Source organism: Miniopterus natalensis, chromosome 2 (genome assembly GCF_054644295.1).
Source record: "Miniopterus natalensis isolate mMinNat1 chromosome 2, mMinNat1.hap1, whole genome shotgun sequence".
In the NCBI taxonomy this organism is placed as follows: domain Eukaryota; kingdom Metazoa; phylum Chordata; class Mammalia; order Chiroptera; family Miniopteridae; genus Miniopterus; species Miniopterus natalensis.
Window position 1 is genome coordinate 182,669,329 of NC_142082.1, and position 140,012 is coordinate 182,809,340.

Genomic DNA, 140,012 nt, shown 5'->3' on the forward strand with positions numbered 1-140,012 from the left:
TGTGACAGGGACTGCCACTGCAGCCAGTCAGGTTCAGAGACAGCCTCGCTCAGAAGGAAGGGAGGATGGAGGTGAACCCCCAGCGCTGAGCAGGCTGGAGGCCCACAGCCCGGGCTGTTGAGTGTACGTGTGTGTGGACAGATGGCTGACGCAGCCTGGCTCCCAGCCCAGCCCAGCCCAGCCCGGAGTCGCCTGGGGATCTGCCCGGCCACTCCAGCCCCAGGTTCTTGGGCAGGGTACAGGGGAGGTCCAGGCCAGGGGACCCCTCCGTGCTGCCTCATTCCCCGGCCGCATGGATCATTACCCTAGGTGGGACTGCCAGGGCTGCCAGTGACACTAGAGGCAGAAGCATGTCACGCCTCCTTATTTCATCTCAGGTGAGGAGAGGACCACTCGCCAGGCCCTCCGACCCTACGCAATGAGGCCCCGACCCTTCCCCTCCTCCCTGCTCTAGCCACACCAGTGACCTTAAGTTCCTTGAATAGGCAGAGTTCTTTCCTGCCTCTAGGAGTTCACCCATGCTGTTCCCTCCTTAGGAAACACTCTTCCCTGCCTTTTTTTTTTTTTAAATAAGAGAAAGCTTATTCAGAGTTACAGAGGCAGAAGAAGAGCTTTTAGAGCTTGGGAGAAAGATAAAGGTAATGTGTCTGGGGGGAAGAAGAGGGGGAGAAAGGTGCTCCCCTGGCTTTTACAAGGCTGGATCCTTCTCATCCTCTGGGTTCAGCTTACAGGGCCCCTTCTCAGAGCATTCGTATCTAGCCCTCTATTTCAGCAGCTGGACTAGCCCTACTAATCTCCTTGGTCTCAAATTTGCTGTTTTCAAATTTGCGATTATATATTTATTTGCTTGTGTACTTGGTGCTATGTCTCTTCCTAGATGAGACAGTTTTGTAAACTCAAGGCAGGTGCTTGTCTTATTTACTGCTATAATTTGAGCCTAGGTCATCTGACACATAGTAGGTAGTCAATAAATACTTGTCACATGTATAAACAAATTAACAGATCACATGATCAGAGCTGCAGAAAACTATCTAGCAAAAGGGCAGTAGTCAGATTGGAGAAAATGGCTGGGGACAGGGAGGGAAGAAGGAAAGACCACTCCGATTTCCTAGGCAAAATCATTAGCAAGGGCTGGCGATGGCTGCCACGGTGGAGGAGACAGGCATCCAGGGAACCGAAATGCATTGCAAAGGCAGAATTCCTGCATCTTAATCCCAGCTCCATTACCAGCTGTGTGATGTTGGGCAAGTTTCTCAACCTCTCTGTGCCTGAGTTTCCACATCTGTCAAGTGGCACCAACACCTTAGGGGTGTATGTCCCTTAAAGGATCATGTGGATCCAACGCCGTGGGTGTCCAGCATTGGCCCCCGTTGGTGGGCTGATGGTCAGTAATGGAGCGGGAATTATAATTCAGGTGGAATCCAGAGGATTCAGGGGCCGCTTGCCTCTCCTCTGACTCACCTCTTAAGCTTCTCCAGGATGAAGGAGGCTTTCAAGAAGATGAGCATTTGAATTTTCAGCTTTTCACAAAAATAGCCTCCACGGCAGAGCCCCTGGTTTGAAGCAGATGATTTCTTTGTTACTCGCTGTTTGTGGGTGGGTGGGTGCTGCCAAGGGCTGCTCATTTCCTGAATGAACAGCTGTGCCCTCTCCTACTTGTAGAACAGTCATAATGTACTTCAAACCTCGCCGGCTCCTTCATTCACAGCCTCCTGCTGCCTGGCAGCCCCAGCACATGCTCGCCAGCTGGTAGGGAGGAGCCTGGGAGAAATAAGGCTGGGTGCTGCAGGGGGTCGGACCCCGGGCCGGTCACAGCCCACCCGGCCTCAGCCCTCTCAGAACCAGCCCTCCAGGCCCTGCCTCCTGGCCTCCAGGCCACCCCAAAGCTCCAGCCCATCTGAATGTCTTCCGACCGGCTGTCCCCCTTCCCACAGTGTCATCTCTCTAGTTGTGGCAAGACTGGCTCCTTCTGGTCAGCTGGGGCTCAGGTCAAGCCTCATCACCTTGGAGAACTCCCTTCTGCCGGCCCTCTGGTCTGTAATCCGGTGCTCGGACACCAGCAGCCCAAGGCCAGAGCTGCACCAACTCAGGAGCTGCGGGGAGAAGAGCCAGCCTCGGCATCGAGATCCCAGCCCAAGTCCTGGTGCTGGTTCTCACTGGGCCTGGGCCAGGGGTCCTGTGGACCAAGAGAGAGGAGAGGGGAGACCCCGGGCGAGCACAGGGAAGCAGTTCCCAGCAGAAGGGACAGTGGGTGGCGGGCAGTGAAAATCTCAGATGTCCACCAGGGCCCCAGTCCGGAGCCTGGCACTCAGGCTCCAGCTCTGTCACGGTCACTACTGAGCCGGGTGACTCCGGGGAGCCCCTCGTCTCTCCCAGCCTGTGCCCTCACAGAAGCAGACGCGGCGATGAAAACCATTACAGTGTTGTCTTTGGAGGAGAGGGAGGCAAGGAAGGAAGGACATTAAAAAGGGAAGGTTCCTCTGGGCAGGTCGTCAGGCTGGCAGAATAGAGTCAGAGCTCTGGGCCTCAGGGAGCAGCAGGGGCATGTAAGGCCATCTCTCTCAGAAACCTGGACTGTGTGCCTAATTATTCTGGGAGGTCCTGGAAGGGCAGAGTATGTGAGAACATTGGATGCCTGGGTTCCAACACCGTTCTAACCAGGTGATGAACGTGGGCAAGTCGCCCCTCCTGTCTGAGCCTCTGTTTCAGCAAAATAGGGGCGACGATAATGAAGTGTTGGGCTGGTGTGAGCTTTAGGTGAGGGCAGAGCAGGTCACCTGACAAGGGGGCGCCCTCAGTGCACCTTATGGCTATTTTTATTCATTCTTTTTATTTTTCATGATTGTTTCTCTTTTAACTCCCCCCTCTTTTTTTTTGTTTTTTAATTTGTCTTTATTGATTTCAGAGAGGGGAAAGGAGAGGGAGTCAGAGACAGAAACGTCAGTGATAAGAGAGTCATTGATCGGCTGCCTCCTGCACGCCCTGGACTGGGGATCGATCCCGCAACCTGGGCCTGTGCCCTGACCGGGAATTGAGCCGCGATCTCCTGGATCCTAGGTCTATGCTCAACTGCTGAGCCACGCCGGCTGGGCAAGACTTCTTTTGAAAGTGCGAGCCTGCCTCAGTAGTACTGAGTATAGGAGGGAAAGGCTTTCTTCTTTCCAAGCTGAGGCTGAGGGAAGAAGAGAAACCCCTTTGTGGAGGCCTCCATACGGCCCAGGGCTTATTGCACTTGAGCCTCCAACGGTCCTCTCTTCCCTACTTTATAGACCAAGCTGTGGAGGATCAGAGTAGTAAGAGACTTGCCCAAGGTCACACAGCTTGAAAGTGCTGGCGCTGAGATTCACACCAGGCCTGTGTGATGTGGAAACCCAGGATCTCGCCAGGACGGGCGGAGAGACTCCCCGGCTGTGGGGAGGGGTGTGTAGTAAGCTTCTCCCTCCCGTATGGTCCTCTTCAATTCAGTTTAATAGAAATAGCTCAAGGGCCCACTGAGAAAGATTCGGATTCCTGTAACTTGCCAACGTTCACTCACTCACTCACTCACTCACTCACTCACTCACTCACTCACGGGGATCTCAGAGTCAGGTAAGGGGCAGACCCGAGCACAGCATTGGTGCTAATGGAGGGCAGGGGACAGACACTCAGAAGGTCCCAGCTCACCCCACCCTTGTCTGGAGTACCCTCTGGGCCCTCTCTGCTCTCATCCTCTCAGACTCAACCCCCACCCCGCAGCCCCCCTAGCGCGTGCGCACACACACACACACACACACACACACACACACACACACACACTCATCACCCCACTTGCCCCCTAATTGGCAGGATTGCAAGCTGCCCCAGCTCTTCCTCCCCTGCATTCCTCAGCAGTTACTCCCACCTGGCAGGGCAAATTATACCCTGGCCTAGCAATAAAAGCCACTTTCCAAAAAAAGAAGCTTTAGGGCCCTGGGAGACGCAGCTACTGGATCACCCAGCCTGAGCCTGACTCAGGAGGTGGTGTCTGGGCCCCAGTCCCTTTAAGCAGGGAGTACAAATTCCCGCCCCAGTCCCTCCCTCCTGCTCTTCCTGACGTCAGGAGGAAGGCGTGTGTGAGTGAGTGAGGGGCCAGCAGTGCCGCATGCTCACACACACATACACACACGCACGCACGCACACGCTCCTACACACCGCACATCTCTCAGCCCAGCCCCTGCGCCCAGCGCCCAGCGCCCAGCGCCCAGGGCCCGGGCGAGGCGGAGTGTGAAACCCGCTGCAGGAGGCAGTTCCCGACCTCAGCTGCCAGGGAGAGGTAAGGGTTGGGTGGAAGGGGGTGCAGTGAGGGGGGCTGGGAAAGTGGGTTCCTCCCCCGGGGCTGACCCAGCCCAGCTCAGCTCACAGGGGGGGCCTGGGCGGGTGTGTGGGGGAGCCCACCCTGCCCTCGCCCCTCCCTCTCCCTGGTCCCCGAGGGAAGCCGAGGCTATGGGGCTCCCTGGGAGACTGTGTGTCTGCGTGCTGGTGTCTGGGGCTTGTGTCTGGCTCAAGAGGCGGAGAACAGTAGGCACCTGCCAAGCCGCAGCCTGGGAACCAGGGGGAGAGGAATGACTGGGGAAATAATCGTGTTCCTACCAGATGCTGAATGGAAAGTGCAGGAGGGAACATAGTGGGCCTTTTCCCTGGGAATTTGGGGCTGGGGCTGGGGAGTCCGCCTGGAGCACACAGTGGGACCGGGAGCAGCTGTCTTATCCTGTTTCTTCCCAATGTGATGGGGATAATGGTGTTAATTGGCTTCAAGAGGTGGCTCTACGCTATTGCTCACCTTGGAGCCACCCCGCCCGTAGCTTTTGCCTCTTCTGAGACCACTTCTCTCCCCTGCTGCGTCTGGCTCTGACCTCCACCCTTGCTGGGGTGCAACCCTGGAGGGCAGGGGTGATAAGCTAGGGGCTTCTGGGCCCCAGGGACTGGGCAGTCTTGGCTGGCGCCAAGTCCCTGAGTGGCCTGACTCTGGCACAAGGAGTCCAGGCGGAGATAAGGCATGATGATGCTGGCACCCACAGGGAGACAGCAGGTTCCTGCCAAGCTGCCAGCCTGCAGGCTCTTCCCAGGGAGAGGGGAGGGGATGCAGAGGGAGAGCAATGATAAATACAGTGTGAACTGCTGCATCCGCTGGGAGAGGGGAGGGGAGGTGGAAGTGCACCGGGAGGGGGGCAGCCTCTGGGAGCCTGGATGTGCTCCAGTAGAGGCCTTTCCCTGGGAAGGGGCTGCTCCATCCAGGAGGCCTCTGGGTCCTCCGCATTCTGGATGTTTCCTCCTTTCAGCCTCCCCCCTACCATTTCCTTGAAGTATTTTCCTGAAACATCTATGTTCCCTTACCTGCCCCGCCCCTCTGGATCTGTCTGACCACCAAAAAAAAACAGGACAGATGTAAGCAGGAGATGGCTGCACACTGGCCTAGGAGAGGCCAGAGGACAGTCTTGACCACAGAGGCCTCTGGCAGGCCTGCAGAGAGACAGGTGGGCAATGTTCACAGATGCCCACTGGCCATGGAGGAGAGCTCTGTAAGGGACACTGTGGGGAGTCCCACCCAGCTGGTGGGAGGGGAAGGGATACCTGAAGGCTGGTCTGGAGGTAAATCCCCAAGAGTGGCACCAGCAGAGGGCGCTCAGGGCCTGGCTGAGCTGGTCACGTTCACTGGTTACACAGATCATGACCAGGATGGATCCAGAGCCTGGTGGAAAGGGGGCTTGAGGCAGTTAGGACCTTTGTCCATGCAGAGCAGCAAGTGGGGAGAAAAAGCAGTGGAGGCTTTTCCTCTGCCCCTAAGCCAGTGAAATGATGGTCACCAGGACGAGTGGCATGGTGCGCTGGAAAGGTCAAGGGCTTTGGGGTCATGCTGATTGGAGTTTAAGCTCAGCCACTTTCCATGTTACTCTAACCAGTCTGTTCCTCTCTCTAGGGGGGTTCAGAGTGGGAGAGTGACTTGCCTAGGGTCACACAGCCTGCAGAGTGGGGATGTGAACATGGCTCTCGAGGGGCCCATCCTGGCATCCCCGCCCCTCACTAATGCCAAGGATGCCCAAAGGCCTTATTCATAGCAGCCCCCAGGCAGCATGGGCATGTGGCAAGGATGAGACTGAAAGGGTCTCAAACTCAAGTATTGGCTGGTGCAGCCCCCTCCCCCCCATGCTGTGAGAGGGAAAGAACCAGGTTTAATTAGGTCACCTCCAGCTGCTATGGCAGGGCACTGATGTATTTTAAGGAGTGTCTGGGAGGCTGGCGTGGGGGAGGGGCCGGGGAGGGGCCAGCTTCTGTCTGGTGGTCCTGAGGCTGTTTCCTCACCCTCCTGGGGCTCACCATGGACAAGACTCCAAAGCTCAGAAAGCCCTTCCGCTGTCATCCTGTGTCCCCTGACCTTCCCATTTTTAGGTCACCGAATCCTTTCCTCCCCTGTCTGCTTCTCCACAATGGGGGCTTGGGCTGGGTCGCTTTTATTGGGGGAGTTGTTTTTAAGCTTGCCAGTGCTGGCAAGTGACTCACCCAAGGTCATGGTCTGAGTCAGCACAAAGCCGGAAATAGAACTCTGAGTCCCCAGTTCTTCCATACCCCTGCCCTTACTTCTCCAGGGAGAGCAGGAGCTTTCAGGGATTTGCTGGTCCTCCCTCCTCTCCTTTGGCAGGGGTTCAGTCTACACCCCCCAAATGTCTCTAGGTTGCAGAAGTGCTGCCCCTGACTGGCTGTATGACCCGAACAAACCCCTTCACCTCTCTGAGCCTCAGTCTACTCTTCTGAAGAATGGGGGTAATAATGGCAATTATCACACAGTGTTATTGTGAGGACTAAACGGGGAAGTGGGGCAAAGGGCTTGGCACCCCACTTGGCACATGGTTGATAATCAGTACTGGTAGCCATGACCTGTCATATCAGGATTTCCCACACTGAATTCTCGTCATCTGTTTCCCCCACTGCACTGGGGCCCTTTGAAGCGGGGGGCTGTCTCCTCTTGTGCTTGTTGTCCAGGTGCCTGGCACTCAGTTTTCTTTTTCACTTATGTATGTACTTACCCATGTACTACTAAGAATAGTTCACTGATTTTTAGAGAGAGAGGAAGAGAGATAGAGAAACATTGATGTGAGAGCGCAACATAGATTGGCCGCCCCCTGCACACCCCCTCCCTGGGATCGAGCCCATAACCCACACATATGCCCTTGACGGGGAATCAAACCAGCAACCTCCTGGTGCACAAACGATGCCCAACCATCTGAGCCACACCCCCCAGGGCATATGCATGTATTTTTGACAACTTCAGAGGACAATTGAACTGACCCTTATTAGTCATCTAGACCTGTGGTGATTTGTATAGCTGAGGTAAAAAGTGAGGCCCAGAGAGGGGCAGGTGCTTGCCCCAGGTCACACAGCCCTGGGTGGTTAAGCTAGTTTGCTTTCCCCGATGTGCCGAGAAGGAGAGGTTATTCACATGGTCAAGAGAGGGCTCTGACAGCCATTTCCTGCCCTGTCCTTTTGGGAGAGCTGAGAACTGGAGGAGCCCCAGCACCAGGGCAATGGTCACCGGCTGACAGACTGAGTCACAGTCCTGTGGTCCCATAATGCTGACTGTATCACAAGGGCCTCCCTCAGGTTATCTCCCAACAGCCCTGATATTTTGCTTTTGCCTCCCTTGGCCTTTTTATCTGCAGAATCACGGAGTCAGCTGGGGTTTGACCTTCTTGCAGGCAAATAAAGAGGAGCTTGGCTGGGAGGGTCAGAGCCAAAACACGTGGCCAGGGAGATGCCCACTCACAGCTGCTCAGCTCCTCCCATAATTGGGACAGGGTGCTCTGATTAGCCCTATTTGACAGATAGGGAAACTGAGGCTCAGAAAGGGGGGGGGTCACTCAGCTAGGGCACTCAGGGCCTTCTGGGGCCTGAGCTGTCCTCTCATGCTCAGATTGCCAGTTCTGAAGGGCATTATTCTGGGCAGAGATGCCCCCAGATGGGGACACCAAGGCCTTTGGGAGCTGGGCTTGAATTGAAACAAATGTTCTACAGTCACAGCTGTTTCTCTGCTCTTGAAGGAGTTTATTTCCACTTTAGTTTCTCAGGGAAAGTTCTTCTGGGAAAACTCCAGACTCATCTTGGCTGAACTAGAAACAGAATTTATCCTCACAGGAAGAGCACTGTTTACCTTCAGACCAATCTGGGTTCTGTCTCTTATCTGCTGTGTGATCTTGGCCAAGTCACTTAACCTCTCTGAGCCTGTTTTCTCATCTACAAAATGGGGTAATAATAACACCAGCCTTAAAGTTCCATTGCAGGAATTTAATAAAAGAAGAAGCTATGAGAGGGTGGGGCAGGGATTTAGTGGATGAGCCAGTCCCTGGGGAGGCAGGGAAGAGACGGGGAAGGCTGGGCTCAGCTGGGTCTCTCCTTCCCCCCATTCCCTCTTCCCCCCATGCCCAATTTAGCAGCCCTGTCTGGGAGGAGCCACCTCTTACTCAGCATCTACTGGGTGCTTCCCACATTCCATCCCATTTCTTCCTCCTAGGAGCTCTCGAAGAAGGGAGTCTTGTAATCCCAGTTTCCAGAAGGGGAAGGAGTTGGGGGGAGGGCCCAGAGCAGCACCACTCTGGAGGTTGCCTCATCCGCCCCTCCAGCCCTAAGCAAACTCCCTGCTTTCTCCCAAGGGCACCCATCTGAGGTGGGGTATGTAGTGGGGAGCAGCCTCAGCCAAGTCCTGTGGGGGCTGAACACTGCTGGTCCATTTTGGGAGCCCACTTGGGCGAAGGGAAGGAAAAGGGCTGCTCTCCTATAAAGGCTAACCCTGGGTCATCAGCTATCCTTTCCCCTTCCTGCCGCCTGGGAGCCATGCTCGCTTGGCCTTGGCTGGGGAGGCCAGGCTGGCCAGAGCCACCCTGCTCAGCTGCGTCTCCCTGGTAACCACTGTGGCTGCCTCTGCCCCTCCCCCATCTCCTTTTCTCCCCTCCACCCCCAGGACCTCCCTGCATTGGCTGTCACCACCAAGCACAATACCAGGCCTGGAAAAACTGCGTGGTGGGCAGGGCCTCCCTGCTTCCCGGAGAGAGGGAGGCAGAGTTTCTGTCCCCACCACCTGCCACCTTCACCCAGGTGGGGTAGGGGACACTGGGAGTGCCCTGCGGAGCCTGGCATCGCATGCTTTCCTGGCTCTCATCTTGGGGAGCTTTGCTGTCTGTCTTCCTTCTGGTAACAGCTTTATCAAGATATAATTCACATACCATGTATTCACCTGCTTCATTAAGATGGACAAGTCCGTGGTTTTTGGTACAGTCACAGAGTTGTGTGACATCACCCCAGTCAATTTTAGGACATTTTCATCACCCCAGAAAGAAACCCTGCACCTGTTAGACATCACTCCCCACTCTGTCTTCCCCCAGCCCCTGGGAAACTCTAATCTGCTTTCTGCCTGCACGACTTGCCTGTTCTGGACATTTCTTATGATGGACCCCTGCCCTACGTGGTCCCCTGTGTCTGGCTTCTCCCACTGGCGTAATGACTTCAAGGCTCATCTGCATCGTAGCTGTGTCAGCACTTCATTCCTTTTCCTGGCTGTACTACGTTTTCCTTATAGGTTCATTCAGCCTTTGGGTTATTTCCACTTTCTGGCTCTTATGAAGAATGCTGCCGCGAACATTTGTGTATAAGTCTTTGCCTGATGGCTTCTCTTCTTGAAGCTTCAGTTTTCTTCGCTCTCTAATGGGGCTAAAAATGCCAGGCCTGGCCCACTCCTGCCCCCTGGAGTGGGCTCGAAGAGAAAAACCTGACATCAGCTTGAGGGGCCATGGAGGGCTGTGAAGGTCCGTGAGGGGCCATGAGGGGCCACGAAGGGCCACGAGGGGCAAGAATCTCTCCCTCCAGCTCTCCTGGCTGGAGGGGGATGTGTGGGTAGGCCGCTGGGAGGAGGGAGTCTCATCTCAGCTGCCAGGGACGGCAGAGCTGGCTAATTATCTTGACCCAAAAACATCCCACTTGCTGTGTGATCTTGAGCAGCGGCCAGGGACCTGCTCCAGTGATGGGGGTGGGGGGGTCTGAATGAGTGACTCCTCGCTCTTCCAGCCCTGCCATGCCGTGTTTTGTGGGCGTCCTGGGCTCTGGACTCCTAAGGAGCCTTGTCCTGGCCAGTGTTGCTCAGTGGTTAGAGTGCTGGCCTACGCACTGGAGGGTTGCAGGTTTGATTCCCAGTCAAGGGCATGTACCTGGGTTGCAGGTTCTGTCCCCAGCCCTGGTCAGCACATGCAGGAGGCAACTAATTAATCCATGTGTCTCACATCTCTCTGTGTGTGTGTGTGTCTCTCTCTCTCCCTCCCTCCCTCCGTTTATACTCTCTCTAAAAAATCCATGGAAAAAATATCCTCGAGTAAGTGAGGGTTAACAAAACAAAACAAGCCAACAAAACCCAAAAGCATTAAACTCTTCCCTGGAAACTCCAGATTTGGGGGCGGGGCCATATGGAGGCCAGAAAAAGACTTGCAGCTCAGGGATTCACCTCTGAGCCCAGGGCATTTGGATGAGGGAGTGAGGAATGAAGGAATGGGGGTGTGGAGGTGGAGAACCCATCACCCGATTCCTACATGCCTCTGGACTCTGGGATATTCTTTATATCCCAGGCTTAACCAAGCCCCACCAGAGCCTATGAGGGGGGAGGCAGGGTTCGTCAGTTCCGTTGTACAGATGAGGAAGCTGAGGCCAGTGGAAGTTCTACCCAAGGTCAGTAGCTAATGGGCAGCTGAGCTGGAGCTCTTCCGTCCAGGCATCCTGCCAGCCCCCTGGTGGCAGGCCGCCTGACCCAGCCTTGGTCAACAGCCTGCCTTGGTCCCCGGAATTGTTCTCCCCAGGGATCCACAGCAGTGCTTCTTGAGGTCCAAGACTTTCCAACCCCTGGGGGGACAGAGGGCAGGTAGGTGCATGGGCAGGGAAACTATGTTTCTTCCTCAGCAGAGGAAAATATAGGATGAATTTTTTCAAGGTCACCTAGACGCTGAGCTGTGGGCGTGGGAATTTCTATTGATTTGCATTGATAATAGCAACTTATTGGGTATCAAAAGATTCCAGATGTTGTCACACACACTAAACCAATGAATCCTCAGCAACTCTGCATGGTAAGTGTTCTCAGTCTCATTTTAGAGAGGGGGAAATGGGGCTAAGGGAAAATCACCAACCTTCCCAGGAGCTCACCATGCCCTTGTCCTGGTCTAAGTGTGTAGCAAGTCATTTAATCCTCACAGCAACCTCTCCATGGAGTAATAACCAACACTATCCCCATTTTACAGAGCAGGAAACTGAGTGAAAGATTGAGTATTGATCAAGGCCACACAGCTCATAGGTAGAGAAGCCAGGATTCAAACCCAGGCCAGCCATCTAGGCCCAGAGCCCACACACCCACCCGTCATGCTGGAACTGAGGTCACCAAGTTACAAATGACAAAGCTGAGATTCGAGCCCAGATCTGGGGATTGGAAACTGTTGACACTTGTCCCAAGCCGTGTTCCTGACCATCGTCAGCCACTTTATTCATCCCACCTCCCAGGGCCCTGGAGTTAGAGAATTGAACTTGAAGCTGGAAGGACCTTGAGGTCAGTCTTCCTCCGAGTGGACGGGCCACAGTAACAAAATACCACAGACGGGGACTTAAACGACAGATGTTTACTTCTTACAGTTCTGAGGCTGGAAGTCCGAGCTCATGGTGGCAGCGTGGTCTGGTCTGATTTGTAGACGCCCTCTTCTCACTGTGCTCACGTGGCGGGGAGAGGACACAAGCTCTCTGAAGTCTCTTCTAAGGACACTAATCCCTTCAGGGGGGCCTCGCCCTCTTGACCTCATTTAATCTGGTTACCTTCCAAGGCCGCATTGCTAAATACCGTGACACTGGGGGTTAGGACCTCAACACATGAATTTTAGGGGAGTACGGTTCAGCCCATAGCAAGGTTATATGATTGTTTCGTCTTTCTGGTGAGGACACTGAGTCACCCGGTGAGGAGGGCGGGCAGGCCCAGCCATCCGGACTTGTGCTGTGTCCAAAGGCTGCCTGTCCTGGGCCCCACTCACCTCTCCCTCTCTCTTCCCCTTGCAGACGGAGCCTGTGGCTGGTGAGGCCGCTGAGCAGGGCCAGGCCGGGCCCTGCCCACGAGGACGCCTAAGCCCTTCACCGGCCCCCATGCCCAGGAGCCCACCAGGCTCTCCTGCTGGCCCCGCCATGACTTCGGAGCCCACATCCTCCCCGGTCGTGCCCCCCCTCCACTCCCCCAAGTCCCCGGTCTGGCCCACATTCCCCTTCCAGCGGGAGGGCAGCAGGGTCTGGGAGCGGGGCGGTGTCTCATCGCGGGACCTGCCCAGTCCCCTGCCCACCAAACGGACCAGGACGTATTCAGCGTGAGTATGTGCCCCTCGCCCAGGCTTCAGCCCCACCCTTCAGCCCCTGTTGTTCTTTCCCAAGGACAGGAGAGCTGTGTATAAACTCTCCAGTAACTGCCAGTGTTCATCCGTTCACTCATTCATTCATTCATTCATTCATTCATTCATTCATTCACTTTATCCCACGAAGATTGATTGAGCTCCTGACCAGGGGATCAGGTGATGGATTAGACGAAGTCTCAGGCCACAAGCTGCATACAATTCAGAGGGAACTTGCGCACACTCACCCCTCGGGCAGGGTTGGGAGTGGGGACCCAGCAGCAGGCACTAGGTCTTAGCTGGCTTTGGAAGATGCATCAGGTGAAAGATGAAGATGGACAGTGGAACATTTCAGGCAAAGCGGAGGCGTGCGCTTGACCTTTGGAGTGGGGTGGGCCTTCGGGGACAGCCGTGGGTGGGGGCTTTGTGGCATCCACAGGGAGACTGACTTGGCTTGGCCAAAGGAGATTTTTGATGGCAAGGGCTGAGTGAACCTTGTGTCCGAGCCAAGGCCAGGCACAGAGCAAGTGCTTAATAAACGATGAAGGGATGAGTGACGCATGAGTGAGTAGGGTGCCACTGCTTCAGGAGATGGCAGGAGGGGAGGGTGCTGTGCAGGAAGAGGGCACTGGCTAGGAGTCCAGACCCACTTGCTGTGTGCCCTGGGAGAGCCAGTTTCCCTCTCTGGGCCTCAGGCTCCTTTTCTGTCAGTGGAATGATGAAAGGACTGAATTAGCACAACTGCAGGGGACGGTTTATGGAGGCAGGGTCCACAGGCCAGGCGGCTGGAGGCTGTGGGGTGTGGGAGGGGAGTCCCTAGGCCACAGCTCCAATCCCCCTACCCTATCCTTAGGACAGCCCGTGCCTCAGCTGGCCCCGTGTTCAAGGGTGTCTGCAAGCAGTTCTCACGCTCACAAGGCCACGGCTTCATCACCCCCGAGAATGGATCAGAGGACATCTTTGTGCACGTATCTGAGTGAGTCTAATCCCCAGCCCCATCTCAGCGAGCCCATCCCATCGCCCTGTCATTGGCTGCAGTGTCTCAGCAGGGCCTCAAGAAATGCCTGCCCTCAGCCCCTGAGGTCTGCTCCTGGCATTCTCTTCTCATTGAGGCTGGGGCCAGGTGGGGAGGGGGCGCTCAGACCCCAGGAGCTCTAGGAGACACTGGCTGTCCTGGGATCCTGTCTCAGCATCGGGGACTGAGAGGGCTGTGCCAGCCCCTGGGCCCTTCTGCCTGGAAGGGGCCTACAGGCAGGTAGGCTAGGAGGGGACAGGTGGGTCTATGCCTGTGTCCCAGCCCTAACACCAGGCATGACCTGGGGAGGTCACAGATTCTCTAAAGCCTCAGGGACCTCCCTGCGCCCTTTCACATCTTACTTAATCCCCAGACAACACAGAGGAAGGGGCAGTTAATGCTCCCCATTTTACAGACTAGAGGGCTGAGGTTCTGAGAGGGAAGCTAGGCCACCCTCAGGCCAGGCTGCAGCGGGTGTCCATGGAGCGGGGCCTGCTGCTGAGCTGATACCCCTTTTCTGCCTCCAGCATCGAAGGGGAGTACGTCCCAGTGGAGGGTGACGAGGTGACCTACAAGATGTGCCCCATTCCGCCCAAGAACCAGAAGTTCCAGGCTGTGGAGGTGGTGCTCACCCAGTTGGCCCCACACACTCCCCACGAGACGTGGTCCGGCCAGGTTGTGGGCTCCTAGGCTGGGCAGGGAGACCCCAGGGTGGACAGGCAGCAGCCAGCTCCATGCCCCGGGGCACTGGCTCAGTCCCCTGGGTGGCCCATGTGCACGTCTGTCTGTCTGTCTGTGCTTGTGGCCATGCGTGTGTTCCTCTATCCAGCCCCGTGACCTGTGACTGTTGTGTGAGCTGGACTGAGGGGGAGGCCACCAGATCTGCCTTCTCTGCTTGTCCACTCTCTCTCTTTCCTCCCTTCCCTACCACACTGGCACAGGACCTCATCTCAGTGGGGCCCCCTGTCCATGTGTCCACTAAACCTCCGAGGGCCTGCATCAGGCCAGGGGCTGAGTCGGGGCACCCCCCGGCCCTATGGGAACAAGCTTCTCCCCTGCCTCGGCCTGAGGCCCTGGCCTGGGCCCGGGCCAGACTCTGCTTGTGTTACACCCGCCCCTGGGCCAGGGGCTCTTGTGGTGGCCTGGACCCCACCCTCAGAAGCCAGGCCAGTGAGCACTTTGGGGGGCCTCCCAGCCTCTGGCAAGGAAAGAGGGAGAAAGGTGGAGGCCGGCAGGCCCTCTTCGGTGCCAGCCCAGCCTGCCTTCCTCCTGCTCTCTCGGCATACACTGTACAGGCAGGAAAGGGGCCTGAGGGCGGACGGCAGTGGGGGCTCATTTTGCTGGCCATCCCTCCTCCTCAGCCTGGCAGTGGCTCTGTGAACCCCAAACTGAGGTCCCATCTTCTCCCTCGGGCCACGCCGAGTCATGCTGCCTCCATTTCTCCAGGAGGCTCGGGTCTGTGGAGGGGTGGATGCGTCCCCAAGTTTGGATTTAGGCCTCCCCTTTCCCTGACGCACAAGCTCCACTAACACTCTGCCCATGTCCAGCACAGTGGCTGCTGAGGACCTGGAGGGGGATGGACACACGTCCCCTCAGGCAGGCCAGGTGGGGGCACCCACAAGGATGGCCCTCAGCCTGGGAGCCCACCCCTTGCTGGACCCGCTTCCCAAAGCTGTGGGACAACGGCTCCCACTGGCCCGCACCAAGCCAGTGGGTGAGTTATGGTCCCTATGTTGTCCATCCCTTAAGGTGCGTGTTGTGTGCTTGTGTGTGTTGTGTATGTGTGTGTGTTCCGTACATTCACTCTTGGACCGGGTTGGCCTGGCCTGGGAGGCCAGCAAGGAGGGCTTTCCCTCCACCCCCACCCCCTTCCAGAGCGCATCATCTGGTGGGGACTGAACTGGGGCTTATGGGAGGGCCTGCAGGACAGTGACCCTTAGAGACCCAGTCTGTGAGTAAATGGGCTCAAATGTCCAAGGTGAGGGGCCAAGGACTGTCTAGGATTCCCAGCCCTGAAGATGCCCCAAGACTCCAGGGTAGAGATCAGCTGGGATGTGTCCCACCCCTGCCCCCAGTCCCCATCACAGAGGCTGGGAGCCTAGAGCTGCTGAGATGTGCTGGCCAGCCACCCAAAATTGAGAATGGCCCAGCCTGATACCCCATTCTGAGCTGGGGCTACTCTGGCCTGAGGCCTTTTCCTTGGGGAACAGGATCCCTGGCCTCTTTGATAGGTTTATTGGCACAGGTTAACTCCTGGAGTCCCTCAAGATCTCCTCTTCTGTGAGTGGACCCCCTTTTTCAGGCACTGGCAAGGAGGCAGGATGTGGAGACATCAGCCCTGGGACCACCTGGGGTGGCAGAGGGGAAGTGGCACTCCTGTCACTCATGGCCCTGCAGTGTACAGTCACAAGCCCTCCCAAGCCCCCAGCCACCCGGACTCCCCGATCCTTCCTAACACTGGCAATAAACCCTCAACTGTGACTCAGCCTAACCCAGAGCTACCTGTCTGTCCAGGTCCCAGGGGAAGGGCTGGGGGAGGACACCCCAAACCCCCTCCTTGACTGGATCAAAGACTCTGTGTGACCTGGGGCAAGTTCCTGCCTCCTGTGCCTGTTTCCTGGCTTGCAAAGAGGCGGCTGTAACACATCTGTGACTGGCGCCAATGATCCATTCAGACAGAACTGACACCATGCCTTGTGGGAACTTTAATACTTGTGATAGAGTTCTCACAAATACATGCCCTCCCCACTGCTCTGCACCCAGACTGCAACAGGAAGGCAGGGCGGGCTCTGTCTCGCGCCAACACTCACACACACCTCCTCCGGTGTGGAGAGAAACCTGTTCTGTTCAGAAGTACAAGCAGCAGCTATAGCCAGGCCCACCAGGAGCTGAATGCTGGCGACAGTCGTCACACAGGCCCTGGCCTTGTCAAGGTGGGCCTCACAGCAGGTAATGTGAGACAGGCATCCTGAGTGCCCCTTAGGCCTGGGTGGAGGTCTTTGGGAGTCAGGGTCAGGCCTCATGGGCTGTCTCTGGGAAAAAAATCTCTCGACATCGCTGCACTGTGTCCTCGGGGGAGACCACGCTGTGGCCCACAGTCCGAGGGTCGGCGTAGATCTCAAAGTCGTTCCCACCCTGCACACACAGAAGGCAGTGCCTGGACAAGGTTCCCAGGGTTGGGGCCCAGCACCCACCCTGGCATCAAGTCCCCTCCCTACACTGGCTCCTGCAGAGCTGCCCCCTCAGAACATCCAGAAAGCCCTCCTCCTTGGCCTTTATCAGGTCTGCCCTGACTTGCTATGTGACATGGGGAAAGTGTCCAGCCAGCTCTGGGCCCCAGACTTCCAATCTGTGTAATGGGCTGGTGAGCACTGGCTGTTCTCTGGGAGTCTCCTAAGAGATCTATTCTGTCACCCTGGTCTTGACCTGGGGGGTGACCTGGATCGGGAGGGACCTGAGCTGAGGCACTCACAGGGCTGGTCTCATTCCCGAAGAAATGGATGGTGTCGAAGCTGTCCTGGTCCAGGCTATCCAGGCAGTAGCGTTTGTCCCAGCCCTCAGGGAAGACATCAAAGCTGATCATGCCTCCTGCAGGGTCGGGGCGGACAAAGCCAGCAGAGGGGTGGCTCAGGAGTGAGTTTGAGCAAGGCCCTTCGTTCTTCATTTCCTTCAACAACCCTCTAGTGCCTACTGAGCCTGCGCACAGGGCATGGGGCAGACAGACTTGGGACCCTTGTGGGAGTTTTTATCCAGGTGGGAGAACAGGCAGTAAACAGACCAGACTACCTCAGAGCATGAGTCAGTGGGGCGGGAGGCGGGTTCTCTAGCCAGTGTGGTGAGGGGAGACCTCTTGAGGACGTGACACTGAGCTGAGGTGTAAGCCAGAGTGGCGATGGCTGGGGAGCAAGTACAGTCCCGAAGGCAGGTAAAAGCGTGGTGTCCCAGGGACAGAGAAGGCTGGGAAAGGGCAGGGTGAGGGCATGTAGGTCCTGGGGTTCAGGGTTTCATTAGGAGAGTGAGGAGGAGCCACTGGAGGGCTCTGAGCAGGGGTGTGACGTGGTCTGTTTCTCTGTAAGGACCCCTCTGGCCACTGTGGGGAATGGGCTGAAGGTGGAGGCAGTGGGAGACCAGTGCACTGTAGTTAGCCAGATGGAGCCTGGGACAAGGCTGTTGGCAGTGGAGGCGCGAGCAGTGGTCAGATTCCAGAAGCATTCCTGACACAGGGCCTAGGACTCGCTAGCAGACTGGATGTGGGGAAGGGTGAGGGAGAAAAACTCAGGGAGACACTTCAGTTTTTGGCCTGAGCAACTGGGTGGGTGGTGGGGTGCTGAATGGGTTTAGGTGGGGAAAACTGGGGGCCATACATATGGAGTCCCTGCCTGCTTGGGCTGAGCCTGCCCCTGCTCTGCCCAGAGTGGTGGGAGTGCAGCCTGGCCTTGGGAGTGAGGCTCTGGCCAGGACTCCCAGACCCTTGTGGGGTGGACATACCTCGGGAGAACCTCAGCCCTTTGCCAGCAAATTCAGTTTTCAGAGCTTCCACAAACTTCTCCCTGATCTTCTCTTTCTGCAGGAGGGAAGGAAGCAGACCAAGGTTCAGGCTGCTGTGTGCCAGGCCCTGTGCTGGGCACACAGTTTGTGTGAACTCTCTAAGTCTTCCAGGTGGATATCATGACCCCCGCTTGACCGATGGGAAACTGAGGCTCAGAGAGGGGCTGTACCTGCTCAAGGTCACGCAGCCTCAGTTGCAAAGGCAGGGCCTGAACCCAGAAGGTCTATGGCTGAACTCAGGGCCAGATCCTGACAGTCGGGGTGTGGGTGGGGTATTCTGGAGGACACCTTGGAGTAGAGGCTAAAGAAGGAAGGTTGAGGGGAAAGGGCAGTCTGAGTCCCAGCCATGGAGTCCACCTCATTCCTGCCAGCTCTGCCCAGTTCAACAAAGCTCACCGTGGCTCAGTCAACAGAAATGAGCGTGAGGAGTGAAGAGCATGTGAAGACCTGTGAATAGTGGCAGTGGGTGCTCAGAGAGAGGTCAGCAGGATGCCAGGCATGGCCATAGCACCAGCCATACAACCACATTCATTTGCTGAGCACCTCCTTAGTGCAGCAGGCTGGGCTGGCTGGGGGATTCAGCAGTGCCCAGGAGGCCCCAGCCCCCCACCCCTCTGGGAAGGGCCTTAGAAGTCTGCAGCATATCTACACACATGGAGTAAGGAGACTTTCGCTCACCAACCTGGCCCTGCTGGGGCCACAGAGGGGAACAGCCATGCTGAACCTGGAGGGGCAGCCGTCTCGGCTGCTGCAATAATTAATGGGAGCCAGTGCCACAGGAATGGTTGGCTCACTCAGCGCAGGCTAGCTATGGCCGAGGCACGGAGGTGGGCAGTCCCCAGGTGGCCAAAGCAGCAGTGAGCGCTTGGCAGGATGATCAGCTCACAGAGTCTGGAGGCCTGGTTGGGGAGTTTGGACACATCCTGGGGACCAAAAGCCATTGGGGATTTCAGAGCACGGGAGTGGAGTGCCTCATGCTGCGTTCTCATCAAAGAGTTGGGTGGGACTGGAATAGAAAGCGAAGCAGGCAATGGCTGGCGGTTTGGAACCTAGAGAAGTGGTCCATGGAGGAGGACATGAGCTATAAGGCCAGATGTGACCCAGCCGAAGAGATAAAGGCAGCTACCTGGGTTCCAGGTCTGGCTGCTGTGCTGCTTCCTGGCTGTATGACCATGGGCAAGTCACCTAACTTCTCTGAATAAATGCTCCCAATGGCCCTGGATGGCTGTACCTTCTGGCTCTGGAGAACCAGGGTGGTCACTAGACAGCCCCATGTGCCAAGTCCAGCTTCAACAGGGACTAGCACTGTGACCTCTGGACTCATATCCTCATCTAAGGGGACAAGCTGTCCTCAGGATCTGAGGGACTAAAGGAGAGTAAAGCATTTGTATGGGCCCTGGACTGGTGGAGGGCACACAGGAGACCAGGAGGTCCACGCCCCTCTCCAACACCAGGCGCAGGCGAACAAGAGCCAAAGAGAAGTGGAGACCCTCCTTGGAGTTGTGGGGAGTTAGGGTTGCCAGGCCTCCTTCCCACCTAGCTCTCGTTACAGCCCCAAAGATGGGAACTATGATGCTCCCACTTTACAGATGAGAAAACAGAGGCACACAGCAGTGAAGCCACAGTTCCAGGTGACTAGGCAGATAGAAGGAGGAGCTGGGATTGGACATGTGGGTAGCCTGAGAAGGTGCCACCTTCACTCTCACTGTGTGTGTGGGAGGGGGTTCTGTTGCCAATGGTAAATCTTAACTACTCCAGAAGAAAAGTCTCCATGCTCTGGGGCACTGTCTACTCTAAGCCTCTGAGAGTCCCACCTACCCTAAGGGAAGGTGGGACAGTAAGCAGGGTCTCGGGCAAATCTTTGTTCTGCAACCAATTCCCAATTTCCTATGTGACCTTGGGAAAGTCACTCGCCCTCTCAGAGCCTCATTTCCTCATTTAGAAAATGGGGATAATACCACATTGGCTGGTGTGGCTCAGTTAGTTGGAGCATCATCCCATGCACCGGGAGGTCACGGGTTTGATTCCCTTCAGGGCATATACCCAGGTTGTGGGTTTGACAGTCGGTCAGGGCACATACGAGAGACAACCAATTGATGTATCTCTCTGACATCAATGTTTCTCTCTCTCCCTGTTCCTCCCTCTCTAAAAAGAAATAAATTAATAATAATAAATAAAACAGGGAAAATACCACCTATTTCCTATTTCACTCATTCAAAAAGTATCTCTTGAGTACTTGCTACGTGCCAGGCCTGTGCTGGGCACAGCGGATTCAGCAGTGAAGAGCCACAGAAACCCTGGCCCTGAAGGAGCTTACAGCTTTGGTGGGGGAGCCAGACAATATGCAAGATTTAAAAAGCAGGTGAGACAGTGTGTTAAAAGGGTGGCTGCTTGGGGAGAAACCAAACAGAGGAGTAGGAGATGCAAGGGGACAAAATGTTAAATGCAATGCTGGGGGATGGCCCCACTGAGAAAGTGATACCTGAGCAGATGCGAAGGAGGTGAGAGGATGAGCCGTGTCTGAGGACACAGCCCTGAGGTGGAAGACTGCCTGCTATCTTACAGTGGGCAAAGAGGACATGGCCGGAGTAGAGGGCGTAAGGGGGAGAGCAGGTCAGGTCAAAGAGGACAGGGACAAGCCAGTGTGAAAAGGCTTGGCCGGATGGACTCGCTCCATCCTGAAAGGGAAGGGGTGGGAGGTGAGGGTGACAAGCAAAATGCAAGTAAAAGTTTAGCAGGGGCAGCACATCCAAAGGCGAGAGGGACCTTGGCATGTCCTAAGCACAGGTGCAGAGAGAAGGCTGAAGAGATGGGCTCGAGCCAGGCAGACCCTCTCAGGGCTCAGGCACCATGGGAGGTGGCTGGGACATTGCCCAGTTGGCAAGGGGGTCACGGAAAGACTGTAAGCAGAAAGTGGACAGAGAGGACAGATGTGACTTACAAGGCTCTCAATGGCATTGCTGGAGAACAGGCTGGGTTTATGGTGTGTGTAAGGTACACACACAGGTGAGCGGATCTGAGGCCAGCTCCAGAGATTGAACCCACAGGAGTGATTGTTGGGCCCTATGTGGGTGGGAAGGTGTAAAAGGTGCCCAAGGTGTGAGCTTAGGAAATTAGGTGGCTGGTGATGTCAGTCTCCAGGGGAGGGAAAACAGCAATGTTGGAAACGTGTACATGTGCACACTCCCCCACCAATCCATTTCACTGATGAGAAAATAAAGGCTCAAAGAGGTTGAGTGACTGAGGCCCTACAGCCTAAGGAGGCACCTTGTCCAGTTCAGAGAACTCGATCCGCTCCTCCAGGGTGCAGCTCCGGCCGATGGGCGAGATGTTCAGCATGCCATTCCGAAACTCGATGAAGGTTCCGCTGGTGGTGATGGGGATGGGAGGCAGAGAGACGGAGAGAATGGCCCTGAATTCAATCCAGCCCTATCTGGACTTCACAGGGGGCAAGAATCCACCCACCAATAAGTCAGGGCCAGAGCATTTCCAGGTCCCATTGAAGAGACCCACCCCATTCCTCCTCAGGCCAAGAACTGGGAGGAGGGGCTGGACACAAGGCTGAGTGGGGTCTCACCGCTTCTTGGGCAATCTGAGCAGGGCCATGTAGCGGAGGCAGAAGTTGATCAAGTCCTGCAGCAGTTCCTCCCCTAGGTGGTTCTGGATGGTCTGGGCAAAGAACACAGAGCTCTGAGTGTGGGCACAGTGCTACTCCCCCCACTCCCCAGGACAGAGGCATCATGGACTGTCTCACTGTGGAAAAATGTCCTGGGCTAAGACCCTAAGGGGAGTACTGACCTGCTTGGAGAGCAATCGTCCATGCTTATACTGCACTGTCCCATTCTCGGCAAACACATAATCAAACTTCTCGATGACTTCAGGGAAACGGAGAGGCCAGGGGAGAAAGAGAGAGCATAGGATCAGGTACCCAGAGCCAAGGAAAGAGATGAAGCCCACACTTCTTGGTTTGGCATTCAAAGCCCATTAGTTCCATCCTGAGCCTGCTTTTCTGTACTTCTCATCTTCTGCAGCTTTGGTTTTTTTCCAAAAAAGCAAAAAAGCCAGTCACACCTCTAGGCCTTTGCTCATGCAGGTCATTCTGCCTAGAATGTCCTTCCCGTCCCTTCCCCTTCTACTCTAAGACTAGCTCCCTCCTCTGAAAGCTTTCCAGGACTGCCCAGCAGAGGGCGTCATTTCCACTTGGTGCTACCACAGTTCTTTTGCACATGGGTTTCCATGTTGTCAGGGCTGGTTGCATGAGGGAATTTTCAACTCTGGCTACCCCAAGAAATTGCTGGAGTAGGCAGGAGTGGAGAGGTGCAGGGAACACAGCCAGAGGCTGTTGGAGGGTGCAGATGGAAGGTGATCACCTGGGACATATTTCTGGACTGGCTGATGGAATGAACAGGTGGGAAAGGGGAAATTCAAGGAAGTTTCTGGTTTGAGGAGCTGGAGCATCTGCCTGAGCTAAGATCAGGAATTCAGCTGAGAACAGGGGTTCTGTGTCCAAAAACTTCCTGGGTGACTTCAGAATCCTCCTCTGTGAAATGGGCTAATCATGTCCACCCTGAAGCATAGTTGTGAGGATTAAATGAAAGAAAGTTAACACATGGTCATGTTCAACAAATGGTAGCCATCATTGATTATGCCCATTTTAAAGATGAGGAAATAGAGACTCACCAGGGAGAACTGAGAACGTAAACTAGATAAGGGTAGGATTCTGCCTGCTTTGTTCCCTGCTGTTTTTCCAAAAAAAAAAAAAAAAAAAAGCCTGGCACAAAGTAGATACTCACTAAAAGGTGGTTGAAACAGTAAGGGTAACATCTGGCTGTTCCCTCTACTTCCTTTGTCCCACAGAAGCAGGACAGGGTCTTTAAAGGCACAATGGTCCAGGAATCTCCCGAACTTCCCACCCCCATACCCATCCCGACTATGGGACTATGGAGCTGGCTCTGGCCTGCTCCTCCTACCTTCATCCCCCTCTCCCAGCTGCTCAGCAATCTTAGAGTAGTCCGAGCCGCCCACCACACCGATCTGCACCCTACTTCGAAGCTTCTGCAGGAAGGCAGCCACCTCAGGGTCAATTTTCTGCAGCGGGGCAGGGAAGCACAGGATTCTGGCTGTCAGCATGTCTGAGGCCTCCACTTAGCCCTCACTCAGTGCTCAGAATCCAGGGAGCCCATGTTCCACCTGGATCTGAGGCAGTTCAAGGTTTAGAACACAAATCTTAAAAAATCAGTTGCACTTGGGTTCAAACTCTGGCTCAAGTCCCTCAATAGCAGGATGACCTTGAGCAAATGGCTTTGCCTTTGCCTTCTTTGTCCCATCTATAAAATGGGGATCACAGTAGCAACACCTGGGGGGGGGGTGTCACTGTTAGGACGTGCTTGGCAATGAACAAGCAATTAATTGGAGACTGATTACGTGAAAAGATTCCCCGCCAAGGAAATTAAACTAATGAGTTATAACCCATGTTTTCAAACAGCTAGATATTCAAAGCTGACAATATCAAGAGTGGATGACGATACAGAGGAAACAGGCATTTTCAAATGCTGCTGATGGGAGCGTGAACTGGTACAGCCATTTTGGAGGACAATTTGGCAAGATCTATTAAAACTTAAAATGCACGTGTCCCATCACCCAGAATTTCCACTTCTCTTGCCCATGTGTATATGGAGGTTCATTGAGGTATGGCTTATAATAGTGGAAAATTGCAAACAACTTACATGCCTGTCAATCAGAATGGCACACACCTGCTCTGAAATAGTATACTGTGGTTACACAGAATAAGGCAGGCCTGTACTTCAGACATGGGAGAGTCCCAAGACATGGTAATTGTCAAAAGCAAGTTGCTGACCCTGGTTGGGTAGTTCAGTTGGTTAGAGTGTAGTCCCGATACGCCAAGGTTTTGGGTTCAATCCCCAGTGAGGGCACATACAAGAATCAATCAATGAAAGCATAAATAAGTGGAAAAACAAATTGATATTTCTCTCTCTAAAATCAATTAAAAAAAAAAAAGCAAGTTGCAGGAAGGCACACACAGTATGATGTATGATACCACTGATTTTTTTAAAAAAGCCTTGTAAAACAACGCTTAATATTTCCTCTGGGCAAAGAGAGATCCAGATAGAGCTCTGGAAGGAAGCCACACAACAGGCAACCAGGTTACTTTGGGGAGAGGGTTGGATCCTGACATAGTCAGAGGGGTCTTTAGCCTTCTGTTGTTTTCATTCTTTACAAGAGAATGCATTCATGAATGCCTGTATAATTAAAAATTAACTTTCAAAAAGCACTAACGACAGGGCCTGGCAATAACACTGGTGGACAGCATTAACACACTTTTACAGGCTGCTGGGTCAGAGGAGCAAAGAGTAAGAGGAAAGGAGTAAGAGGAAAGAGTAAGAGGCGCTCCTAGACCCTGCCACTCTCTCTCCACTGTCAGCTTTCTCCCATCCAGGAGGACTCTGGGAGAGTTGCTGCAGGGCAGGGAGGCCTGATTCCTCCCTGTGCCCTCAGGGCCCAAGCCAGAGCCCTCCCAGAGGGGAGAGGATCGGGCTTATCCCACCTACGAGGGGACACTAAGACCTGTGTTCCCATCAGTTTCTGCCCTGTAACCCAGCCCCTGCTCTAGGAGATCCCTTAGTAGTTGTGGCTTCAGAGTAGTGGGTGGAGTACCCTTGTGGCCTCAGAGTAGTGGGTGGAGTACACTTAGGGCAGGCAAGAAAGAGGCCTGTTTATCCAAGCACCCAGCTGGTGAGGATGGGTCTGGGGGCTCATCCAGGGTGAAATCCAAAGGGAGAGAAACTGGGTGTGGAGCAGAGGTTGGAGGATCAACACGCTGCGACGCCTTTAGAAGAACTGCACTCCCACCTTCCCAGCGCCACAGTGTCCCCAGCGTGGCCAGGTTAGGCCTGGGAACTCTCAACTCCAGGTGGGCAGAGCCCAGACTCAACCGAAAAGGTATAGTAAGCCCTTCCTCCTTCCCTCCCCGCTGGGGGTGGGAAGGAAAGCGGAAGAGAGGCTTGAGACACTAGACCCAGGCCCAGGCCTGCAAAGGTCGGGTGGGGTGGTTCCGAGACCCCTTTGCCCCCACCAGGTGGGGTCTCTGACGCTTGGATGCGCTCCCAGCCCATCTGAAGCCCTGGGTTCAGACGCCGGCTTCCGGCTACCGGTGCGTCCTAGGGCTGAACCGGGAGAGCCGGGGCTCCGCGGCGTGAGGAAGCCAGGCCCCGCCCGCAGCCTCCGCCCTCCGGAGTCGACGCAGCCCGGATGCTCGAGGGCCGGCGGGCGAGGACGCCCGGGGGTTGTGGCCTGAGGGCCCGGTGTCCCTCCCTCCCAGCGGGCGGCCCCCCGGTGTCAGGGGCCGGGGACCCCTGCGTCTCACACTGGGTCTCCAAGGGCCGGGTCAGTCCGCCTCAGGCACCGCATTCGGCCTCCGGGTGTCCGCGTGACATTCCCGACCGGAGCTTCCGAACGTCGGGGCCCTACCTGGCGAGCGGGCGTGAGGGTCCCGTCCACGTCAAACAGGCAGAGGACGCGCTCCTTCCTGCGGGCGCCCTCAGCGGTCACAGCCATGGCTGCAGCTCCGGGCGGCCGGCGGAGTCGCGGGAGGCGGCCGCCCCAGCTGCGCCGCAGAGGCTGGATAGGGCGGGGCCTGGGCGGGCCGGAGCGGGGGGCGGGGCCTCAGGAAGGCCGGGTCGCGAGAGGGCGTGGCCCGGGCGTGGTCTCCGGGGAAGGGGAGGGCCTGGGTGGGGCATGGGCGGGGCCTGAGCGGACTTGTAAGGGTGATTCTGATTGGACCAGGCCGAGAAGGGGCGTGGAATGGGGCGGAGCACAGCCCCGCAGGGACGATCGGAGGCGGGGCCTGGGCCCGAGCCGCCCTGGGTGATTGGACTAGGAAGCTTCAGAGGGGCCGGGCCAGAGTGGGACCCCCGCCGGAGGATTCTTAGTTCAACTGGCCACGGAGGGGCTGGACGGGGGCGGGGCCTGGAAGCCACAGTCCCCCGCCAGGCGGGGAGAGGGCTGGACTGTCCCCACTCTCCCCCGCTGCCATCAATCACTCCATGACTCGCCCCTCCCAGCTAATGCCTTTGCCCTAAAAATCTTGAGCTTGAAGAAATCTGATGGCCTTTGCTCAAGCTCTGGACTTTATCAGCTGGCTTTCCCCTCCTGCTGTCCTTCTGTCCACCCCATAAGACTCAGCTCACGGTCCACCTTCTTCAAAAATCCTTCCTGGATCCCTCTATTCATAACTATCTGATCATCACATTGACTCTAGAGTCAGTTCCAGGTGTCTTCTCAGCTCCACCACTATGTGACTTTGGACAAGTCACCTCGCTTCTCTGAAGTTGTGTGTCTCCATCCGCAGAATGGGAAAAACACCATCTACTGTGTAGTGTTGCCTTGCACATGAAATAAAAGAGCCCACAAAGGACCAGGCACACAGCAGGCCTATTCCAAAGGAGAATTTGTATAGATGTGCTTGATACTGTTACTGATTAAACAGTCATTGCCCGTCAAAAGTCTTAAAATTGTGAATATAAGAAAAGAAATTGGGGATTGGATAAGTTAACCATGGTCCATCTATAAGATGCTGGCAGTGGCGGAAAGGCACCAGGTGTTAGACCAATGAGGTCAAACCAGACCTGGGTTCAGCAACCTCTGTTCTTGAGTTCTGGCTAGGAAAGAAGTCAGAGTCAAGACTCGAACTCTAAGAGAACATTAATGCCCAGCCAGTGTGGCTCAGTGATTGAGCACTGACCTAAGAACCAGAAGGTCATGGTTTGATTCCCAGTCTGGGCCCATGCCTGAGTTGTAGCCTTGATCCCCGGTGGGGGGCATGCAGGAGGCAGCCAATTGATAATATTTCTCTCTCATCGATGTTTCTATCTCTCTATCCCTCTCCCTTCATCTCCCTTCCTCTCTATCTAAAGATCAATAAAAACATATTTTTTAAAAAAAGAACATTTATGCCCTGGCTAGTGCAGCTCAGCTGGTTGAGCATTGCCCTATGTATGCACTGAGAGGTCGCCAGTTCAGTTCCCAGATTGCGGGGGGGGGGGGACCTCTATCCTCAGTAGGGGGGTGCAGGAGGCAGTAGATTGATATTTCTTTCTCACGATGTTTCTATCTCTCTCCCCCCTTCCTCTCTCTCTAAAATAAAAAAACAACAACACCTCACATATTATAAAAAAAGAATCAACCAATGAAAAGTGGAACAACAAATCGATCTCTCTGTTTCTAAAATTCAATAAATAAATTTTTTTAAAAAAGGAATCCCCTGGCTTAATTAACCGTCAGAGAATTAAAAAAATAAAATAAAAGCTCCAGAGACATAGAAACATGGAACAGACTGAGGGATCTCAGAGGGAAGGTGGGGTGGGGAGTGGGTGGGGAGAGATTAATCAAAGAACTTATATACTTATATGCATAACCTATAGACACAGACATTGGTATGGGGAAGGCTTAGGGGTGGGGTGGTTGCAGGGTGGAGGAGATCAATGGGGAAAAAAAAGGGACATCTGTAATACTTTCAACAATAAAGATAAATTAAAAAAAAAAAAAGAATTCCTAGGGAATTGGTTAAATGCAGATGCCTGGGCTTCGCCCCTGGTGCTGGAATCCAGAAGCTGTAGGATGGGGCCCATAGAGCAGGACAAGGTTTGTCTCCTATGGATTGGTTCCACCTTTTCAAAGACAAAGATAAGCTCCCAACAATAGCACACCTATGCCTTAGACCTGTAGTGAACCAGTTTCCTTGCAAATACCTTTCATAATCTCTCCCTGAATTCTCACCACAGCTCATTTCAGTAATGAGGATACTGAAACCCAGAGAGGGGGAGTGAACTGCCCTGAGATACAAACCCAGATAGGGTGGCCTTTATGGCCACCAGTATGTCCCTTTAAGAGGGAGGCTTATCCCTGGCAACTGGTGTTCAGATGAGGCCCTGGGGAGGCCTTGGGGAAAGCAAGGAGCAGGATTAGGCAAACTGGGACTGGAAGGACTGGCCAGAAGGGTGTTTCCAGAGCACCAAAGGAAGCCAGGCCTGAAGGCAGGGGTCCCAAGACCCCATCCTGGCAGGATCCTGCTCAGGGAGGAAGGCTAGGTTCTTCTGGGCCATCCAGTTGGCTGAGATTTGCAGGTTAGTGACTTCCATGTTTGCTTTGGGCAGTATAGCGCGTACCTTGGGGGTTTCATTTTCTTTTGCCAGAATCCTCTGAGGTGAATACTCTTATACTCAATTTTTAGACCCAGATACTGACTCCGGAGAGACAAAGTGGCTTTCCCAGGTCACACAGAACAGTCAGGATTCACACTCAGTTCCATTCCCCTGGAGCCCAGGCTTTTCCCTGCCCCTTGGTGGAAGACCAAGCATCATGTTGCTGAATGAATACAGGGCTGTTGACCCTCTTTTCCCTGCCGGGGTATGACCTTCTGAAGGTGGGCAGTTGAGTCCAAGGGGGCGGCCCAGGTGTAGTGGGTGTACAGTCACACTGATAGTTCCTGGGGCCGCCCCTCCCAGCCGGCCAGGTGACCTTGGGCAGGTCCCTCCCACTCTTTGAACCCCTTCCTCATCAGTAAATGGGACCACCACTGCAGCCTTTCTGGGCTGTTAGATGAGGGTGCAGGGGAGGAGATGTGCTTGAAGAGGCTCTGCAGAGAGCTGGTCAGGACTATTGCTGGTTTTAATTCCATCTTGGTTTGGAGCAGTGGGTGGCTGGGGAGACTGTGGGTGTTGGGTGTTTTTTCTTCATTTTCCAAAATGCCTGCCGAGAGCTCACATTGTTTTCACGATAAACAAATACATTAAATTTGAACCAGCTGAAGTGCGCATGTTTAGAGGTGGTTTGTGGAGGGGGTGGAGGCTGTTGCTGGGTTGGCACAGGCCCCCTTGGGACTCCCTCAGCCGAAGTCAGTGGGGACAGAGATGGCTGGGTCCCAGCACTACCCCACCTGCGGGTAAGAAGCAAGGACAGCAGCCTCCTGACATCTGGGGTTAGTGATCTCTGTGGCTCAGACCTGAGCCCCAAGGACTGTGAGACCTTGGGCAAGTCATTCCTCACCTCTCATACCAGTGGTGGAGAGAGGAGTCCCACTTTGGAGGGGTCATCGAGACTATTCGACCCATAGTTTTTATTCTACAGAGAATAAACTGAGGCTCAGTGAAGGGAAGTCCTTGATCAAGGTCAATCCAGGCAGCTCTAAATCCAGGTTCAGGGTTTTTTATGACCTGCCCCTTCCCCTCAATGTGGGCCTACTGGGACTGATTCACTCCCTGATGGCAGCTCTGTGCCAGGCCCCATGCTCGGTGCTGGGCACTACTAGGCCCTGCCCCAGCTGGCAGGAGTGTCTCGGGAGGCACCCACAGAAGGGAAGGGGAGGCTGTAGGTGGGGAGAGGTCAGGAAGGCTTTGCGGAGAAAGTGCTGGTGCTGGGCCTTTGGCACTAGGTGAGGGGTTTGCTCTGAGGATAGGTGGGGAGCAAATGGTAAATTGAGGACAGAGGTGGAAACTACCTGCAGTGCCAGGAACCTGCTCTTGCAGCAGGGTGTGGGGGTTGGAGAGGTCCGGGGACAAGACAGAGAAGGGCCTTGATGAATATGTTGCCCGGTGGTCTCTTTGGGGGCCACCGAAGTGTAGAGGTGTGTGGGGAGCAGGGCAAGCCACGTGACCTGCGGTACTCCAGCCAGCCGAGCTCGGCTGTGGCTGGCGGCGTGCGGTGCACAGCGCCACCTGGGGTCCATCTCTCTCACTGCAGCGTGACTTTGCCAGGCTCTTTTCAGCGGGGGAAATGGAACAGAAATCTCCGCAGGGCTCTGAACCCCTGGTCTTCAAGGTTGACCAGGAGCCCGAAGTCCCCTCCCAAAGCAGCCAGACTCCGTGGCCAAGGGCTCACAATCAGGAATGTGCCAGACACCTAGTGGGTTCTTTGCCTGCCCTCTCTGGCTAGAGCCCCTGTGTGAGCCTGAGGAGACGTGGGTCTCACGGTGCAATGGCCAGCAGGCACCTTCCCACTGCGCGGGCTCCCACTCCACAGCCATCCTGCTTCCATGCACACGTCTGCGATGAGCAGCCTAATCTTATCTTGCTGGAGCCTCACTACATATTTTTCTTTCCTCTTTATTGAATTTATTGGGATCACACTGGTTAACAAAATTATAAAGGTTTCAGGGGAACAGTTCCCCAATGCATCATCTGTACACTGTATTGTGTGTTCACCAGAGCCTCACTACATGTTGAGAGAACAAAGCCAGGTACCACACAGCACATCTACGTCTACTGTGTGTCCTCAAGTCCTCAGGAACATCTGCAAAGATGTTCACAAATGCTAACATTTCTCCATAACATGGAATCCTGGGTGACTTTCTCGTCTTTGTATTGGTTGCTTATATTTTATAAATATATATTACCTTTATACTCATATAACCAAAAACTTATTTTCATTTTGGAAGAATCAAGGAAATCTAAGCACACTCCAAATCAAAGTTGGAGTAACCCAGTAAAAGCTCATGGAAGCGGGGCGAGTGGCTGACAGCCGCTCTGCAGTCCCCGCAGCTCTGGCCTTCAAGTTTCTGTTGCATTCTGTTAGTCACATGTTGAGCTCCGTGGGGCAGGGACCGAACCAATTTCCAAGGCTTCTTCACAGCTTTGGGCACATAGTGACACACAATACAGCTTACCTCCTGCCTGACAACTGCATTACCCCCCCCCCCCCCCCAATTTTCTGATGCCCCTCTTGGCCCCCTGCCCCAGTCTGGCATCAATATAGCAATTGATCATGTCATTCTTTGACCTACAAGGCCCTGTGCCGTGCGACCCATGGGTTGCTCCAGCCTCATCCCCCGCCCCATCGCTTTGGTGCTCCGGCCACTCAGGCCCCCTTAGTCCCTCCAATGTTCTTTTCACTTGCTGCTCCCTGTGTCTGGAATGCTCTTCCCTCACATCTGCGCTTTGTTAGGTCTCAGATTAAACATCACATCACACAAACCCTCCCCAGCTCCTAACAACTGCCCCCCCCCCCCCCGCGCACTATGCTGCCACCTGGTTTTATTTCTTCCCAAGCACCATCGCCACCTGAGATGACTGTCTACCCTTGTCTCCCAGCCTCCCCAGAAATATTCTCTGCGCGGCACACAGTGGGCTTCCAGGGAAACGCTTGTGGGGTTGAATGAACTTACTCCAGATTGACTTGCCATTTCCTCCAGAAGTGGGTGGTGCATGTCTACAGTGCCTTGTCTTCTAAACTGTCCTCAGCAGGGAGGACTGCCAGGGCCTCTGCATGGAGCTGGCTCGCAGTCCTGTCAGTGGCTGTTGAATGAATTCTGCCCTCAGTTTTATATCCACTGAGCACCTAAACTGTGCCAGGCACTGGGCAAAGCACTTTACATTGACTCTTTTCAAAGCCACCCTGTGAGATAGGTCCCATTGGAATGCCCTGTCTTACGGATGAGACAAACAGAATGGCCCACAAGTGGCAAAGTTAGAACTTAGGCCCAGGGTGTGTGATCTCAGGTCAGGCACTTCTAAGGACTCCTGTCTCTGAACAGGTCAGCTCTCAGGAAGCAAAAGCCACCTGCTCCGTGTCCTCTGGAGACAGAGCGTCTTGTTTTATTCTTAAGCTAGTGTTGGACAGAGCCTCAGCAATGCCTCAGTGGCGAGAACATGGCCTGGATTCAAGGGCCCAGCCACCTGCCGCCTGGATAACTTAGTTTCTCATCTGAAAGTGGGACCAGGACCCACATTTCCAGTCCGCTGTATGAAAACACCAGCGCAGGCTGGGCTTCTGGTAGTAGTGGGGGGTGTCTGGAGATCTGCCACCCAACACTTGTTCAATGAGGTTACGGTAGCAAGGTGGGGAGAGATCTCTGTGGTCACAGACCCAGACTATAGCCAAACTGAAACCAGAAGTGAATACTTTTTGGTGAGGACAGACATGGCCCGATGGACACAGTCCTGTAGGGGAAGATCTCAGAAGTTGGGGCCAGCAGACCAGGCTTTCGAGTCTTACTCCACCACAAGCTGTGAGGTGACCTTGGGCAGGCAGCATTCTCTCTGGGCCCGTTCCCCATCCTAATAATCCAATGGTGAGAGTCACACACTCTCCTCTGCTGTCACTTCTTATGTGCAAGGGTTCCAACCAAGCAAAGGCAGCACATCCAGACTCAGCCAAGTCAAGCTCGGAGGGAGGCAGATCAAGGAGCAGGGCTGCTTCATGTTGGACACACACCTGGATTGTCAATCATGACACAAGCGCAGCAGGCAGAGTGAGTTTATTGCATTAGAAAAAACATCAAAGAAAACCAGCAAACACCTCCGCACTAAACACAGTTATTAGTTTACTTCAAGGGCAAAAAGAAATCTCAAAGGTACAAGCTTTATTTCTGGGAGGGGTGCCAGTCTCATCCCTCCTTCCTCTGTGTTCCTCTGAACCAGCGGACCTCTACAGAGGTGTTCACTGTGCTCTATGATCACACATGGCTCACTTGTCACCCATGCACGCCCACGTGGAGCTAGCTGGGTACAATGGACACGCTCCTGAGGTGCTGGGAGACAGAGAAATGTGCGGATGGGCTGGGGGGGCTGAGCCGGAGCCTGGGCTTCCGAGTTAGTGCCAGTGGGACTTGGGTGGGGGAAGGGGTGAGAGCCTGCTTTCCTGCAGGGCTCTGAGAAGATGGCTCACTGACCTCTGTCTCTCCCTGGGGTGCAGGCATTGGCACAAATGGCTGCTGGGCATGAAGGGGACTTTCAATGAACCAAGTGACTCAGTCTCTTAGGGGAGCCATTTTTCAGTACAGCGCTGGGTCTGGAGGTGGCTGCTGGTAGGAGCGAAACCAGTTAGGCCTGGAGATGGGGGGGAGAGAGGAGGAGCCTGTGATGCTCAGTGCCTTTTGGCTAGAGCTGTGTGGAGGTGTCTGGAGCAAGAGCCTGGCAGAGAGAGGCAAGGCAAGCTGGAAACGGAGAGACTCAGGTGGGAAGCAAAGCCTGGACCAACATGCGGCCTTCCTGGGAGAAACCCATTCTCCATGGTCCATTCTGCCAGTCGGTGAACATTAAGTGAGCGTCCCCGCCAGTTTCTGCTCTCGTGTATCACTGCCATGCATTCTGGCAAATGAGTGGGTCTCGAGAAGAATTAAACTGCTCATTGGCTTGGTCTCCGATCTAAAAAGTTCCAAAATGTCACTTGACATCGCAGCTGGTCAGGTCAGAGGCAGACACTAAGGCAGAGTAACATTTTTCCTTTAGCTGAGACCCAGACGATGCCAACTGCTCTGGCAGATGGCACACACAGGAGGAGAGGAGGCCAGAGGTGAGCAGCAGCTTTTGGAGAGAAAAGGCACCTGCCGCAGGCTGGACCCCAGGAAACACAACATGATTTAAGTCTGAGAAGTGGCAGGAGTGGCAAGAGGGGCCCAAGAATGCCAGAGCTGGGCCTCAGGTACCTGGTAGCTGAGTCCTCTCTCCACCCTCACTTCCCCAAAAGCTAACTTAAGGGGAGGCTCAGTGAAGAAAGGGAATCTAAAATCTTCTCTAGGTAAGAAACTTCCAGATTGTTCCCTGCCTGTAAGCTCTCAGCAGCAGCTCACAAGGAAACGGCCATGTACCCCCCATCCCCGACGCTTCCTTAAAGTCAGAACGACAACAAAACATGTATCTTCAAAACACTTTCAGGATGCCGTACAAATTCCTATCAGAAACAACTCTAAGTTTCTTGCCACCTTGATTGTGCATTTATTATTCCTTCTAATCCGGGACATTTTCCCTTGGTCCCCAGCTGAATACTGCAGGTTGGTCTGGGTGGGGTGGGTACAGTGACTACAATAACCTACATTATTACTTGCAGACAAAAGGCCTGGGTCTTTGCCGCTCCAGCCCAGACCTTCATTAATTACGACAGGCCAGCTATGCTGAGGAAGAGCAGCCTGTAGGCAGCGAGGCAGGTTCTCCAAAAGTGATGTCAGAGATTGGCAATCAGTGTAGGAGGCAGGAGGAATGGCTTTATCCTGGTTTCTCTGACTGACACTTGCTGTCACTCTCCCTCCAACCTGCGGCTTCTGCCTGCTCCAGCTCTGGTCTCACGGACTTAGTTCACTTGGGTTGGGTGAGTCATCCCGAAACTGGTCCCACGTGCACCAACTCCTTTGGTTCGTTTAAACTAGAGAGGAACTGCTTGCAGGTCATGGCTGTTGTAAAACTCTCCTGGGTTCCACAGGTGGTGGCAACCTGGGTGGAGCATGGGCATTCTCTGGAAAGAGGTTCTAGGTTGGGGCTCCCCCAAACTGTGCTTCCTGCTTTCTGCTTAAACACCTCCCCCCCTTTCTCGAGCGTGGAGGACGCTTAGGAACCAGCGTCACAAGTGAACGCACAGACAAGACAGCCTTAATAAATTAGTATAATACTATTAGAAGGGGTGGCGTTGTGTTCTGTTTCTTAGCAGCATTGTCCTACATGCAGCCTGATGATCTCCTTCCCTGGGAAATTTAAAAAGCTGTCCCCTGGTTGTTAGCTCTGATGTAAAATTATAAAATAGAAATCTGGTAGGGTTTGTTTTGTTTAAAAAGGAAAAGCCCTGGTGAGGCAGGGCGGTCCCATGCAGTCCTGTTAGCTCTGGCCATTGGGTCGGCCCACGGTGCTCCCTCCAGGAGGCTGGATCTGGATGGAATCCAGGAGGGGCCGCAGGGCCTGTCCGAAGGGGCTGCGGAGAAAACAGACACAGGAGCTGGGGTGGGCTCTGGGGTGCAGGGAGGCGCAGGGGGCCAGCATGCCCAGCTCCAGCCACAGGGCCAGCGGTACTGCCACACGGGGAGGACACCCTCACCTCATTTCACTCTCACTTACCTCCCGCCTGCTTTCTCATGGAGGGGGTCTCTACATAGCCTGCTCTGCATTTTGACTCCTAGGGTCCTCTCCCCCATAGATGCTACCATCTCACTACCTTCACCTCTAGGTCATGGTTAGCTGGGGCTTCAATAGGCTGGTTGCATAGTGGGAACTAGAGCTTCCTGTACTTTCTGTACTTGTATCTTTCATTCTCATGGTATAAGAAGATAAAAATGAAGTTTAATGAGGAAGCTGAGGTTAAAAAAAAAAAAAAGGACATGAGAAAGGTAAAGTCAGGAGTGAGGGTCCACCAGGAACTGAGGTCTGCTGGGGATACAGGGAAGAATCAGGAAAAGTGACAAATGCAGGTTGTCAGGGGTTAATGCCACTTTGTAAAGGGCTCCCCATTTGTCCTCAGAGGGGCTTAGCTGGGACAAAACTGCAAATACTGGATCTCAGACTTTCCAAGATTACTTCAACCTTAAAACATGTTGCCCACAACACATCTCAGTTACTGCGTTGTTTTCCTTTGGTGGAAAAGGCCATTTTTGAAAATTGTCCCCAAGTTCAAAGGAAATGAAGTATTCCAAGGCATAAACAGATGACACAGAAATAATAACCCTAATTCAGACAAGTCCAGGGACTCTACCCAACAAATAATGACAGCAAGAACATTCTAGCTACCAAAGTTTGTTCAGGGTGCCATAACCTAGATCCTGTGGTAAGGTGGTGGGGTTGAACACACCCACCAAGGCAGGCAGGGCCAGGGCTGGGAGACGGGGCTTTCCTCACCGACCTGACATAGCAGCCTTGTTTCCTAGGCACTTTTTTCTGAGCAGTTCCTACCCAGGTGTGAAAACAGCTCAGCTTGCTGAGCTTGCTAAACCTGCCAGGATCCCTGTTGGACAGGGCCTCAGTTCAGGAGAAACTGAGTCAGAGCCAACAAATGGACATGGCCAATAGCAAAGGAGGGAGGGGTGTGATGGCTTTGGGTGGGTGTGTGTCCTTTTAGGGGACACTGCCTGGGTGATGGCCCACAAGCTACGAGGGCAAGTAGGAAGCTGTCTTTGAGGGCGTCAAAGAGCTCATGATGCAGAGGGAGAAAGACTGAAATAGCCGCCTTCCGAATTCTCTGACCTACTCTCTGCTCCGCCATCTAAAACTGCATTTTACGCGGGCGCTTCTGGGGAGTGGCATGCTTCACGTGCAGTGGGAAAGACAGGTGCCAGGATTCTGCACAAGTGGGTTTCTAAGTTCTGCAGTCACACTCAGGCCAGGGTAGAGTGGTCCAACTCCAAGCAGGGTGAAGTAACAGGTGGGTATTGGTGAGAAGAGAAAATGGTGGCTGTCCACGTTTGAGCTGCCATGACAGAGCCCACCCAGCTTGGGAGGATTCTGCTGAGACCAGGGGAGGGCAGACATGGGCAGGGGAGTGGCGCTGGCTGCGGATGGGGATTTCAAAGGCAGGGCAGAGACAGAGGTCACTTACGTGGAGAGAACTTCAGAGGGCAGGTCAGTGATGTAAGAAGGGATCTTCCGCCCCGTCAGGAACTGTGCCACTTCGTTGCTGAAGGTGTTACAGTTGTGTTCAAAGAGGTTGTAGGCCTCACCTCTGTGCGTTGTGAGAAAGGAGCACAGCTATGAGAGGTCACAAGCAAGTGTATGAAATATCTCAAACCAGGTCATGGAAGGGGGAGATAGCTGAATTTGAGGACTGACTTCCCTCCTCTTGCATGCTCCACGGGCTGCTTGATTTGCCTCACCGGACCATTGAAACAGATTTTGAAGAAAAGGATGAGATATAAACAAGAGGCTCCCCTATAATTTCAGGAGAATCTTTACGTTCACAAAAGCAGAGCTCCTGGGTTAGAGTTTAACACACTGAAATTGACTAAAGCTTCTTTAAGAGAAAATCTGCTCAAGTTTGTGTTTTATCCCAGCCCCTCCACAAACCTTGTTTTTTATTTTCAGGACAGAATACTTGGCCAGTGTGGGTTGAGAGCAGCATTTGCTGAGATAGCAACAGCTGATTTTAACCAGAAAGAATCAATAGCCCGTCCTTCCCTCAAAGTCCCAGCAGAAGGTCTGCTAGGATGCGATATTGGCCTCGGGGCAACGCTGAGCTCTTCTGCCTTCTCTTCATATTTACTCAGCAAATGCTGGGCCAGACCTTGTGCTGAGTGCGCAGGGGGATGTGACCTGGTGGCTGTCCTCTGGTGGCTGATTATCTAGTGGGGGAGACAGACACAACTAACCACCACCCCTGTCTCCACTCACCGGAACTGAGACTCCCCCAGGGAGGACAGGTACTCCAGAAAGATTTCTTCTGTGACTTCTGTGCTCCCCACATCAACCACAGAGTCTGGGGGCCCAAGCAATGTCCCTCCCTAAAAGAGCCAACCCAAAGAGAGTCATTAAATTACCATTTCTGTTGAATTTTTTAATGTGCCTTTCCATGGATGACCACAAATGCTCTGTTCTGACAACTTTTAACTTTCAGAGCACCCAGGGCAGATGAAGATGGTTATTTCCTAGTTGTATCAGGGCTATAGCGGCTTAGAGCTTCCTAAAGACTTCCCATTGCCAGGCCTAGAAAGATGGCTAAGTCGGGCTTCTAGTTTCTGGTGGGGCCCCGGGAAACTGAGTCTCATGCAGGTCAGACTCCTGACGCTGTCGACTCATTCAGTTGCTAAAAAGATAGGAGCCCAGAATCTGTCTCTCTTTGTCCCCAACATGTCTGCTCACGAGGGCAGAGCAGGACAATTAGAAATGGCTCCCCCTTGCCAGGCCACCTTCTATGCCCACACTCAGAAGGTGAGCAGCCAGTGTTTCTGGTGACATGATCAATACCCCTGAACACGGGAAAATGTGAAGGACAGTGAGAAATCTGGCCAGCTGGCAAATATTCCCACAGTTCAGTTCTTTTATGATCTGAGAGGATAATCCGACGATGCTAATAGGGTTCAACAGGCGAGGGAGTTAATGGCCCCTCAAAGGCCTACAGAAAACCCTCAGCCAGGGGCTAACAGACTGCCACAGAGACCAAGGGGCACTGAGGCCCAGGGGGAAGCCAGCCAAGGGGAAGCAACAGGATCACTGGGGAGGACAGTACTGGGAGTGAACTGGGGAAAAGTGAGGGCTCCAGAGCAGAGCTCCCCGCAAAGACTGTGAATGTATGCAATAGCTAGTGAGCACCTACTGTGTACCTGACGCTGGGGATGGCATGGTGAGCAGGACACTCACGGTAGTCAGAGAAAAATGATGACTTACAGGAGGTCACTATTTGACCCTCCCATTCTTCACTCACATAATAAATACGTATTGAGAATTTACTATGTGCGGGCCTTAGCTAGGCACTGGGGCATGATGTGGACAAAACAGGTGAGGTTCTTGCCCTCAGGGAGCTTATTGTATAGCGGGAAAGGCAGACAAAATATTCCATAAACCAATGTATTAGTATGAGTTGCAATAAGGGTCTTGCTGGAAAGCTACAGAATGCCGTCAGTAGATATGACAGGGGACACCTCAGTCTGAAGGACCAGGGAAGACTTGCCTGAGAATGTGGCACTGAGCTCAGATCTGAAGGATGGAGAGGCATAACAAGGTGAGGGACAGGGAGGTGGACTGAAGTCAGAGGACAGGTTCAAATGGCCAAGGCCTGTTCAAGGAGTGAGGAGAGAGAGGAGTGGGCAAGGGCATGAATTGAAAAGAGGCCACCAAGAGAGGGAGACCGAGACCAGTTAGGGCTCTGGACGTCATGCTGAGCTTCCTGGGTTTTATTCCAAGAGCAATGGGGAGAGTCTGACTTAAGCAGGGAAATGCCATGATTAGATTTTCACTGTGAAAAGGTCACTTTGCCTCCATGGGGAGAACTGACTGACAAAGAAGAGGAGATGCATTGTTGTGGTCCAGGCTAGACATGAGGGTGGCCCTGGATTTAGGTGAAAGCTCTGGAGAAAAGGGGACAGATGAAGAGAGACAGACTGACTTAAGACATATTTACAAGGTAGAATCAACTGGGATTAATGAAGGATGTTACAAGAGGTGGGACCAGTGAAAAGAAACCAAGAGTGACTTCCCATTTATGGGTACTATAATGAATGGCAATGTGACTTGAGCACCTCCTGTGATAATCCTTAGACAGTGACACAGAACTTTTTTGGAAGATGGCATGGGCTTTAGAGTCGGAGACCTGAGTTCTAGTACTGGTACCACTTTCTGACTGTGTAACTTTGGGCAACTCACTTTACTTTTCAGAACCCTCACATTTGGCTTCACATTGGCTGAGTTCATACTATGAGCCAGGCTCTGAGCTGGTCATGAGAACAGAAAAGTGAGACACAGGCTCAGCTCACAAAGCTTACGCATAGTTCCTTGTGGAGACAGGAACAGCTCATTTCACCATAACATGCTCCATGTGACACAGAGGGACCAAAAATGCTGTGGGAGCAGAGAGGAGAGCAACTGGCTGGAGGGTCTGGGAAGGGTTTTCCTGAGCTGAGTTTTCAGGTAGTTGTGAGAGACTATGCCACAGACCTACATACACTGTGCCAAAGCGAGAACAGAGAGTAGCAGCCCAGTTCCTGGTCTCCGGGAACCCCCAGGAACCTGAGACTGCAGGACAGGGTGCGGGGAAGACACTCACCGGGGGACAGCTGGAGATCCCACCACTGCCGAAGAAGAACTCATCCTTGTGTACAACTATGGAGGTGTGCCTGCAACGCAGAGGAGAGAGAATGAGCCAGAAAACTTACAACCAGCCTGAGAAAAGCAGTCACTACACTGCAATGAGAATCATCTCTGCCCAAGGATAGGACTGTGTTCAACAGCCTTAGAAAACTAACGAAACAAAGGCAAGATGAGGGTTTCCCAACTTGGCACTACTGACATTTGGGGCTGGACAGTTCTTCATTGTGGGGGCCGTCCTGTGTAGTACAGGATGTTTAGCAGCACCCTGGCCTCTACCTACCAGATGCCAGTAGCACCCCCTACCCCCCTCAGTTGTGACAACCAAACATGTTCTCAGCCATTACCAAATGTTTCAGAATTTTCCCCAGTTGAGAATCACTGCTGTAGATCATATGAGCAGAGGGGAGTCCCTAGAGATTCACCCTGATACTGACAAATCAATTACTGAAATAAAGACTGCAGACCAAGGTATATCCCAGCTTTTTAAACTAACAGAAGTTCACTTGGACCATGCTGAGGGAAAGGCCAGATGATGTGAAGTGCAGACCTATTTCAAGTTCGTATTATTTGGTTTGAGTCAAACACAGCAAAAGGTCATTCTGGTCAACTCAATGTCAGCAGGGTCTGGGAGCCAAGACCGAATACTGACCTATGGCTTCCTCATAAATGGAGCTGAGAGCTCAGCCACAGCCACCATCTTGTCTGACAGGGATGGGTCTAGTAGTGAGAGACCAAAGTAGATGTGTTTTAACAGACTTGTGGAGCCTTGAGACTTCTGTAGAAACCTTGGTCAGGGGTGGGCAGGACATCATCCTGCCTTTCTTTAGGCAGGGTTTCTCAATCCCAGCACCACTGCCAGTTTTGGCTGAATAATTCTTTGTTCGTGAGGCTGTCCTGTGCATTTAGGATGTTCAGAGCAGCATACCTGGCCTCCGCCCACCCACCCAAAATGTCTCCAGACACTGTCAAATGTCCAGGTAGAGGGGCGGGGGCAAGAGAGCCCCTGGTTGAGAAGCACTGCATTACACCTTGAAGATTTACGATGTGGAGAGCTGGGCTTCAAGCTGGAACCACAGCAGGAACTTGAAGTGCACAGGTGCAGCTTTGTTTTGTAAACCAGTCAATGTAAGGATCCCACCCAACTTACCAGATGCCTTCCAGTTGTTTCCCTGTGGAAAGAAGAAGAGATTTAGCCACTTGGGACTAGACTAAATGGTCTCCCAGCCTGAGTAAATTTAGAATATCACTCAAACCCCAAGGAACCCATTATAAACCTCTTGAGGGACTTTCTAGGAATGCAGTTTTTCTCCAATAAGGTCTTTAGGTCGTGACACAGGTGTGTCATGTTAAGTAAGTTGAAAGTGATCAGAATCCACCACTCCCCAGTGCTGTTTAAACCTCAGTGTCTTATTTTGTTAAAAACAAACAGAATGAGTGTCTATCTCATAACACTTCCAAGATTAAAAGGAGATGACACATGAAATATGCCCAGAACAGTGCCTGGTATATACCACAAGCCTAAATAGGTTAACTCATTTCTTTCAGGCTTTAGAATTTGAGTTCTATGGCTGCTCTCATGGTACCTTGGTATCGAAACGACCTAGTCTTGTGTCTTTCTCCCCATTAGACTACAACTGTCTCAAAGACCAGGGCAGTTTCTCATGTATCTTTGTAATTCCAGCACACAGCACAGTACCTGGAGCAGAGATGCTGCACGCCCATCTGCTGAGATGAGGTATTGTTTTGTTAGTTCGGTTGGTTGACACACACACAGTGCTATTTAGGCCAGAGTTCTTAACCCCAATCTTAACTGCCCTGGCTTGTTACTCAAATGACTTTGCAACCTTGGCATACTGCACTCGAGCCTGCTACTGCCCTCTCAGGTGCCCATGCTCAGTGCTCCAGGAAGACAGCCAGACAGATCCATCAGTTCCAACCCAGTCCCACTAAAGAATGGAGTTTTGGATAGGGGCCTCAGAGACCATCCTGTCGGTTCGTTTACACTTGGAAAACAATTCAAAGTTGAAAGATACAAGCCCTACTTTATTCCTGATAGTCTCTGTACCAATCACTAAGTTTGCCTGTAAGCTGGACATGATGCCTCCTCCTTATCAGCTCCGTCAATAGCTCACCCACCCTTAGAGTGGTGACAGGGATAGAGAAAAGGTTCTCTTGTTCATGCTCTCATTTATTCATCCATCTGCCAAACATGTGGAGCCAACGTTTAAAATGGATCGAATGGATTTGCATCTTTTCTTAATTGAAAGTGCTTCACAGTTATCCTTATTCTTACGCATCTATACGTGGTAGTGTGGGCAAAGATTTATTAGCATTTAGTAAGGATTCATGGTTTGTCCTGCATAAAAACAAGAAAAAGCAAGCTACGATGATGCGCTTGGAGCAGCTCAGACAGCAATGCAAGGGCAGCCGCTTGGCAGCCTGCTCTCGGGAGGAAAAGAGCAGCCTCCTGCGCAGGGTGCCACACAACGGAAAGCGGGATTGGATTGATCTTTAAATGTTTTTGGCTACACTGGGGTGGGAGTGAGTGAGATTGAATTAGGGCACAGGGCCATTTTGGGACAACGAATTAGGCTCAGTGGATATTAGCACATTACAGAAGCAGATTATTTTCCCATCAGGATTTTCTCAGCAAGCTGGAGAGCAGGTGGGTCAGATGGCTGCATGTCTCCAAGCTCGTTAGCATTTCCAATGCATTGATTTGGAGGCCTATGAAGTAGTCACATGAAAACAACTTGAAGACATGGATGTCAGCCTTGTTTTTCATCATGAATAACAAAAAGGTGAGGCCCACATTAGTCAGCCTTCCACTGATTGTAAGAGTAAAGTGAGAATATAAAAGTCAAGGAGAAAATCCTGCCTCTACCTTATCAATTAAGATAGATGGAGCTGTGCCGGTTGTAAGACGAATCAGCAGCTGGCATACTGCTGGTGCTAAATCAATGTCTATTAATGAGCACAAAGTGGGTGATGGTGATGGGTCTGCAGGGGCATTAGCTCATTGATGCAAATCAAGCGCAGCCCCAGCTCACCTCAGATTCCTGCCCCAGTGACGAAGTGTTTTTAACTGAGTATTTTCATCTGCTGGTTGGCTCAGTCATTTGCCAGATTACCAGCAATGTGAAGGGGTTAATGTTAACTTAAAAAATCAGCTTATTCTTCTCTGGGATCACTGGATAAATGTGGAATCTAGGTGGGAAAAAGCAAAAGGAAACATATGTATAATATAAGTGAGTCTCTGTGCCAATACTGTAAAAAAAAATTCTCCCTGCTGGCATAGCTCAGTGGTTGAGCATCGACCTAAGATCCAGGAGATCGAGGTTTGATTCCTGACTAGGGCACATGCCCAGGTTGCAGGCTCGATTCCCAGCAGGGGACATGCAGGAGGCAGCCGATCAATGACTCTCTCATCATTGATGTTGCTCTCTCTCCCTCCCTCTCTGTGAAATCAATAAAGATATATTAAAAAAAAAAAAATCCTGTTGGTAGGGGTGGCTTGCCCTTTAGGAAGAGAAAAGTTATCACAAAATCAAAATGCAATACATTGTTAAAAACTGAGAGGGTACTTTAATCCTCAAAAAAAGGGTAGATTTACAACTACTTAATACTCTAATATTGGGGTCAGTACAGGATTCTTTCCTAGTATCAAAATAACTGATGCGTGAGTTCTTTTCCTCAACACTGAGAGGGTTTCCTCTTGATCACTGCTTGTTTTGATTTATTAGCCTGCCCTTGTAGCAATGCTTTGAGGTAGATGTGTAACATCCCACCAGTCACTCAACTTGTATTTACTGAATGCCAAGCACTGCTAGACTCTGGGGATACAATCGAGAGTTCTTGCCCCCAATGGAGCCACCAGTCCAGCTAGGGTGGGTGTGGGCAGAGATGAGAAAACAGCCATTATAAAATAGAATGATGAACGCTAATAAAGGAGAGTACAGGATGTTATCAGGACATAATAGGGACACATAATCAAGATTTGGGGAGTGGGGTTCAGGGAAAGTTTCCTGGAGCAAATGGCATTTCAGTTGAGAGAAGTTGCCAGGCCAAGAGATGGGAAAAGTATCCCTGGCAGGGAGCACAGCAGCCCCTCTCCACTGGGGTTCTGCAAGAGGATCAAGCCCTAATGCCCCTCAGTAGCTTTTGGGAGACTGAGAAAACAGTCACTTGGATCATTTAATTCTCTTGTGGAACCCTGCTGAGAAAGGATCACGTCAGTGTGCACAGTATGTGGAGACAGGTGAGGGTAGAAAGAAAAACAGGAGCTGGATCTCACAGGGCTTTGTAAGCCACATCAGTTTTCATTGTGCCATAAACTGCATGATCACTAAATTCGTTCTTAGCTGGATATAAAACAGTCCACACAATGAACAATAAAACTCTAAAACAAAGCACAATAGATGACACTGAAACATAAAAAAACCCTCAGTTTCAAATAAATTCTACTTCATCTTCAAGTCTCAATCATTCCTAGAATATTTATTGAGCACCAGCTCTGACTGGCCACTGGGGACACAGGGGAATGAGACAGAGTCTCTGTACCCCAGGAGCTCAAGGTTCTTGCTGAAGTCTTTCTGACACATCCAGCCCACCATGGCCTCTCCCTTCTTTCAAGGCTTAAAATAACTGCTTCACCACGCACTCATTTTGGCATCTAATCATAATCTCTTTTATGCCGTTGCATGCGTACATACATTATTTTTAGTGAAATGAACTTGTGGAGGACAGAGTTCATGTCTTTCATTACTATATATATAGTCCACCCTCATATCCCTAAGTCTTTAAACCTGAGAACAATTTTGAGATAGGCTTGTAAAGAAAAATAAATGTGATCTCAGGATATGTGCATGCACAAAAAACTTCAAATCAGAAAACAATCAACAAATATAAAGTACCTTTTACTACAATTAAAAAAAAAAAAAAATCCAAACCCTCTGCCTTTATCTCTAAATGCTTTAGTATAGAAAGAGGTAAAAAAATTGAAAGAGCAGACAAAATTATTAAGAGGAACTGAAGGACAATTATAATAGCTAATTATCTTAGGCAAATAGTGACAATGAAAAAGAAAGATACTATCAGGCTGCCTGCTAGATTAGAACACTAAGGATAGTTTTAGGACCATTTTCATGGTGATTGAGGGACTGTGGAATGGGAATACCTTCATGGAAAGCATTCTAGGGGACTGAAAACTAGGAGGCAGGGTAAACTGGTGTAGTCTACATTGTTCGGGAGAGAAGAGAATTACACTGGGCTTTATCTAGTCCAATCATGAGTGTAATAGAGCTAGATGTGGTCTTATAATGAGGAACTGCCATAACAATAAGAGGGCACTGCTGGTGAGGTCACACTAATGTAGTTTCGGAAAATGAAGTCTAAGAGAGGTGATCATAAATTTATGATTATGAATGGCATATACACATTGAGCCCAGATTTTTATCTCATTCAAACTTGAAATACTTGGCCAAAGATGCCTTTACGAACATGAACACGAACCTCCTTTGCCTCGATTATAAGGTAACACATTCCACGGTAGAGGTGGTACATCAAAATGACAGAACAGGAGCTCTGGAGGTCCATGCTCATAACCCTGCTCTGCCTCAACTGAAAACTGGAGGCGATAAGAGGACCCATCTCACAAAATTGTGGTAAGGCATAACACATGCAAAGTTCTCAGAAAAAGAAAAAAAAAGGTCCGGCACATGGTAAGCTTTCAATAGATGCTAGCTATTAATATGCTCCTAGAAGTCATCACAAAAGTCAGGAAACACATTGATTTTTTTTTAAAGGTTCAAATATATTCAGAATGGGAAATCAATACATAGCTATTAATAGAATTGGGACATACCCAACTTTAAGGTTAATGATGTGCAGACGGGATGAACCAGTAAGGCAATGCCCATTTTCCATAAGGTTTTCAAATCTAGAAAGTAATGACTATTAGCTTTGATAACCCTTGTCTTCATCACTTTTGCAAAAGGCATAAAAGCAATATGGAAAAAAGGTGGAGAGAGGAGAGAATTAGATTTGGCTACTTCTTCCTCATCTTTAAATTTACAACTTAAAAGTCACCACTCCTGATAACCTTTAAAGGAGGTCTCGTTATTTTCTTTCTCAACACCCAGTTTGCTTCCTGCACAACCCAGCACTTATCACAATTTGTAATTATTTTATTTGCCTACTTATTTTTAATGAGTTCCCCACTAAATAGCTCCACGATGGCAGTGTCTTTGTTGATTTTATCATCTTTAGTTAAGTTTAACACATGGATGGCACATGGTAGGCACTCAGTAGCTACTGAATGAATCATGAAGCAATGATCTGTAAGGCCCCTTTCAGCTAAAATCAATAACTATTAGGTAATAGGAAAAAACAAAACAAAACAGTATAAAGGGAGAAACTTTTATTTTTGGGTCTAGGAAATATTTAATGCCTCACCACGATCAAAGTAACCAAATGGCTCCATTCCAAGTTTAGTTAGAACTTGACTGATGCAATCTTAGTAACTAACAGTGACTCTGTAAGTTTTGCTTTCAGATTTGCCTTACTAATCTTTTTAATCCTTACCCAAGGATATGTTTATTGATTTTTAGAGAGGAAGGGAGAGAAAGGGAGAGAGGGAGGGAGGAAGAGGGAGAGAAAGGAAAGGGAGAGGGGGGAGAGAGAGAGAGAAACATCAATGTGAGAGAAACTTCAATCGGTCACCTCCTGTACACGTCCCTACTGGGTATTGAACCTTCAGCCTAGGTAAATGTCCTGACCAGGAACCAACCTTTTTTGTGTACAGGACCACGCTCTAACCAACTGAGCCACCCGGCTGGGGCTGCCTTACTAATTTTAACAATCTAGGACTGACTTTTGTCCAATAATGGATCAGCTACATAGAATTGTCTGAGGAGATTTTTATTTTATTTTTTTAAAATATGTTTTTATTGATTTGAGAGAGAGAGGAAGAGAGAAGAGAGAGAAACATCAATGGGCTGCCTCCTGCATGCCCCGACAGGGAATCCAATGGGTGGCCTCTCGGTGCATGGGAAGATGCTCAACCAATTAACCCACGCTGTCCAGGGCTGAGGAGGTTTTTAAAAATACAAATTTTTGCCCGGCTGGGCATGGCTCAGTGGTTAAGCGTCAACCTAGGATCCAGGCGATCAGGGGTCGATTCCCAGTCAGGGCACATGCTGGGGTTGCGGGCTGCAGCCGATCAATGACTCTCTCATCATTGATGTTTCTAGCTCTCTCTCTCCCTCTCTTTTCCTCTCTCTGAAATCAACAAAGATATATGGAAAAAAAAGAAAGGGCTATCTTTAAAAAAAAAACACAAATTTTTGAGCTTCATCTCATGCACCAGTAGGTCACCTGTTCGATTCCAGGTCAGGGCACATGCTTGGATTGTGGGCTTGATCCCAAGTAGGGGGCAGAAGGGAGGCAGCCAATTGATGTTTCTCATTAGTGTTTCTCATGGATGTTTCTCTCTCTCCCTCTGCCTCTCTATGAAATAAAAACATATTTTTTAAAAATACAAATTTTGGGATCAAAACTCCAGAAGAGTCTCATTTAGTACTTGTGTAATGAGGCTCTAGAATCCATACATTTAAAACTTTGTTTATTTTGAATAAATAACATATGTATGTAAGTATACAATTCAAAGGTACAAAAAGTTACAGCAAAGTCTCCCTTTCACTCTTGCCCCCCAGCTTCAAGTTCACTTTTCCATAAGCTATCACTGTTACCAATTTCTTTTGCATTCTTACAGATGATTCCCTTAAGCAAGTATGTATATATCCTTTGCTTTAAACACACACTTGCAGATTTAAACAACTGTTCAAATTTTTTTTTCTATTCCCACTTAACCAATATACATTGAAAAAGAAGATATCTTCGTATTTTTCACAAGCACCCTAGGTAGTTCTGAGGTGAAGCTAAATGTAGGAAACACTCAGTGGCCCAGGGTTAAGAGGTTAAGTTCAATTCACTACACAGCACATTAAAAACTCAAGGATATTGAAAAGATGCCCTCAGAAGTAACCTTGCTTACTTGACCTCTGCCCTCTTGTCTTATGCACATGAACCAAAACATTCTCTAAATGTCTCCATAAGCCAGGAAAAACTAGTCATTCAAATGGATGTTGCCAAAACTGTTCAGTTTTCAATTCCTGAGATCCCTTCATGCCCGGTGTCATCTGAAATCACAAACCTGACGATCTCTATGTTACCCAAGGCGTTTTGGTATTTGGTTTATAATGAGGTTTGATCTACACTGATTTTCTCTCCTGGCAGTTAAGTAGTTTAGTGGAGCGCGACTGAAATACTTCCCTTACTAATCCTTACGGCCACAACCGTATCCAGTCCTCCCCCCGGATGGCTTGCTTACCGTCTGGGCTCCAGCAGACCTGACTCGTCCCTACCGAGGGGCTATGGGTGGGTGTCTGTGCAGCTCTCGCTTTCTCTTCCCACCTACCCCAGAGGCTGCAGAAAGAGTTTCCTTTTGGCACGGAGGGCAGGCTCTCCGAGGGCCGCCCAGGAATCTCCTCCGCAGCGTCCCTTCCGCCACGAGGGGCGGCGCGCGGCCGGCGTCCTCACCTCCGCGCCGAGCAGGGAGCTAGAGCGCGCGCCCCGCGAGGCAGGGACCCCCCTGGACCCGGCGCCCGCCTATCCCCCCTCCCGGCGGAAGGGACTCGGAGGGACAGGGAAGGGCGTGATTCCTCTCCATCCCTTCCTCCTGGATTCAAACGGAAACGGGGCTGAGCATAGGGGCCCAAACCTCAGACCCCTCCCTGTTCTACTCGGGCTTTTCGCCGTCCTCTGGGCCCCAAGTCTCCCCCTGAGCCTTGGCTCAGGCCTCCCCGCCTCGGCCGGCGGCCCTGGCCCTCCTTCCCGCCCACTCCCTGCCCCCTCACCCAGCATGATGGGGCTGAGCCGCCGGGCTAGGCCCTTGGACAGGTCGTACACGTACAGCTTCACCGGATAGAGATTCGGCGGCTCCATCGGGACCCGTGGCGGCAGCGGCCACGAAGTCCCTCTGGCACCCGGCAGCGGCTAGGATCTTCCCGTACCCAACCCGGGTGGGGAGCGGAAGGCGCGTGGGGGGACCGAGCCCGGGCCGGCCTGAAGGGCAGGGGAGAGGCGGCCCTGCTTTGCCCGCGGCCCCAACCGCTCGCGCCCCCCGCCCGCAACGACTACTGTGAGGTGACAGAGCCGGGACCAGCAGGGTCCGCACGGAAGAAGGCCAGGGGCGGGGACGCACTTTCGCGCATGTGCATACCATCCTCACCGGCGAAGGGGGCGGGGTCTCGCCGGAGGGGGCGGAGCTTTCGCTAAGTGGGTGGGTTCGCTAAGGACTGGTAAGAAAAGATGGGAGTGGGAGTGGGCGTGTCGATTTGACCCGAAAAGTCCGCACTGTGCGTCATGACGTAGGGCGTTGATTGGGAGCGAGAGCTGTAGCGCGCGCGTGCGCGGCGCCCCACCTTCTGTCCAGGTCGGTCTCGTCGCCGCGTTCCAGGTAGGCGGCTCGCGTGTGTGTCGTGTGTATGTTGCTGGCCCGCAGGGGTGGCCTGGTCCTGCCCGGACCGCACAGTCTTGCGAGTGCCCCTGGCCCGCTGCAGGGCTGCGTCAGCCCGGAGTGTGCGGCCCGAGGGTAGAGACAGCCTTTGGTTCCCGCTCCTTCCTCCTGGAAGAGGCGGCCCCGGCCTGGGAGGCCCGCCTGCACTTGAGACTCCACCGGGCCTGGCGGGCTGAGGAGTTGAGGGAGATTGAGGAGCAGTGGGTCCGTTAGAGGACGGAGTATCTTGGAGCGGGAATCCCTCAAGTCCAGATGGTGCCGGAGGTGGCCAGTCCGGGCCACCACAGGCCCTGGCGTCCTTACGAGAGAGCTAAGGCGAGGCTGCTGGAACGATCCTCATGCCCACTTACCTCTGGGTCTCATTCACCGAGAGCTCTCGAGGCAGCAGGATCCGGCGTTCACATTGCTCGCGAGTAACCGCGGGCCAGAATCGGTATTTGTAGGTTTACATTTGTTACTGATCTTAACTTTCTTTCACCCAGCGAGCAGGTACCAACATGTCAGGTTGGGAGTCTTTTTACAAAAACGAGGGCGATGAAGAAGAACAACAAGAGGAGGGCCTTGAAGCAGGTGGTAGGTGACTTTCACATGTACTGCTCTGTGTGTGGCAACTTCCCCTGCCTGTCTGTGCTGGGTGTCCTTTGCTGTCTGATGACCTACCTCTTTACCCAGAGGACGTCACATACCTTTCTTTCTCCTTTTGAATTTTGCAGAGCTACCCTCGGCTCTTTTATCGGTGTCCTACTCTAGACTATGGGACATTCCTAGCCTTAAACTTTTGCGGGGCACTGGTAGATTGACATCTGCGGAGCTCCAATAAATGACCCTGAACAGTGGTATCTTTTGTTACCTTAGATGACTCAAGTGAGCCTCTTCCTCACCCAAGAAAGTAGATTTTTTTGTTTTTGTTTTTTTAATCTTCACCCTAGGATATGTTTTTTGTTAATTTTAGAGAGAAAGGAAGAGGGAGAGAGAGAGAACCATCAAAGTGCAAAACATCCATGGGTTGCCTCCCGTATGTGCCCCATCTGGGGATCGAACCTGCAACCTACATATGTGCCCTGACCAGAAATCGAACCCACAACCTTTCAGTGTATGGAGGATGCTCCAAACAACTGAGCCATCCCTTCAGGACCCAAGAAAGTAGTTTTACTCACTCTAGAACCTCAATACAAAAATGCCTTCATCCTACAATAATTGCAGCAACCAAAGAGTAAATGTTAGCAGCACAATTACAAGTGTCACTCCCTCACCATAGCTTCCAGGTGTGGGGGTATATGTTCTGCCAACACAGTAATACATGGGACAAAGGGAGAAATAAGGGGTACATGCATCTTCATACTAGTTAATGTAAGTCCTGAGTGGAATAAAGTGTTTTTATTAAATTGAGAAACATATAGGAAATACTGAACATAGAGAAAGTTTACTGTAATCTATATACTGTACCACCCTGACACAACTACTACCAGTATTTTGGCATTTTGCACATTTCCTTCATATACCTTCATTCTGCATATACCTACATATATATCTGCTTTCCTTTCTGTCTGATTTTTATATAGTTGTAATCATAAGGCATATACACTTTAAATTTTAATTTACATCAGTCTTCTTACAAAAAAGGAATTTTAAACATATATACATAATTTTATATTCTACCTTTTTCCTTATTTATCATAGATATGTTTTTCCATTTAACTAGATATAATCTTTATAACTCATTTTAAAAAAAATATGTATTGATTTCAGAGAGAGGAAAGGAGAGGGAGAGAGAGAGAGAGAGAGAGAGAGAAACATCAATGATGAGTCATTGATCGAGCTCACAACCGGACATGTGCCCTGACCAGGAATTGAACTCTGATTGCCTGGATCCTAGGTTGACGCTCAACCACTGAGCCACGCCCGGCTGGGCTATAACTCATTTTAAATTTGCTATAATTTATTCATTCTACTTCCTATCGGATATACATATAGAACATACGTATATTTTTTGTTAATCCTCACCCAAGGGTATTTTTTCCATTGAATTTAAGAGAGAGTGGAAGGGAGGAAGGGGGGAGAGAGAGAGAGACACACATTAATATGAGAGAGAGACATTGATTGGTTGTCTCCTGCACCCCCCCCTGACCCGGATGGGGGATTGAACCTGCAACCCCTAGGTACATGCCCTTGAGGGAGAATTGAACCCACAACCCTTCAGTGCCTGGGCCAACACTAACCACTGTGCCACACCAGCCAGGGCTGGATATTTTAATTATATTCAATTTCTTACTTTAATCAATAACATTGTGAAAAATTTTGCATAAGGCTTTTTCCATATTTTTCTTAAATAGATTTTTAAAAGGTAGAATTCCCTGGATCAAGGTAGATTTTGTTTAAGGCTCTTGATACATATGGTCATATTGTTTTAATAAAAGATGGGTAATTAAATTTATTGTACTAAACAGCAGTATTAAAAAAGGAGACTACTAGACATGAAAAACACAGCATCACCCATGATATAATCATGCCAAAAAAAGAAAACCTGAATCTGATGAAGCCTTTCTGGGTCCTTAGGAGGGAATATAGAAGACTGTGCTAATCTACAACAAAAGAATGCAGTCAGCAAAATACAGAGGTGGAAAACTGCACAGGGCACAACATCCTGCTTCAACAAATAAATTATGACAAAAAGATGGAGGGGGTTATCTATAGCTTAAGAGGCTTTAAAACATAGACCAAAAAAATCAAAACAAGTGTAGGAGTGTTCCCTTGGATGAGAAAAGTATAAAGAAAAATAAGGATGTGAAGTCAGGATAGTGGTTACTCTTGGGAGTGTTAACAGAGAAATGTATGGATGATCTTTCCCCGTTGCTAGTGGGAGTGGGGTTCTTGGAGTACTGCTGGAATAAGCATTTCCGGAAGTCCCCCGGGAGGATGAGATGTGGTAGGAAGCTTTATTTTTGTGGAATTACATCTTTGGGTCTCCAAAGTCCCATTTCATTAACCCAGTCTTAGAAGATGTACAACTGGTGATTCAGTAGAGCTAGAAGCAAAGCCAGTGTCCAAAATTTCCCTTCCATTTTGCAGCCGGGTCCAGTTTAGCATTAGGCCAGTTGCAGCCTATTAGTCCATTATCTGGGGTCCACATGGCTGTGGGCCATGTAGGTAAACTCAGGAGCGTGAAAGCCTTGCAAGCCAGGAGTCAAAAGCTCAAGCAAGCAAGAGCACAAGAAAGCAAACTCCTCTGGAGATTAAATATCTTCCTGCCCTTACAGTGGCCACACCTGCTCTGGCCAATGACCTGTTCCCAGGTGTGACCGACAGACAAGCACCTTCCATAGTTCTTCCAGACTTTACTAGGCATGTGTCTAAACTGCAACTTCCGGGCAAAGCTGTACGAATGGCATGCCCATAATATTTGGCCTTCCCTTTGCTCCTTTCCAGTTGTTCATAACTAGGTTAAATTACAACAGTATCAGGAGGAGGCTGGGCATTGTATGTAATTGGGAGGGAACATGCAGAGGGCTCCTGGGGTGACTGGCAAGATTTCACTGTGGGTGATGGTTTTAAGGGTGTTCACCTTATAATAATTCATCAAGTTATACTTTTGATTAGTGGGCTTTTCTCTATTTGTTTTATATAAATATATAAGCATGATAAATATGAACACAGGGGTAAGCATTTCCTTCCATTTTTTTCCTTGTAGGAGAATATACATATTCAGGAAGAGATAGTTTGATTTTTTTGGTTGATGCTTCTAGGGCCATGTTTGAATCCGAGAGTGAAGATGAATTAACTCCTTTTGACATGAGCATCCAGGTAAGGCTACCTTTTTGTTTAAGACAAACAAAACTCCAGAGTATTAATACCACTTTAAAAGGTATGGACTCTGAAAATTTTGTTTGATAAGGATAAATGGTGGTTAGCCTCCCAGGATGGCTCTCTCCATTTATAGCTGAGAAAGAGTGGCAATACTGGAGAGCTGGCCCATTTCACTCTGGGCTTGAACTCCGGACCCTAGGACTGCATTGCTCCCACCTGCACTAGCCCTAGTAGTGGAAGTGGGCTGCTCCTTCTGTAGAGGTGGGAGCATAGTGGAAATGAGTTCCCTTGTCAGTCATATTTGGAAGCTGGGTGTTACCTGTGGTTGAAAAAGATTATTACAACAAAAAGACAACCTAATTTGGAAATGGGCACAGGACTTGAATATACATGTCTTTTAAGATATACAAATGGCCAACAAGCACAGGAAAAGATTCTCAGCATCTTTAGTCATCAGAGAAATGCAAATCAGAACCACAGCGAGGTCTCATGCCCACTAGGATGGCTGTAATTACAGAAAAAGAGGAAAATAAGAGATGTGAAAAAATTGGAAGCTCATGCATTGCTGGTGGGAATGTGAAATGGATCAGCTGCTGTGGAAAACAGCTTGACAGTTCCTCAGAGTTCAACATAGAATTACCATCTGACCCAGCAATTCTCCTCCCAGGTATATACCCATCAGAATAAGACCCAGGTACTCAGATCCTGACTCTGCCACTTATAAACTATGTGACGTTAGAACAGTTGCTCAGCCTCTTGGCACCGTTTTCTCACCTGTGAAATGGAGAGAGTAATAGTATCTTCTGCATCAAGTTGTTGTGAGGATTAGTTTTGTTTTTTAAATGGAGGTGTAACTCACATAACATAACAAAATTACCCATTTTAAAGTGTATAATTCAAAGTTACTTAGTCATTCACAGTGTTGTATAACCACCACTGTGTCTGATTCTAAAACATTTTGAATGGATAAACAATGGATAATACATTGGCATATTACTCAGACATGAAAAGAAGTCAGGTACTGATGCATGCCACAAGGTGAGTGAACCTTGAAAACCTATTAAGTGAAAGAAGCCAGACAGTTATATATGATTATATTTATGTGAAATATAGAATAGATAATCTACAGAGAATGCAGGTTGGTGGTTCCTAGGGGCAGTGGGGAGGGAGAAATGGGGAGAGACAGTTTAGATCACTATTTCTTCATAGAGAAGGATTTCTAAACATTTATTGTATATGTCAGGTCTCATATTTTTAGAGTTTGGAACCAAACAAGCTTCTCATGTTCTAATTTGTGTACAGACAATTCTTGCAATGGGCAAAGCAGAGTATCTTGCATCTAAAAACAATTAATAAAAACAGCGCTTAACTTTAAAGCAGTGGTTTTCAAACTTTAACCTACATCAGAATCTCTGGCGGGGGCTTGTTAACACAGATTCAGGCTTTCCCCCTGGTTCTGTAGGTCTTGATCCGGGACCAAGCATTGGCATTCCCAGCAAGTTCCCAGGTGATGCTGCTCTTGCTGGTTTGGAGATCACTCTTAGAGGAGCACTACTTTAACCTTTTTTGGATCATAGACCTCTCTTTACAATGTGATGAAAGCTATGTACCCTTTCCCCAGAAAGACACACTCACAGTTCTATATGTAGTTTCAAAGAGTTGGTGGAACCCTTGATGCCTAAGGAACCCAGAGGAAGATGTATTATGTATGTAGCAAATAAGTGAGACAGTCACAGGTGAGCATAATGTATTTGATAAGAAGCAATGAAAAAGTATTTTCTATAATTCTATTTTAGTTTTCGTTTGTGTTTCTATTTCTTAGAATCTATAAGAAGGCCTCACCAAATTTTTGTAAATATTTATAGACTGCTCAAAAAATAGATTGAAGTTTTTGTAGAAATGACTACTTGCCATGCAGATTATTGTCAGCGAGTAACATACTGTAAGTTCTACATTTAGTGAGGATTGCTCTGGAGGAAGGCCCGTTAGAGGCTCAGGACGTGGAGGGTCACCATGGTCGGTTTATTCCTCAGCTTTGCAGATTCTGCCCCCAGAATTAAATAGGCTGCCAGAACTGACCAACTCTTTTGAGACACTGAGTTACCAGATGCTGACATTAGTTTAAATAGGGAGCTAGGCCTTTCCTGGAATACTAATATTTTAAATTGTGTAATTAAGCAAATTTTATTTCAGAAAATCCTGTTAGTAGTTACAGACTTATTTTCAGGTCACATATACTTATCATTGGCTTAAATCTTTTATACAGGTAAAATTATTTTATAAATGTAAATTCTGTTTCTTAGTATCAGGCTACTTGAGGAAAGATCAAGTGGCCTGTCCAAACCCAGCCAGTTAAGTGTATGACATCAGTGAGACTAATATCCAGGTTTTCTGATTCCATTACTGAGGTTTTCCATATAGCAGTTTCCTCCCTGAGTATGTACATGTTTTTAATTTCTGACTTCTTATGGTAAGGACTACTTACACTTCTATTATATACCTACCACACTCTGCTTTTTGTTGTAGTGTAATATATCTGCCCATCACTCTCACTGATTCATGAATTTCCTGAGGGTAGAGGTCATACCTTATTCTAATGCCATGTACACATTCAGGAAATATAGAGTGTCCCAAAAAATGTCTACACACTTTGAATAATTATAAAGGCAGTGCTTATTAAAATATGTTTCATTTTCAAAATTGAGCTATTAGCTGTTAAATTGTGTGTACATTTTTTTGGGACACTCTGTATATATTGAGCACCTACTGTGTGCCAGGCACTTACAGAGTTTGTTTAGTAGTAAGTAGTTAAACATTAGTTGAATTTTTGTTTTTATTTTTCCAGTGTATCCAGAGCGTGTACACCAGTAAAATCATAAGCAGTGATCGAGATCTCTTGGCAGTGGTTTTCTATGGTACCAAGAAGGACAAAAACTCAGTGAATTTCAAAAATATTTACGTCTTACAGGAGCTGGATAATCCAGGTCAGTAGTATTCTAAGGTTAACTTTTCCCTTACATGAGAAGGTTACGACCCTGAACAAAGAGATGTGGAGAAGGAAGCAGATGACACCTTGACTGAGAGTATGCTTTCCTGCTCTGGGGGTTCTTCCTGGGACGTGGACTTTTGCTGTACGGGCTAAACAGCTCCGGTGAGAAAGGGACCTTAGGCCCTTCTTTAGGCCTTGCAAAGGTGCCCACTGACCCTGACTTTTCTGCCCATTTGACTCCCTGTCTCTGATCAGGTGCTAAACGAGTGTTAGAGCTTGCGCAGTTTAAGGAGCAGCCGGGGAAGAAACGTTTCCAAGATCTCATTGGCTATGGATGTGATTACTCACTAAGTGAAGTTCTGTGGGTCTGTGCCAACCTCTTTAGTGATGTCCAGTTCAAGATGAGCCATAAGAGGATCATGCTGTTCACCAATGAAGATGACCCCCATGGCAGTGACAGTGCCAAAGCCAGCCAGGCCAGGACCAAAGCTGGGGATCTCCGTGACACAGGTCAGCATTTTCCCTGCTCTTTGAAAGTGGCACTTAATTTTACTGCTTCTCTATAGCTGACGTCAAACGTTGGCTTTTTGCCTTTCGGAGTAAAGTGAAAGAACAGAGTGAAGCTGGAGGAGATGCCTGTGTACCTCCCAGTGAAAATGGCCAGACCGTTAGAAGTGTAAAGGACACCCCTAGAGCATGATTTTCTTCATTTTAATGCTACTGTGAACGGTGGTTATTTGAATGCGTTGTCCTAAATCATTATAGAAGCTGATTCCCTTAGCCACTTTTTCTAATTCCTGAAATGTTAATAATTAGTCTAGTTCTTTGGACACTTTAAAAAGCATATTTGAGCTTAACTGAACAATATTCTTGTTGAAAATTGTTTCCCCTCACTTTTATGTCTCCTTGCCCTAGGTATCTTCCTTGACTTGATGCACCTGAGGAAACGTGGAGGCTTTGACATGTCCTTATTCTACAGAGACATCATCAGCGCAGCAGAGGGCGAGGACCTGGGGGTTCACTCTGAGGCATCGAGCAAGCTGAAAGACCTGCTGAGAAAGGTCCGCGCCAAGGAGACCAGGAAGCGCGCGCTTAGCAGGTGGGCGCCAGTCCCCAGCTGATCGGAAACAGTGCGTGGCTCTGCCTCCCTGCCTGCTTCAGTGTGGGCTGTGCCTCCGCCTCACTGTCCCTCTAAAAACTTGCTTGGTTTCAGGAGAGCACAAGTTATTTGCTTCTCTATTTGCTGTACCTGGAAAGAGCTGGTACATTTCTTTTTTATTTTATTTTATTTTTTAAAATATATCTTTATTGATTTCAGAGAGAGGAAGGGAGAGGGAGAGAGAGATAGAAACATCAATACTGAGACAGTCATTGACAGGCTGCCCCCTGCACGCCCCCTGCTGGGGATGGAGCCCGCAACCCGGGCCTGTGCCCTGACTGGAATCGAACCTCGATCTCCTGGATCCTAGGTCGATGCTCGACCACTGAGCCATGCCAGCTGGCTAGTACATTTCTTCAAAATGACACAGCCCCCCCACTTTCTTGGGGTAAACAGTTGTGGCCTAACAGTATCCTCAGTTTCACTCACTAGTTTATTGTCTGCTTTCTTCTCTGTAAATTAGGGATAACAGTAGTACCTGGTATAGAGCAAAAACTCGGTAAATGTTAGTTATTATCATTGTTGTTAAAATTGTGTTATTCTTTTTTTAAAAAAATATATCTTTATTGATTTCAGAGAGAGGAAGGGAGAGGGGGAGAGAGAGAGAGAGAAACATCAATGATGAGTCGTTGATCGGCTGTGAGCCTTCAACCCAGGCATGTGCCCTGACCAGAAATCGAATCCCGATCGCCTGGATCCTAGGTCGACGCTCAACTGCTGAGCCACGCCCGGCTGGGCAAAATTGTGTTATTCTGATTTCTTATAAACTTGAGACCAATAGGAACCAGACTGTTAGATTATCTTCTTTTAGAGAGCTCAGGGCTCCTCAGCATTTCTTCCTTAAGAGCATCAGGCTTTCATTTTAGGCTAGTTTCCTCAGTACAGAGGAATATGACCACTGATGGTGTCTGAGCAGTTTTCAGGAGATTACTGCTATTCTGATAGAGGACCCATGACATTATTGTAAGAAAACCACGACCCAGCTCGTTGCTGCAGTCGTAGTGTTGTCATTGGTATCCTTTTTCCTAGGAACTGTTTCTCTTTCCTCAACCGGGCACCGTTACCTCTTCCCCCTTCCTGAATTGATGACATGTTACTATGACAATTTGGAAACCTACTACACATTTTGGTGAAGATGCATAAAATAGAGGCAGATTGCTTGCATTCTAGTCCTGGCCCCTCTGCTGTGTGGCCTGAGGGAAGTCATGTAGCTTTTCTGAGCCTCAGTAAAATGGGGGCAAAACTGATACCTCCTTATAGGACTGCTGTGATGATTAATGGGATAATGTAGGCACAGTGCCTGGCACATAGTAATTACTTATAAATGTTAGCTATTCTTACTATTTTGTGGAAGAGCCATTATATGATACGTGATATGAATACATTGGAGTTGTTTGAGGACTAATAATGCCTTAGGCTGAAGACCTAGAAAATTATGGCACTTGTTTGTACTATAATCAAATAATAAAATTATTGCATGGTTATTATGTGCCAGTCACTGTCCTAAGTTCATTGTGAACATGGTAATTATTTAATCTTTAAAGACAGTCCTTTGAAGTAGATTGACCTACCCATTAATAACACTTATTAGCCTTAAGACATTTCCGATGAAGTTAAACATACCAAGCAACTTGTTTTGCACTGTGGGCTTCCATATTTTCCTTTGCAAGTTATGACATAAACCATGATGTTATAAACTGTGCTGTTATACTGTAACTTTATTTTAACTCTGAGTTACGACATTTTCAAGATTGAAAGATACCTTAATTCATAAATGTGAAAATTTAAGACTGGGTAGGGAGAGTAATGGATTTGCTATTTTGGGTTAAAAATATAACCAAGGTCACTTGAAGCCTGAGGTCAGAGTGTACCATATTGGCCAATGCTCTTTCCCAGGATACTAAAATTCAGAGGCACACAGCAACTTTTAAAAATTACTTTGAAGGTTGTACAGTTTTTTAATTGGTTACATTTCTTGTCAGCTGTCCTACAGTAGCCCCTAGACAACTCCGTTTAACCGAGTCAGCCAGAATAATTTAAAATAGGAAGCCACCAAATGGTTGATATTGTTAGTAATGCCATCTGTTATTAGCCCTCACCTGGGGGCCACATCATGCATTACCAAATTGATCTGGAGGCACTTGTTCCTGGAGCCAACATTTCTAGTTAGGGCTCTGTCCCACAGCAGTGTTGTTTCCACCGTGTGAACCATATACCTTGGAACTAGTTGTAACTTGTTTAAAAACGTTCTCTTCTTTAAAATCAATATTCACTCCTAGACATTCCACAACAGTAAAGTTTGGGTTATTAATCTGACATTTTCTTCTTTTTGATGAAGGTGTTTAAAGTCATAAATTTCCTTCTGAACACTGTCTTTAGCTGCATCCTATACCTTTTGATATGTTGTATTGTCACTTTCATTTAATTCAGAATAATTTAAAATTTTCCTTGTGATTTTGTCTTTGACTTCCTGGGTTATTTAGAAGTGTATTGTTTCATTTCCAAACATTTGAGGTTTTCCCAGAATTCTTTCTATTGTGGATCTTTAACTTAGTTCCATTTTGGTTAAAGAACATACTTTGTATGATTTCAGTTTCTTTGGATGTATTTAGACTTGTTTTGTGGCCCAGCATATGGTCTCTCCTAGAGAATGTTCCACGTGTGCTTGAAAAGAACGCATAACTTGGGTTATTTTTGTGTTGTGCCTTTGTTCATAACATTGTATTGTAAATGTTTTTCACAGTGTCATTATTATAGAACATACTTTCTAGAGGTCCTGTTGCTTCTTAAGATGTTGGTATGAATATTCTGGAGTGATATGTCATAATAGATACGTACATGAGTTTTTTGAATCAAACATACCAGAGTTTGAACACCAGTTTTTACCATTTGTCTGCCCTTAAGTTAGAGAATATCTCTGAGCCTCAGTGTTTTCATCCGTTAAAAGGACAATAACAAGGTTTATGGGTGACAAGGAATAAAAACTGACTCTTGATTAATTTCATTATAATCAGGCAAAATTCTGAACAGGACAGGTAGTAGAGGAACCGGAGTGGCACCAGGAATCTTGATAGCAAGAACTAATGACAATGTCTCCGAGTTGCTACTATCAGAAAGCATCCCTCCGACCATGTCCTTCTTTGGTCACTGCTTAAGACCCAGACTCTCAAGAGAATAGGTCTGATGGCTTGAGCCGGTGTCAGACACACCCACCACTTGGCCAGGGGCGGACATAGCGCTTTGATTAATATGCCCCCAAAGCTGCAGTGGGCGAAGGGTGGTTCCCAAAGAAAAACTGTGGTTTCATCTCTAAAAGGAGGGGGAGAGGACACTAGACAAGCAGAAACAACAGGTAATCAATACAGTATTTATAGGGTTATTATGACGATTGAATGAATAGCTGTAAAGGGATTGGAATAGTGCTGGGCTCAATAAAAATAATTTTTATTACAGTACATTATCATTATTTTACATAGTTAATATATTCTGAAACTAATTTTTATGGTACAGACCCTGAGATGGTACTACAGCAAACTCCACTGTATTATTAAAATGAGTTATATTTATATTCTAAGAGCTCCTTTAGAATTATAAGAGAGACTAAAACAAATTAAGGTTTAGGTGCCATTGAGGAATTTTAGATAAGTATAATCTTTCAGTCTATGCTTTCTTGCTTTTCTGTCCTCTAGGTTGAAGTTTAAGCTCAACAAAGACATAGCATTCACTGTCGGCATTTATAATATGGTACAGAAGGCTCTCAAACCTCCTCCAATTAGGCTTTATCGGGAAACGAATGAACCAGTGAAAACCAAGACTCGGACATTTAGTGTAAATACAGGCAGTTTGCTTCTGCCAAGTGACACCAAGAGGTCTCAGGTAGGCCTACCTACTTACTGAATTTTGTCTCATTGAAGAGTTAACAGTGGGGGGAGACAGTGATTAGCCTAACCAGTTAACTTTCACGTGCACATCTTTCTAGCCAAGCTGTTAAAACAAAGTTGTTAACTCTTTGGAAGTATGGCATCTAGATCAGTGTTTGAAAGAGCCAGTGAAAACTTTAGCTCTTACCCTAAAACTTTAGCTCTTGCCCTGGCCAGTATGGCTCAGTTGACTGGGCATTATCCTGTGCACCAGGAGGTTGCTGGCTTGATTTCTGGTCAAGGGCACATGTCCGGGTCACGGGTTTGATCCCCCCGTAGGAGGTGTGCGGGAAGCACCAGACAGTTCTGTGTTTAAAGCCCAATTCAGTTGTATAACCTGAGCCTCAGTTCACTCATCTGTAAAACAGTTTTTAACATCTACCATCGAGGATTATTACAGAAGATACATTGGATGACAAACTTAAAGGGCTTCCCTGACACTCAGTAAATGTTAACTTCTGGTGGTAGGGGGACAATGCCCCTGGTGAGCCATACTCCTGCTCTTTAGAAGAAAGCTGGTTTTGACTTGCTAGTGTCACATGGCAACCATTTCGAATCTCCAGCAGCCTTTCTATGTGGCCCCTCCTTGTTCCCTGCCTTTAGATCTATGGGAGTCGTCAGATTGTGCTAGAGAAAGAGGAGACGGAACAGCTAAAACGCTTCGATGAACCAGGGTTGGTTCTCATCGGTTTCAAGCCCTTGATAATGCTGAAGAAGCACCATTACCTGAGGCCCTCCCTGTTTGTGTACCCCGAGGAGTCCCTGGTTAATGGTAAGTGGCACACACCAAGGGTAAGTGAAAGAGTAGCACAAGAAAGGAAAAGTGAACTGACATTAATAATTCACATTCCTAATGGGGTATTGAGGCATCCAATCTCTTACTCCTTTCCACGCCTCTGCTGCTCCCACTTTCCCCTCGGCTCTTGGTCCATCACCCCTTGCCTACTGAAGTATCATAAGCCCTTTTAAGAAAGTGGAAGAAAAATTGTAGGCTTGTAGCCTGGGCTAAGAGGAAAGAAAGGGGGAGACGCCTCTAGGATGTAGACCCCTAAAGGGATGTTCCCTTTCCAGGGAGCTCGACCCTGTTCAGTGCCCTCCTCACCAAGTGTCTGGAGAAGGAGGTCATGGCCGTGTGCAGATACACCCCCCGCCAGAACATGCCCCCTTATTTTGTGGCCTTAATGCCACAGGAAGAGGAGCTGGATGACCAGAAATTTCAGGTGACTCCCCCAGGTATGTAGAAGAGGTATTTTTTGTGCTTCTGAACCTTGTCAGGCTTTGGAATCATGCGCGGGATTCCTCCTCAGACCCGCGGTACCAGAGCCGCCAGGAATGGAGCCTGTGAAGTGTGTGTTTTTAAGGTTTTACAGGTGAGTCTGATGCACAAGGCTGCCAGATGTGGTTGCACATGCGCAGCATGCACCTCCGGGCAAAGCAGCTCTGCAGCCGGGTTGAGGGCTGACTGCACACGGACTGTTTGCAGGTTGGTGACACAAATTCATGGAGTCTCACTGCTGATACCTTTTTTTACTAAAAGCCATTGTTTGGCACCCTTGTAAGGTTTAATGTTTGGTTTATCTCCTGTTTACACCAGGGCAGTGAGGTCTAGTGGAAAGACCATGGGTTTTGAAGTCAGACTTGACTTTATCTTATGCTGTGTATCTGAAAGCTTCCTTTCTTTTGTTTTAGGCCCATCTCTGCCACTTGTTAGCTGGCTAATTTGGGCAAGTAATTAAACCTTTTTGTTTTATTCTTTATCTGCAAAGATGAGACTTCTGGAACACCTTTCTCTCTAGGTTGTTTCACATGCAAAGTAAGTTAATAAGTGTACAGATGCCTGGCACAGAGTGGCCGACAGAGGGTGGTCTTCCTTCCTCTTTAACCATGCTAATCAGCACTGATTTTAAAAGGAACCCTAGTCATCACAGTGCTCAGGAACAGCTTTGCATATGAGTTATTAAGCTTTTATCTCTCAGCTCCAAATTCACCCTGTGATGCTCGGAGGCTGAGACTCTCCAAACCCAGTTTCTCCTTTGCCAGCAGTCTGTGGGTGAGGCTCTGTTAAGAGCAGGTGCTAGGGGGAGACGATAGGGCAGAGGAGAGCGAGGGGCCTTGCTCCTCCCTCTTGCTCAGTGCTGTCGGCATTGCCTGTAAGGGCCCTTCCCAGGGCAGCAGCACTTGGTTCCAGTCTCCACATTTTTCAGTCTTTCTAGAACCAGCCAGTGACTGGAACAAGATCAGCCTGATTGCCCTCACCTCTTCCGTTTCAGTATTTGGTGGAGGGTAGGGAAATAAAGAGGGTGCTCAGAGAAGGGTGTGATGGGGCTGGGACTTAGTGCTCAGGGAGAGGGCACTGTCTAGCTGGCTCTGGTGTGTCAAAAAGCTGGAGGTGGAACCAGCTGCTGCTGCCAGGTAGAGAGCCCGGGCTGGGGCAACAGTGACAGAAACAGGCAGTATATGGGGAGGAGCACTCCTGCCTTGGGGTTGCCCTCTGGAGGCAGTTGGTTAGGCAGATACTAACAGAAATCAGCTGGTAAAGGAGATACAGGGCTTGCAGGGTCCAAGCCCCAGCATCACAGGACATAGAAGGATGAATTTGGCCTTGGCTTCGTAGTTCATGTGGTTAGAGTGTCCTCCTGATACACCAGGGTTATGGCTTCAGTCCCTGGTCAAGACACATGCAGGAATCAACAAATGGGTGGGACAACAAGTTGATCTTTCTCTTTTTCCCTTTTTCTCTCTCTTTTAAAAAAAAAGACAGGTGAATTTGGAGCTGAGGGACAAATGACAGCTCAATCACTGAAACCTTTTGTTAAGTCATGTCAGAAATCTTCTCTCTCTTCTTCAGGCTTCCATCTTGTCTTCTTACCCTATGCTGATGATAAACGGAAGGTGCCTTTTACTGAAAAAGTCATGGCGAACCCAGAGCAGATAGACAAGATGAAGGCTATTGTTCAGAAGCTCTGCTTCAAATACAGGTGAGTGTGGGTCAATCACAGGCTTTCTTTTGGAGTTAAGTCTTTTTTTTTTTTTTTTTTTAATCCTCACCAGAGGATATGATTTTAGAAAGAGAGCAAGGGAGAGTGAGAGAGAAACATCAATCGGTTGCCTCTCGTATGTACTCCCACTGGCTGGGGATTGAACCCCCAACCTGGGTATGTGCCCTGACTGGGAATCAAACCCCTGACCTTTCTGACTAGATTTTTTTCTCTTTTAACACCCATGCTGTTACTAAATATGGCAAGCAGGAGTCCTCAGGTCCAGTATCTCCCCATTTCCCATCAACTTTCCTTCGTCTTTTCTCTGTACCTACATAGCCCTGCCTCCATTAAAAAAAATTTTTTGTTTTTAAATTGATTTTAGAGAGAGAGGAAGGGAGATGGGGAGAGAGAGAGAAACATCAATTGGTTGCCTCCCACATACCCCAACTGGAGATGTCCCCACAACCTGGGCATGTGCCCTGACCAGGAATTGAACTGGCAACCTTTTAGTGCACAGGCAACGTGCCACCAATAGAGGCACACTAGCCAGGCCCTGCTGCCTCCTCTGTTTTATCTCTGCCCGAAGCTTCCAGTGATAGACAAGTGGGCAGGTATTGTCTGCTCTTAAATTAGCTTTTGGATCTCTGGCATCAGATAATACATTGAAAATTGGAGAGAGAGAAGTTGATTTAAGAGACAAGCTTCCTGCCCTGGACCGTGTGGCCCACTTGGTTGGAGCGTCATCTGTACACTGAAAGGTTTCAGGTTTGATTCCTGGTCATGGCACAAACCTAGGTTGCGAGTTCCATCCCCGGTCAGGGTGGAGACAACCAATCGATGTTTCTCTCTCATATAGATGTTCCTCTCTCTCTCTCTCCCTCTTCGCCCCCCTCCCTTTCCCTCTAAAAATCAGTGAACCATGTACTTGGGTGAGAATTAAAAAAAACAAGATTCCCAACTTTTTTATTTGGGGTGTTTTCAGCTGACTGTGGACCTGCACTGAGTTGGGTTTATTTAATTTTATTATTTTTTAAATGTTTATATTTTCATTTTTTAATTTAGTATGTTTCCATTATTATTGTTTTAACAGAAGTGACACCTTTGAGAACCCAGTGCTGCAGCAGTACTTCAGGAACCTGGAGGCCTTGGCTTTAGATTTGACAGAGCCTGAACAAGCAGTAGATCTGACATGTGAGAGGCTGAGACTGAGCTGAGAAGTTCTTGCCATGGGAGGCTTTCTTATTGACCTCACTCTGGACAGTAATGTGAATGCGTTTCCTAGCACCCTCTCGAAACTTAACTTTGTTGTCCAGCCCATCTCTGCCTGAGAGATTTCTAGAATAGCTTAGGCAGCCTGGGAACGTACATGGCTGGTCTTGCAGTGAGAGGAGAAAAAGTGCCAGGCTTCTAATACCGGCCTCTGAACGAGGCTACCCCATGGCTACATGATGGTAAAAGTTAAAGAAAAACCTCTGTACCATTTATTGAGTGTTTACTGTGTGCCACGCACTATCCTATGTGCTCAGCCATTCAATCCTCATAATATGAGATACGCACTGTATTTGCCTTGGGGGATGTTCCTGGCACCCCAGCCACTCCCCCACCTGCCCCAACACCTCATTCCATCAGTAGGTCTTGTCAGCTCGATCCCTTTTCATGTGTATAGTCCAATTCCCATGTGTTCCCCCCCACCGACCATACACACTTTGCTTCAGCCTTCTGTTTTTCCTGCCTTCAATTCATACTCCACACAGCTGTCAGGGTGATCTTTCTAAAATGTAGACCTGATCCTGTTGCTCCCTTGCCCATAGCTCTTCAGTGTTGTTCCACTGTTCTTATGATGAGTTTTAATTCCCGGGCAGGCTTTCAAGATTTCTGTGACCTCGCTGTGCTTGCCTTTCCAGCCTCCTTGCTGGTCCTGCCTCCTCACACCCTATGTTCAAGCTGTATATGACCTGCTGTTTTTCACTCCTGTGGCTTTTCCTGCTTGGAATAGTATCTGCCTGAGGAAGAGCAGTCTGCTTTCCAGAAAGTCTTTCCTGACCCCTGCCCCAGGTTCCAGTGTGCCCTATATAGTCCCTTCATTCATGGCATTGTCCAGCTGTATTGCATCTGTTTTTACCCCCTCCTTACCCTGGCTCAACGGCAAGCTTGAGGGCCTAGACTTGTTTGAATTCCCAGAATCCAGACCAGTTCTCAACTCTACCACTTCCCGTTTGTTGAACTCAGGCAAGTCATTTAACCTCTTTTCCTCAAAACAGGGAGACAAATTTACCTACCCAGAGGTTAACAAAGCATCTAGAAGGTGTCTGGCTATAGTAAGTGCTCAAATGCAGTTGTTAGAAGGTACTTGGTAAATGTCAGACAAAATTTATTGAATGTTTTCATGGCCAGGTCAGCTGTCTGCTTGTGGACCTTCCTTCCCCACCCTCCCCTAACCCCTTAGTGCTTTACAGGAAGCCAGGATTTGAGACTTCGCTAGGTCACTTTTCCTATGTCTTGATTTTCTAGTGCCTAAGATTGAAAAAATGGACGCAAGACTGGGCTCCCTCGTGGATGAGTTTAAGGAGCTTGTCTACCCACCAGGTTACAATCCTGAGGGAAAATTTCCCAAGCGAAAACAAGGTGAGAGCTGGGTATGGATGTCCAGTGGGTTATTTCCAAAGGTCTTTATGGTCCTACCACAGAGGATAGTGACCCGAAATTTCTACACAAATCTACATATTTACATATACAAACGCACGTTTCAGCGTAAATGGAATAGTATTCACGTTGTTGCTAGTTTATTGTGTTACTCAGCTGTATATATTGGACAGTTACTTATGTCAAAACTTACATATCTACCTCATTTAAAAAAATAAGGCTACAGAGTACTTCATTGGATAGATGTGCAAGTTATTCGTACCTTTATTGGTGGATATGCTGCAGTGAACGTGGACCACCATGGTGTTCCTGTGTGAGCAGATCCATAGGATAAATTCTTAGCACTGCAACTGCTGGGTCAAGGTGTAAACATTTAAAGTTCAGATAACAACTGCTGGTTTGCCTCTGAAAAAGTGATACAATTTATACCCTATCCAAGAAGGGATGGGTGCGTTTCCCTACTTTCACCAATCTTGGTCTTTATTATATATATATGTATATATATGTATATAAATTTTCACAAAAAATAATAGGGGGAAAATTATATCCTGTTTTGATTTGCAATTCTCCAGTTATGAGTGAAATGTAGTTTTCTTGGACTTTTTTTTTCCAAAGAGGAACTTCCAGTTTTTGGCCTTAACCCTTTTTTCTATTGGATTGTCCTTTCCTCCCTGCTGGATCTGGGTTCAAAGTACTGTACCACGGGTGACTCACAGTTTACAGGATAGCCTGTTGTGAGTTCCTCACCATTTGGGAATAGTTCTGACTTAGGTTGTAATCCTTTCGGCCGTCTTTGGTAAGTAAAGCCAAATTTGGGCCTTGCTTACCTAAAAGACCAGTGAGGGCAGTGGAGCTGTGAGAGGGTAGGTGTGGCCGTGGTGCTCTTTTGCATCAGAAGTGACTAGTGCCCTGTATGAATATGGCTCTTCACACCTGTGCATGCTAGTGACGTACTTCATCCCGCTCAGCCTGCACATTCTTATCACCTAGCACACGCCTTGGTCCTTACCTGGTGCTTCTGGAGGGCAGGAGGGAAGGCGTGGATGACTTGCTCATTTAGAGTGAGCAACAGTTCCGGGTAAACCAATGGCACGCAGACTACTCTTAACTCCCTCCTAGGTTGATACATTTTTGATTTTGTGCTTCAATGAAGCTGCCTAATCAGGACACCTGTCTTCCCCATGGTGTTCTGAGTGGGCATCACAGCTTTACGGAAAATGGCTGACCGCAGCCCAGATCATCTGAGGGTGCTATGCAGTATAGCAGGGACACCACTGGTAGCATTTCCAATCATTCCTTCCTGATCTTTTCCCCAAGATGATGAAGGTTCTGGAAGCAAAAGGCCCAAGATGGAGTTATCCGAAGAGGAACTGAAGGCTCATGTCAGCAAGGGCACGCTGGGTAAGCTCACTGTGCCCATGTTGAAGGAAGCCTGCAGGGTGTACGGGCTGAAGGGCGGGCTGAAGAAGCAGGAGCTGCTGGATGTGCTCACCAGGCACTTCCAGGACTGAGCAGGGGCCGGCTGCCCAGCCACCCTCCAGCCCTGTAGCCAGGCCCCTGGCTGTTCTCAATTAGTAAGTCATTCCCCTGAAGAGTCGCCTGGCAGAAGCCAGAACTTTACATTTATGAGACTTCCTGTTGCCGTGGAGACAGCATAGTCCTGCTTTTTTGTGCCTTACCCTGCTGTCTGAATAAAGGGCCCTAATTTTGTACTATATACTGTTCTTTAGTGTGAAAGAGAAAGACGTCTGTCTCACATCCAGAGATCACTTGCTGTGATCTTAATTTTCTCTCCCACTTGGAACACACATCACAATGGGAACAAAATGAATACCAAAGGTCAGGGAGAATGTGACGATTAGGGACAGGTGAACATACCCCAGGAATGACAAGCTCTAGCAATATACTATTGTCCTCTTACCTCTTTTCCTTTGTGTCATATTACACCCTGTTGACCAGTCACAAGTGTACACGTTTGTGTTGGGACATTGCTGACCAGTCATGAGTTAACTCGTGTCTGCACTTAAGTAATTATAAGCACCTCACTGACCAAAGTAGCCGGCCACACGGGAGAGTTCTGGCTCAAAACAGCCTGTCAGCAAGGTGTATTACGACCTGAAGATCAGATTTCAGAAGCATTAAGCATGTAACGTTCTGGTACTGGTACCGTTTGCTTCAGGAATAAATAGCACTCCCCTATCATGTTGCATTCCTCTTAATGTAACATTCAAGTACATGAAGGTGCCATTTCTATTGCCCCGAGAGTTTGGGTTCCAGTGTAAGTGAAACCAGTTATTCCTCTTATTTTTCAGGGGAGCTGTAGGAAATTCAAGATGAGAGGCCCTAGTATTAGAAGAGGAAGAGGGGGGTCCTAGTGTTAGAAGGAGGGGAGTGTCTCTTTTTCTTTCCCCCATCCCTCCTCTGTTCCCCCTTTCCCCTTCCTGCTCTTTCTGCTACTGCTTTTGAAGAACTAGAAGGAAGGGAAGCATCTGGAAAGATTTGTGTCCTCTGAGGATGGCTTGAGATTCAGGCTTTGTAAGGCCTGTGTCTTTTAGGACTAGAATGAGCATCTCGAGTGTAGGAGAGGTCAAATTACTCTTGTAAGAGATTTTCTGTTTTGGGTTCTTTGCTCTGAGGTTTATAACATCAATTTGGGATTTAAGACTATGGAAATATATTGTTTAGTACTTAACAATACTACAAATGAATAATCTCTTTCACAAGTCATCGTAAATGTAAAAATATCCCTTAATCCTAGGTTCTCTTGGGAAATTGGTTTCAGGAAACTTATTCTAAGATCCTAAAGTGACATGTGAATTGACTAGCACGAGGAGAATGCCACCAGTGCAGTAAAGGAACACCAAGTACAAAGAATTTGAGAAGGAAATGGGTATGGAGTGTTCCAGAAATCAAATATGGAACACTGAGCAAAGATAGAACATGGTAAAGCAGACCCAGTACACACAGTAGAGGCCACTGGGAGCAGGGAAGAGCCACAGGTTTTTTCCCCGGTGATCACAAATTGACACCTTGCCCTTTGAAGGCTTATGATGGAGCCTGGGCACTGAGCTAATACTTCAGAGTAGACCGGGCACCAGGAATGAAGATCCCAGGAGCCCCATCCCCACCCACTTCTTAGGGCTCTAGTGGGTAAGCCTTAGTCTCCATTTAGGTGGAGTTTGGGTTTCTTAGTTCCCTCTACCCCCAAATTATTTCAGTCTGTTAGAGCATGACTATAAAAAGTACAAGAAAGTAAACTACCACAAACTCCATCATCCACAAATATAAAACTGCTGGGGTGGGAGTGGGGGGGTGTATAAACACTGGAGCAAGCTGGAAGAAAAGACTGGCCCAGCAGACACAGAACAGGCCTTAACCGGACAGGGTGGTTTCCAGGCTCCCCAGGTATGCTTCTTGCTGGAGTGGGTACACTGGCCCAAGCTGGCCAAGAGGAAACCAAATATAATCTATCCTCATTAATCTGACCATTACAGGACTTTATCTGGAGGGAGGGGTTAATTGCCATTGCCATTCAGTGGGTAAAGGCCTGGGATGCCCCTAAACATTCTACAACATACAGGCAGCCCCCTACCACAAGGTTTACCCAGCCCCAAATGTCAGTAGTGCTGAGGGTGAGAAACCCTGTTCTAGAGTGATAGCAACACCTCAATGACTAAGTCCATACAAGACATTTTGAACTGAAATCATCTGGTAGTGATGGTTTCTGTACAGCTTCTTGGTGGAAAGTTTGAGAAGCTAAAACTAGTAATAAATGCTAAGCAGTTCAACTCTTACCTACCAAGAACCACACTTTTTCTTTAATTTGTAATATGAATATATTTCTTTACTAAGACTCACACAAGAATGACACATTAGCACTGTTCTGATGTGATAAAAGCATACATACATCTGACCCACATCATGGCAGAAAATGGGTAGGTAAGGGCTCTCAGAGCTGGTACCAAGTCCATTGAAGAAATCTCTATTCATCAGAGGCTGTTTCCTTGGACTCCATCACCTCTGTTGTAGCTTCCAGGTCTCCAAAACTTGCCCAGAATCCTTCACTCCAGCACCAGTTGATCCTACTTTCTCTTGCCACTCCAGACTCCTTTAAGACCTAGGTCAACTGCCCCATGTCTCACTAGTCCAGGCCACTTTGGAGTCCTGCAGCATACACCTCTTTGGTATGCTGCTGTCCTAACACCCTTAGGGGCACAGCTGGAAGTTGGGGAGGGCGAAGGTGGGGCAGACATAACATCGTATTACCAAAAGCAAACGGTAGGGGTACATCAGCAAATGACACTTGGGCATATGACTTAACCACCTCACAGAATACATGCTTCCTCCCCAAATGATACATAATCCCCTAGATCATGTATGAAATAATTTCAAACATGTATGAAATGATTCTGTATGCCAGGCACAAGGGAAATCACGTGGGTGTTTACTTCACCATGTCTTGCACACACAAGGGAGTTAGTGCCTGAAAGCTGGAACAAGATCTCTATCCTGGCTCTTCCCTGCCCTAGAATGGTGTCACCACTCTGCTTCCACCTGTTCTGGGCCTTAGTTCATCTTTCAAAAGGGAGGAAAGATGGCAGAGGGAAAGTAGTAGGGGAGATTTAGGGCAGGGGTGAGGTGGGTGTGGGGACCTGTAAGACAAAACAAAAATAATATAAAAATGTAAAAACCAGATTTACTACTACAATATTTTATAACAACAGAAGGTAGCTGGAAATACTACATGCTAACATAGACAATATGATACACAAACCCAGGGGGAGGAGTCAGTGGGAGAGCATGGCAGAGACCACCAGTTTAGACTAAGAGCCTTTCAATGGACTGCTGAATGGACTGGATCTGCTGCTTCAGCTGTGAGCCTTCTTTGATGGTGACAGAACAGGCGATGACAGGCCTGGAGACCCCACAGGCCCGTCCCAGTGCCTGCTTGGAACGCACGAACACGTAGGGCACATTCTTGTCTTCACACAGCAGTGGGAGGTGCAGGATGATCTCCAGCGGCTCTGCATCTGCAGCCATCACAATGAACTCAGAAATGCCTCTGTTCAGGGTTTTGGTGGCTGTGGAAAGAACATGAGGCCCATAGGTGACGTGGGGTTTGGGTAGGGAAGCCACAAAGAAGCAATTTCTGAGGAAAAGAAACACAGGTGCAAGAAAACTGGGCAAAACTCCCAGGCATAAGCAGTCCTCTGTGTCCTGTAGCAGCCTTGGGAAGTGGTAAGGGATTTAAACACCATTTGGTCATCCTCAATGCCTTCCTTGAACCCTCCATCAAACCCATCAGTCTGTCAGAGCACACCCTGAATCAGACCACTTTTCTCCCCTGCTCTGTACCACCTGTCCAAGTCACCACCACCTCTTGCCTGGCTGACTGGAACAGATTCCACACAAGCCCTCCCAGCACGAAGCAGTGCACGGTAGCACTTCTCAAACTCTGATCTGTGATGGTTTGACCATCCCAACCTGCCACGATAAATACTTCTGACAAGCTCACACCACGTGCAACTCACCAAGGAGGTACAGCACCACACAGCATTGTTCAGATGCTTATTCCTGATTGTTTATCTCTGTGGCCCGACGCTAGCCCACAGACCACATTCTGCATTAATGCTGGAGTACTACTAGACAAGGGCACAGGCTCTAGGGCCACACTGCCCAAATTCAAATTTTGGCTCTCAATAGAAGGTAAATGTGACAGAAAATGTTAACAATTGGTAGATCTAAAAAAAAATTCTTAGTCCATTAACCTTTAGCATCTAATGCCAAAATGCTGTTCTTAAGTCTTCCCATTGGTCCCAATCTAGAGTATCCGGCCCTCTTTCCATACTGGAAATCGAGACCAGGGACTTCTGACAGAGACAGGCGCCTTCAACATCCTCTCTGGAACACTCTTGGCTGCCTTACCCTCATTGGCTCCTTTCCGAAGCTGCTTGTAGTTACATGACTGCTGAACGAGGTCCAGCAGTTTTTTGGTGAGGTGGGCATCTGCGAGAGGGTAGGCCTTTGGATTTACATCAGCCTCCGTCTATGGGGGGAAATCAAAGCATCAGTGAAAACGAACCAGAAGTTGTTCCAGAGAAGTCACAAAATAATTGACAATTGACACACAATGGTCAGCTTCCCTGCTCCCTCACCCCCAAATACACATTTAAAAATGACACTGGCCTGCACACTCTCAACTTAGAAAAACTGAATTAGGATTAAGAAAATTCACTGTATTTCCTGGTGTGCTAAAAATTTCTTCCTATTCCCCCCCCCCCACCAGAGGATATTTTTTCCATTGATTTTTAGAGAGTGGAAGGGACGGCAGGCGGGAGAGAAACACCAGATGTGAGAGAGACATCAACCGGTTGCCTCCCACATATGCCCCCACCGTGGCCAGGGATCAAAGCTGCAACCGAGGTACATGCCCTTGACCAGGAATCAATCCCTCAACCCTTTGGTGCTGGGGCCAACCCTCTAACCACTGAGCAACACCAGCCAGGGCTATGCTTATTTTCTTGATTAATCTCACTGAAGGGGACTTTTCAAAGAATTGTCTTCTGACTTTGTCCATCCTATAACATTAGGATCTATTTTCTACTCCAGTAATTTCTGCTTTCTTTCCCCTTCTATTTTCTTTGCAGTTATTTTGTCCTTTTGTTATTTTCCTACTTTCTTAATTCTCCCCCTCCCCCCCAATGTAAGTATTTTCTTTCTTTTTAATTTACTGATTTTTAGAGAGAGAGCGAGCAGGGAAGGGAGAGAAAGAAACCTCTTATTTGTTGTTCCACTCATTTATGCATTCATTGGTTTGTATTTGTTGGGACCTGAGATTGAATCCACATTCTACAACCCTGATGTATCAGGATAACCCTCTAACCAACTGAGCTACCCGACCAGGGCCCCGCAGCATAAGCACACCTGGCCAGGGCTAAATCTTCTTTCCAAACACTTTGTTACTGGCTCCTAATTTATCTGTGCTTTGGTTGGGAGAGCACTGCCTGTATTGTTATCAATCTTTCAAAATTTGTTGAACTTGCTTTATGATCCAGTAGGTAGCCAATCTTCACAAATGTTCCTTGCTTGTAAAGTGCCTTCTATACTTGCCAGGTACAAGCAGTATTTACTACATTCACTATGACCACTAGATCAAGTTTACTCACCAACAATCATCACCCCCTGCCCTGGCCCATTTGGCTCAGTGTTAGAGCATCAGCCCTCGGACTGAAGGGTCCTGGATTTGATTCTGGGCAAGGGCACATACCTTGGTTGCAGGCTGGATCCCCGGCCCTGGTCGGTGTCCAAATGGGAAGCAACCAATCAATGTGTCTCTTTCACATCGATGTATCTCTCTCTCTCCCCATTCTAATCTCTCTGAAAAGCAATGGAATAATATCCTCGGGTAAAGATTAAAAAAAGAAAAAAGAAAAGAAACCATCGGTCTTGACATGCTAAGGTTGTGGGTTCAATCCCAGCCAGGGCACACACAAAAAATCAACCAATGAATGCATAAGTAAGTGGAACAACAAATCAGTGTTTCTCTCTCTCTCTCAGCACCCTTCCTCTCACTCTAAAAAAATTTTAAAAACCTAAGCAATTAGCCCGGCCGGGCGTAGCTCAGCGGTTGAGCGTCGACCTAGGATCCAGGCAATCGGGGTTCGATTCCGGTCAGGGCACATGCCCGGGTTGCAGGCTCAATCCCCAGTCGAGGGGTGCAGGAGGCAGCTTATCAGTGACTCTCTCATCATTGATGTTTCTATCTCTCCCTCTCCTTTCCTCTCTCTGAAATCAATAAAGATATATTAAAAAAAAACACACAAAAACCCCCAAATACAAAAACCTAAGTAATTAAAAGGAAAAATCACCACCTCCTAAACAATAAAGGATCCAAGACCACCTGAATTCCAAACCACTCCTCAAAGTTACTTTTTAAAATGTCAGGTATTTCCACTGTGGTTTCCAACAACCCATCTCTGGAAGTAAGTATTCTCAACTCTCAATAAACATCAGTGCAAAAAGGGGGAGCCTGAACCACCATCGAAGAGGAATCATTATCTGTCAACAACAGAAGGTCAGCTCAACTTTAAAACCAAACTACCTACCTTACAAATAACAACTGAAATTTCTTAGTATACTTAGCCATCTTAAAAAATTTTTTAAAATTCTCACCCGAGGACATGCTTAGGAGAGGAAGGGAGAGAGAGAAAAAACCAGATCAGTTGCCCTCCACACGTGCCCCGACTGGGGATGGAACCTGGAACCCAGGTATGTGCCCTGACAGGGAATGGAACCCGCAACCTTTTGGTGCACAGGACGACGCTCAACCAACTGAGCCACTCCGGCCGGGCACCATCTTTTAATTTTTTAAAGGGTTAACTAAACAAGTGAATGAAATCACACAACTAGCTAGCTCCATCAGTTTGGTCTCCTGCACACCAGACAGCCCCAAACTGGAACCCCGAGGGTGCTACCAGGACCTCTGATTTCTGAGAATAAAACTTCGCAGGAGCCTTTACTGTACTCCAGGCTGGGGCTCGGGAATCTTCCACACTCCTCACACCGCCAACGCTGAAGGCTCCTTTAGGTCCTTGGCACGTGTAACTCGCGGCGCGCACTAGGCGCAGGTCCTTGGAGCTCTCCCTCTCCTGAACATCAGCAATGGGAAGTGGGGCTGGGAGGCTCACCTGAATCCAGGGTTCCACACCATCCTCTAGCGATCCCCACCCCACCCCCAAAATTAAAAAAATGGAACCAAGTTTTCTCACCCAACTTTCTACCCTCTCCCACGTGGGTTGGTCTCTTCCTCCCAGGTCGGACCATGCCCCCTCCGCTCACCAGAGGCCTTCGGCTGCGCGCACTGACTGCTACACCCCCGACCACAACAGCTGGGACCCTAAGGCTTCCGGGGTTCTAACCTCCAGCGGGGCTGCGGGGACCTAGCAGCTGCCCGAGTTCCGACTCGGGCCCCGGAGCTCCAGACTACGCAGCTACCGAACTCCCAGGTCCCGGCCCGCCGGTCGAAGCGGCGCACGTTTTGAGCCCCTTCAGGCTGGTGAGTGACCCGAACCTCGAGTCCCGCACTTCCCGGCCCTGCCGCCCGCCCTCACCATGGCTGCGGTTCCGCGGCCTCGCCTCTCCTCAAGAAGCGCCGCCGACGTACGTCAGAGAACGAGCGCTCCACTCGGCGGAAAGCCGCGCGCAGGAAGTAGAAATGGCCGTGCGCCGGACAGGAAGCGGAAGTGATGCCATTGAGTGGGCGGGCCTCGGCCGCTAAAGAGCCGTGGGGGAGGGGACTCAGGGGGCGGCCTCAGCCTCGGGCGAGGGACCTCGTTTTGCTGTTTTTATCATTTTTCTAATGCACATTATTGGCGGAAACGAATTAAACATTCAAAAAAATACACCAGCTTCCTATTCCTACTTTGAATCTTTGTTCTTGATATTCAGAGCCCTGGCAGAGGGAGCCCATTGGGCCAAACTTAGGTCACCCCTCCACTCCTTGGCTGTCTTGGATCTGTGAGTGTCAGGTATAAGCTGGGGTGATTCAGCCAGGACACACTGTGTGGCATATTGGGGTCTTAAAAGAGAGACATACCTCCCAAATGGTTGATAAAAAGGCGATGCCCCTCTCCCAGGATCCAAGGGGCCGCTTACAACCCAGTTATTAAAGGGTTAAGGCACGGCCCATTCTGATTGGCTGGTATCCCTGCCTGCTCTGTGATTCGCTATTTTGAATATAACCTTTAGGTGAAAGAAAGTAGTATTTATTCCGGATAGCATTTATTCTCCCACCAACACTGATCTTGAAATGGGAAAAGTAATTCTGGGTGGTCAAACAAGAATATGCATGTTCAATACAGTAGTCATTAAGTGATATTGGATAGACATGGACAAATGGATAAAAGTATCTAATAGGAAGAAGAAATAAGCAGACTACAGGTTACTTCTCCCATTATCCATGGGGGAATTTAATCTCTTCAGTCCAGAGGACAGGTTGTTTAAAATAAAGTCTTCTTCATCTCAATTCTTTTTGGGCAGTTCCCCAACACAGCCCTTACCTGCACTGAGCGCAGGCATGTTAGCCAACTTGGGTGCCAGGTTCAGCAGCTGGAGCGGAAGCTGGAGCATCAGGCTCCTTTGTGAGGTGGCCTCAGTGGCGAGGTGCTATGAGGCAGGGGTCACCCCACCCCAAACTGGCTGGGAGAGCCATACCAGTCCTGTCCTCCAGCTCCCTAACACCTCCAGCCTGACCTAAGCTTTTTCATGTTGCTGCCACTGCTGGGCACCTGCACTGTGGTGGGGCCATTCCAGGGCCCTGAGTGAAAGCCAGTAAGGGGCCTGCTCTCTGTGGATCACAGCTGCAGGGCCCCGGATGCTGAGGCAACCTGCTTGTCTGACTCTTTTTGATCTGGCAGGTCTAGCACTATTGGCACCAGATCACCAGGATACCCCCCCAGCATGAGGAAGGTCATCAAGGTGAGGGGCCCCACACACCTCCTTTCCTCAGCACCATAACTGTTTCAGTCACTTGTTACGAAGACCCTGTTCTATGGCCTGTGCACAGAGATGAATCATACTGGGGAACTCAGACTGGTCAAGGAGAACATCATCCTGCCCCAAATCCGGCAGTTACCCTGGGCTCCTTTCTCTCTTCCTCACTCCATATATTCAATCCATCTACAAGTCCTATGGGCTCTATTTGCATATGATATCTCAGATCTGATCGCTTCTCAAAACCTCACCACACCCATCTGGACAAAACCCCCTTGTGTCTCACTGGACTATAGGCACCTCTCTCACACAGCCACAGTCAGTGCTCCACACAGCCAACAGAACAGAATGACCTTCTTTCTCTTTTTTTAAAAATTTTAATCCAAGGATAATATACATACGTAGATTATAAGTGTTTAGGTTAATGAATTTTCACAAACTGAACACATCCATGTGCAGCACCCAGGTTAAAAAACAGACCATCACCAGCAGCCCAGAAGCTTGCAGTCATGAGTATGCTGATTTCTAATAGCATGGACTGGTTTTGTCTGTATGGAATCATACAGAAAGTTTTCTTTTGCACCCAGCTTACGGCTAACATTATGCTTGTAGCCAGAACAAACTTTTACAAACAGATCATAGCACTTTGCCACTCAAAACCCAGTAATGGCTCTTAAGGATACACTCCCCATCAAACTCAGAATAAAATCCAAACTTCTAACTTCAACTCCAAGGACAGCATGATCTGCTCCTAGTTTCTCTCTGACTTCATCTCCCAGCATTCTCCTCGTCACTCATTCCATTCTGGCCACACAGGCTTCCTTACTGTTCTTCATACACGACCTCATTCTGTCTTCAGGGGCTTTGTAGTAATATCTCTTGTGCCTACAATGCTCTTTTTTCAGATGTTACTTGGTTTGCCTCTCCACTTAGGTCTCTAGTCAGATGTCACCACCTCTGAGAGGCCTATCTGACAGAGCTAACCCCATTCCCTTTCTGCTTTTGTTTCCATCAGAACACTTTTCTATACCTAACATCCTGTTATATACTCGGCTACTGTCTCTCCATGTCTAGAAGATAGCTCCCAGGGGGGACTTTGTTTTGTTCATGCTGGTACCTCCACCACCTAGAATAGTGCCTGGCCTGGAATAAATATTTTATCTTTCTTGAATGAATGACTACTGTTTGCCCTAAGGGAAATGATTCCCCCTTTCCTAAGCCCGAGCATCCTCATCTGGATTAATGGGGATTACAATTCTGATCTGCGAGGATCAAATAAGACAATGTGTACAAGGATTTTGCTTCTCAGTTCTCACCTACAGGTGCCACCACAGAAGTGGGCAGTGCCCTTCACAAGACATGACACTTGTCTTAGAATGACCCCTAAGTTACTCTTCAGTCCTGGCAAGTTCAGGGGACTGGGTGCTCATGTTCAACAATGGGCACAAAAGAAGAGATGGGAATACTGGAGGAGCCTCCAGGAATCAGGGGCCCAATACATGCTCTCTTGGCGGCACCCATGCCAGTGCCCACCTTGGGATTTCCATACCCCTTCTGAGCCCACCTTTTGCACCATGTGCTTTTCAAGCACCTGTATGCTCCCTCAGAACAGTCCTTGGGATATATGGCAGATACCCTGGTGTCTCAGTGATGAGCACCCTCACCTGACTTGCAAGCCACTGCTTCCTGACCCGGACATGTATCATCAAAGGATGGAGCAACCGCCAGTCCACTCCTAGCAACAGTTAGTGACATTGGAGCCTATTGTCAGCATGAGGTTCCATCCCACCTCCATGACTCTAGCCACTGCTCTCCCAAACCTCCGTTCATTTCAGAGGCCGCAGTTCTGCTCCAGAGAATTCCTGCCTTTTCCTTCCAATCAACAAGTGGGAATACCCACCTGGAAGTCCTGGGACTGTCCACAAGAGGCCTAGTCACCAGGGAGGGAAAACCAGATACTAAGCAGAGAGAATATTAGAGAGACCCAGGCTCCAGAGTGGGCAAACCAGAGATGGAGCAGTGGGGAGGATGCCTGGGAGACTGAGACATCTGGAAGGCAACTCCCAATAAGCTTTGGGATGGAGGACCATGCAGAGACTAAGGCCCTGGAGTGGGAAAGCCAGAGTAGTGGTAAGTAAAACTGATGGAGAGATCCTGACAGCAGGGTGGGAGAACCGGAACCACATGGAAGTTAAGAATAGAGCCCAAATTCAGGAAATAGGGAAGAGAAACCAGACGGAGGCTACAGGTGAGAATCCTCCTGAAACCCAGGCACACATAGCAGAGAACCAGGAACAGTCAAGATGTAAAATTGATGCAGAGACCCAAACACCAGAGTGGGGGAACCAGGACAAGAGCAGAAACGAGGATACTCTAGAGACTTAGGTACTTGAGAAGAACAAGAAAGGCACCAAGGGGGAGGGTGAAGGAGAGACCTAGGCCCAAGTACCGGGAAGCAGCCCCAGACTGGAAGTGAGAATGGTGAGGAGTTCCAGGTGCCACGGTGAGGAAAACAAGACCAGATTAGAAGTGACACTGCTACAGAAATTCAGGCAGAGGAGAGCAGAAACAAGGACCAGGTTGGAGGTGAAAATGTGTAAACCCAAATATCTGGGAGCGAGAAGCTGGGAGAAGTAAAACGAGAGGGTGGTGTAGGGATCCAGGCCCTGGGGTGGGGAAAACAAGGATATGTTGAAAGTAACAATGTTACAGAAATCCAGACACCAAGGTGAGAGAAGCGGGGTCAGGGTAGAAGTGAGAAAGCTGGGGGAGAGATCCAGAAACAACTAAGACATGAATTTCAAGTGGGGTGGAGAAGGCAAGGCCTGAGAAGAGGCAAGGATGCTGGGGAAACCCAGATATCTAGAAGGAAGAACCTCAGGGAGATAAGAAAGGAGGATTGGGTAGTGACCCAGACACTGTGGTGGGAAGACCAGAGACCAGTGACAAGTGAAATTGTCAGAGAATTTGAGATATCATGTTGGAGAACTCAGGGCCAGATTGGAGGTGAACACAGCAGAAATTCAGGCACCAAAGAAGAGAGACCAGAGAAAGGACAGAGGGGGGTGGTGTAAATACCCTGGCACATGGAGTAGAGAACCAGGGACAATCAAGAGGTGAAACTCATGTAGACACCCACCTACTAGACAGGAGAACCCAGGAGCAGTTTGGAGATGAGACTAGTACAGACATTCAGGTGCCAGAGACAGAAAACCTGAGAGGGGTGAAAGGTGAAGATGGTAAAGAGACCCAGGAACTTGGGGGGAAAAACCAGGGTCAGTTAAGCAATGAAATTAATGGAAAGATTCACACAGTGGAGTGGAAGAATCAGGAACACATTAGAAGCAAGAATGGTGCAAATGCCCAGGCATCTCATGCAGAGAACTGCGTACGATTAACAAGTAAAATTGATGGAGAAGCTCATTCAGCAGAATGTAAGAAAGAGAAGCGGGCTGGAGGTGAGAATGGCACAGAAGTGCAAGCTCTAGAGAAAAAAAAACCCAGAGAGTACCTGGAGGTGAGGATGGTGTAGAGACCCAGAGAACGGAGAGAGAAAACCTGGGACAGCTAGATGGTGAAATTGGAGAGAACCATTCACCAGGGAGGAGGAACTGGGAGAAGAGTGGAGGAAAACAATGCAGAAAAGCAGACATTGGAGAAGAGAAACCAGAGAGAGGTTGGAAGCGAGGATGGTAGAAAGATCCAGAGATTTAGGGGAATGAACCAGAGATTGTTAAAAAGTAAAGTTAATGGAAAGACCTGTACATCAGCATGGAAGAACCAAGAGCAGACTGAGGGCAGAATGGTGCAAAAATTCAAATACAAGGGAAGAGAAACCTGAGAGGGGCCACAGGTGATGATGGTAGAGAGACCCAGGTTCCTGGGGGGAGATTAGCAAGAACAGTTAAGGAGTTGTGTTGATGGGAAGATCCAGACACAAGGGCAAGAGAACCAGAGAAAGGGTGGTGATGGGGATGCTGCAGAAATCTGGGATGTAGGGAGCCAGAGAAAGTGCGGAGCTGAGGATGCTGGAGAACCTGGAGTTCCAAGGGGAGGAATCAAGGACCAGGTCAGAGAATGGGATGCTATTAAAGGCAATCTCCGAGTTGACTGTTCTGGGGGTGAGGGGCCCCCAGTCCTCACTGGCTCTGGGTATGGGGCCATGGAACAGGATGGAGCATTGCCCTCTGCTACCTGTCCTGAGATGAAGCCTCTCCCCCACCCAGGTGAAGTCTTCTTGCTCTCCAGTGGGGCGGGGAGGCATTTGGCCAGCCAGAGCATGGCCCCTGCCAGGAAGCACAGAGTGAGCATCAGTCCAGCTTCCCTGCAGGCCCCACCTAAACCCCGGAGAAGCCAACGAAGGGACAAAAGAGTGGGTCTGGGGAAGGCCCCTGGTCTGGCTTGGCAGCTCCAGAACCTACAGTGTCTGGCTGCTTCCCTGAACCTGCCGTCTTCCTGTCCACTCTGACTGGTGTGGCCAAGCCCTCCAAGCTGCCACAATTCTGGTGGGTGTTCCTATTGTGCTCACTGTCCTGCCCAAGTGCCAGTCCTCAAGAAGAGCCAGCAGGTGCTCCTGGAGTCCCTCATGCAGAGGAAGATTGCACACGTGAAGTGGGGCCTCTCCCAGCGGATCCTGGAGTCCTATTTGCTCTTTAGCTTAGATCCAAGCCCACTGCCCTTTGCTGGGGTGTGGCTCCAAGGGCAGCAGGAGAGGCTTTGTGAGGCCTCCAGGCCAGGCCTTACGTCCCCTGGGAAGTCCCAGAGGGTTCAAGCCCCAGAAAGAAAAAGCTCAAAACTTTCTACGCAGGCCAGAGCTCTGGAGAAGTGTTGGCCACAGGGATTGGAGCCCAAGGGCATTTCCATCCAACCCCCAAAGCCTCAGAGAGTCACACCACCAGGGGGCCCCAGAAAAAGACAGGTTTCTCCTAGGGCCAAGCTCCCTGATCCCAGGAACCCCAGGCCTGCAGCAGAGTCTAGGAACTGGAGTAGCCAGGAAGGGGTCAAAGATCCTTCCAGTGAGAATAGCAGGGGCAAGAAAATGGTCAGGCCAGGAGTCTCCCAGGTGGCAGAGAGGGCTCCCAGCAGAGTGAGACCCTCATACTGCAGGGGAGGCCATGACCACTGTAGGAAGGAGAGCACATCCCAGGAAGCCTCTAAGCCCCCCAGGCAGAAATGTCGGCAGCCCACACACCGGACAAGAGAAAGCCTGGAGGGCAGAGGGGCTGAGCAGCAGTCTTCTTCCTGTTCCAAAGACACCTCCAGCTTCAAAGGGAGTCTCCACTCTGCCACAAGGAGCCTGAGCATAACCTGTCTGAACAAGACATCCTGGTCCCTGCACCTGGCCAAACCCCAGCACCCAGCCCCCAACCTGAGCCTGAGTGGTTCTGTTCCCACCCTGCTTTCCAAAGTGGGTGACCCACATGTAAGGGAGGACAACATCGGAGCCCACACTTCTTTGAAGAGGGACCTTCTGCCATCAGGTCACTGCCGTGCTGGTGCTGCTCTTCCTGAGACAGAAAGCCTCCGGGGTCAAGGGGAACCTGAAAACCCAAATGGGGCCCTATGGAATCCACTAGTCTCCAAAAAGTTTTGTTTTTTAAAGCATTTGAGGTGTTTTCTGGTCCAGCATTGCTTTAGAAAATAGGCCGCAGGCCCAGAGTCCCCAGAGCACACCGGAGAAGGCATGAGAGTGGTCTGATCTCCCCCAGAGCCTCTAATAAAATTGGTTACTTGGTGGGGTTCTGCCCCCTTTTGGGGTTTGGGATACTTTGTGGATGGGGTGGAAGCCACTTTTACTCTGGTTTTAAAGGTTTGGGGAATGTGAGTCAGCCCAGTGTCGTCCCCAGCTCCTCACAGTAGGGCTTACTGAGGTTTCTACCATGGCTCTGCCCTGTCCTATTCCAAGCTAACTGTGGTTGAGATAAAATGCTCAAACAGCCTTAGCTGCTTGTGGGGAGGGCTAGTGCTCTGTACTGGGAACTATTTATTATTCTTGTCTGTTTGATCACAAGGAAGGGAGCTGATCACTGGGCATCTGCTCTGCTGGGATTCTGCTGCCCAACAGCAGACTCCACAGAAAAACTATCCCCACCTCTCCAGTTCTGAAGCACTGCCAACCATAATTACTTGTTGTTTTGCCTGGCCCACCTGTGGGATGTCCTGGAGCTAGTTATTTCTTTTAACCAAGAGTGAAACTTCTGAGCCAAAGGGCATTCTATCTTATGACACTTCTGTAGACAGCTTCAGCAGGGCCTAAATCAGTGGGTGCTGGAGTTGGGAATCTAATTCAGGTTTTCTCCGTCTCTCTCCTTCATTCCCTCTCCCTTCTTTCCTTTCTCCCTTCCTGCCTTCCCTTTCATTTAGCTTTCTGATTTTTAAATGTACTGTCAAACCCATACATGCTCATTAAAGAGTTTAGGAAATTCAGAAGATGGTCCTGGCCAGGTAGCTCAGCTGGTTAGAGCGTTGTCCTGATACCCCAAGGTTGCAGTTTCGATTTCTAGTCAGGACACACAAGAATCAACCAATGATGCATAAACAAGTGGAATAGCAAGTCTCTCTCTCTTTCTCAAATTAATTTAAAAAACATTCTAAAAAATTCAGAAAGGGAAAAATCATCATCATATGACAGAGTTCATGCTATGATGTTTTCCTTCCTATGCCCTGCTGCCTGCAAGGTGTTCCCATAGCAATTTGTGTCTCCCTCTCCTGTAGCATTTACACTGCGGTGGCCAGCCTCTAAGGAAGTCCCCAATGTGCTCTACCTCCTGGTACTCATGCTCCTTGAGTGTGGATGGGATCCAGTGACTCACTTCTAACAGAGTACAGCAGAAATGATGGAATGTCTCCTGAGAATAGGTTACAGAGGCTGTCGCTTCCATCTTGGGCACTTCTCTCACTCTCCTGCTTGCTCCCTGAGGGAAGCCATCCTCCTTGTGAACTGCCCTATGGAAAGACTCATGTGGCCAGAAACTGAGGAGGGCACTGGACAGCAGCTATCAAGAAAGTGACTTCTTTACTCCAATAGCCTTTGAGGAACTGAATCCTGCCACCAGTTATGTGAGTGAACTTGGAAGCTGATTCTTCAAGTCTAGTGAGTCTTTTTTTTTTTTTAAATCCTCACCAGAGGATATTTTTTCCATTGCTTTTCAGAGAGAGTGGAGGGGAGAGGGGAGAGAGACATAGATTGGTTGCCTCCCACATGAGCCCCAACCAGGGCTGGAGATCGAGCCTGCAACTGAGGTATGTGCCCTTGGTCAGAATCGAACCCGGGACCCTTTGGTCCGCGGGCCAATGCTCTAACCACTGAGCCCAAGCCACCTAGGGCAGGCTTAGTGAATATTGAGAGACCACGACCTCATGAGAGACTTTGAGCCATGGTCACTTAGCCAAGCCGTGCTTGGATTCCTGATGCACAGAAACTATGAGATAATAAATGTTTGTTGTTTTGAGCTAAGTTTTGGTGCATATTAGTTTTCTATGGTTACCATAACATATTACCACATGCTCCTGAAATAACTGAAATGTATTCTCTCTCAGTTCTGGAGGCCAGAAGTCTGAAATCAAGATGTCAGCAGGGCTTCACTCCCTCAGAAGGCTCTAGGGGGCCTTGTCTCTTCCAGCTTCTAGTGGCTGCAGCCATTCATTGACCTGTGGCACCATTGCTTCAATCTCTGCATCTGTGGTCACAATGCCTCCTCCTTTACTCTATGTTTCTTTTCAAGATACCTGTCATTGCCTTTAGGGTCCACTGGATAATCCCGGATGACCTCCTCATCTCAAGATCCTTAACTTAATTACAACTGCAAAGATCCGTTTTCCAAATTAGGTAACATTTACAGGTTCTGGGGATTAGGATGTTATATTATATTATATTAGTCTGCTCTGACTGCTATAAACAAGTACTACAAAGTAGGTGGCTTAAACAACAGAAACTTATTTTCTCACAGTTGTGGAGGCTAGAAGTACAAGATCAAGGTTCTGGCTGATTCGGTTTCTAGTGAGAGCTTTCTTCCTGGCTTGTAGATGGTCACCTTCTCGCCATGTTCTCACACATCCTCACATGCACTTTCCTCGGTGCATGTATACGGAGAAGTCGAGAGATCTGTTTCTCTTCCTCTTCTTAGAGGGCCATCAACCCTATTGGATTAGGGCCCCACCCTTATTACCTCCTTTAACCTTAATTACCTCCAAAAACAGCCCGATCAGGTATTAACGCCTCAACATCTGAATTTTTGGTGCACAATTCAGTCCCTATTGTAGACATGGAGGCATCTTTTTGAGGCTCACCATTCAGCCCATTACATGGGGTAATTTGCTATGCATCGATAAATATATGCTTTATTGTAATCATGTGCTTATCTGTTTCTTTGACTGGACTTCTAGTTCCTTGAGGACAAGGACTGTCTCTTGTTCACTTTTTTTAACCCTCACTCGAGGATATGTTTATTGATTTGAGAGAGACACAAAGGAAGGTGGGGAGGGAGGGAGGGAGAAAGAGAGAGAGAGAGAAACATTAATACCTGACCAGGGATGGAATCCAAAACCTAGGGATGTGTCCTGACCAGGAATCGAACGCGCAGCTTTTTGGTGCATGAGGGCCGATCCTTCAGCCAACTGAGCCACCCGGCCAAGGCATCTTTTGTTCACTTTTGAATCCTCTAACTCCTACCACAGTTCCTGGCTCAAAATTTTGTCAAAAACAATACACACTTTGCAGACATTTAAAATATATATAGAATAACATATAATGATATGGAATACGTATGTACAGGACATATTTTGCTCTGAGAAAGCAGTTTACAACCTTTGTATGTTGCTGTTGTAAAACAGACTATAGAAAAGACTGGAAAAAATATATCAAAGTATTATTTTTTCTTTTCTTTTCTTCATTGAACATGTATTACTACTAGAATATATTGAGATGTGTTGAATTTTTTTTGCTTATTTTACATACTTGAATACTATATAATTATGCACCTTTCGTACACTTAACATTTTAATGGGAATTTTCCCATATTAGTATTTACTTTTCTCAAGCATTACTTGATAATACTCCATTGAATAATAAACCATTGTTCCCACACTATTTTGCCACGGAAAGCATTTTTTCCGCTCAGTCACACTGCTTCTGAATGTAGAAAACACCTCCTTCGACACTAACCAGTTGCTGGGCATTTTAATGCTAAATAAATCCCTGTAGATTGCTGGAGTGTTACTGTTAATATATTTAACGTAATAAATTTTTCTTCTCCAGTGTTCCTTGTGAGCTCACAAAGTCTCAAGTCCCAGGGAGCCCTCAGTGAAGGACATTTTGAGGGGAACGTCTGAGATTCTTTGAGAGAAAGGCGTGACGTAAATTTAAAATAATAATTAATACTGTTGAGATAAAAATCCCTGAAATCATTCATTTAAGTTTTTAATAGAAATAGCTTGCCTCCTTTTCCCAGGCTACTGACAGCTTCTTTGTAAATGCCTTCCAGCCTTCGACGTGAGGAGGCCCGCAGACCATCAGAGCAAAGCTTTGGGCTCAGGTGGACGCGCTCCGGCCCTTGCGCAGGCGCACTACCCCTCTCCCCCGCCGGGCTCTTTCAAGTGCGCTTGCGCACAAGCTGCGCGGGAAAACGTGCTGCCGCAGTAGCCGGCGAGCGGAGAGATGGCTGTGAGGGAGGCTGCGGCGGGCCCCTCCCGCCCAGGGAGGGACGAAGAGGCCGCGGTGCTGTTCGAGAGGGCCCATTACCGGCACGACCCGCGCTGGCTGCTGCCCGTGCCCCCACGCCTCTGCCTGGCCTGCGTACTGGAGCTGCTGCCGGAGCCCGGCGTGTCGGTGCGAACTGCGCCCCGCGCCCCTATTCCCTCACAAGACAGGGCTGCCTCTCGCCAGACCAGCTCCCCTGAACCGGACGCACGTTCCCTCGTGACTAAACCGGGCCCACCTGCCTGGTTAACTACACCCACTAAACAGGCCTGTCCCTCGGCGGCCATTGCGGCCTATTTTCCTGCCCCCCTGAGCCCCCGGCCACCCCTCGGGCCGCCCGTCCCAAACCCTGTGCTTCAAGCGGGCCTGTCCCGGTGCTCAGTAAATCTGGGGCCCCCAGGAGGCCAGCAAGACTCCCAGGCACACCTCCCTGCCTTCCCTTCCCCTCCTCTCCCTGCTGCCCTGCCATATGCTCACCCTCTCTCCATGTCGCCAGGATTTGGCCTGAGCCCAGGCTCCCTCCATTGTAGTCGCCGCTCGCCCCGTGGCCGGGGGCGCGCGCGCGCGCCGGGGGCTCCTCGCCCCCTCGGATCCCTGAGGGCGGAAAGGCGGGGAGAGGGCTGCCTGGGCCTCGGTGGTGGCAGGAACCACAGGTGACAGTTACCACATGTGTATTATTTGAAAAGCTTCACTGTACGCTTGTGAGGGAATAAGAGGGAAAAAGGCGAATGGCATGTTAGTATTATATAAAAATAATTCTGACCTGGCGGATCCCCTGGAAGGGCTTTGGGCATTCTCAGAGAACCCAGACTATGCTGAGAATTGCTGAGCTAGCTGGTAACATCTGAGATATCACTGAGGCCAGAAGTCCTGAGACTGCTGTTCCTGGACAGTGGGTGACCTGGAGATACAGAGATGAAGGGCAGTGAGGAAGGGGAGAAAGTAAGAGAACACACGACTGGGAATTTACAAGATGGAGGTAGCTGGTCAAGCGCTGTGTGGGTTAAGGAGGGAAATTAGGAAAGGTTTTTAGAGGAGGAAGCATTTGAATTATGCTTGAGAAGATGGGTAAGGTTTGGACCAGAAGAGATGGGGCGATCTTATCTGAGGAGGTAGGCAGTAGCAAGGATGGGTTTGGGGAAGTAATTAGAGTGTTTGAAGGGAAGCTGAGATTGCACAACCCGGTTAAGATCAATTCCTTGAAGAGTTTGAATCCAAGCTAAGGAGTTTAGACTTAATCAGATTGTCAGGTGAAGGAGAGTCATTGAGGTGTTTTTTTTGTTTTGTTTTGTTTTTAATATATCTTTATTGATTTCAGAGAGAGGAAAGGAGAGAGACAGACAGACAGAAACGTCAATGATGAGAGTGTCATTGGGGATTGAGCCCGTAACCCGGGCATGTGCCCTGACAGGGAATTGAACCCGTATTGCCTGGATCCTAGGTCGATGCTCAACCGCTGAGCCATGCCCAGCTGGGCAAGGTTTTTTTTTTTTTTGAGTGACTTATTTAGGTCGCTAGCTTAATATGTATCATGTAGGAGGAACTGGTGAAGGAAAAACAGATTTGCAGTAGCACAGGTTAGAAGCAATACGAGATACAACTTCACCTTTTAATGAACAAACTTTTCTTAGCTTCACCTCTTGCCAACTGAAGGGGTAATGCAGTGACTTGTACTCATGTTCCTGTCCTATCCTCTGTGCACACCCCTTTTTTGACCTAACTTTTGTTACTGTCTTGAACACTTTGCACAGCTACTAGGTGAATTGAGTGTGAAGGTTTATGTCTGCGTTGAATGGAAGGATGCGTTTCCTCTACCTACCACTGTAAGGCTCGTGAAGGGTCCCCCAGTATCACTCTGCTGGGCTGTTGAAGTTGAAAGGGCTCTGGCCTTTGACAAGATCTGGTTGGAGACTTAGATTTGAGTCCTTGGGCAAGCCTCTGAGCCTCAGTCTTTTTATCTCTAAAATGACTATAATGATACCTGTTTCTGCTTGCTTTGTTAACTTCTTAGGCTTAAATGAGCAAGTAGATAAAAGAGTGATTTTGGAACAGTAAAGTGCTATGTAAATACAGGGTATTAGGAACCTTCGATCATGTATAATCCTCCGTATGAACACATGAATTCCTGTGTGTAAATGATACCTTTTTCCTTACTGCCTTCAGGAAACATGTTCTTACCATAAATTAGATGATCCTTTCAGTGTCATCTTGTAATTATGTTTGTATAGTTATATATTGTATATATAATTTCAGTTGTTTGGGTTCAGAATGGCTGAGAATTGGTTGCTATTGAATATTTTTCTTCATATTCCCCAAGTTGGTGCGCAAGAAGCATGTGCTGTCCTGCTTCCGAGATGTCCTCGTGAGGCACGCCTCCCTGGTCATGCAGCTGGTGGCTCAGGATCAGAGAGTCTGTATCCACTTCATCAGCATGCTTTTTGGTGAGATTAAAAAGGAAACTTGGCATGAATTTTGCACGTATAGCATGTATATTTGTTTTTGGGGTCTTGGAGAAATGGTCTTGGAAAGATAATTTAGACTTTTTGAGAAGTAACAGTTTAACTTATTAGCAAATTGTTTTGTTATAATGATGAAGAAATGGTCACCTTTCTAAGACACATGATGTATTATATGGTAATTACAGCTAAGAGATTAAAATGTGAAGATGAATATGGGAAATGTGTGATCTTTCAAAAACTTTAGTCTTAAATGGTCTTCGAACAGGAACAGAAGGTCCAGACTGGAGTCTGCTGACCTGGCTGTGACCCTGATTGAGTTACTTCCCCTTTCTTGAGCTTTAGTTTCTTCATGTGTAAAATGAGATGTATTAAGATGTCCCTTCTTCTAATACATTTATAATGTTCTTTGGAATGAGCCCTTGCTCGTATTGAGTACTTTTCTCTGCTAGAGGCTTTTCAGCCATTTTAACTGCCAAGACAGTACTTTAAGGGAAAGAGGATGATCCCTAAGGCTCAGGGAGGTCATAGCAGAGCTGGAATTTTACCCCAGGTCTATTATAGACTCCAGAACACACAATTTAAAAAAAAATAACTTTATTGATTTCAGTGAGAGGAAGGAAGAGGGAGAGAGAGAGATGGAAATCAATGATGAGAGAGTCATTCATCGGCTGCCTCCTGCATGCCTCCGACTGGGGATTGAGGCCGCAACCCGGGGCATGTTGCCCTGACCGGGAATCGAACCTTGATCTCCTGGATGCTAGGTCAATGCTCAACCGCTGAGCAACACCCCGCCGGGCCAGAGTGCATAATTTTTATGCTGTGCCACACTGACTGTTTTAATCCTTTTAAAGCCATAGTGGGTCATGGAAAGTCTAGGTGTTTGGTGCTGAGGATAGCTCAGACATTGCTTAAAGCTGCTATCAGTCATAGACTTCACAGTGTGCTTTTGCGGTTTTGTTTTTCTTTTAGCTATTAACTATCCCCCTCTTACCTCCCTCTCCTCTAAGGACTGTTATGCAGTGTGGAAGATGGGTGTATGGCAGACCTCTGTATTGAAGGTAAGGTAAAATTGCGTGTACCTAGCATTTGAAGCTAGGGATATTAGCAGCCTGAATTGAAGCTCTGGTTACTTGAGAACTTGATGAAATGCTCCATTTTAGATATAAAGAAATCTCAATTAGTTGTCAGTCATTCATTCTGTTCTGTGCCAAATACTGTATCAGACACTAGGGATACTAGATGGATAAGACATGGTCCTGCCCTCTAAGAGTTTACAGTGCAGAGGAGTTGGCTGGTAAATAACGAGCTGGTGAGTGCTATTACAAGGATATACAAAACTCTGTACATATTGGTTGGTTGGAAGTTGTCTGCACATAGGTGGTGGTTAGCTGTGAAAGTGCATGGGTTTACCTATAAAAGGCTCAAGAAGAAAGAAGATGAACATTGGGGTGGGAGGATTCTTGCAGAAAGAGCAAGAACTGTATTGGTTAGGACTAGTCAGGAAACAAACCATACAAGTTATGTGAACAGAAAAAAAACTTTGAAGAATTATTAACTAAGTAACTGAAGACAAAAATAGAACACCAGGTTTTCACAGAGGTAGCAGTTTCATAAAGCAGCTTTCACTCCTAGGGTTGGGGAAACAAAAGGAGAGGTTGGAATTACTAAAACCACAAGTTTGGAGGAAAGACGTCATATGTGAAACTCAGGGAGAGGATGCTGCTTGGCTGCTGCTGGGTCTGTGACCAGCCGGCCACACAGCAGCTGTAACTACTAGCAGCTGGAACAGATCACAAGTTAACATGATCTGTATGTACTTCTGACCATCTCTCAATCTAGAGGTTGTGGACAAACAAATGTATCACTTGAAGTTCTGACCACTGGCAGGGGAGGGGTGATTTCACTATTTTCCTCAAGGCCACTCTTGAGTGGGGTTATAATCCTAAAGCCATTCACTTCTGGTTGGTGCCTGTATAGCTTGCAGAACCCTCATCAGACTCCAAGAAGTTCACTGAAGTGGTAGTCCCTAGATGGAGTCTGCAAAACAAGAGGGAGAAGGACTTGCGTCTTCCCGCTTTCTTCCTGTTTTTGTGTTATCATAGAATGCTTCTGTATTTTAAAAAAAAATATGTTTTTATTGATTTCAGAGAGAGGAAGGAAGAGGGAGAGAGAGATAGAAACATCAATGATGAGAGTCATTGATCAGCTGCCTCCTGCACATCCCCTACTGGGGATTGAGCCTGCCCCGACTGGGGGATCGAACCAATGACCTCTATGGTTCATGGGTCAATGCTTAGCCACTGAGCCTTGCCAGCTGGGCTAGAATGCTTCTTTACCCTGGAAGTGGTACAGCCTTCCCGTAGCAGCAGCTGAATTTCATTTGCAGCTTTTTCCACACTTGTAGAGCCAGCCTCTTTTCTACCCCTCCCCAAACATCAGCAGAAGCATCACAAATGATTGTATAGAAGGGTAGGTTTGGGATTGAGATGTAATATTGTTGGCAGTTACTGGCAAAAGAACCCACTCATAATTCTGTTTTCTAGTATATGAAGGAGCAAATTCTGAGGAAGGAAAAAAGTAGAGAGAATATAAAATAGTAGTTTTCAACCTCGGTTTCACAATAGACTTACCTGGGGAGCTTTAAAACTATCCAGGTGATTAGTTTCTTTCTCTAGAGATTCTGATTTAAATTTCTCTTGGGCATTAGTATTTTTTTTTTTCCTAGGTGATTCTAATGTGCACCTAGTTGTGAACCACTGATGTAAAACAATGAAGAAGAAGCCAGAAATTCTTTGGTTTGGATGTGCACACATGGTTTAATGGGGGAGACAGAAAAGACTAATACTAATTAGCACAATCAAATGACTTTGAGTAGAAAGGCTATAAAAGGTGAACTCTGGGATGTCTTTTGATTAGTAATGCTATTATGTCTGCTCAGTTCTTATCCAGCTTACAACTCAGCTGAAATTGGAGCAAACGATTCATTGCCTGCTGGATGAGTGCCACAAAGAGGTCAGTAAATAGCTGTGAGTTCTTGAGTACCCCTCTGGATCCTCTGATATAAGAGCTGGGCCAACCCTTCTTTGGAGGAGATGGGAGATTAAAATCCAGAGAGGAAAAGGGACTTGCCTGAGGTAACTGAATCAGTGGCAGAGCCAGAGCTAGGGCCTGGGCCTTCTGATCCTGCCCTAGTACTTTTTGCAGCTTCCTACCTTCCCCTTTCAATCTCCCAAATGCTACCTCCATGTGGTGAAGTCCCATGTTTCTGGCATAATCATCCCATGGCCATTCTCTCTGTCCTTCTAAATACAATACAGATTTCCTTGATGAATCTATCAAGGAAATACATTCACTGTCTCTTGGCTTAGTATTTTTATTTCTTTTGAATTGTATACAGTATTTTGTACTGAAGGCATTTGCTTTTATCAGCATCTAAGGTAAGCACTGAGTGGGTATGTTTAACCTGCCTTCTCCAGTTTAGTGAAAGATATCAATTACACAAGCAGCTTTTGTATTGTGTTTAAGATTTTGGAATGATCAGAATCACTTTTTTTTTTTTTTTTTTTGCAAAGGAAGACAAATGTTTATCTTAACACCATCAAGAGCAACATTTGATTATAAATTATATTAAAGTATCATGTCATTATAATTACTCTGCATGTGATTAATATATTAGATTAGATTTATAAGTATATATATCAATACTTATGATGATAATGCCACTAAACACTATGAGCACTTTCTATATGCTAGGCACTGATTTAGGCGCTTTACATGCAATACCTCATTCAGTCCTCCCAACAACCCTATGAAGTTGGTACTATTATCATTTCCCACAAGTGGAGTTAAGAGTCTTACTTAAGGTGCTACGGTTAGTCAATAGAAAAGGTGAAATATGTACTATTAACTCTCCCTATAAAGTACGAAACATACAGAGTGTTCCGTAATAGTAGCTATAATAATGATAATAATAATAATTTTTTTTACACTGAGCCAGAATTCTGTCTTTATGATGTTGCCAACTGAAAGGAATCTTTCCCCTGGAGCTTCCCAGCCCAATAGGGGAGATAGACAATTAGCTAAAGAGGCTGATTACTGATAGTGGTGAGGGACATGCACAATATGGGCTTTGGTGTGGATAGGGCAAGATAAATTTTGGTGGGGGCTTTGTCCTGACCCTAATTTATAGAGTGGAGTATGTTCACTTTCTGTAGCTCTGTAACATGCCCTCAATGCGAGGCAGCCTGGCCACCCTGACCCTTCTCGGCAAGTTGGTGGATGCCATCCCTGCTTTGGCAGACAAGCTTGTAATGGAGCACCGTGAGTGACCTCTGAGGAAGAACTTCCGCTTCCCTTTCACCTGCTTTGATCACACATCTATCTGGATGGTCCATTCACTGTATACATCTTCATTACTTTTCTTCTCTAAGCTTTGGTTTTCCATCTGCAAATGTGCTCTATATTGGCCAATTTGAGAAAGTGCTTCTTGACTCTGGTCTTGGGTATTTCTATTCACTATTTTAAAACAAACTAATGAAGTACCTAGTATGAATCTTCCTTTTGGGTGGAAGAAGGAATTAATTCTGAAATATAGAAGCACTCTTTTCTATCAGTAAAATGCAAATATCTCACAGAGGATTTACCCAAAGGTAAATTATTTGACTTCTTGAAACCTTAGTTTTCACCTTTGCTTAAGTGCCCAGAAATAATTTATTGTGAGAGATTGTTGGGGATTACCATTGCTACCCCACTGAGGGCAATATTTATAGTTTCATATAGTAGTTGACATTGTGCTGTTCCTCTGGCCCTTTGGTTGTTTTCTGGACAGGTGAACTGATGGAGCATTTGTTGAGAGGTTTAGTATACCCCAGTGAGGGGGTGCAAGCTTCTGTCTGTTACCTCTATGGGAAGCTGTACTCTTCACCAGCGGCAGCTGAGATGCTTTCAGGCCATTTCCGGGAGAAGCTGTGCCCTGTCTTCCTTTCCACGCTGGATGGTGCCCAGACAAAGGAGCTACAGATCAATTGCTTGGGTAAAACATGAGACTGCAGAGAAAACAGAGAGAAAGTGTTTGAGGTTTTGCTTGAGGACTTGAGATATTGGCTCTCTACTGGTGGGGAAGTTTGCTGCTTTGCAAAGCCATGGGTTTGGGAGATAAGATGCACAGACTGTGAAAGATGCATAGAGTTGGCATGGCATCTTAAGAATGCTGCGTTTGGAAGGAGAAGAGGAAAGAAAATGGGACAGCAATATTCTGTTTCCAATCTTCACTCTTATCCTGGCGCATCCTGCACTTGCTGCCAAGTTAATCGTCACACTACACAGCTTCCATCCTGTCGGTTTCCTATTTGGAAAATCATCTATGGCTTCCTCTAGCCCCCAGGGTGATGTCCAGGTTTCTTTGCCTGTTATTTGAGGCTCCTTGGGCAGGAGTTACAGGGAAAAGCATAGTCTGTGGGTGACAATAGTTTCTTTTCACAGTTTGGGCCAAGAACTTTGTTATGAACAGTCTAGCCAAACACTGTGAGCATTCATTCTGGGCCAGGCTCTGTGCTGGGCTCTGGGGTCATAAAAATGATCAAACCCAAGCTCTGTTCTGAGGAAGCTCATAGTCCAGATGTGGACAATTAGAGTCCAGCGTGGTAAGTGCTATTATGGAGGTTGCACAGAAAAGGGAGGGATTCTATTTAAAATAATACTATAATCTTAATATATAGAAAATCCCAAAAACTTCACCAAAAAAACTGTTAAACTAGTAAATGAATTCAGTAAAATTGCAGGATACAAAATCAGTTGTGCTTCCACATACAACAAACTATCTGAAAAAGAAATTGAGAAAACAATCCCATTTACAATAGCATTAAAAAGAATAAAATACTTAGGTATATCTTCAGAGACATGAAGTCTCAGGGGCTGTCTGAGGAGCTCCCTTAGGTATACTCTGGTACTTTTGCTCTTCTTGCCTGATTTTCCAACCCCTTTGTTTTCCAGGTTTGCTGAGGCAGCTGCTGAAGTATGACCTCTTTGTGTCCATGATCATGAACAAGTCAGCACTGGCAGAAAGTACAGACGGTGTTGAGGGGCCACCAGGAGAGACCTCACTACCTTTGGTGCTCAAAAAGGTCCTTGTCTTGTGATTCCCAGTCTCTAGGTTCAATAACAAGGGAACCCAAAGCCTCCTGGATCTTGCCCTTATCTACCATTCCTCCTGTCTAGGATTTACAGAGTGTTTTCTTACTACCCAAACAACATGCTGTTAGAAGACACAAAGGACATTTTTTTCACTTGTGAATTCTTATATATTGCACCTTCCCTTCACATCCGGGCTGCCTGGGAATGAAGAATACATGCCACAACAGAAACAAAGCTACCTCAGTTGTTTTAGGGATAAAACTCAAGCATCTCAGTGTGGTACCTAGAGCCCTCTTTCTCTGGACCCTGTTTATCCTTTCAGCCTTACTTACCTGTTTCTTCCACTCCACAACCCAATGCTCCAGCCATATGCAACTCCTCCCTGGTCCTGTATATGCTAGAACATCCTGTCTAGCTGTGCAGATGCTCTTCCTCTTTGCCTTTAAAGCCTTTCCCCTTAAATCTTTTCCCCCTTTATTGTCTGTTGATCTCTGATTCAGCCTTCAAGGCCTGTAGGGCTCCCCTGTCATCCTGTCACCCTGGTTTCTTTAGGTAGAATGTGCCCCTCTGTCACAGTGCTTACTTCACCATATTGTGGTTGATCAACTGGGATCTTCTTTAGGTTGTGACCTGACTTTGGCTGGCTGTCTCTGAAGTGCTCAGCACAGGGCTTGGCAGGGCTACAATCCTTATCTACAGGCAGGAGTATCATTGATTGACCAGACTGTGGGACTCCTGCAGGAAAGAAGAGGAGCCCTAGTCAGAAGTGGGAAAGGGACAGTTGAGGATAGGTGAGTTAGGTGTTAAAAAGCCAGAGCAAACTGTTCGCTCTTGTTTCCCTGGGGTGCCTCTAGAATGTTCCACACAAGGCCTGTGATACCTGAAGATCACACCTGTGTCTCCGAACCAAAAAAAAATCTCCTGACAGGTTCTTTTCTGTGTTCATTTTGCTGTTGCCATTTTAGTGTTCATGGTAATATGTAGTAAGAACATTTGATCCGGGGCCCAGCAGGGGCACAAGATCTTTTGTCCTCATAGTGCACCGAGGCAGCATGATGGTGGCAGGGACAGAGATCAGAGAGCGCTTCTCTAGGGGGAAAGAACTTTGTAGAGATAGTATTTTTGGTTTAGAGGTCCCAGTCTCCATCTGTATGTGGAGACTGTCCTTCCATTGGCAATTTTGGATCATCAGCATTTTATTTTAGTACAGCAGCCAGCAAGGTTGGGACTAGAGTGAGGTGAGTGAGACACTTGCCTTAGGTGCAAAATTTAAGAGGGTGATAAAAAACTCAGAAATCAAGATAAGTAATATTTTAATGTAATATTTTAAAAGACTAAAGTTAATGCAAAAAATTCATGATGTAAAAAATATCAAAAATTTAAAATAAAGGTAAGATGGGCACGTATCCTTATACCTCCATTCTGGTGTTTTTGTCATACTGTAATGCTAGATAGTCCTTCCTGCTTTTGGCTGATAATTAACTTATTCTCCCAAAGTTTAGGTCCCTGGGAATATATTGTCAATGTTCCTGCTTGCAACATTGATTCATTCATTAATCAAATACATACTGAGCACTAATGTGATCTGTCGGTCACTATGTAAGGCACTGGGAATATCCTGGTGTGTAAATAAATGAGTTTCTTGCCCATTCACAATGTAGTGAGAGAGACAGATAATAAACAAATAAATGCAAAAACAAGCAAAGTAATTGTGGATTGTGATGAGTGCTATAAGGGAAATGGATGAGATAGCAGAGAATGCCTTCTACAGGTTGAGCAGTCAGCAGGGCCTCTCAAGGGTTGAGCTGACTCTTGAAGAATTAAAGTAATCCAGTGATCAATTATACCTTCATGAAGCTGAAAAGAAAGAAAGAAAATAAGCTAGTGATATGAAGATCGGGCAGAAAAGAATTTCAAGTAGAAGAGCAAGTAAAATCAGAGGAAGAGAAATGCTTGATGTGTTCCAGAAACAGGTAGAGGCCAGTGGGATGAGGTGGCTGGGGGGTTAAGGGAAGGCTCACGATGAGGGTAGATAGAGATCAAGCAGAGAAAGTCATGCAAGTCCTAAAAGGTCATGATAAGTAATTAGGATTTTTTTAAAGATAGCTTTTTAAAAATTAATTTTGTTTATGATGGAAATGTAGGGTTGGAGTGTTTCTCAATACGACTTACAAGGAATATATACTTTAAACCAAGAATCATTGTTTTGCTTAATGGTTATATATCATTTTTGTAAGACACATTTTTCCCCCACCATCTTAACAGCTCTGAAGCTGGGAGACATGTTACCGGTGGTGTGTCATAGTTTAACTTTGCTCTTTTTTAGTAGTACATAAAATAATGGTTTGCCTTACATCTGTAGTGTCTTAAAAAACACACACACACATGCCATTTCCTATATAAAAGAGAACAAGATAGAGATTAATATCAAGAAACTCCTTTGCATACTAACAGACTTCTTATGTGTCCATTTTTAAGTCTAACATGGCAGATGGGTTTGAGCATGCAGCCCTCAGGTGCATCTCTACCAGACATGAGTATGACTTTGTCCTTTTGAAGCTCTAAAATCAGACATACTCTCCTTTGTCTTGTGACAGATGTTCTACTCATCATTTCCCCCCAAAAGGCCCGTTTCTACTACACTTAAAATCTGTGGTTGCACTAACTCTTCCTTGATTTCTGAAAGCGTTATAGGGACTCCTGATAGGTTAAGAGTCTCAGGCTTCTATGTTAACTTCTTTCTGCACACTGTAAAGTTAGGCTCATAGTAGAAGCTTCTTTTGTTATGTCCCAGGCTTATTGTAACCATCAAAACCAGATGAGGGCTGTGAAAGTACTTTTGTCAGTGAAGGCCTGATCCCTTCTTGGTGATGGTGTTAGTGTTCTTTGAGTGCCACTGTGTTCTATTGTTCTATTTCTCGCCTGCTGCTGTTCATAGAGACTTCTTTCTATAATCCATAAGTGCCCTCCCTGTGCACCATCCTCATGCCTGGTGACTGGTAGCGCAGTAGGGATTCAGAGACAGTTATGCTCCTGCCCTGAGGCTTTCAGGCTGCTTCCCTCTGATCCTGTCAGTGGTGTAACTGTGGCACCTTCTGCTTCCTGTTTCTCCAGCTCCTCCTTTCCAGAGATGAGATTCTGCAGGTGGCCAGTGCCCACTGTATAACTGCGGTGCTGGTCCACTCTCCAGCGAAGCATGCCCTGGCTTTCATTCATGCTGACATCCCAGGTAGAGGGTTCCTTCTAACCTTTTCCTCCAAGGACCCTAGAGTTCTCACTGGAGACCCTTGAGTGAGCAGTAGCAGCAGTCTTGGTGGGGTTCTGTGATAATGCATATTGGAGGGGCGGGTTGGTGGCAGGTTCAATTATACATGACAGACTCATGGAAGTAGGTTTCATGATATCTGAATTCTCTTGCTACAGATTTCTTATATGACCTTGAGCAGTTTATTACTGATCTTTGTCATTTTGTTTGACTGTCTAGGAATAAACGCCTAGTGTGGGGGGGGTGGCAAGACCCATGGGTCAGGGAGGCAAAGGGAATTAATGTTTTTCAAGGGCTTCTTATGAGCCAGGAAATATCCCTAAGGTGCCTTATAAATGTTGCCACGTTTAGGTCCTCATCTTTTCTTTTTATGGATAAAGAAACTGAGGATCAAAGAAGGGAAATAGCTGCATTAAATCATCAAGGCTAGTCATAGGCAGAGAACAGTTTTCTGTTTTTAAAAACTCTTTTCTCTGCGCCATGCTGCTTGCCCATCCTGAGAATTAGGGGATCTGAATTCTAGCCCCACCTCTACCACTAATAATACCTCTCTCCAGGTCTCAGTTTCTCCTGAGGTTAGACCATAACCCTAAGGGCATTTTTCAGGCTTATCTCTAAATTAATGATCATGTCTCAAGGATAAAGTAACAGGTGTGAGATGCTGAGTAAATCCAAGGCCCTAGCATTGGTTAAGGGACCATGATTACATAGCAGTCATTTATTGTTTTCTTCCCCTGTCCTCACCAGAGTTCCTCTTTGAGCATCTTTCTTCTTCCAGCGAAGCGCTTATCTGGTCCAGCTACAACTGCTTGATACTCCTGGCAGAGGAGCCACTCTTCTTTTCCAAGTGCCACACGGTGTATGGTTGGTAGTGGGGGTCCTATACTCGCTCTGGGTTGGGTGGACAGCACTTGAAGTTGGGTAGCCACAGCAGTGATGAGGGACTAACGTGAATCTTGGAGGAGCATGCTGGTTCTGATCATTGCCATCAGCCCAAACTCATTACCAGATCTAAGCAGTAATATCCAAACAGTTCTGCTCTTCACTGATTAGCAGAAGTATATATGTTTAGCAAGAGAGGGGCACTCCTGTTAGCCACTAAATGAATTCCAATTGCACCTTAAGAACAACATTAGCCAACCTTGGATTCAGTCCTTTCCTGTGCTCCAGGTATCTGTCCATTTAGTTAGTCCCTAAGTTTTGCTGATTCCTCCTTTTAAAGTTTCTCGAAACTGTCCCTTCTCTTCCTGGTGAAGGGAGGAAGCAATTGTCTGGGACTTTTAGACTGGGCACATTCAATCATTCATTTTTATTGTGCATTCCTATTCTATGCCAGGTACCAGACTAGGACCTGGATATTTAGAGATGCATATAACATGGTCTCCGTCCTCTGGAAAGGGAGAAAAATATAAGCAAGCTGATTAAGGCTCTGCTAGAGGAAAGTACAGAAGATGTGGGAGCTCAGGGAAGGCCCATAGCTCTGCCTGAGTGGATCAGGGAAGGCTTCCTGAGGAGTGAAGTTCCAATGTGAATCTTTGAGGAGGAATAGGAGACTCTAGTGGAGAAGGTGCAGCTCAGTCAGTAGGTATTCACTAAATATTTCAAGTGCTAGGGCCTGTGCTTTGGCTTGTGCTGGGTTTCAGGGAGACAGATAAGTTCAATAAGGGCCTGCCCTCAAGATCTCACAATCTTGTTCTATCAGCTCAACCTTGTCACGGCCCCTCCACGAAGGCTGCTAACAAATATGTGCTGTGTAGAGCCTCTCACCTCTCCTGGGCAGGCAGTGAAGGAACTACCACTCTCTGATCCCTGTCTCTGCCATGTTATTTTGAGGTAGGGATCGAGTCGGTGGTGAGGAGCCTACAGGGAAGCCTGAGGATGAACAACACAGAGCTGCACAAGCAGGGCGTGCTGCTATTTGCTGAGATCCTGACTAGGTGAGCAAAGCAGTGGAGCGGCAGGTCTGTAGGGGCCAGACTAGAGAAGGGAAGAAGGGAAGGATTTGTTCCTGGTGGGGTCAGCGAAGTTCACTTACTTGTTGCTCATTTACTGTTTCTTAGGCAGCCAGAGGAAATCAAGCTGTTCACAAGCTCAGCCATGTGCAGAGATGCTGGTCGTGCTCTCCAAGAGGCAGTAAGCAGCCCTGTGCTGGAGGTGGCCATGGAGGCAATGAAGGCTACTTCTGCCTTTTTGAGGTGAGAGAACTTTTCACCTCCATGTACCTGAGGACCAGGTCAAGGCCAGGGCAATTTCCAGGGGCTGCTTGTCAGTGAAATTTTCTTGAATGTTTTTCCTACGGATACTCTATTTTCTCTCTTTGGAACTGCTATTCAGATGTTGGCCATCCTGATTGGTCATCTAATTTTCTTTGTGTTATGACAGTTTTTCATCTTTTTGTCATAATGTACTAGTTTCTGGGAGATTTTCTTGATTTTATCTTTCAACCCTTCTACTGGGTGTTTTATTTCTGCTTTCATATTTGTTTTGTTTTGTTTTAATTTGTATTACACACTACATAATACGCTGAATGCTATATAGTACACTGCATACCCTTCTAGCTGGGGTTGATGAGCATAACTGTGTTATTTTTCATCAATCAGGAAAATCTTTAATCAATGTTCTCCAAACCCTTTGAGCATAGTAACAACTCCAGAGACATGCCTATCTCTTTCCATCAAATTCCACTGATATGCATAATAGGCAACCTTTTTTTCCTCTTGTCAACATTTTGTCAGACATCACAGAATTCTCAGCTGCTATAGTTTCCGGTACCTAGCAGTGTCCCAGCCAGTTAGTTCTTCTGGCTTACTTGCCAAAACTGTCCAGAAAGAAAAATTTTACTTTGCCTTTCAAGGTTTTTCAGGCTGGTCTAATCAAATTGACATGAGAAAGATTAGCAGGAGGAAAACCAAGTTTAGTAACATGCACACCTTCTGTATACATGGGAGAGACCCAGGAAAACGAGTAACTCCTCTGCTTTTATATTTTTAATTTGGAGGAGTTCTTTCCAGTTCTCTGCATGTTTTTTGTTTTGTTTTTTTAAATCCTCACCCAAGGACATTTTTTCCATTGCTTTTCAGAGAGAGTGGAAGGAAGAGAGAGAGAGAGAAAAAGAGAGAAAGAAACATCAATGTGTGAGAGACTCATCGATTAGTTGCCTCCTGCATGCGCCCCAAGGGCTGGGGATCGAGCTTGCAACTGAGGACGTGCCCTTGGCAGGAATTGAACCTGGGACCTTTTAGTCTGCAGGCTAACACTCTAACCACTGAGCCAAACCCTAGGGCTCTGCATGTTTTTAATAGCATTTTTATTTTGTATTTATTTCATGGATGTAACTTTTAAAATCTGTCTTTTGTTTTAGTCTAGACTTTCCCCCCACTTCCTTTCTACTAATTATTCCTTCTGCCTAAAATACTCTTCTGTTAATTCTTTGCATGACTGGCTTCTTTCCATCATTCAAGTCTCATTCAGAGCATCCTTTCCTAGCTGACTGGTTAGGGCTGTTATAGCACCTATGAAACACTTGGTGGTTTTTGTTTATTCTTTTTTTTTTGTCTGCCCTCAACTATAAGATAATCTTTAAGAGATCAGGGACAATGTCATTTTTTTCACTGTTATATGCCTTGCTCCTAATAGGTAGTCAGTGTATGAATGAAGGCTGTGTGAAAATGGATGACGGAACTAAGAAATCCTGGGGTCAAGATGGGAAATTATTTCTTAGCAAGATGCTTGATGTCTTAGAAAAAAATACTGGAGGAAACTCATATTTATTTATGTCGTAACTTTTATTTTGTTTCCATGTTTTCACTTTTAAAAATTTAACAAAGTAATACATTAAAAAATAAAATATACATAAGGTTTACAATGAAATGGGACAGTTCTCTGTTCTCACTTTTTTTTTTTTAATATATCTTTATTGACTTCAGAGAGAGGAAGGGGGAGGGAGAGAGAGAGAGAAACATCAATGATGAGAGAGTCATTGATTGGCTGCCTCCTGCATGCTCCCTGCTGGGGATCAAGCCCAAAACCCAGGCATGTGCCCTGACCAGGAATTGAACCATGATCTCCTGGATCATAGATTGATGCTCAACTGCTGAGCCACACCAGCTGGGCTGTCCTCACTTCTTAAATGAAACTAATTTTAACACATTTTGGTTAGTGCTGGTAATTAATAACCTACATGTAAACAATATTCTTATAATGCTGTTTCTTTATTTGTCAATTTAGGACATTATTTATTGATTTGCCAGTAAGAAAGACCAAGATTTAGCTCACATTATTTTGTCTTCTCTACATTTCCCTAGCATTTTTGCTAGATAGTATTTAATATCTTCAAACCTTTAAATAATATACTTCAAACTTGTATTTTTGTTCCCTCCACTCAAAGCAGTATCTTTTGACTCCCTACTTGGTTAGCTGAGTATATTAGCATCCCAACTCTTCCTTTCCCCTTTCCTCCCTTTCTCCCACTTCTCAGTGTCAGTCAGCTGTACTTTTAATTTTACATTGTAAAGATTGTTCATATTTATACTCTCTTCTTTAACCATAGCTAAGTCTTTGTGATTTGACTCTAGGTTGGTTCTAAAACTTGAAACAAAAAATAGCATTTACATTACAGTGACTCCCATCTGTCTCTTTTCCCCTCTTTGTCCTTTCCTAGATTTGATCTCTAAATTGGGGCCTGAATCCCAGTGAGGGTGGGATGAGTAAACCAGCAGGGTAATAAAGCATAGAGCAAGATCAGTGTCAATCAGAGGTGCACATGCAGAACTGGAAGTCTCCCAGGAGATCGGCGTTATGGGGCTGGTAGCGCCTTTCAGGCAAGAAGTGGCATTTGAGCTGAGCTATGAGGGATGAGAGAGATTTAGATTTGTGGAAGGACCAGATTTAGCCAGAACATGTTGGTGGGAAAGTGTAGGGGTTACTGAGAGTATAGTAGCCAGTGTGGCCAATAGTTGTGTGAAGGGGAGTTGTACAAGAAGAATCCAGAAAGCTGGTTGAGTCAGAATTGTAAAGATTGATGGGTAGGGGGCTGGTTATTAATCCTTAGACTATTTACTTTTGACCTTAATTTTCCAGACTGTTTACTGAGATGGTCTCTCTGAAGTGGAGTGGTTCAGTGGGTCTCTGGGAAGCCCAGCTGGAACAAGGAAAAAGGAGTGAGAATTGCTGAAAAGAATTTAAAGATGGTGGAACCAGAGCCAGAAATGAAGAAGGAAAGGAGAAATCAAGCCTTAACTGTAGACTGAATGCCTGTTAGAAGGCTGAACAGATTACTCTCAGTGTTCAAAAAAGGCCAAGAGATGAAGGTTAACATAGGTTTCCCTTAATGCACTGGGTTGAATAGCATCCCTCCAAAATGAGTTAAGATGAGGTCATACAGTGTGGGCTCCTAAATCCAATGATTGGTGACCTTATAAGGAGAGGAGGACTTGGACATACAGTGACAGACACAGACAGAGGGAAGATGGCCATGTGAAGACAGAGGCAGAAATTCGAATTATGCAGCTACCAATGACAAGGATTGCTGGCAACTACAAGAAGCAAGGCAGGATTCTTCCTGGAGCCTTTAGAGGGAGCCAGCACCTTGATTTCAAAACTTACAGCCACCAGAACTATGGAAGAATAAATTTCTGTTGTTTTAAGCCATGCAGTTGGTGATAATTTATTACAGCATCCCTAGGAAATCAGTACTGCTACCTTATACCCTGCCAAGTAGTCATTCACTCATTTAACATATTTTTTAATTTAGCACCAACTTACAATGTATCTAGCCCTATTGAGGTGAAGTGAAAAGATGGAACTGGTCCTTGGCTTCTTGGAGCTCACAATTAGACCAGTCAGTGACCCTTGCTTCTCTGAGTCTATAGAGTATGAGGGTTCAAATGGACCCTAAATGTTGCTTTTCACATTTGTCCCCCCCCACACAATGATTGAATCTCCAAAAGTAGTTTTTAGTCTCTGCTTATAATCCCAAGAATAGGGAGCTTACTTCTTCCTAGAGAATCCCTTCTACCTCTATAGAGTTTTGACTCTTAGAAAGTTCTTTCTTATACTGAAATAAAAATCTAGGTCCTGATAACATTTACCTATTGATCCAGTTTTTCCTCCTTAAGTTAACAGCAAATTTGACCCCTCTTCCCCAAGAAGAGCTTATCATTTATTTGAACAGTGACCATTTACATCTCTAGATGTACCTTTGGTTCTAGATAGTACTTCTTTCACCAGGAGGCCCTTCTCAGTGAGAAAACCCACTGTATCTTTAATACAATAATCATAGTCATAGTTATCATTTATAAGGACTTACTATCAAGCATACTACTAAGTGCTTGGTATACATTATGTGATTTGATCTTAGAATAATTCTCTGAGGAGAGTACTAACTCTCATTCAATAGATGAGGAAATAGGGTTAGAGGAATGTGCATAGTTATGCAGCTAGATAAATGCTGGAGCAAGGACTTTTATCAGAGCAGATCCTGGACCTGTGTTCTCATCGACCACATTGTCCGCCATTGCCCGAGAACCTGAGGATATCTTGGAGTGCCCTTACCTTGCTAAGCCTGCCTTTATCTCTCTGGGTGCAGGAAGGACCACCAGAGTGCTCCACCCGTACAGTACAGGGAGCTGCGATCGTTGCTTGAAGCCATGCTGAACCGGTGTGCTGATTTCTCCCAGACTCCGCTGAGCAGGAGGTCCCTGGTTAGTGAACTGCGTCTGGAGATCATGCTGTAATGTGTTTTTAGGAGATAAATACCTTACCTTTGTATGCCACTACACCTGTAGTGAGATGTTATCTTTCCCCCTAACTACAGTGCTGTGAGGCTTAAAAAATTGCTGTTTTTATTTTTACAGATTAAGAAACTGAAGCCACAGGGTTAAATAATTTTTCTGTAAAGTTCAAAACTAGAAGTACCTGATTTTGGATAGTAAGTCCCAGGGTTTCTGTACCCAAGCCTACTATACACTTTGTCTTTTATATTATGCAAGCAGATATGGTAAACATGCTCACAATATTATTTAAGGCTGGATTTATTAGAATCTTAAAAAGAATTTGACCGATGTGCAGTGTATTGAATTGTTGGCTTTTAATGGTCCATGGACTTAAAATATCAGAAAAGATATTGTTAATGTGAACACTGATTATGTCTTTCAAGATTAGCTTTGGAAATTAAGTTCTTCATACCTCATAGAGTCGGGAACTTCTGTATGTTTTGAAGCAGTTAATGTGGGCATTACAGCCAATTAGGCCAATGTCCACCAGCACGTGACAGCTTTCTGGACAAGAGCCAGTCCTGTGGCTCACAGGGAAACAGATGATTAAGGTTCCCCCTTCTACCATTTAAAAAAAATACATATTTTTATTGATTTTCAGAGAGAGGAAGGGAGAGGGAGAGAGAGAGATAGAAACATCAATGATGAGAGAGTCATTGATCGGCTGCCTCCTGTACACCCCCTGTTGGGGATCGAGACTGCAACCCAGGCATGTGCCCTGACTGGGAATCAAACCGCGATCTTCTGGATCATAGGTCAATGCTCAACTGCTGAGCCATGCCGGCTGGGCCCTCCTACCATCTTTTAAAGGAGCTATTAGATGTCTAGATTTGTGAGGATATAACCAAGATCCCCTGGATAATGTTAGGTATATAGCAATGCCAGATTTCAGTATGAGAGGAAGAGGTCTGTAGTCCTCTGGGTACAGACTGGAACACAGAGTAGGTACTTGACCAATAGGTTCCCCTCTCTCCTCCTCACCTCAGGGCCATGCCTCGAGTAGAGATTTGGAGAAGGCCATTCTTCGAAGGGGAAAGTTTCTCCTCAGCACTCTGGAGGGATTTAGAAATGCCTGCAGGTGAGGGGCCCTCTGGTCTGAAATAGTAGTATGGAGGGTGGGCTTGGAAAGGAATCAGACAAAGGATGAAGTTCTAGAAGCAACACTTGATTTCTGATGATTTGCTGCATAGTGAGAGGACTTTGGTTGGGGTAGGGGTTGAGGATATGTGTGGGTGTGGAGATGATGTGTGGAGGAGGTTTGAGGACATGTAGCTAGAGTGGGAGGTTTCTAGAGCTTCCCTTCTGGTGACATTTGTGTTACTGTGTAATGAGGTTTGTCTCATTCAGCTTTGCTCCTTTTCCCAAATAACCTAGCCCTATAGGTGTTCACTGAATGCTTGTTGGATTAATTCAGTTCACATTTACAGTGTTTTGTTAATATCTACTGTGTCTCAAGCCTGGCGCTAGGTAGTGGAAGTTGAAAGACAAGCCAGGTTAGCTACTGCCCACAAGGAGCTCATAGTCTCTTGGGAAGAGACTGTTTTGTGTATATATGTGGAATTCATTAGATTTTTACAGATCCACGGGAAGGCATTTCAGGTAGAGAGAGCAGTGTGTGTAAAGGCAAAGAGATGTGAAACAGCAAACATGATGGTATGCTCAGGGAAGTACCTGTACTATGGTGGAAGAGTCATTTATTATCAGAGAGAAGGTGGGGAGCACGAATTTGGAGAGGCAGCCAAGGACCAGGCCCTCCCTCTTTGAGGAGGATGCTCCTAACCTTTATGTTACATAGGTAGTAGGGATATACTCACACACTGATTTCTCAGGTTGGCTGTGGAATTCCAGAGTGACCCTTCAGCCCAGGAGAATCCATTCACAGCTCCCAGTGCCGAGAAGGAAGACACCTTGGAGGACTTCTCAGAATTTCTTCTCAGGGCCTGCGACTCCCTTTGTATCCCCATGGTGATGGTAGGTTCCCTGAGTCGCAGACAGAATGAAGCTTGAGGAGGAGAAGAATTTGAGAGTGAGCCAGGCCTAGAGACATGAGGCAGTGACTACTCAGCTGGACCTTCTGAGCTTCTCAGTAGGGTGGTTCTTGCAGCCATTTTTCCTTTGGTTTTAAAAACAAAGTGCAGTGTTTCATTGTTACACTAATAGATACCTCTTGAGAAAAGTAGAGAGCAGTAATAATAAAATAAATAAATAGGTAGTGTTTATGGGGTGATAAATGCCTTATATTCATTACCTAATTTGATCATCCCAGTGACCCTGTGAGATGGGTGCTATAATTTCCATTTATTTATTTATTTATTTATTTATTTATTTATTTATTTATTTATTTATTTATGTGTTTATTTATGTGTTTATTTATTTATTATTAATCCTCACCCAAGGATGCTATTTTTTCCATTGATTTTTAGAGAGAGTAGAAGGGAAGGAAGGAGCAAGGGGGAGAGAGAGGGAGGGAGAGAGAGAGAAATATCAATGTGAGGAAGACACATTTATTGGTTGCCTCCTGCATGTACCCCAACCAGGGCCGGAGATTGAACCTGCAACCCAGGCACATGCCCTTGACCCGGAATCAAACCTGTCACCTTCGGTGCACAGGCCAATGCTCCAACCACTGAACCACACCAACCAGGGCTATAATTTTCCCCAATTTAAAAACGATATTGTCATGTTCTTACAGTTATAAAGCAAGTGCATGACGGTACTGAGATTTGAATGCACGTGTCCTGCATAGTAAAGAGCAGTGGTGAATGTCTGTGATCTAGACTGAAACACATATATGTTCTGTATAAGGAGAGGTGGTCACTCTGAAGAGAGACCTGGTCTGGAAGAGCTTCATTTTGAGATGACTTGAGATGGAAGTGGTAGGAAGATCTGGATCCAGTGCTGTTGACTGTCCAACTGACACTGAGTGAGTCCTGTCCTGTTTGAGGTTTGGACATCCTCTGAGCCTTTGAAGAGTCCCTGTTAGTCAGGATGGGTGTTCCTTGAAGAGACCTGTGAGCCAGCATGCCAGGGTCTTCAGGCCGGTAACTGTCAGGAGCCATGCGTTGCAGCCCTGACTGGCACACACAAACAGTAACAACACTTAGGCAATTCACATTGATGTCCTCCTCATCTGCTCTGTCTTTCTCCTAGATTTATGAAGTGTTAGAGCTAGATCTAGAACTAGAGCATAGAATTGTTATTCTTGCTTTGCACTTTTCTGTATTTCATACTTTATATATTTTCTAATTTTATTTTTTAAAAACTTTGTTAAAAACCAAAGAAACGATATTTTTAAGAATCATGTCTCTGAGGTGCCAGATCTTTACAGATAGGGAACTGAGACCCTGAAAAGGATTGGGTGCAGAAGAGAGGAGGGGAATGACCCAAGGGCAAATAGTGGATTTGTGCAGAGCTCTACTCTTAATCCAGAGCTCTGTCTACTACATCAGGCTGTCTCTTGACTGTTCAAAGATCACATCAAAAATAAATGTGAAGCAGTTTGTAAACTGTATTATTATTACTGTGGCTCTAGTAATAGAAATGTGTGTCACTCTGCATTATCATTTAGGAAGTACTTCTCACACATCAGATCTCATTTGTTTCTGGGAGGCAGAACTTGTTGTTTCTCCTGTTTTACTCTTTTTGTTACAGAGGCCTGGAGAGATAAAGTATCTTACATTATTAAGTGATGGATCATAAGCCTTGGATATAGGCTTGTGACTTCAGGTTTCCTTCTGATGAAAGGGTTTAGTCTACTGTTTTAGATTTGATGACAGTTTTGCTAATGATTTTTCTTGAGAGGCTCATTCTGGTGAGCTGTGTTTTCCCCCTGGTTCTTTTCAGAGGCACTTGGAGCAGGCCACTCACCCAGCCTTGATGGAAGTTTTCCTCTCAATTCTACACAGCCTCTTTGTCATTGTTCCACACATGAAGGAGAAGTTCTCCAAGAAGCTTGGTAGGCAGCAAGTAACTGTGGAAGTTGGGAGGGAAGCATGCACCCTAGGCAGCTGCTCAGATAGTCAAAGAGCATAACCTGTGGATGGGAAGTTTACGTATTTGTTCAGAATCAAAATCCACTCTGCCCAGTGTTGAGTGGAAGGGAATATCATCCGGAAAGCAAAGTCCTTTAAAAGCAGTTCTCAAATTTATTGATACTTCTCTGAGAGTGTCAAGGAGATTCCAGTTCAAAACCCACAACACCTCTTTCCATATTACTGTCATACTCCATATTCCCTCAGACCTCACAAGATGTTTAGCATCTCTTATGCCTGAACACTGAATGCCTGAAGTACCCCAGTCATTGTGACAACTGAAAACCTCCCCGCATACTTTCAAATGCCTTCTAGGGGCGTGATAGCACTGTGTGAAAGCTGCTGTCTGACTCTGCACTGCTATATGCTTTAGCTCAGATGTGAAGATATTTTGTAAACTGTATTATTACTATTATGGCTATGCAGAATACAGGGAAGAATACGATTATCCCCAACACTGGAGCTCTTGATGTTCTTGTTTAGAATCCTGCTTTTATCTCTGTTTCACAATGACCTGTGAAGTATAGATATTGAAACTGATTCTTAGAGAAGTTAAATAAGTGCTCCAGAGTTGCAAAACTAGGTAGCGATGGAGCAAAATTTGAACCCAGGTCTGCGTGACTTTAAAACTAGTTGTCCTCAGTACCACCCAGACTTGGAAATCTCTGTAATGCATCTGGTTTAAATGCTTTCTGCTTTCCTCCCACTTTTCTCAAGCTGCCTCATCCTTTATACAACTAACTCTGGAACTTAAGGCCAGGTTCTGCAGTGGCCTGAGGTATGTATGGTCTTGGGCAAAATTAATGGTCAAGGAGCCAGCGTCCTTCTTGACTGGACAAGTGGGAATTTCTGAGTGGTGTGGTTTAGTCATAGGAGCGTGCGGGGATTGACACAGTGTCAGAATTACTCAGTAACTGGTGATATGAGCTGGACTTGCTTCTATAGCTTTTATTTGATCTGGTTCTGGAAAGGCTCTCCTTCCATGTGATAATTGGATGGGCATCTATCACATTAAAACTGGATGGGTTCTTAGAGATGATTTGTGTAACCCCTCATTTTACAAATGGGAAAACTGAGGCCTTCCGAGTGTAAGGGATACAGTGTCCATCAAGAAAGAGTCATGCTCTAGTTGCCACCAGCCCAGCAATTCCAGAGGAGAAACCCAAAGTAGAGCGGTTACTACTTCAGTCTGCCTCATTAGGTTCCTTTTTTTTTTTAATTTTTAAAAATTAATTTTTAAAGAGAGGAAGGGAGAAAGAATGAGAGAGAGAAACATCAACTGGTTGCCTCTGATATGCACCTTGACCGGGGATCGAACCCACAACCCGGGCATGTGCCCCGACAGGGAATCAAACCCGCCACTTTTTTGTGTGCTGGATGACATCCAGCCAACTAAGCCACACTGGCCAGTGCCAGAGCAGCCTTCTTTACCTTCCCATTTATGATTTGCCGCCTGTCTCTGCATGTACTTGGCAGGTTCCATTTGTTACTGTGTATAGCCCGCAAGGTGACCACAGTGTAGTATCTAGCTCTAGCTCTCCTGTCATGTCTCTGAATAGAACACACAGTATTCAGGAGAAAATATGGGGATCCATCTGGATTCAGAGTCACAACTGTGGATGTTTGTAGTTCTTACCCGTCTCGGGTTCAACAGCTTCCTTTCTAGTACTACTCAGCCCTTTCCTGACCGAGGAGCACTTTTTTGTTTCCGTGTTTTGTGAAATTGGAATTTAGTAGTCCTCCTTGATTTATTTTTTCAGCAGCTTTTTAGTTAATACCTGTATGGACGAAGTGCCTAAGTTATAGCTCTGGGCAGCAAGTTCCATATTTACCTTTTTTTTTTTAACCCTCACCCGAGGACATGCTTAGACAGAGGAAGGGCGAGAGGGAGGGAGGGAGGGAGGCAGGGACAAACATTGATCCTTTGTCTTCCGTAAGCTTCCCGACTGGGGATCAAACCCAACACCAAGGTATGTGCCCTGATTGGGAATCGAACCTGTGACCCTTTGGTCCTCAGGCCAATGCCCTAACCATTTAGCCACACTGGCCAGGGCTCCATATTTACTTTTTACAGCCACCTTCTGACCTCCTATACCCAGGCTGTGGTTAGAATGTCACTGGGCTCTGGCACAAAGCAGTGGCACCCCAGTACATGGTAGGGATAATACTGTCCCAGCCAAAGTAGCAATATCTTCTCTTGTTCTGTCTTCGTTTTCTCCCTCTAAGTCACTCAGCCCTAAACCTGGTGTGTTCCAGTTTCCTCTACTACTTATGCATCAACCTCCTCTCAGCTCCAGAGAATACAGAACCACCTTCCCAAGAAGGTAAGATGCTGCTGTTTGATTATTCATGAGGTCTGCGGTGGTCTTTAGAGTCTAGATACCTTATTGTTTGGCTGGGTAGTGAGTCAGTTCAATAATAAGTTCCCTTTGCTTGAAGCTGCCCAGAGGAGCCGTGGAATCATGGAATGATGGAACTATCGGCTGATTTCTAGGGAGGTGAGATAATAGAATCAGAAAATGATGGGATCCAAGACTCCTGGAACCTTAGACTCTAAGGGTTGAGAAGGACCCTAAAGCTCATCAAGCCCAATTCCTCCCTCAACCATCTACTCTGTCACCGTCCCCCCTACACCAGACCGCTTGCTCTCTGCTTGTTACCTTCAGAGATTCCTGCTCAAAATGTCTTGAACAGCCTGTTTTTTTTTCTTCCTTCATTCAAGAAATATTTCTTGAGTATCTGCTGTGAGTTAGACTGTATTCCAGGCTCTGGTAATACAGCTAGGGATACAGAGTCCTGTTCTCATGGAGTGGGAGAGGCAGACAGTAAACACATAAATACAGTGGCAGGGATAGATAGGTGCTATGAAAAAATAAAACTGGGTAAAAGAATAGAGGGTGATGGAGGAAGGAGATACATGTCAGATAGAGTGGTCAGGGAAGACCTCCATGAAGAGGTGACATTTTAGCAGAGGTCTGAGTGAGGTAAAGGAAGCCCAGGCAGAATGCAGGGCTGACAGCACAAAGTTTTTCCTTTGGTTGAATATTCAGTGAGCTTCTGCTACATGTTAGGGGAGGCCTAGATGCTGCTGGGGATACGATATGTTCTTTGTCCTAAGGAGTTCCTCTATCCTAGACCTCTGTCTCGGTGTAACATAAAACAATCATTATTTTATTCATTCAACAAATATTATATAATCCTTTTGGGTAAGACTTAGTGCTGCTCATGTTTCCTCTTTTTACATTTATGAAAGACTGTCTTCTCTCTCACTTCCCAAACCTCTCTTTCTCTTTTGTCTTTCTGAGACACCATGCTGAGAGAGAGAGAAGCCCAGGTGAGCATGAGCATTTTCATCCCTTCCAACATGGCTTTGCTCCTAGTTCTCTCACTATCCTGCCACTCCTCTCCCCGTGCTCCACAGCTCTCTGCCTGTTCGGGTATGGTCTGGTCTGCAGAGAGAACAGCACGATGATTTCTGCCATGGTGGTAGCCTAAGGCCATGGTGGAGCCACATCACAACAGCTTCTGGTGCTCACCAATGCCAGCCCCACTGCTGATGGCAGCTCTCTTTCTTGTTCAGATATGGGCAGCTCCACATATCTGTCCCCTTGGACTCTGAGACGTCATCAAATCTCAGAGCACCAGGAAGAGCAACAGACCTATTACAGACAGACTGCTTCTCTAAAATAATCAGAAGAGCCTTAGCCAGTTTGGCTCAGTGGTTGGTGCGTTGACCCTCAGACTGAAGGGTCCCAGGTTCAGTTCTGGCCAAGGGCATGCATGTACCTTGGTTGCAGGCTCGATCCCTGGCCCCTGATCAGGGCTTGTGCAGGAGTCAACCAGTCAATGTGTCTCTCTCACATTGATGTTTCCCTCTCTCTCTCTCTTCCCCTTTTACTCTCTCTGAGAAGCAATGGAAAAAATATCCTTGGGTGAGGATTAAAAAAGTAATAATAAAAATAAAATATCATCAGAGAGGGCAGGTGGATGCCTGAGGCTAAGAGATATTAGTTTCATTATCATCAGAATGCTCATCGTGTGCTTTGGTGGAAAAAACACTAAACTTAGGTAACCTGACCTGGCTCTGCTACCACGTTGCAGTTGGGACAGCCTCTATTTTCATCCTCCACTTAGGCCTGTCCCTGTGCTTGCAGGACAGACTCTTCCCTTTGACTTCCAGTTTGGACCCTTTTCAGTCTCTCGTCCTCTAGCCAGTCTCTACCCATGCTGGAAGGATCTATCTGAAAACCAGGTCTCAGCTTCTTAATTCTCCTGGCCTTCAGCCTTGGTCCCCAAACATTAGTCTGTGGGGCACTGCCAGACAGTGATGGAGTTTTTTCCGATCTGTGATGAAATGTGGAAAATTAGGATAATGTAGTAAATTTTCCATAATGTTGACTTTACTCAAATTTTAAGCTCTGAGGTCCTTTTCTTTCATACTCTTTGGTATTAAAGTACCCTTCCTTTTATTAAACAGAGGTTTCATAAGAAATCTAGGAATCTGCTCTCAGGATAAAATCCAAATTCTTTACTCAGCAATCAAGGTCTTTCACAGTCTAGCTACAAATTACGTCACACAGTTCTGCAACTTCTGACGCTCCACTTCTATTCACTGATGGTCCAATCACACTGAACTCCTTCCTGCCCCATAAACATGACATGTTTATGCCTCTGGGCCTCTGAACACCTTGCTTCCTGTCCCTAGTTTCTCTTCCTTTCCTTCTCTGCCTGCTTTCTGTTCATCCTCCGCAGTTCCCTCGTTTGAGCTTGTTCTCCTCATTCCAGGAGGCATGAGGCACACCCTCTTCCACTTGAACATGGCACTGATCACATGTCCTGCAGTTATTTGTCTCATTATATGTTTTTACCCATCAGCTGCCTGGAGGTAGGGCCTGTGTCCCACAGCCTGGCCTAGAGTAGCCACTCAGTGAACATTTGTTGAATGAATGAATGAATGAATGAATGAATGAATGAATGAATGAGTGAATGAATGAATGAATCTATCTATCCATGTCACCTTTAGTCTCTCCTAGTTGGCTGAAAGCTGTTTAAGGAAGAGGGGATTCTGATTTGCTTTTATCCTGCATGTACCCTTGCTAACTTGTGCAGTACTCCTCATGTAGTAGATACTCATGTGCTCATTACCTCCTCTCCTGTGTTCTCCCACTTTTTTCCTCCCCAGAACTCTCTGCATTGTCTGAGGTCCTACAGCACGGGCTGCCTCAGATAAGCAGCAGGAGCCCTGAAAGCCTTGCCCTCCTGTCAGATTGCCAATATGTGGAGGCAGCTGCGCGCCAGAGACAGTACTGCATCCTGCTCCTCTTCTACCTGGCCTATATCCATGAGGACAGGTCAGTGCCCAGAGCTGGTGGCTGGTGGTGGGTTCTGGGAGCCACATCTGCACCTCAATTCAATTTAATAAATATTTACCGAGGTGTCTTCTCCATGCCTGGTGCTGGGCACTGGGGACACAGAAATAAGTGAAAAATGGGTTGTATTACTGAGGGGTTTATATCTTAGAGTGGGCAGGTTAAGACAGGTGGGTAGTCACAGTGCTGAGAGATAGAGGCCTAGAATGCTAATGAGAATTTCTTGTAATCTTTGAGGGTATTTGTACACAGAAAAAAAATTCAGTGATTTTCTTTGGTTTTAAGAATTGCTATACAATTTATTAAAATTTCAAAATCAAAGGGCTATTCCTTAAGCTTAAAAAAAATTATTTATTGAGGTAAAATTCACATTAAATTAACCATTTTAAAGTGAAATATTTAGTGGCATTTAGTACATTCACAATGTTGTGCAACCACCACCTGTCTAGTTCCAAAAACATTTCCCTCACTCCAAAGTAAAACCTGTTAGCTGTTAAGCAGTCACTCCCCATTCATTCCTCTGCTCAGCTCCTGGCAACCAGCAGTCTGCATTCTGTCTCCATGAATTTACCTGTTCTGAACATTCTGTATCTTGTAGATAGAATCATATAATGGTGGCCTTTTGTGCCTGCCTTCTTCTGTTTAGCATAATGTTTTTGAGATTCATCCAGTAAACATATTTGTAGCATGTATCATTACTTTATTCTTTCTTATTGCTGAATAATATATTACTGTATGTACATGCCACAGTTGTTTACTCATTCATTCATTGATGGGCATTTGGGCTGTTGTGAATAGTGATGCTTGAAGACGTGTGTGTACTGTTTTTGTTCGAGTATTTGCTTTTTAATCCTTTTCTGTACAGATCAGGTGTAGAATGGAGGAGTCATATGGTAGCACTATGTTTAACTTTTTGAGGAACTTCGAAATTGTTTTCATAGGGTTGCTCCATTTTACAGTCCCACCAGCAATATTTGAGTGTTCTGTTTTCTCCATATCCTTGCCAACACTTGTTTGTTTCTGTGGTTTTTTTTTATTATAGCCATTCTAGTGAGTATGAAGTGGTATCTCACTGTGGCTTTGATTTGCATTTTCCTAATGACTAATGATGTTGAGCATCTTTTCATGTGCTTATTGACCATTGTTTATCTTCTTGGAGAAATTCAGATCTTTTGCCCATTTTTTTAAACTCAGTTGTCTTTTATTGTTGACTTGTAAGAGTTTTTTATATGTTTGTTATCAGATGTATAATTTGCACATTTTTTTCTCCCATTTTGTTACTCTTTTCACTTTCCATATGGTAGTCTTTGAAACAACAGTTTTTTATTTTGATGAAATCAAATTTTAATTTTGATTAAATTTGTCTATTTTTTCTTTTGTCATTTGTGCTTTTGGTGTTGATTCTAAGAAACCATTTTCTAACCCAAGGTCATGAAGATTTACTCCTATATTTTTTTCTATAGTTCTTTTCTTTTATAATTTTAGCTCTTACATACAGATTTATGATCCGTTTTTTAAAAATATATCTTTATTGATTTCAGAGAGAGGAAAGGAGAGGGAGAGAGAGATAGAAACATCAGTGATGAGAGAGTCATTGATCAGCTGCCTCCCACACGCCCCCGACTGGGGATCAAGCCCACAACCTGGGCATGTGCCCTGACCTGGAATCGAACTCCGATTGCCTGGATCCTAGGTTGATGCTCAACCGCTGAGCCATGCCAGCCGGGCTATGAAGCATTTTGAGTTAACTTTTATGTATAGTGTGAGGCAGGGGTCCAAATTCATTCTTTTGCATGTGTCCTCCCAGAACCACTTATTGAGAACACTATTTTTCCCCCATTGAATTGTCTTGACACCCTCATTGAAAATCACTTGGCCCAAATGATTCCCTGAAAGATTTTTTCCTTATTTTTAAAATCAGGCATAATGTAAAAATTCAAGTAAAATGGTTGGGTATAAAGTTAAAATATTTCTGCATACACCTGTCAGAGTTGAGTTAACTACCGTTAGGTACCTTCCATGAACTATTCTGTGCATTAACAAACACATATGTGCCCCTTCTTTGAAATACAGGATGGGCAAATGTAGATTTATAGTTGTAATACAAATAAATAATACAATAAATAATAAATAACAATATAAGAATAAACTCTGTTTTTCGTGCACTCACAACTGTAAACCTACTTTTGCCCAGCCCTATACAGTCACAATGTATTACCATCACCATCATCCATTTCTAGAACTCTTTTCATCTTGCAAATCTGAAATTCTGTACCTATTAAACAATAACTCTCTATTCCCTGCTTCCCCCATCCCCTGGCAACCACTGTTCTACTTTCTGTGTATGATTTCGACTACACTAAGTACTTCAAATAAGTGGAATCATACAGTATTTACCTTTTGGGGACTGGCATATTTCATTAAGCAAAATGTTCCCAAGATTCACCCATGCTGTAGCATATATCAGAATTTCTTTCCTTTGTTGGGCTGAATAATATTACATTGTATGTATATACCACATATTGCTCATTCTTTTAACATCTATCTATGGACAGTTGGGCTGCTTCTATCTTTTATGTATGGTGAATAATGCTGCTGCGAACATGGGTGCACAGATACCTCTTTGAGACCCTACTTTCAGTTCTTTGGGGTGTATGCCCCAAAGTGGAATTGCTAGCTCATCTGGTAGTTTTAATTTTTTGAGAAAATACCATGCTGTTTTCTACAGTGGCTGTATCATTTTATGTTCCCACCAACAATGCATAAGGGTTCAATGTTTCCACATCATCTCTAACACTTGTTATTTTCTCTTTTTCTGATAGTAGCCGTCCTAATGGATGTGAGGTGGTTAATATCATAGTTTGGGTTTGCAATCTCTAATAATTAATGATGTTGAGGATCTTTTCATGTGCTTATTGACCATTTGTATATATATTTTTTGAGAAATGTTTACTCAAGTCCTTTGCTCACTTTTGAAGCAGATTCATATTTTTTATTGTTGAGGTTTAGGAGTTTTATACATACTCTGGACCTTCATTTGTTATTAGATATGTGATTTGCAGATACTTTCCCATTCTGTGGGTCGCCTCTTTATTCTGTTGATACTGTTTTTTGATGCACAAAATTTATAAACTTTCACAAAGTCCAATTTGTCTATTTTTTCTTTTGTTACCTGTGCCTTTGATGTCATATCCAAGAAATTGTTGCTAAATCCAATGTCAGGAAACTTTTGCCTTCTGTTCTCTTCGAAGAGTTTTATAGTTTTAGGTCTTACATTTATGTCTGAATCCATTTGGGGTTAATTTTTTTTATATTGTGTTAGGTAAGTGTTCCAACTTCATTCTTTTGCATTTGATATCCAGTTTTCCCAGCACCATTTGTTGAAAAGACTGTCTTTTCTTCATTGAATGGTCTTGGCACCCTTGTTGAAAATCATTTGACCATATATGTGAGGGCACAATACTATTAACTAAACTTTATTCATATTTCACCAGTGTTTTCTCTACTGTTTCTTTTCCATTCTAGGAACAATCTAGGATACCACATTGCATTTAATATTACCCATTAAAAATTTTTTTGTACTTAATCTGATAGGTGAGACATACTCATGGTAGAAAATTTAAAAGGTATAAAAAGGTATGTAGCCTGGCTGGTGTGGTTCAGTGGCCGAGCATTCGCCCTATGACCCAGGAGATCTTGGTTTGATTCCTGGTCAAGGCAAATGCCCTGGTTGCAGGCCCAATCCCCAGTGGAGGGTGTGCAGAAGGCAATCGATCAGTGACTCTCATCATGGATGTTTCTATCTCTCTCTCCCCCTCTCCTTTCCTCTCTCTGAAATCAATAAAGACATATTTAAAAAAAAAGAGAGATATATAGTGAAAAGTAAGTCTCTTTCTTACCTCCATCTCCCTTGCATATACAAGCATAGATGTCTTCCTCCCGCCAGAAATTAGCTCATTGAACACACGAATGTTTAGTGATAAATACAGGAATAGAGGGGTGGACTGACTGCCAGAGTGGGGCCTTCAGACCCTCAGAAGTAGCATCCTTCTTTTTAACAATGCTGGTCCAGCCAGCTGATGTTTCACTGTCTAGTTTCACCTCTGGTCCCTAACACCTTGCACAAAGCGTAGAGCCATGTGTTGTATGTGCAATAATGCTTTGTAAGTATATATGGCACTCTCTTTGTGCAAGGTGTCATTAGGCTGTGGGCATGCTGGAGCAGAATGACAGTGACTAAGGGAGGATGTGGCAAGCTATCTCTGCCTTTCTCACTCAGACTCTCTTTGATTGACAGGTTTGTCTCAGAGGCAGACTTATTTGTGGCTGTGCAAAGCTTCCTCCTGTCTCTGCGGGACCAGGGTGAGCGCCCTCCACTTGTGGTTTTCAGAGCATCCATCTATCTGCTTGCAATCTGCCAGGACAAAGACGATGCACTAGATGAGGTATGGGCCAAAACTCCTGGCACTCTTCCTCCTCCTGCACCTTGTACATTGTGGTTTCTTGGGAGACCATGATGTTATATGTATAGAGAAGCGGGATGGGGGGGGGGACACGGGGAGAGAAAGAGAGAGTTGGGGGAGAGGGAGAGGGGAGAGTGCTGACATACACAGAGCCTATGTAATTTAGTTAATTTTCTCAACAGTCCTGGGAGGAAGATATTATTATTTCTTATTTCTTATTTTGTTTTGTTTTGTTAATCCTCACCTGAAGAGAGGGGGAGAGACAGAGAAAGAAACATTGATGTGAGAGAGACACATCGATTGATTGCCTCCCTCACATGCCCCAACTGGGGCCAGGGATCAAACCTACAACTGAGGTACTTGCCCTTGACTTGAATCAAGCCTGAGACCCTTCAGTCCGCAGGCCGATGCTCTAATCGCTGAGCCAAACCAGCCAGGCTATTATTTCCTTTTTACAGACGAGAAAATCAAGACTTGGGTTAAAGTCATTTTCTCTAGGTCACACAGTTTGATCGATGGGGGAGCCGGGATGCCAGCTCAGAATTGACCAACTCCCAAGGCTCTTTTCTTAGTACCAACTCCAGTTAGTGAAGGAGGAGAGTGTGAGGGATTTCCTTCTGGTAACAGTTTATCAAACGAAGTGGGTTGCTGGGACCCAGATCATTGCTAATCAGGCTGATCTCTCAAATCACTTTTAATGGTGGTTGTGTATGTACAAGTTTTCTCTTCTCTAGCTTCTTGATAAACTCTTGGGGATCAAGGACTATGCCTGACTCATCACTGAATCTCTCTCCTTTTTCATTGAAGATTACTTCTACTGTTTAGACGTGGACCCTTCAGCCTCAACCTGAGGATACTCTTCCTTCACTGACTATTAATTTTGTCTCTTTTTAAAAAAAAATGTTTTGTGGTGTGTTTTTTAGAGAGGAAGGGGGGGGAGAGAGATAGAAACATTGATCAGCTGCCTCCTACACGCCCCCTACTGGAGATCGAACCTGCAGTCTTGGTATGTGCCCTGACTGGGAATAGAACTGGTGACCTCTTGGTACATGGGATGAAGCCCAACCAACTGAAACACGCAGGCTAGGCTTGCCTCTTTTTGATTACTGTAGGGGCAAGTATAATATAAGCAAACTTGGTTTAATTTGAATGGAAGCAGAACAGTGTAGTGGAAGGCCAATGGATTTTCAAGTAAGATAGACCTACGTATACAGTGTCCCATTGTCTGTCTTTTTTGTGGTATTATCAGCCATTGGTGATCATTGCCTTGATTCATTCTCTCATTAGGGATTGCAAAATAATAATATCCTAATTTTGTCATTCTCTCTTTGTTTACTTTTTTTATTAACTAGAATACTTGTATAAAAATAAACTTCCCTCATGATTATTTGGTTACTATGAATGGTAGATTGTATAGGAAGAATAGGTTGAATGTTTGATCCTTTCCCTTTAATTACCAATTTTAAAGAAATGAATTGGTTGCCTAGCATTCTCCAAAGGTGATCAAGGAGATTTTTTAAAATATTGTTATGAACTCATGGATTTAAAAATGTTTGATGTTTCAATCCACTACAGTTATTAGCATTTTGAGGTTCAAATTGTTCTATCTTTGGCTAGTGGGAGCCTATTCATGGTAGTTCCTAAGTTCTTTTGACACAACCCTAGTAGCCTTTAACAGAGTTTGGGCCTTATAGTATGACGAGATACTTCATGAGGACCTCCAATAGGAGGCGTCTCTGGGGAATGGATATTTCAGTCTCAAGCCCTGCTTATTCTTGGAAGCTCTTTCTTTTCAGTAACTTCTCTCTAGTTTTATCAGCATTTTCTAAGCCCTTGAACACTACTCAAATAAATAAGCACATGATTTTTTATTTGTTTCTCAACATTTTAGCAACTCAGACAATGTGGAATGACCACTTGACATGTGCCAGGTGCCTTTTGGGGCCGTCAGGGTTGAGGTGAATCCAACACGTTCTCTACCCTCAGGAAGCACTAGTTTGCCAGGAAAGACAAAAATATTTCCTATAAGGCAGATAACTACAGCAATGAGTACTCTCCTGGAGCCTGAAGGATGGCCAAGAGCTACAAAAGCACATGGGAGATTGTTGCACCAGGAGAGGCTTCCTGGAGGAAACTGAAGGGAGAATTTTCAGGCTGAGAGGAGAGCAAGATTTAAGATACAAAATTGGGAAGTTGCCCAGTCTAAACAGTCAAGGAAGGGAGCCTAGTTTAGTGTGCCTTTGCTAAGACGTGGGAGACAGTAGAGAGAAGCCAGAAAGGTAGACTTAAATCTTTAATAACATGCTTGAAAATGAAATTAAGAAAAAAATTCCATTTACAATAGCATCAGTAAATAATATGCATAGGAAAAATATTTAACAAAAAAAGTGCAAGGACTTCTACCCTGAAAATTACAAAACATCATTGAAATAAAGACCTAAATAAATAGATATTCTTATGTGTTCATGAATCAGAAGACTTAATAGCCAGTTATAAGATAAGTAAGTTCTGGGTATGTAATATACAACGCAGTGATTATAGCTAACAATAATACTATTTTGTATATTTGAAAGTTTCTAAGAGATTAGATCTTAAAAGTTTTCATCACAAGGAAAAAAATTTTGTAACTATGTGAGGTAGTAGATAGTAACTAAACTTATTGTGTTAATCATCTCACAATGTATACATTTATTAGATCCTGATATTATACATCATAAATTTATACAATGTTATATGTCAATTTTATCTCAATAAAACTGGAAAAGAAAAGAAGACTTAATAGTGTTCAAATGGCCATACTCCCCAAATTGATCTATAGATTCAGCACAATCCCAATTAAAATTCTTGCCTTTTTTTTTTTTCAGAAATGGATAAGGTGATCCTAAAATTCATAAAGAAATGCAAGAGACCCAAATAGCCAAAGTAATATTAAGAAAGAAGACCAAAGTTAGAGGATGCACACTTTTTAAAAAAATATATTGATTTTTGAGAGAGAGGGAGGAATGAAGAGAGAAGCATCAATTTGTTGTTCCACTTAATTATGCATTCAGTGGTTGATTCTTGCATGTGTTCTAATGAGGGATCGAATCCTCAACCTTGGTGTATTGGGATGACTCTCTAACCAACTGAGCTACCCAGCCAGGGCAGGACTCACACTTTATAAAAAAAAAAAAAATTATTTATTTGAGAAAGAGAAAGGAAAGGAGAGAGAAACATTAATTTTTGTTGTTCCACCTATTTATGTACCCCCATTCGATTCCTGCATGTGCCCTGACCAGGTATCGAACCCGCAACCTTGGCAACCTTGGTGTGTCAGGACGATGCTCCAACCAACTGAGCCACCTGGCCAGGGCAGGACTCACACTTTTTAATTTCAGAGCTACACTAATCAAGACAGTGTGGTTTTGGCATAAGAAAATACATCTAGATCATTGGAATAAAATTGAGAGTCCAAAAATAAACCCATATATTTATGGTCAGTGATCTCTGATAAGGATGACAAGACAATTCAATAGGGAAAGAATAGTCTTTTTTAAAAAATGGTGCTGGAACAACTGGATAAACACATGTAAACAATGAAGTTGGACCTATACTTCATACTCTACACAAAAATTAACTCAAAATGGATCAAAGGCCTAAATGAAAGGACCAAAAATATAAACTATAAAACTCTTAGAAATCATATTAAGGAATTTGAACTTTGTTATATGTGCAATGGGAAGAGAGAGGACTTTGAGGGTTAATAAATGATTCAACACATCTTTTGCTGCGTCTGTGCCAGGCCCTATACCAGGTGTTCACAGATTAATCTGCCACAGTCCCTGCCCTCAAGTAGTTCAAGTCTAGTGTAAGAAGTAGACAGATATGCTGACAACTACAGCACACTCTGTTAAGTATATTTGTAGAGCTCAGTTTTTCAGCCTTAGCACTATTAGCATTTTACGTAGCATAATTCTTTCCTGTAGGAGGCTGTCCGGTGTTTTATAGGATGTTTAGTGGTACCCCTACTCTTTCCCACTAGATGTCAGTAGCACTCTCCTAATCAAGACCATCAAAAATGTCTAAACATTTCTGAATGTCCCCTGGGGAGAAAAATCACCCCCAGTTGAGAACCACTGTCATAAGGTAAGCACCGTGGGGTTTTCTCCCAGGAGCGCACTGGGGTGAGCCAGTGAAGGTGTCCTGGAGTACTGAGATGCCAGTGCATTTTTCCCAGTTATATCTTGGCTATCTTTGTTGGGGTCTCTTGGGTCTTCTGCAAGGTTTATTTAGCCTTTTTCTTTCTTTGCCTCCAGGTTGTGGTCAGTGCCATCAGAAAATTTCTAGAGAGCATCCCGGACCTGCACCTCATCTACACCCACCACCCCCTCCTGCTCAGGTTCTTCCTGTTGTATCCAGAGCTGATGAGTAGGTTTGGGCATCGTGTCCTGGAACTTTGGTTCTCCTGGGAAGAGAGCAGCTGTGAGGAGCTGGATGATGTCCCTTCTGCTGGACATCCCATCCTTCCTGCCAGCTTAGCAGCCCTGTTCCACATACTCAAAAGCAGCCCCAGCATCCTGCTTATTTTGCTAGTAGGTGACCACTTGCTCATTTCTGAGATAGTGGGCTTTCTCTCTCTCTCTCTCTCTCTCTCTCTCTCTCTCTCTCTCTCTGGGAGCTGGTTTACTGAGGTTAGGAGGCACCAGCAGCTGCTTCTGCCCACCTCTGGACGTAATGCTGTTCCCATGTGAGTAGGAAGTCCTTTTGGCTGGCAGGTGCCTCGTTTCTGTTAGTCTGTACCCTGTCCTAAGTCTGATGGAAGTCTGCTCACTGAGAGATATGTGCTTCTGTACTCCCCAGGGAATATAGCTATGAGATGCTGATCTCAGCCACCATTCCCTCTCACCTCCCTGTTTTCTCTAAAGCAGATTTTTCTAAGAAGGGTTTAATATCAAAGCAAACCCCTGGGACATGTAGATGGAGATGTCTGATTGTAGAGGGACTGTGCCTCTCTTCTGCAATGACTAACATGATAATGGTACACATGCAACACACTCCCTTGGGCATACCCAGAATAATCAGAACACCCCATTGCTTTTTTAAGAAGTAGGACATTTCTATAATTCCAATCAGGTATATCAATAAGTAGGCTGCCTGTTGTCTGCAGTTTCTAACACACTGACTTTAACTTCGCCTTTTTTCTTTGATTCAAGAAAGCACATTGAAAGTAAATTAATGAGAGTGATATTATTATACAGGTAACTGTTGTAACTTACATATTAAAAATTATTTGCATGCCCTGGCCAGTGTTCTTAGTGGTTAGAGCATCAGCCTATGCACCCAAGGGTCGTGGGTTTGATTCCCAGTCAAGGGCACATACCTGGGTTGCATTGGCCCCTCCTTAGTCCAGGAAGAATGACACAGCCCATCAGAGACAATGAGATTCCTTTCGTGTTCTTATCATCAACAAACACGATTCCCTGACTTTATTGGAGTGATGTGGTGAAAATAACACTTGCATGTTATATATCCCACATCCTTAGGTACCTATCTCTGTCCACATTCACATGTGCACACACTCCCACTCAGACTTAAATCTTCACCTCCCATCCCTAAGATCTGTCATCTTGTCAAGTCACATGTGTTGGTTTGATAAGGACCACATTCATGCTTTGGCTTCCTTGGAGGAAGAAAAATGGAGAAGAAGGAATGGGTTAAAAATAAAGCATTAGTGCATAGGGGAGGAAAGCAAGATGGGACACCAGAGGGAGTGGCTTAATGAACAGAGCTAAGATAATGGATTTTCTTTGTCAGATGAAGTATTCCTTACACATAGTAGGTACTTTATTTGCTGACCCATTGTATTAGGGATCTGGACAGATACAAGTCTCTCAAAAAGGTGGGAGGTGGTGGAGAATTTGGATCCTCTGAGAGACATACTAATGATGGTATCTTATTTTTTTTCCTTTTAAAAGGGTGAAGAAATAGGTTGAGAGAGATTTGCCCAAGGTCACAAGAGTTGAGATTAAAACCCAGATTTTTACTCTGTAATGTTCTTTCCAGTAAACTGAGCTAACTCTCAGAACAGAGAGAAACCAACCCTGATCCAGTGTTCCATCTAATGGGAGAGCTGTTTGAGCGCTGGGGGTGTTAACCTAAAAATAAAAGGCCAGCCCAGCCGGCGTGGCTCAGCGGTGGAGCATTGACCTATGATCCAGGAGATCTTGGTTCGATTCCTGGTAAAGGCACATGCCCAGTTTTCAGGCTCAATCCTCAGTGGGGGACATGTAGGTGGCAGCCAATCAGTGGCTCTCTCATCATTGATGTTTCTATCTCTCTCTCCCCCTTCCTCTCTGAAATCAATAAAGATATAAAATAAATAAAAATTAAAAATAAATAAAAATAAAAGGCCAAAGTGAAAGGCAACAAGAATTTATTGAGATTCAATCAGGAAGCACTGATTCAGGGAGAAACCCAAATAGTGTTCCAATTAGGAAGTGAAGGGAAGGGGTATTTATGAGAAAGGGAAGGGAAATAATTACTTGAATAGAAGGAAGGAATTTTTATGGGTGTTAATAAGCTAAGAAAGAAATTTCTATAGGTGCAGATAAGCTAACATGGATGATACTAATTCTAAAGAATGCCTTTAATTTTCAGTCCTAGTCTTAAGGTCTGCTTTCCTGTCATCTTTGCACACTTATTTGGGATACAATGCTGCTTTAGGCCGGACCAAAGGTTGTTTTGCCCTGTTTTAACATCCCAAAGGTTTGAGGAGTAAGATGTGCAAGGCAGTTCCTCTGGGAAAGCAGCTCTGACTCCATTTTAAGTGGCTTTGTTTACATTATTTCCCAACAGGCTGGTGAGGGAATCAGACACAAGCCAGTAACAACTGTTCTAACAGCATGGCAGTAAAGGTCAGGCAGAGTGCTTGGGTGGCAGGGGGGGCACACAGGTGTCATATATGCTGATTCTCAAAGACTTGACAAGTGAAAGGGTTGTGAGGCCCGTACAGCAACATGAAAGTGCTTATTGTAATTCAGGGACAGTGAATAGTTTGGGGTGGTTCTTTTATCCTCACCTGAGGATACTTTTTCCATTGCTTTTCAGAGAGAGTGGAAGGGAGAGACAGAGAGACAGAGGGAAAGAGAGAGACACACTGATTGGTTGCCTCCTGCACGCATCCCCCAGGAATGGAGCCTGTAACTGAGGTACGTTCCCTTGGGCGGAATCAAACCAGGACCCTTCAGTCCACGGTACGACACTAACCACTGAGCAAAACTGGCCAGGGCTGGGGTGGTTCTTGAGCTTGTAGGATATGTCGCAGGAGATGGGGTTGGAGAAAGACAGGGAGGAGCAGGTTTTTAGAGGCCTTGAATTCAGTCATTCACTTTTTCATTTATCATACGTCTGTTTGGTATTTACTAGGTACTAGGCATTGGGGATACAAAGGTAATTCAGTTACAGTTGGTCAGTCCTTGCCCTTGAGGAAATCTGTCACCTTGTAGAGACTGAGGGGAGAGAATGGTAAGGCTAGAAAAAAATTCCAGGTTATGACACCAGGCTGTGGGAGTGTCTGGAGAGTCTGAGCCCCTCTAGGCATACTCCTGGTTGCTCTGGATGCCTTCCACCTGGACCCAGACTTCACTGGCCCTGCCCTCCCAACCCTTTCCACTCCCATGTCTTTCTCTTTATTGCCAAACTCCTAGAAGAAGTTTTCTGCTCTCAAAATCATTATCTTTCATTTATTCCTACCCATTTGCTTCTACCCCCATCACTGCTTGAAATCACTCTCACCATGATCAGCAGTAATGTCCTTGTGACTAATTACAGTGGACTTTTTGGTTCTCATCTTACATGACCTGTTAGTATTTGATGATTGTCCACTTCTTTTTATTGCCACACCCTTGGTTTCAGTAATTCCAACTCTCTTAATTTTTTCTCCTACCTCTCTTTTTCTGGGGGGAAGAGATATTTTATTTATTTATTTATTTATTTATTTATTTATTTATTTATTTTTAAATATATCTTTATTGATTTCAGAGAGAGGAAGGGAGAGGGAGAGACAGAGATAGAAACATCAATGATGAGAGAATCATTGATCGGCTGCCTCCTGCATGCCCCCTTCTGGGGATCAAGCCCGAAACTCGGGCATGTGCCCTCACTGGGAATCGAACCGAGATCTCGTGGATCATGGGTCGATGCTCAACTGCTGAGCCACACCTGGCCGGACGGGAAGAGGTATTTTAATATCATATATCCTTCTACCCAGAATATGTTAAAAATGCTTACAACTTGATAATGAAAAGAATAATAGGCTAGTTTTTAGAAGAGATACAAATGGCCAATAAGAACATGAAAAGATAATATGCAAATCAAACCCACAATGAGCTACCAATTTACATTCACTAGGAGGGTTTTAATAAAATAGACAGACACTAATAAGTGTTGGTTGGGATGTGGAGAAATTGGAACCCCCATAAATTGTTAGTAGGACTATAAAATGGTGCAGCCATCTTAGAATCTCCTACCTCTCTTGATGCCCCTTGCTAGTCTCTTTTATAGTTTTCTCTCTGGCTAGCACTCAAAAGTTGATGTTCCTCAAGGTTTTGTCCTAGGCTCTCTTTTCACTCAGGACATTCTTCCTGGGTTGTCTCATTTATTCCCACAGTTTCGGTTGCCTCCTGTCGTATGTTGATGACTCATATCTCTGTCCATCCCTGACCCCTCTCTGAGTTCCAGACCCATACTATTTGACTAACCATCTATTTGACATTTCTGTTTAAAATGGACTTCATTATCTTTCTCTACTAAGTTCTCTTTCTCAGTCTGGATCTGCCTAGGGTGGAGGTCCCTCCCTAACTGAAGGCTCTCCTAGGTCGCTAGCTTCAGTGGACATAAGTACTGAAAAGAAACAAGCCAAAGAGAAAATGAGTTTCAGGAGACCAAATTCTATTTATTTATTTAAAACATTTTATTATGAAAAATAACACAAGTATAGAAAATCATATCAAACACATGTACTGCCTAATTGGTATATGGTAATATTCCAGTAACTGCCATGTGTATCAGGAGATAGAACTGGCAGCCACTCCAAAAGTCCACTACTTGTCCCCCTCAATGATGACCCATATCTGCCCCCACCAGAAAAACCACTAGCCTGAGGAGTGAGGATATATTTTTTCCCATTGATTTTTAGAGTAGAAGGGAGGGGAGAAAGAGAAAAACATTGATGTGAGAGAGACGCATCAATCAGTTGCCTCCCACAGGAGCCCAGACCTGGTGCAGTGATCCTGCAACCCAGGTACATACCCCCTTGACCAGGAATTGAACTTGTGACCCTCCGGTGGACAGGCCAATGCTCTAACCACTGAACCATGCTGGCCAGGGCTAGCCGACTTTTTATAGTAGCATCTTTCTTACATTTCTTTAGAGTTTTGTCAGTTAAGTGTCATCCCTAAATACTAGGTTAGTCTTCCCCTTTTTTGTGGATATATGTTTTAAGTCTCCTTTAATCCATAGACTTGCCTTCAATTTTTTTTTTCGGTCTCCCTTGCAATTTATTTGGCCAAGCAACCAGATGGTTGTTCTGTCAAGTTTCCCAGGCAGGGTTTGCTGTTGCGTTCGTGGGTGTCATTATCAAGAGAGCAAATTCTTAAGAGAGTCCCTCTCCCAGGCAAGCTAGAGCAAGTACCCCACCCTTTGTTACAGTGGCCCAGTTCTTGTCCTTGAATGTGCATCATCCTCATCACCCCTCCTTCTTGGGGTGGGAGTGCAGGGCAGAGAGGAGCCTTGAGCTTTGCCAGGTAGAGCTCAACAGGGAGGAGCTGCACTTGGGGCTGGATGCTGCATAGAGTCAAGGAAGATGAAGGCTTCTCTGAGCTTCAGCTTTCTCAATGTGTAAAATGGAGATAATGGGAGGGTAAATGAAAGACCACATAGGCTTGCTCTTGGTGTGCTGTACACAGCAGGCTGTCACCTACTGGTCATCCACCAGCTGAACCACAGAGAATGCAAATCTCAGGGAAGTGAACCGAATTGTCCAAGGTCATATAGCTAATAAGGGTCATGACCATGACTGGAGTCTAAAGTTAATGAGTTTTGCACTAAATCAGATCCTAGAAACATCAGTGGTCAAAACAAAACAAAATACAGTGAGGAACAACTTTGTTGTCTGTTATATATATAATTCCTACCATTTCTCCCCAGCTTCTAGCCACAGGAGAGGAAAAGAGTCTAAAAATATGTGTTGGTACCAATTTATGTTTTTGATATGGGTAATTAACAACTGAAAACAAAGCTGTTAATTGCCTCTCTTATCAATGGGTGGTATTTCATGTAGGTTGTTTAGCTGTGAAAAAACAATGATGTCACAGAAGCTCTGTTTGTTCCCTGCTTGTCCATGGCACCCTGGTTGGTCCAGTCGCAGAGAGTTCTGGACAGCTCTGGGCCGGAGAGATTACAGAGTGGGCTGTGTTCCGCCCAGAGCCTTCCCACTGACCCACGTGGTGGGGTGCACACATTACCCTGGCACTCATCATGGCCACCAAAGACTGAGTAGCCCCCTTTCTTTGGGGCCTTTCAAATGTACTACTCAGGTTTCTGAGGGACCAGATCTGGCAATCAGGCAGACATTTGCTGTTGGAGGAGGAAGAGTACCTGGAAACTAGTTTGGCCTTGGGCCCTATGACCTGGGCAAATCACACCCCCTCTGGGCTTCAACCTCATACTCTGTAAAGTAAAAAGCGTTGGTGGAAATGAACTGACATTCCCTTTATTTATTTATTTTTTAATATATATATATATATATTTTATTGATTTCAGAGAGGAAGGGAGAGGGAGAGATAGAAACATCAGTGATGAGAGAGAATCATTAATCGGCTGCCTCCTGCACACCCCCTACTGGGGATTGAGCCCGAAATTTGGGCATGTGCCTTGATCTGGAATCTAACCATGACCTCCAGGTTCACAGGTCAATGCTCAACCTCTGAGCCACACCAGCCAGGCTGAGATTCTCTTTAGCCCTCCCATTCTGTGATCCTCTCCTTCCAGAGATGTTTTCTCAGTCCTACAAGGTGACAAAGATGAAGCTGGTCTCATCCCTGCCCTTCATTAACTCATAGTTACAATGTCACTGCTTCCTTGATAGGCAAACTACTTAGTTTGCCCATTTCCTCATTTGAAAAATTGAGGCGATGCCTACCTGGAAGTTATTATGAAGACAAACAAACATATAGCTATTGTTTAAACACAGTGTAGTACCTGACATAATTAGGCCCTAACTGAGTGGTTGCTGTTGAGATTATAGTTGTTTCTCTGGCAGCTGTGGAGGTTTGTGAAGAGCCAAGGCCAGACATCTGTGTCATTCAGTCATCAGCACATCTGGAGTTGTCTGGTCAGGAGCCCTGTAGCCATGTCTCTGTGTGTCAGGAGTTGTCCTTCCTAAAAAGGAAGTATGTGTGTGACCTTGGATTCATAGCACTCAGCCCTAACTGGCTCAGCACATTAGCCTGTCCAAAGGAATTGGCTTGTTTGAGCTGGTAGGTGCCAGGAGCGATCAGTGGGAGAGGCTCTGGTGCAGCTTTTGACTGGCTTTGCCTTTAACACATACTCATTAAAATAACTGTGAAAGCAAATAAAATGCAATGTCCTTTCCTACCTTCTGAACCCAAGGCCTTTACAGCTTGGATCAGAAATAGCCAGGCTGCCATGACAGAGAAAGGGCCTGACCTGGTCCTCTCTGTGCCCCGAGTCTGTCCTAACCCACTGGGTGGCATCTCCATCCCCCTCTTCCCTTAAGGCACATTCAGGTCTCATGTCCTGAAATAATCTTTTCTTGACCCTGATACTTCCATTTGCATGAGAGAGGCATCCTGGAAAACAGAAAGAACTTTAGGCTTGGAGTTAGCAGATCTGCCTTCATATCTTAGCTCTGCCCCTTACTGGCTTATGTGACCTTTGGCACTTGATTGCCCATGTAAGAAATGTCCAAAAAAAGAGAAATGTCCAGATCTTTAGAGAATTTTATGAGTTTATTTGAGACAAACTAATGACAGTTGCTGGAAAGCAAAATCTCAATGGATTCTGCTCTGGGGAATGGCAGTCTTGCAGCTTATTTTATACATTAGAATCAAAGGAGGAAACATAAGGAGGTTTATAGGAAATCCATTGGTGGTAGATTAAGGGGGCAGGAGAAAATGGGTGGGGGTGGGAGGTGGGGAGCAGGGGGAGAATCTCTGGGATTGGATAAAAAGTAAAACAGAAAGATACAGACTTCTTTTACATTGTTGGATATAAGATAGTTAATAATTATAGCACATAGAGATGGTATGTGTGCCCTGAGGGATCTGGAAAAGGAGAGCACTCTGACATTTCAAAGATACGCTATCTTAGCTATTAAAAAGACAATAGACAGGCTCACTTTTAAGGTAAAGATTGACCTTTCTCAAGGAAGCTACAGGCCTAGGATGTGACTACCTACTCTTAGTTAGGAATTTTTATGTTCAGACCATCCTGTGTGGTTACTTTCGATCTCTGAGTTTGTAGGGCCTGCCATGCTGGCCTTCCCTGAGCTTGCCAAGTTTAGTATATGGACCCTTTTTCATCCACCTCATGTAATTTCTCTAAGCCTCTGTTTCCTTCTGCTCAGAATGGACCTATAGGATGTCAGGATGGTACATAATATGTGCCAAGTGAGTACTTCTTTCCCCAGGTTCTGTGGTACCATCATTTTGGGCCCTTTCCCAGCCACCCCCCCCCTTCTCTACTATCTACCGGTCTCTAAGCATGATGCCCTTTGAACTCTGACTTTCTTCTTTCCTGCTCAGGATCTCATCTATTCCAGCCCCGTGGACACAGCCCGCAAGGTACTGATCGTCCTGAGGACCTTTTTGAGAAGGAATGAGGATGTCCAAGTGGGAGGTCTTATCCGAGGGCACTTCCTGCTGATCCTACAGCATCTGCTGGTGGAACATGGGGCCTCCCCATCAGAAGGTCAGTCTGCAGCTGCTGGGGGCACGTTTTGACCTGAAAGGTCAGTAGGACGTGGGTATCTCTGCCCTAATGAGGTCTGCTCCAGGAGAGAGAACCAAAGTTTTCTCGTTTTCTCTGCAAAAGATAAGTCAGGCCAGTGTGGCATTAAACTAAACTTTACTCCTTCCTCTCATTGGAGGGTGGATGCTCAACATATTTGGTTTGTGTGTGTATGTGTGAGTGTTTTTATGTTTAATCACTGTGTATTTAGCATTTGTGGGTGTGTTTAATGTATGTGTGCATGTTCCCACCCTGCATGGCATGTGCTCAGTGCTGTTTGTCACAAGAATGGCAGCCTCCAGTTGAGAAGAAAGCTAGAAATGTAGAGGAGGCCAGGGAGGCAGCAGCAGCCAGCAGGAGCCTGGGAGGAGGTGGATCAGTGGTGTATTGGAAGCTCCCAGTGAGATCCAGAAGGATAGTTTCCAAATCTGGAATGGGACTCCCTGGAGTCAAGGAAGCTTGATGTTTGGTACAGTATGAGGACAGTGAAAAGGTTGGGATTGGTTTATCTTTTCCTAATTTTAGAAAGGTGAATTTTTAAATTTCCAAGCAATTTAGTGCTTGGAAATTGGAGAGCTGTGGCACTTGCATTAGGTCCAGTCCTGACTGGGGTGGGAGTGGGGTGGAAATAGATTTAAGGGTACCTGGAGGAGCTGAGTCCTTCCTTTGCAGGGAAGGATAAGCCACATCTAACTGACAACAGTGTTTAAGAGCCATGAGATTTTGTGGAAACACGTAGTAGAAAGACTGTGGGCATTGAATTCAGATTTGGGTTCAAGTCCTGGCCCTGCCACTTATTAGCTGTGGGACCTTGAAGAAGACACTCAAGCCCGGCCGGTGTACTTAGTGATTGAGCATCAACCCATGAACCAGGAAAACACAGTTTTATTCCCGCTCAGGGCATATGCCCAGGTTGTGGGCTCAATCCTCAGTAGGGGTTGTGCAGGAGGCAGCCAATCAATGATTCTCTGTCATCATTGATGTTTTTTTCTCTCTCTCTCTCCCCCTCTCCCCCTCCCTTCCTCTTTCTGAAATCAATAAAAACATAAAAAAAAAAATTCCCCACCGGCATGGCTCAGTGGTTGAGCATCGACCTAGGATCCAGGAGATTGCTGTTCAATTCTAGATGAGGGCACATGCTCAGGTTGCAGGCTTGGTCCCCAGTGGGGGGGTGCAGGAGGCAGCTGATCAATGTCTCTCTCATTGTTGATGTTTTTCTCTCTCCCCCTCCCTTCCTCTCTCTGAAATCAATAAAGATATAGTAAAAAAAAAAAAAAAGTCACTCAGAGTCTCTAGGCCTCAATTTTCTTAACTGCCAATAGGAGTGACAGTCCCCAGTCACATGGTTTTAAGGGGATTAAGTGAAATACTGATTTCCTGGTACCCAACCCCAAATTAGCACTCAGTATGCCAGTTGCCCCTGTGCCCAATGAAGAAGGAAGAAGGCAGGAAGTAGGGGTAAGTCCCAACAAACCTCTTACTGCCCGATAGGTGTCTGTCTGACCTGGAGACGATCTCAGCGTCAGGCCCCTGACCAGCGCTTCTTGTTCTTCACAGCCTCGGGGAACCTGCCATTGCTGCTGAGCCTCCTCTCTGTAGTGCAACTCAGGAACGAGTCACAACAAGAACTGGACAGCATGGCTATGAAGCTCCTTCACCAAGGTGCCGGCTGCTTGGGACAGTGCTCGAGGGACAGGGCTGGGCATGCTGGGGTGCTCCTTTCTTCCCTCCTCTCATCCTTTGGAAGAAGCTGGCAAATCTGTTTCTGTGGGCTTCTTGCTAAGGGACCTTTAAGACCTTTCTCTGCTTATTCCCTCTGAGTGTTTGGGAGACACTTCCCAAAATAGATGTATATATAAAGTTATGTGATACGCACAAGCAGTGAAGTTGGGAAGACCTAGGTTTGTTTTTAGGTTAATTACTAATTCTATAACCTTGGACAATCGCCTAGCCTCTGTGAACCTTATGTTCCTTATAGGTAAAGTAACAGTACTACCTGATTTAAGGTTAAGATAAGGAATAACTGTAGGTATAGAATTCCACACAGTGCTTGGCACACAGTAGGCCTACAACAGATACCGTCCATTGAGATCCATTTTTTCTGGCACAAGTTCTTTACCTCACCCACAGCTGACTCAGGATCTGATGATCCAGTTCTCTGGGCCTTTTTTCTATCCCCAACCCAAACCTTATTGGGACCTTTCATTGCTCATTAATGCAGCTGCCACTTCATAAGCAGTACCCTCAGGAAGATTTGTTGAGGAAAGGTTGAAATTAATAGGAAAAATGGCGTGTCTTCAATACCTGTGAACTGTCAGGTCCTCTGACCACAAATGAGGATGGTTTTTTCCTGCCTGGAGCTCAGACCTCTTCAAAAGGGACCTCCAGCCCCAGCCAGGTGGCCTGGTTGGTTGGAGCATCATCGCATACACCAAAAGTTGGCGGGTTCAATTCCCAGTCAGGGCACATACTAGGGTTTCAGGTTTGATCCCTGGTTGGGGGGAGTGCAGGAGGCACCTGATCGATGTTTTTCTCTCTCTCTCTAAAAAACAAGACCTCCAGGTCCAGCTTTGTGCTGGTCATTGTCAGCCTGTCTGTCAGGTCAAGAGTAATACGCAGCTGGGAATGAGGTCTGTGTGTGACAAAATTAGCCATCAAAGGGCTTCTGACAGGGCAGAATAATGGGCTGAAACATACACATTAAATGTAATATACATTTACATATAACCCCTGAGTACTTTTATTTGAGAGTTTTCGTGGTAGAGGGCTATAGTTCAGGGATGAGGGTATGTGTTTTTTTTGTTTTTTGGGGGTCTTGATTGTTGGATTGACCACAAGCCAGTTAGAAGTCAAGTGTGATGGGTTGACAAAAAAGTGAATGGAAACTTAGGTAGGTTTTATATTGGGGTCATGGGGTCAAGGGAGCAAGGAGTCACAGTTCCCAGGAGGAAAATGTTCTATAGAAGTCTACTTTTCAGTATAGTAACTGCTCTGATGAGGGCTGGGGGAGCACCAAGAGGCATCTCATCTTGCCTTGAGAGGTTAAGGAAGGTTTTGTGGGGAGGTGAACTTTGAGCTGAATCTTGATTGCTGAATAGGAATTAAGGAGTTAGCCAGATTGGGGTGATGTGAGAGAGACTATGGCAAGTTCAGGGAATGGCACATGGATAGTTACACAGCTCCCCTGGGAAGGTGGTTAGTACCCCAGTGCTGGGAGAATTCAGAGGCTGGATTTTCTTCCTCTTAAGGGTAGCAGGTTTGCCTAGATGACCTCTGCACACCCTCCAACCTGGAGTCTGTGCTGGCACGAGCACTGTTATAGGGTGCCTCTTGACCACCTAAACTTGTGCAGTCTGCTTTAATGTGCAGCTGTGGGCAGCTTGCCAGATGTTTGTTCAGATGGAGGGTGTGAAGATGCCTTCAGGTTTGTCACTGTGTTTCTTTTCATTGGCTGTAATACTGAGGATGCTTAGTTTATGTTTGGTCGCCAAGACTGAAATTTGAAAGTAGTCTGTTGAGGACCATTGTCTGTGAGAAGTGTGAGTGCTGTTGTGCATTAAAGCCACAGAGTGCTGCTTACTGGGTGTCTGGGGACTCCCATCTTTTGTAGTGAGCAAGCTGTGTGGGAAATGCAGTCCCACCGACATGGATATCTTGCAGCCCTCCTTCAACTTCCTGTATTGGAGCCTTCATCAGACCACAATGGGCAGTCAGAAAAGAGGTACTGGGGCCCAGGCTGTGATAGTGAAGAGGAGAGGTACTGGGCAGTGTCTGTGACCCTTGCTGCCCTCAATTTCTCCATCTTAAAAAATAAGGGGGATGTGGCCAGACCAGATGGTCATAAAGTCCTCTCTGGTTCTAATAGCCTGTGGTTCTGGAATAAAGCTGGGACCCTTAGAACCTCAAGCTGATCCTTGGGCTCATTCATTCTGTATGTGAAGCCCTCTTTGGGTGCTAACTACCATGTTGGCACTGAGCTGGGCTCCTGTATAACTCATGTGGTCCCTGCCCTGCTGGACTCTCCACAGCTGCTGCAGTGCTCCTGAGCTGCACAGCCCTGATAGAGCTTCTGGAGAAGATGCTGGCACTCACCTGGGCCCAGGAGGGCTCTCCCAGGACCACGCTACTCTGCTCTGCCTGGCTGCTCACTGCCTCCTTTTCTGCCCAGCAGCACGATGGCAGTCTCCAGGTTAGTCTCTAACCCCTGAGGCTTTGGGACATAGGGAGGCATAAAGATCCTGAATTCTGGTCCAAACTCTAAGGCTTATTAACTGTGTAACCTTGGCAAGATATTTAACTGAGTAACCTTGGCAAGGTGTTTAACTTTCTGAGCTTCTGTTTTCTTGCCTACAAAATGGGAGCAAAAAACATCCAGAGTTGTTGTAAGGTTTGTTTATGTTAATCCATTTAGCACACATGGATCACCTATGTGCCGGGCTGTATTCTAGACACAGAGGAATAATAAACAAATACAACATGTACCCCACACTTGGGGAACTTGTATTTGTAGGTAAAGATAGTGGGGAAAGGCATTCCAGGTAAAGAGAACAATACGAGCAAACATGAAGCTGCATAAGTTCAGGATGTGCACGTATTTGGAAAGTGGTGAGGTATTCTGTAGCTAGAATGTAGGAAGTGGACTCTCAGACTGGATAGCCTACCTGTGACCTTGACGTGCTGGGTGGCAAGCTGTCATTATGATTGTTCGAGAAGAAGGTGATGCAGGGAACAAGGGAGCAGTGGACATGTCCACAAAGCCCCTCTTTTCCCTCAGCCCCTCCCCCTGTAGGATTTGTCATCACAGTGCCTTGCATGAGCTCCTTTGTGGGCTGCTTTATATTCAGGTGTCTCCTCCTTAAGGCTGGCTGTTCCTTGTGGACAGAAACCATCTCCTAGTCTTCAAGGTGTCCTCCCACTGTGCCCAGCCCTGTGCCAGTCTAGTGCCAGGCACACACTCATTTATGTAGAAGTGAAATCACTTTTTAAAAAATATGTTTTTATTGATTTTAGAGAGAAAGGAAGGGGGAGAGAGAGAGAGAGAGAGAGAGAGGGAGAGAAACATCCATCGGCTGCCTCCTGCACGCCCCCTACTGGGGACTGAGCCCCAACCAGAACTGGTGACCTCTTGATTCCCAGCTACACCGGCTGGGTGAAGTGAGGTCACTTTTTTTTTTTAGCTTACAACCACCTCTGTGGCATCTTTATTTTTCTACCTGGTACATGAACAATGTAAATGTGGGTCAGAAAAATCAGTTGCACTGAAACACTTACACTAATTGTAAAAAAAGGACATGGAGGGTGGGGGTGACAATTCCAGACCAGCACCTCAAAGGGCTTGTGGCCTAAGCCAATGAGAAGAAGGTGTTCTGGGCAGGACCACTTTTAAAGTTTGGCATCTAGGGTGTCAGGAAGCTGCAGTGGATCTACGCTATAGTAATCTGCAGGCATGCAGGAACCTTTCCTGTTCTTCTGTGTGAAGCTGTTGGACCTCCTATATCCCTGCACTCACCTGCCTGGGTGGAAGCCTGCACTGTGTCCTTGGCTCTGCCCTGGGTCTCAACTCACACCTAGCCGATTACCCAACTGCCTTCACGCTAAGCCTTCCCCACTGCCCTGGAGCTTGGGCCTGATTGTTCATCCTTACCACTAATGTGGCCTGCTCATAATCTCCTGGCCCCCAGCCTCTCCCTCATCCCCATCTGTCCCACAGCCACAGTCTGTCCTCACTTCCCCTCTGCCTACATTCCTTTGGCTTTTTGTTCTGCACATGGCTGCTGAGACTCTTCTTACCTAACCCTTCTGCAGCCTTTCTTTCTGTCATTCCACCTCCTGCCCTGTTCTCTGACCATGTGTTTTTTCAGTTCTCCCTGTCAACTGTGCTCTTTCACATCTCCATACCTTTGTGTGTGTGTGGTTTTTTCGATTGATTGATTTTTAATAACCTTTATTTTTAGAACAGTTTTAGATTTATAGAAAAAATCTAAATCGTTTCCTCAGTTAACATCTTATATTAGTATGGAATCTCCATACCTTTATACAAGTTGGTTTTTCTGCCTAGAACCTGCTGATTCTACCAACCAACAAGCATTTTTTATTTATTTATTTTTAGTTAATCCTCAACTGAGGATATTTTTTCAATTGATTTTTTTTTTAGAGTGGGAGGGGTGGGGAGAGAAAAACATCTTTGTGAAAAAGACACATTGATTAGTTGCCTTCTACACACACCCAGATCAGATACATGCCCTTGACCAGGAATCGAACCCGGGACCCTTCAGTCTGTGGGCCAACACTCTAACCACTGAGCAAAACCGGCCAGGGTGCCAACAAGCACTTCTGAGGAACTGCTTTGTGCCAGAGTATAATAGATCGAAGCAGAGGAGTAGTTTCTGCTTTCAGGGAGCTTGTGTTCTGGATGAGGAATGCAGAGCAGACTCACAGCTTTGAACCTGCCACCCCTACTAACCCCTCAGTTTGGTCACTGCTTTGACATTAAGGAGTACATTCACCAGTGCTGCCCCCCGTCTGTTCTTCACAATAGCTCTGGAGGGAGTGAAAGCAGATGGTATTGTCCCCATTTCATAGATGAAGGAAGTAAGGCAGGGAAGTAAGTGCAGTGGCTTGCCCAAGGCCACACGGCTGGCCAGTGACAGAGCCAGGATTTTGATTCTGGGCTGTCTGCCTCCAGATCTAAGTTAGTTGGATGGTGGACTGAGGTGAAGACTGAACTACAGATGAGACCAGGAAGGTTCCCTGGTGGAGGAGGTCCTTGAGGATGGGGGAGATTTAGGAAGAGTGGGGTTCTCCAGGTAAGGGTTTGATTTTCCTCCTTAAGTTCCTGAACCCAGAACTAGTGAGGTTCACAAGATTCTGTATGGCCTCCTCTGTCCTTTTTGCAGCTGGTATGTGTGGGTGGGTATAACCTATATTGGGTAGGTTATTTGCTGCCCAAGCTCCCAGAATATTAGGGGTTATCCCTTTACTCCCTGCCAGGTTCACCAGACACTGTCCGTGGAACTGGACCAAGTATTGAAGGCCCTCAGCTTTCCAAAGAAAAAGGCTGCGCTGCTCTCAGGTGTGGGCCCAGGGGCCTCTAGCAGTAAAAGAAAAGCTTTTCCCCTGGATTCTGAGATGGACCACCCTTCCCAGACCAGCCTCTGGTCACCCCATTATTATTTCCATTGTTTTCCCTTCTGATAGAGCTGGGTGGAGGTGGGGGAAGAAGACAGGAACTAGGTGTAAGGAGTTTCTTGCTTTCAGCTGCTATCTTGCGCTTCCTGCGGACAGCCCTGCAACAAAGCTTTTCCTCTGCCCTGGTGACTCTGGCGCCCTCAGGAGCCTGGCCACCACAAGCCCCTGAGGATGCTGTCCTAGCTCCACTGGGAACATCACAAGTGCTGTCCCTGGTCATTGGACTGCAGAACCTCTTGGTGCAGGTAAGGCCCTTGCTGAGTGAGGCCCTGGTAGTGGAGCCCACTTCTCCCAGGACAAGAGCAGGAAGGAATGACTGCCTCTCAAGTCCTGGAGGGTGGATTTGTTGGGACTTTTAAAGTTACAGTGACAGAAGTGAAACTCAGATTGGCTCATAACTGAGAAGTCCAGGAGTTAGTACTGGCTTCAGGCACAGCTGGGTCCTGGAGGCTCAGACAATGTTATCAGAACTATCTCCATCTCTTGGCTTTATTGTCATAGGATGGCAGAGTGACCAACAGCTGCTCCTGGCTTATATCCTTCCAGTAGAAAGAAGGTTTCTCTTTCCCAGTAGTCCCTAGAATTGAGTCTCA

The 140,012-nt window shown here is 47.0% G+C and overlaps 7 protein-coding genes across 8 annotated transcripts in view; 4 read left to right on the top strand and 3 right to left on the bottom strand.

Annotated features, from left to right (window-relative positions):
- Window positions 1-12,204: 12,204 nt before the first annotated feature.
- On the top strand, window positions 12,205-16,152 carry CSDC2 (cold shock domain containing C2). Its single transcript, XM_016210277.2, has 3 exons — window positions 12,205-12,380; window positions 13,255-13,377; window positions 13,944-16,152. The coding sequence occupies exons 1-3, from the start codon at window positions 12,205-12,207 to the stop codon at window positions 14,104-14,106; spliced, it is 462 nt and encodes a 153-aa protein (XP_016065763.2). The 3' UTR covers window positions 14,107-16,152.
- Window positions 16,111-25,592, bottom strand: PMM1 (phosphomannomutase 1). The gene is made up of 8 exons (XM_016210276.2): window positions 25,453-25,592; window positions 22,935-23,052; window positions 21,763-21,839; window positions 21,542-21,633; window positions 21,232-21,331; window positions 17,905-17,980; window positions 16,889-17,004; window positions 16,111-16,551 (listed from the first exon to the last, which is right to left on the bottom strand). The coding sequence occupies exons 1-8, from the start codon at window positions 25,537-25,539 to the stop codon at window positions 16,429-16,431; spliced, it is 789 nt and encodes a 262-aa protein (XP_016065762.1). The 5' UTR covers window positions 25,540-25,592; the 3' UTR covers window positions 16,111-16,428.
- A 7,307-nt stretch (window positions 25,593-32,899) lies between these two features.
- Window positions 32,900-48,668, bottom strand: DESI1 (desumoylating isopeptidase 1). Of its 2 annotated transcripts, XM_016210273.2 has the most exons (6): window positions 48,386-48,661; window positions 40,618-40,639; window positions 39,427-39,496; window positions 37,059-37,168; window positions 36,271-36,393; window positions 32,900-34,656 (listed from the first exon to the last, which is right to left on the bottom strand). In XM_016210273.2, the coding sequence occupies exons 1-6, from the start codon at window positions 48,471-48,473 to the stop codon at window positions 34,563-34,565; spliced, it is 507 nt and encodes a 168-aa protein (XP_016065759.1). In that variant the 5' UTR covers window positions 48,474-48,661; the 3' UTR covers window positions 32,900-34,562. The 2 variants fall into 2 exon arrangements, with proteins under 2 accessions (XP_016065759.1, XP_016065760.1); XM_016210274.2 differs by lacking the exon at window positions 37,059-37,168 and having other exon boundaries at window positions 36,271-36,419; window positions 48,386-48,668.
- Window positions 48,669-48,921: 253 nt separating this feature from the next.
- Window positions 48,922-68,260, top strand: XRCC6 (X-ray repair cross complementing 6). Its single transcript, XM_016210271.2, has 13 exons — window positions 48,922-48,987; window positions 49,530-49,620; window positions 52,736-52,848; window positions 55,697-55,835; window positions 56,096-56,350; window positions 56,756-56,939; window positions 60,689-60,875; window positions 61,523-61,691; window positions 61,991-62,152; window positions 63,768-63,897; window positions 64,991-65,091; window positions 66,412-66,525; window positions 67,861-68,260. Exons 2-13 carry the CDS (start codon window positions 49,545-49,547, stop codon window positions 68,052-68,054), a joined length of 1,824 nt encoding a protein of 607 aa, XP_016065757.2. The 5' UTR covers window positions 48,922-48,987; window positions 49,530-49,544; the 3' UTR covers window positions 68,055-68,260.
- Window positions 68,261-71,219: 2,959 nt separating this feature from the next.
- On the bottom strand, window positions 71,220-75,767 carry SNU13 (small nuclear ribonucleoprotein 13). The gene is made up of 3 exons (XM_016210272.2): window positions 75,654-75,767; window positions 72,469-72,589; window positions 71,220-71,624 (listed from the first exon to the last, which is right to left on the bottom strand). The coding sequence occupies exons 1-3, from the start codon at window positions 75,654-75,656 to the stop codon at window positions 71,362-71,364; spliced, it is 387 nt and encodes a 128-aa protein (XP_016065758.1). The 5' UTR covers window positions 75,657-75,767; the 3' UTR covers window positions 71,220-71,361.
- Window positions 75,768-76,806: 1,039 nt separating this feature from the next.
- CUNH22orf46 (chromosome unknown C22orf46 homolog) lies at window positions 76,807-82,678 on the top strand. The gene is given in 12 exon segments (XM_016210295.2): window positions 76,807-76,906; window positions 76,909-76,991; window positions 76,993-77,019; window positions 78,357-79,144; window positions 79,146-79,477; window positions 79,480-80,099; window positions 80,539-80,663; window positions 80,665-80,825; window positions 80,828-80,916; window positions 80,918-81,496; window positions 81,498-81,573; window positions 81,576-82,678. Coding segments are annotated over 12 exon segments (4,083 nt in total).
- A 4,011-nt stretch (window positions 82,679-86,689) lies between these two features.
- Window positions 86,690-140,012, top strand: part of MEI1 (meiotic double-stranded break formation protein 1) — a 62,834-nt gene continuing 9,511 nt past the window's right edge. Inside the window, exons 1-26 of the mRNA XM_016210299.2 lie at window positions 86,690-86,860; window positions 89,049-89,172; window positions 90,198-90,248; window positions 92,129-92,202; window positions 93,405-93,510; window positions 94,019-94,222; window positions 95,182-95,312; window positions 98,437-98,551; window positions 99,335-99,451; window positions 100,425-100,524; window positions 100,648-100,782; window positions 105,174-105,288; window positions 106,347-106,438; window positions 107,190-107,331; window positions 109,204-109,315; window positions 110,109-110,169; window positions 111,618-111,715; window positions 114,574-114,742; window positions 119,058-119,205; window positions 123,519-123,794; window positions 132,027-132,192; window positions 133,789-133,893; window positions 135,842-135,952; window positions 136,260-136,420; window positions 139,222-139,303; window positions 139,489-139,664. Of these exons, the coding sequence (XP_016065785.2) occupies window positions 86,690-86,860; window positions 89,049-89,172; window positions 90,198-90,248; window positions 92,129-92,202; window positions 93,405-93,510; window positions 94,019-94,222; window positions 95,182-95,312; window positions 98,437-98,551; window positions 99,335-99,451; window positions 100,425-100,524; window positions 100,648-100,782; window positions 105,174-105,288; window positions 106,347-106,438; window positions 107,190-107,331; window positions 109,204-109,315; window positions 110,109-110,169; window positions 111,618-111,715; window positions 114,574-114,742; window positions 119,058-119,205; window positions 123,519-123,794; window positions 132,027-132,192; window positions 133,789-133,893; window positions 135,842-135,952; window positions 136,260-136,420; window positions 139,222-139,303; window positions 139,489-139,664 (3,342 nt within the window). The remainder of the gene's footprint in view (window positions 86,861-89,048; window positions 89,173-90,197; window positions 90,249-92,128; window positions 92,203-93,404; window positions 93,511-94,018; window positions 94,223-95,181; window positions 95,313-98,436; window positions 98,552-99,334; window positions 99,452-100,424; window positions 100,525-100,647; window positions 100,783-105,173; window positions 105,289-106,346; window positions 106,439-107,189; window positions 107,332-109,203; window positions 109,316-110,108; window positions 110,170-111,617; window positions 111,716-114,573; window positions 114,743-119,057; window positions 119,206-123,518; window positions 123,795-132,026; window positions 132,193-133,788; window positions 133,894-135,841; window positions 135,953-136,259; window positions 136,421-139,221; window positions 139,304-139,488; window positions 139,665-140,012) is intronic.

What these genes read in the sequence shown, in the direction of transcription:
- SNU13 (XM_016210272.2), bottom strand. An exon ending in TCGGAAAGGAGCCAATGAGG is followed by an intron (nt 71,625 to 72,468) that starts GTAAGGCAGCCA and finishes TTCTTTCCACAG; the next exon opens with CCACCAAAACCCTGAACAGA.
- DESI1 (XM_016210273.2), bottom strand. Translation starts at nt 48,473, where the DNA reads ATGGAGCCGCCGAATCTCTATCCGGTGAAGCTGTACGTGTACGACCTG. An exon ending in GCTCAGCCCCATCATGCTGG is followed by an intron (nt 40,640 to 48,385) that starts GTGAGGGGGCAG and finishes TTCTTTCCACAG; the next exon opens with GGAAACAACTGGAAGGCATC. An exon ending in CCCTCTGAAGTTCTCTCCAC is followed by an intron (nt 34,657 to 36,270) that starts GTAAGTGACCTC and finishes TTTTCTCCGCAG; the next exon opens with CCCCTTCGGACAGGCCCTGC.
- CSDC2 (XM_016210277.2), top strand. Translation starts at nt 12,205, where the DNA reads ATGACTTCGGAGCCCACATCCTCCCCGGTCGTGCCCCCCCTCCACTCC. An exon ending in CGGACCAGGACGTATTCAGC is followed by an intron (nt 12,381 to 13,254) that starts GTGAGTATGTGC and finishes CCCTATCCTTAG; the next exon opens with GACAGCCCGTGCCTCAGCTG. An exon ending in ATCTTTGTGCACGTATCTGA is followed by an intron (nt 13,378 to 13,943) that starts GTGAGTCTAATC and finishes TTCTGCCTCCAG; the next exon opens with CATCGAAGGGGAGTACGTCC.
- XRCC6 (XM_016210271.2), top strand. Translation starts at nt 49,545, where the DNA reads ATGTCAGGTTGGGAGTCTTTTTACAAAAACGAGGGCGATGAAGAAGAA. An exon ending in GGAGGGCCTTGAAGCAGGTG is followed by an intron (nt 49,621 to 52,735) that starts GTAGGTGACTTT and finishes TTTTCCTTGTAG; the next exon opens with GAGAATATACATATTCAGGA. An exon ending in CGAGGAGTCCCTGGTTAATG is followed by an intron (nt 61,692 to 61,990) that starts GTAAGTGGCACA and finishes TTCCCTTTCCAG; the next exon opens with GGAGCTCGACCCTGTTCAGT.
- PMM1 (XM_016210276.2), bottom strand. Translation starts at nt 25,539, where the DNA reads ATGGCTGTGACCGCTGAGGGCGCCCGCAGGAAGGAGCGCGTCCTCTGC. An exon ending in GCTGGGAGAGGGGGATGAAG is followed by an intron (nt 21,840 to 22,934) that starts GTAGGAGGAGCA and finishes GTTTCCCTGAAG; the next exon opens with TCATCGAGAAGTTTGATTAT. An exon ending in TCGGGAATGAGACCAGCCCT is followed by an intron (nt 16,552 to 16,888) that starts GTGAGTGCCTCA and finishes CTGTGTGTGCAG; the next exon opens with GGTGGGAACGACTTTGAGAT.